The sequence below is a fragment of the Vitis riparia genome, chromosome 6 (genome assembly GCF_004353265.1).
Source record: "Vitis riparia cultivar Riparia Gloire de Montpellier isolate 1030 chromosome 6, EGFV_Vit.rip_1.0, whole genome shotgun sequence".
NCBI classification, from domain to species: Eukaryota; Viridiplantae; Streptophyta; class Magnoliopsida; order Vitales; family Vitaceae; genus Vitis; species Vitis riparia.
The window spans coordinates 17,418,072-17,560,045 of NC_048436.1; the positions used below are offsets into that span (position 1 = coordinate 17,418,072).

General features: G+C 34.2%; 15 protein-coding genes across 18 annotated transcripts; 8 read left to right on the forward strand and 7 right to left on the reverse strand.

Annotated features, from left to right (window-relative positions):
• Positions 1-3,065: 3,065 nt before the first annotated feature.
• On the forward strand, positions 3,066-4,732 carry LOC117915555 (fasciclin-like arabinogalactan protein 4). The gene has a single exon (XM_034831136.1). The coding sequence runs from the start codon at positions 3,168-3,170 to the stop codon at positions 4,443-4,445; it is 1,278 nt and encodes a 425-aa protein (XP_034687027.1). The 5' UTR covers positions 3,066-3,167; the 3' UTR covers positions 4,446-4,732.
• A 9,771-nt stretch (positions 4,733-14,503) lies between these two features.
• On the forward strand, positions 14,504-17,766 carry LOC117916705 (probable protein phosphatase 2C 23). The gene is made up of 4 exons (XM_034832852.1): positions 14,504-16,370; positions 16,504-16,617; positions 17,037-17,301; positions 17,386-17,766. Exons 1-4 carry the CDS (start codon positions 14,691-14,693, stop codon positions 17,499-17,501), a joined length of 2,175 nt encoding a protein of 724 aa, XP_034688743.1. The 5' UTR covers positions 14,504-14,690; the 3' UTR covers positions 17,502-17,766.
• Positions 17,767-22,580: 4,814 nt separating this feature from the next.
• LOC117916193 (epsin-3) lies at positions 22,581-24,425 on the forward strand. Its single transcript, XM_034832100.1, has 4 exons — positions 22,581-22,899; positions 22,979-23,101; positions 23,210-23,371; positions 23,457-24,425. Exons 1-4 carry the CDS (start codon positions 22,757-22,759, stop codon positions 24,040-24,042), a joined length of 1,014 nt encoding a protein of 337 aa, XP_034687991.1. The 5' UTR covers positions 22,581-22,756; the 3' UTR covers positions 24,043-24,425.
• Positions 24,426-24,445: 20 nt separating this feature from the next.
• Positions 24,446-32,926, reverse strand: LOC117916192 (U-box domain-containing protein 33-like). Its single transcript, XM_034832098.1, has 7 exons — positions 32,569-32,926; positions 31,933-32,051; positions 31,643-31,755; positions 28,156-28,693; positions 26,977-27,528; positions 25,799-26,521; positions 24,446-24,853 (listed from the first exon to the last, which is right to left on the reverse strand). The coding sequence occupies exons 1-7, from the start codon at positions 32,774-32,776 to the stop codon at positions 24,671-24,673; spliced, it is 2,436 nt and encodes an 811-aa protein (XP_034687989.1). The 5' UTR covers positions 32,777-32,926; the 3' UTR covers positions 24,446-24,670.
• A 3,516-nt stretch (positions 32,927-36,442) lies between these two features.
• LOC117916672 (actin) lies at positions 36,443-39,997 on the reverse strand. Of its 2 annotated transcripts, none has more exons than XM_034832814.1 (5): positions 39,879-39,997; positions 38,893-38,962; positions 38,353-38,746; positions 37,182-37,795; positions 36,443-36,787 (listed from the first exon to the last, which is right to left on the reverse strand). In XM_034832814.1, the coding sequence occupies exons 2-5, from the start codon at positions 38,947-38,949 to the stop codon at positions 36,722-36,724; spliced, it is 1,131 nt and encodes a 376-aa protein (XP_034688705.1). In that variant the 5' UTR covers positions 38,950-38,962; positions 39,879-39,997; the 3' UTR covers positions 36,443-36,721. The 2 variants fall into 2 exon arrangements, with proteins under 2 accessions (XP_034688705.1, XP_034688707.1); XM_034832816.1 differs by having other exon boundaries at positions 39,889-39,994.
• A 7,992-nt stretch (positions 39,998-47,989) lies between these two features.
• On the forward strand, positions 47,990-49,503 carry LOC117915936 (cyclin-dependent protein kinase inhibitor SMR3-like). Its single transcript, XM_034831698.1, has one exon. The coding sequence runs from the start codon at positions 48,385-48,387 to the stop codon at positions 48,874-48,876; it is 492 nt and encodes a 163-aa protein (XP_034687589.1). The 5' UTR covers positions 47,990-48,384; the 3' UTR covers positions 48,877-49,503.
• A 6,616-nt stretch (positions 49,504-56,119) lies between these two features.
• Positions 56,120-58,733, forward strand: LOC117915894 (uncharacterized protein At3g17950-like). Its single transcript, XM_034831636.1, has 3 exons — positions 56,120-56,466; positions 56,727-56,876; positions 58,064-58,733. The coding sequence occupies exons 1-3, from the start codon at positions 56,455-56,457 to the stop codon at positions 58,538-58,540; spliced, it is 639 nt and encodes a 212-aa protein (XP_034687527.1). The 5' UTR covers positions 56,120-56,454; the 3' UTR covers positions 58,541-58,733.
• A 2,840-nt stretch (positions 58,734-61,573) lies between these two features.
• LOC117916441 (putative E3 ubiquitin-protein ligase XBAT31) lies at positions 61,574-65,155 on the reverse strand. Its single transcript, XM_034832475.1, has 8 exons — positions 64,835-65,155; positions 64,654-64,713; positions 64,413-64,484; positions 64,199-64,320; positions 63,962-64,102; positions 63,749-63,856; positions 63,124-63,382; positions 61,574-62,545 (listed from the first exon to the last, which is right to left on the reverse strand). The coding sequence occupies exons 1-8, from the start codon at positions 65,012-65,014 to the stop codon at positions 62,150-62,152; spliced, it is 1,338 nt and encodes a 445-aa protein (XP_034688366.1). The 5' UTR covers positions 65,015-65,155; the 3' UTR covers positions 61,574-62,149.
• A 5,955-nt stretch (positions 65,156-71,110) lies between these two features.
• Positions 71,111-77,039, reverse strand: LOC117915561 (probable protein S-acyltransferase 15). Its single transcript, XM_034831143.1, has 11 exons — positions 76,646-77,039; positions 76,235-76,369; positions 75,693-75,759; positions 75,488-75,584; positions 73,855-73,951; positions 73,586-73,669; positions 72,297-72,337; positions 72,084-72,149; positions 71,904-71,963; positions 71,626-71,677; positions 71,111-71,528 (listed from the first exon to the last, which is right to left on the reverse strand). The coding sequence occupies exons 1-11, from the start codon at positions 76,803-76,805 to the stop codon at positions 71,440-71,442; spliced, it is 948 nt and encodes a 315-aa protein (XP_034687034.1). The 5' UTR covers positions 76,806-77,039; the 3' UTR covers positions 71,111-71,439.
• Positions 77,040-80,218: 3,179 nt separating this feature from the next.
• LOC117916109 (U-box domain-containing protein 13) lies at positions 80,219-86,784 on the forward strand. Its single transcript, XM_034831962.1, has 4 exons — positions 80,219-80,770; positions 83,835-83,951; positions 84,316-84,768; positions 85,173-86,784. Exons 1-4 carry the CDS (start codon positions 80,501-80,503, stop codon positions 86,391-86,393), a joined length of 2,061 nt encoding a protein of 686 aa, XP_034687853.1. The 5' UTR covers positions 80,219-80,500; the 3' UTR covers positions 86,394-86,784.
• Positions 86,785-91,079: 4,295 nt separating this feature from the next.
• LOC117915810 (dof zinc finger protein DOF3.6-like) lies at positions 91,080-92,698 on the reverse strand. 2 transcript variants are annotated; one of them, XM_034831502.1, is made up of 3 exons: positions 92,483-92,698; positions 91,455-92,331; positions 91,080-91,357 (listed from the first exon to the last, which is right to left on the reverse strand). In XM_034831502.1, exons 1-3 carry the CDS (start codon positions 92,531-92,533, stop codon positions 91,284-91,286), a joined length of 1,002 nt encoding a protein of 333 aa, XP_034687393.1. In that variant the 5' UTR covers positions 92,534-92,698; the 3' UTR covers positions 91,080-91,283. The 2 variants fall into 2 exon arrangements, with proteins under 2 accessions (XP_034687393.1, XP_034687394.1); XM_034831503.1 differs by having other exon boundaries at positions 91,080-92,331; positions 92,483-92,695.
• Positions 92,699-103,350: 10,652 nt separating this feature from the next.
• On the forward strand, positions 103,351-106,380 carry LOC117916050 (heat shock cognate 70 kDa protein 2). Its single transcript, XM_034831858.1, has 2 exons — positions 103,351-103,648; positions 104,421-106,380. Exons 1-2 carry the CDS (start codon positions 103,435-103,437, stop codon positions 106,151-106,153), a joined length of 1,947 nt encoding a protein of 648 aa, XP_034687749.1. The 5' UTR covers positions 103,351-103,434; the 3' UTR covers positions 106,154-106,380.
• Positions 106,381-110,329: 3,949 nt separating this feature from the next.
• On the reverse strand, positions 110,330-118,769 carry LOC117915821. 2 transcript variants are annotated; one of them, XM_034831523.1, is made up of 4 exons: positions 118,658-118,769; positions 116,833-116,915; positions 111,072-111,258; positions 110,330-110,615 (listed from the first exon to the last, which is right to left on the reverse strand). In XM_034831523.1, exons 3-4 carry the CDS (start codon positions 111,240-111,242, stop codon positions 110,544-110,546), a joined length of 243 nt encoding a protein of 80 aa, XP_034687414.1. In that variant the 5' UTR covers positions 111,243-111,258; positions 116,833-116,915; positions 118,658-118,769; the 3' UTR covers positions 110,330-110,543. The 2 variants fall into 2 exon arrangements, with proteins under 2 accessions (XP_034687414.1, XP_034687415.1); XM_034831524.1 differs by lacking the exon at positions 118,658-118,769 and adding an exon at positions 118,530-118,631.
• Positions 118,770-122,009: 3,240 nt separating this feature from the next.
• Positions 122,010-124,179, reverse strand: LOC117916873. Its single transcript, XM_034833079.1, has one exon. It carries the CDS (start codon positions 123,519-123,521, stop codon positions 122,562-122,564), a length of 960 nt encoding a protein of 319 aa, XP_034688970.1. The 5' UTR covers positions 123,522-124,179; the 3' UTR covers positions 122,010-122,561.
• Positions 124,180-135,521: 11,342 nt separating this feature from the next.
• LOC117917070 (WUSCHEL-related homeobox 2) lies at positions 135,522-136,953 on the forward strand. Its single transcript, XM_034833297.1, has 2 exons — positions 135,522-135,822; positions 136,504-136,953. Exons 1-2 carry the CDS (start codon positions 135,522-135,524, stop codon positions 136,911-136,913), a joined length of 711 nt encoding a protein of 236 aa, XP_034689188.1. The 3' UTR covers positions 136,914-136,953.
• Positions 136,954-141,974: the final 5,021 nt, after the last annotated feature.

Sequence of the window (141,974 nt, forward strand, 5' to 3'; positions counted from 1 at the left end):
AAAAAGAAGAAGAAAGAAATGGTGACAACATGAAGTGAGAGTAATGAAGACTCCATAGAAGAAGTGTGCACAAATAAGGATGCCAGCATGCGCTTCATAACTTTGGAAGATTATAAAAATGAGATAAATTCTTCTATTAATAATAATAAATTACAAAATGTTTTTGAAAAATTGTACCTTGATTTTGAAAAGTTTACTTTGAAAAATATCTCTATAAAAAAAAAAGTAAAAACAACTTGAAAGAAAATTTTGAAAATGTTAAATAGACAGATTTCTTTCGACAAAGAAAAATGAATAATTATTAATTATCATATCTCCTTGCAAAGTTTTCAATTAAGAAAAATGATTTTGATGCTAATCTTATTGATTAAAAATATTACCCTAATAAAAAATGGCTAGACTATAAGTCATTAAAGAATAAAAAATATTTTAAAATCTACTATATATATATAAATAATAAAAAAAAAAAAAAAACTTTTGTGATAGTCCATTTACTACATGTCATTTCTGTGTGAGAAAAAAAATCATATTAGTAAAATACTTATCCCTTAAAGAAATCTTCTAATCCTTAATCTATTTGGATTCTTGAAAGGGAGTAAACTATGTTTTAGGAGCCAAAAAGATATAAATATCAAAGATTACTTAACTTGTTTTGTAGAAATATATTCAAGAAGGAAGATAACATATTTACTATTGTGTCAAATAATTATAAATTTTGCTTGCATATCTCTTTCTATTTGTTTTTCTTTTATTTACTTGAAATTAATGTATTTATATTATTATTTGTGAATATATTTTTTTTAAAAAGAAGACATTAAGACCCAATTCACCTCCTATTGGATATTTACATTAAGTTGGTTTAGCAAAGAGTTAAAATAAGTCAAAATGCACGAAATTGTCACAATCATGAAAGGTAGAATAAAAGTGCTGAATTATTGAGTTCAACCTAATTGGAAGCTGACTAAGAAAACATAAGCAAAGAAGTAAGAAATGCCAGCTAATTCAATATTATTTTATTGAATTTAAAATTCCAAATAATAATAATTATTATTATATATATATATGGTTAGAAAAGAAAATATATTTTTGTAATTTTTGTGAGTGGTTGGTGGAACGCTTTAAACAAAGCATAGGTATTGGGAATAAATTGAGTTATATCGTTCATAATTACAATATCCATTGAAATAGGTTTATATAATTATTATTTAAAATCTTAAACACCACTAAAATCCATAATTTTTGTTTGAATTAATACAAGAATCCAAAATAAACACATGATGTATGAACCAAAACAAATATATATTGAAATTCATAATTATGTTTAAGTACACCCAATGGCATGAGAATCTAAGAAATAAACCGCATCAATAATTAATAAATATATAAAAATATATAATTTTTTCTTAACCACCTTCAAATATGTTAAAAAATAAATGGCGTGACAATATATATATATTTGGATTTTTTGAAATAATAATGGGGACAAAAATTGGATGATTACAATACTGAAAGCACATTCACATGCACTGTCGATGTGCATGCTCGCATGCAAACAACTCCGACAGAAGATCAACGAGGACATTTGGAATCACCGCACACGTGGCGGTCCACCATTGCCTTAATTAGGGGCCCACATTCTGTGTGGTGTTTTTTGTCGTAGCTACCGTCCACTACTGTAAATGCGTTTGCAGAGAATCAGGGCCCACGAGAGAATGCCAGTCATGCCTACGTCACGTGTACTCTCTCGAGTAGGAACTCCCCTATATTTGCGGGAGAAAAGTTCCATCTTGCTAATCAAAATTTTCCACGTAGATTAAATAGTCATTTATATGATTATTATATGTTGTCCTAAATATTTTTAAAGAAGAGAGATAAGCGTTACAGCCCATATCTCCTCTCTCTCTCTCTCTCTCTTTTTTTTTTCCTCAAGAAATTCAATTCAATCATATTCTATATATAGTTTTATAGTACATACTTATTTGGTTGTGTTGTAATTTGTAAATATGAACATGAATCTAATAATAACACATTAATTATTTCAAATATCTGGTTTGTTGACTTTTGAGTCAAATTATTCCCCAAAGAATTTCTTGGATCATGTAGTGGGATGGCGTGGCAAGCGTTACACCTCATGAATAGAACTTTTTACCAATGGTCGATCTTATACATTAGCGCAACTCGTACCCATCTCCTTCTTTCTAAGTGTAATGTATTATATAATTAAAATAATTACATGACAAGGCAAATTAATTTATATACTCTTATTTAGGAAGGGTTTTTTTTAATTAAATTAAAAAAATTAAAATATTTAATTTTTTTCAATTAAAAATAATTATTTATATTAATCAATATAATTAAATTAAAATTATTAATAACAAATTTATTTGAATCATATTGATTAGTATCAATATGTTAATATAAAAAAAATGAAATATTTTTTAAAAAAATTTATTTAATTTAAAAAAACAAAAACCACTGTAACATTTTCTTGAAACTTAAGGTCGATGTAAAAGATTTTAATTTTTTTTTTTTAAAGGTATTTTTCAAGAAACTAATAGTCAAACAATGAAATAGTGGAAACTAAATAACTTATAATAGTAACTTGCAAAATTCAAATACATGCCCATTTGTGTATAGCCAAATATGTACTTATTTTAAGTATGTATTTATTTGATGTATGTGTTTTGGGAAAGTATTATTTAGAAGAGAGGTGATGTGAGCCATACATACTTAGGATGCTTTTTATGAGATAGAATAAAAAGGAATGGTTCTAAATCTTGATAGTTCATGAATGGAGTGATCTTTAAGATGTACTTAATTATTATTATTTTAATTTAAAACTCTTAGAAATAAGAAAGATCCAAATGAATGTGGTTATGGGAAGCAGCTCAGCCTAACCCAAAACTGAGTCTTAAGACTAAAAGGGAAGAGCCCAACGGACGGTCCAAACTTCCCATTCAAAGGGACAGGTGTCAGCAAGGGGCAGCGTGTTCATTCAAATAAATAGACGCGAGTGGGGAAAGAATGGTTAATGGATTAAATGCATCAACATCACCATCATGCACATCATCCATCGGCCATCATGAACCATCATCAAACCTTCTCACACTCTCCTCTCCTCTCTTTCTTCTAGCCTCTCTTACTCAGACTACACTTGCAGGGGAAAAATGGCCGCTTTACGCATTTCCCATTTTGCCCCTACTGCCATCGTTTATTTCCTCCTCTTGTCTTCTTCTTATCCCATTGTTGCCCTCAACATCACCTCCCTCTTGTCCACCTACCCAGATCTCTCTGACTTCGCTAACCTACTCACCGCCACCGCCGTCGACGGCGATCTCATCCACCGCTCTTCTCTCACCCTCCTCGCTGTCCCCAACTCCTTCCTCCGCTCCTCCGATCTCACCCACCGTTCCTCCGCCTCCAGTCTCGCCGACGTCATTCGCTACCACGTGCTTCTCCAGTACCTTTCTTGGCCGGACATTCGTCAGATTCCGGCCGCCGGAAAGCTAATCACTACTCTCTACCAAACCACCGGCCGTGCCACTAGCAACTTCGGCTCCGTGAACATTACGCGCAACCCAGCAAACGGCGCTGTTTCGGTCCATTCTCCGGCGTCTTACTCTCCCTCCAACGCCACCATTCTTTCCTTGATCAAGACGCTTCCGTACAATGTCAGCATCTTCACTGTGAATTCGCTGCTCGTTCCTTACGGATTTGATCTGATGGCATCGGAGAGTCGACCGCCGTTGGGGTTGAACATCACGAAGACGTTAATCGACGGCCACAATTTCAACGTCGCGGCGTCGATGTTGATGGCGTCGGGGGTGGTGGAGGAGTTCGAAGCGGATGAGGCTGGTGCCGGAATAACAATGTTTATCCCGACCGACGACGCATTCGCCGATCTTCCGACGACGGAGAGGCTTCAGTCTCTTCCGGCGGACAAGAAGGCGGTGGTCCTGAAGTTTCACGTCCTGCATTCATACTACACTCTGGGTTCGCTTGAGTCGATCGTGAACCCTGTTCAGCCCACATTGGCTACAGAGGAAATGGGAGCTGAGAGCTTCACTCTCAACATTTCTAGGGTTAATGGGTCGGTGGCGATTGATTCAGGGATCGTACAAGCGTCGGTGACCCAGACGGTATTCGATCAAAACCCAGTTGCTATTTTTGGGGTTTCCAAGGTACTCTTGCCGAGAGAGATTTTCGGGAACAACCCAATTTCGACGACCAGGCCCAGCCCCAACAATGAAGCAACAGGCAGTGCTCAACCTCCGGACATATCCTTGTCGCCGGAGAATTCACCAGGTTCGTATACACCCCCGTCGGGGATGTCCTCTCCACCGGGGTTCCACGAAGAGCTCCGATCAGAAGCTCAAATTAATCGCGCCCAGAGGTTCATCCTCGCATGCGCAATGTCTTGTATAGGGTTGTATGTAGTGGTATGAGATTCGATTATTTTTCCTCATAATTATCAATTTATTTTTTCCTTTTTCGGGGGTTTTTGTTTTTTGGTTCTTTTTTTCACACGATGAATTGAATTTGGCTACAAAGGCAGCCAATTTTTCTTCTGGGCTCGTCAATTCTGTTTATCTGGGAATAATTTTCCACTAAAAGGCACAATTTTTTATTTTCCTCTTTTGGGGTTCTTTGTGAATCTGCTGTTGTTCTCGTGATGTAAAGAGCTTAAGATCATTCTGTTGTATGAGTGAAAGTAGAAGATGGGTTTAGATCAGTCTCTGTTTTCTTCTTTTGGTATACTATTTCCTTTTCCTTTCTGCATTACTTTCTGCAGTAATTGATGATGATGATGATGATGGCAATGAGTAAAAGGGTTGATGGCCCTTGGATTCCCATGTACCCTTTCAGGGTTTCAATTCCTCCATTCCACATTTTGTTCAAAATAACTTGCAGATTTCTCAATCGGAATCAGCATAAGAAAGAAGGTAAAAATTCCCTCACACAAATGCAAAGATCCAATTGAAAGACCCGGTTCGGTTCCTGTCATAAAGCGGCAAAGAAACCCTTCTTTTCAACTGAATTTTCTGAGTTTTAATTAATACAATACCCAAGGGCCAAGACCAATAAAAAGAAAAAGAAAGAACAGAAAGAAAAGAAAAACCCAGCTGTACAGCGCACTTGGACCCTGCGCTGAAAATCTTGTACTTGAGTTCTTTTAAATTTTGAAAAAATTCCCAAATTTGTTAGCTGTAGTGAGCAGTCGGAGGGTGGAACTTTTTTGGCCCTGAACAGAAACGGAAAGGCAATGGAGGAGTAATTTTAAGAAAAGAGTGGGGGTATATTGGTCCAGGAGAAGAGGAATGCGGAGCAGAGAATCCTGTTTGGATTGTAGTAGCAGTGGGAACAAGGGAACAGTGGCTGTGTTATAGATTTTAATTGTAGGGTAGGGTGAAAGGGCAGGTGATTAGTGGCAACTGGCCAAAAGTGGGTGACAGAAGGCAAGTGTCTGGTCCCACAAATGGAGGGTGGAGATGTGTTGCAAAGTGGAAAGGGGGGCGGCGGCTACTGTTGGATGATGGTTGAGTGGAGATGGGCCCGGATGCTATGTGTTTTGTTTATAGAGACTTTGGGAAATGGGAAATCTAAAGTCTGGCAACGTGAGTACTGAGTAGTGAATAGTGATAATGGGTTAATGGCGCCTTGTCTCTCCCCTTCTATGTGTGTGGCCACTGTCTGATGTCACTTCCCCCCCCCCCCGGCCTCTAGATTTTTTGAGGCTGATGGCCCCACTCAATCTCATCCCCAACCCCAACCCCTTCCTACCCAATCATCATCCATTTTTACCCTTCTAAATTGCGTCAAATATTTTATATTTTATATTTTAAATTTAGTCACTCCTTCACCCGTTTCGAGAGTGGAGAGGAAAGTTTATAAAATTTTCTAATCATTTTTTCTTATATTTTTTCATCTTAAATTTTATGAAGACAATATAGCCTTCAAAAAAAAAAAATAATAAATCTGGTTAGATCATGATCATTTCTCAAAATTCACTTATCAAGCCATAATCCATGTTTAGTAAAAATTTTGAAACATTAAAAACTTTTTGAAGATGAATCACAACTTTTAGGAGTAATTGGGATGGAATTCTCGATAAGGGTATTTTTGAGAAGAATACGAGGATATATTAAATTAAAAATTTTAAAAAGTATCTCAATGTCTTTATCTTTGAAAAAATATTTTTAAAATATGATTTCTAAATTTAGTGGTGTTTATTTTTTTTTACTTAATTTTAAATAAAATCCTAATGTAAATATTAGGTCGTGTTGTGAAATTATAAAATGAAATGAGAAGAAAACAAGAAAAAGAAATTAGAACGTATGAAGAGAATACAATGCACGGAAAAACTTTATATTAAATTTCATTAGGGGTTTCTCCCTTTTATAGGGAGTTACAAGAGATATTTATGAATCATCATCCACAAGTTACCATAGTGGTACAAAATCTCATATTTTATAACACTCCCCATTGGATGATCATAAGAATATGCCTCATTAAAACCTTATTAGGAAAAACCTTATGGGAAAAAACATCAGTGAAGGAAAAATAGTATAATATTCTTTTGGATTACTATAACTGCCTCATTAAAAACCTTGCCAGTAAAACCCATTGGGACAAAACATGGACGAAGGAAAAAAGAGTGCAGTATAACCATATTATCATTCTCCCCCTCATGTAAACATGATTATGGTTTCGTAAACATGATTATGGTTTCTTCAACATTTCAAATGGTAGATCTCTCAATCTTCGTATTCCAAAGTCATACCTTAATTCTTTTTCAATGTGGTCGAAGGTAACGCCTTTGTAAATAGATTTGCTAGATTATTGCATGATCGAATCTGTTGAATATCGATCTTACCTTTCTTTCGGAGCTCACGAGTATAGAAGAATTTAGGGAAATATGCTTAGTTCTATCACCTTTTATGAATCTTCCTTTAATTTGTGTAATACAAGCAATATTATCTTCATGTAACTTGGTTGCATTGCCTTTTATGGAAGGTAGTCCACATGTTTTTTGAATATGTTGGATCATTGACCTTAGTCATACACATTCACGACTTGCTTCATGAATTGCAAGAAATTCTTTATATGAATCTGAAAGATATTCTGCATTTGCATATCCAAGCAATTATTACTTTGATTCCCTTGAGTAAAATAGACTCATACTAGTAGTTCCGCAAAGATAACACAATATATGTTTGATACCATTCCAATGTCTTCGAGTTGGAACGGAACTATATATTGCTAATAATTTGACAAAAAAAAAAAAAAAAGCAATGTTTGGACGTATACAATTGGCAAGATATATAAGTGCACCAATAGCACTAAGATATGATACTTCAGGACCAAGTAATTCTTCATCATTTTTCTCAAGGAAAAAATGAGTTATTTTTCATATCAAGTGATCCGACAACCATTGAAGAACTTAAAGAATGTGCTTTATCCATATAAAAACGTTTCAAAACTTTCTTAATGTATGTTGATTGATGTACTAAAACTCCATTTGGAAAATTTTCAGTCTGTAAACCGAGACAAATTTTTTTTTTTTTCCAAGATCTTTCATCTCAAATTCATTTTTCAAGTAATTTGTTGTTCTTGTGAGCTCTTCAGGAGTTCCAACAAGATTTAAGTCATCAACATACACTGCGATAATTGCAAATCCGGTTTCTGATTTCTTAAGAAGATGCATGGGCGTATAGGGTTATTCACATACTCTTCTTTTAGCAAGTATTCGCTAAGGCGATTGTACCACATGCATTCAGAATGCTTTAATCCATATAAGGATCGTTGTAACTTGGTTGAGTACATGCTACGAGGCTTTGTACAATTTGCTTCAGGCAATTTAAATCCTTCAGGGATTTTTATGTATATATCATTATCCATGGATCCATATAAATATACTGTAATAACATTCATGAGAAGTATATCTAGTCCTTCTGGGACTGCCAAACTAATTAAGAAATTATATGTGATTGCGTCCATGATGGGAAAGAATGTTTCCTCATAGTCAATACCAGGTTTTTGCGAGAAACCTTGTGCTACTAATCGCACTTTATATCTTATGATTTCATTATTCTCATTGCATTTTCGAACAAATACCCATTTTTACCCAATAGGCTTTACATCTTTAGGTGTTTGGACTACAGGTCCAAAAACTTCTCGTTTTGTTAATGAGTTTAACTCTGCTTATATAGCTTCTTTCCATTTTTGGCCAATCATTTCTATGTTGACATTCTTCCACATTTCGTGGTTTGAGATCTTCATAATTTCTTATGATATCAAAGGCCACTTGGAAAGCAAAAACATTGTTAATAACAATATTATTTTGATCCCATTTTTCTCCCGTGTGTACATAACTTATTGAGATATCACAATTTTCATGTACCTGTGCCTTTTCAGGGGCTTCTCGTTCAATATGTGCCTCTTCTAGGGTTATAGATTTATCAATTTTAAATTGATAAATCATTTTGATGGCCTCGTCTAGAGTGCCAAGTTATTCTCGAGTTCTCCTCTTTTGGGGAGTTACATCCTTTGAGCCGACAGGTCTATCACGCTTTAGGCGTATCTTAGATTCATTTGTTAATTGTCTTACAAGGACATCAATCCATGTTAGAGTATTTGTAGCCGGGATAAGTGACTTTGTTACTTTCTTTGTATCAATGAATGCATCTAATAATTGATTTGTAAGATTTTGCAAATGAATGATCCTTTGAACTTCTAGTTCTCATTGATTTGTATGAGGATCAAGATAAGTCAAAGACAACGCATTCCAAATAATTTCACATCGTTATTCTGGAACTGGCTTTTCTCCCCCTAATGGTGAGAAAATTGTTTCATTAAAATGATAATCTGCACAACATGTTACTCTACCTTTTAAGTGTATATATAGACTAGTTATTAAATAAAAACTTCTGGTTTTATAATGTACATCCATACGACATTTACCTCGGGGGACCAAGTTGGTCTTACAAGATTCTTTTGGATCTATCATCGTATAAAGTGTCATTCACATGGAATCAAATACCACTAGTGACATAGTATAAGCTTTTATGGAGCCTTTAATCAGGTTTCTATCACTTGATATAGTATTAACATTGTTTGTCATCAATGTTATACAATTAATGAGACAAGAGTTTCATCAAAGTAACAAGTCATAAAACATTATCATAAAGACCTCGCCTTTATATAATTAAAGAAATATTATCATAGAGGAAGAGTTAAAATCAATGGAAAAATATTAGTCATTGATAATGACTTAATAAGTTGTATAAAAGCAATGAGAGCATATATAACACAATAAAATATTCACATTTGTACATAGTTTTAGGCTATGGACTATTTATGTATAACTTCTAGTTATACAATATAATTAAAAGAAATTAAAAGTTAATATCTTTTATAGCTTCAGGCTATGATTATTTTGTCAAAATAAGAAACTATTTAAATTTGTACATAGCTTCAGGCTATGAACATTTATTTATTTATTTATTTATTTTATAACTTCTAGCTATAATATTGTTTGGTATAACATCTAGTTATACCGTATAATTAAAAATAAATAATTAGAGATCATATACATAACTTTGGTCATATATCTGTAATTCTGTAATTTTTCCTTATAACTTCTAGTTATAGGGATTGCACATATTTTTCATAACTTCTGATTATGAGTTTACCCCGTAATTTATAATTTATCCCATAACTTCTGGTTATAGGAGTTGTACATATTTTTCATAACGTCTAGTTATGAATTTACCTTATAATTTATAATTTACCCCATAACTTTTGGTTTTTGGGATTATACACATTTTTCATAACTTTTGGTTATGAGTTTACCCTATAATTTATAATTTATCCCATAACTTTTGGTTATATGGGTTGTACATATTTATGTATTCAAATAAAATAAATGAAAATAGAGATCAAAGGGTAATAAAATAGAAAATCATGATATAAGTTTATCACATACCTTTTGTGAGAAAGAAGAGAGAAGAGTATTTTTTTTTCTCTTATAGAGACTATTCATGCTGATAACGTGTTGTAAAATTTTAAAGTGAAATGAGAAGAAAACAAGAAAGAGAAATTAGAACGTATGAAGATAATAGAATGCACGGGAAAACTCTATATTAAATTTCATTAGAGGTATCTCCCTTTTATAGGGAGTTACAAGAGATATTTATGGATGATCATTCATAAGTTACCATAGTGATACAAAATCTTATATTTTATAACATGTCATTTTTTTTGTAGTATTTTATTTTTATTAAGTATTAAAAAGGAAAGAAAACCCAATATTTTATTTTTTCCATTTAGAAAAAGTTACATATTTTGATTTTTTCTTTTTAATAAAAAGTTTATAATAAGTTATGAAAAAGTAGACAAAAAAAACCTAAATTCTAAAAACAAATTGTTTTCAGTAAAAAGTAAAAAAAACAAACATCACCTAATATTCAGTTACACCCTATGGTACTTCTTTATGTACTAAACACATGGATTAAGCCAAATAAGACTAGTGTCATAGACGTAGGCCTGGCCCCTTTTTTAGGAAAAAGTTTGAGGAGCGTGACAATAGGCAGAGAAAAGAAAACAATCAACTCCAAATCTTGATTTCAATTGCAGGCCCAAACAACGCTCATCTCAACTTGGAATGGGCATGTCTTGCTGGGCTGGCAGGTATTTCTTTCTTTGAGACTGGGATTTACCGTTAAGGCCCAAATTAAACTTCGGCCCATCTCGGCCCACAAGTACATCACATTGGGCCTTGAAATCAATGCCATAGTTGTGAAGAGAGATAAAGCAACTTGGTAGACTCCATTACTTTCTATTTCATTTTCTAAGCCTGCATTTAAATTAAAAAAAAAAAAAAATCTTTTCAAAGGGAATATAATTTTATATTAAGTGAAAAAATTAAAATTTAAAACAAAGGAGAATTAGAAATAAATCACCGTTTTGAAATTGGCACAAGTTTGGCAATTTGGACAAATTGAAATGTACCCAAAAGGAAAAAAAAAAAAAAATGAAAAAGCGCAAAACAAAAAGTTTGGTTTGGATATATATAGGGAGGACAGGAGAAGAAAGATGTGGATGGCAGAAAAAGGAGGATGGAAAGAATGTATTAAAGAGATAAATATATTTATACAATTTATTTTTAATTAAAAAAAAAGGAAAAAATAAATAGTGGCTGGTACTTGGTAGTGGGAATGGTGGTGCTGCTGACGGCTGAGGACACTGACCATGGTGGCTATTATCATTCTTATGGTCAAACTCTCTGGATTGTGTTTGCTCTATGGCTGGCATTCCTTTTTTTTTTTTTTTTTTTTTTTTTTATAACCTTTCCCTCTTTTACCTTCTTTAAAGTTATTTAAGAGATCATTTCCATGTGATTTTTAGATTTTAACATTACTTTTTTAACATTAGCAAGTGTTTTATTTATTTATTTTAATTTTTTTTAAATGACTTCATTTCCGTTGTCAAATCTAATAAATAAATAAAAGAATCTCATTTAATTTTTTAAAATTATTTTTTATCTTAAAATTTTTAATTATGTTAAAAAATAAAATTTATAAATTAATAAATATTATACTTTTTTATAATTTGCTTTTATGAAAAATATCTTTTATTTTTTGCATTAAAAATGGAATAAAAAGTTAAATTATATTAAATTATCATTTTTATTTAATTGTATGTAGAATTGGAATTGACTCAAATCCACTTTAGACTTACTAGTATTTAAAAAGAAAATTCAATATGTTGAACCCAGGGTTTTTCTAGATCATTCTTAAATTCTTCTACAACCCATTTATGTCGGTCTCAAATCAATCCCATTCAAAATAAGACAACAACTAAAATTACCCTCTAGACTTAAATCATATGGTCTTTTGAAACTAATAACAAAAACAAAACACGACAATCAACTTGGACTTGGGAGTTTCAAATCATTTTTAATTACTATCTTTCTTTTTTGAAGACAATGATCTCCAACCCTCAATTGCCATCTTCATTTCTAATATCTAAAAATTAAACAAAATATATTTTAAAAAATGTCCTCAAAATTATTTTCAAACTAGATTAGATTAGATCTAGATGCACCTTTGTAGGGCTTAAAAGCTCTTATCACAGTTTCAGCTTATAGGCTCTTTTTAAAAAGAAAGAAAAAAAAAGGTGGGGGGAAAGGAAGAAATGATGAAAAAAGTTTTTGTCTTTTTTTCTTTTTTCAAAAAATAAAAAATAAAAAAAATTAAATGATGGGTGTAATAGATAAGAGAATGGAGGAAAGGGAGTGGTAGCTTCTCACCAATTATGGGTTGGCCGAAGTGGACACCATTATAAGTCAACAAAACATTGTGCCAGCAAACACAAAAGCCCACCTTCTAATCACACTACGCCCACTATAAACCTCAACCCCCCAAATACCAAATAAATTAACAGATATTATTGGAACAGTTGCCCAAAATGGATGGAGCAAATACAAGACCAAACTAATTTAATCTTCCTTCTCCCCCCATATAATATCATAATTCAAAATCAAAGTCAAGATTTAAGCATCCATACCATCCATCTTTCTTTACAATTTAGGGGGTCAATGCATCATGCCCTGACCCAAATACTTCTTCTAGAGGGCTTTACAGAGCCATGGAATTTGTGTTCTGCAATGAGCATTTGGATGGGAAAGGCCATTATTAAAAAAGCAAAATCATACTTTCTCCAAATGGGGTTTTTTTTTTTTTTTTTTTTTTTTTTTGTTTCTGAATCAATGACATTGATTTGGAAACTTTTCTTGTGCCCAATTGTATGATAACTTCTCTTTCTTTTGGGGTGAATAGTGGGTGAAGGCTGAGTCCAATTTTGTGAACTCTCTTTTGGGGGGAAACCCATACTTTTTGACTTTGCTATTTCAATATATAAGAGTAAAAATTAGTAAAGAAATGTACATGTAAGTTGATAACATATTACATAGGCAGGAAAAAGAATAGGGAAATGGAATAAAAATAAGAAGAAAAGACAAGTGTAGGAAAGGATGGAAGGTTAAAAGGAGGGGGGTGGGTGGGTCAAGTAAATGGATTGTGGAGATGGTGGCTAAGTTGGGTTTCTCCACTTGCAATATTGAATGATGATAGCTTTGAATTCTGAAATGGGAAATTATTATCAAAGTGGAAATTGGTGCCTTTTTTATTGTTTAATTAATAACAACCTAGGTTCCTTTTGGACTCCCTATTTATAAATATATCTTGACATGATATGGGTCTATGAAGCAGATTGTCTCCATCTACTATTTTATAAATTATTTTATTTTATTTTTATTTTTATTTTTTAGTTTTTCTCTTTGGTGTTGGAAGCAATCATGGACCCATGAACCATTAACCCCTGTCCCTTTGATAATGCCATTTCTACTCCAATTTGCCACTCCACTTTGTCCTTTTTACCATATGCTTTCACATTGGGGAAAACACAAAAACATTTTATTTTATATTTAATAATTAAATCATTTCAAACCTTCATGATAAATATGATTTAAATAGTTTATACTGATATTTTGATATGATAATGATGGGTCCAAATCAATCCATTGCATATACTGTTTTGCGTTTAAAATTGACCAAATTTGAGGTTGAGGGGGGCTCTAAAATAAAGGATAGAGAAATGGGTAGCTTGGGAATTAAGGAATATTGGACATGTGAAATTCTTTTGGCTGACTTTGCCAGAAAGTAAAAAAGGCCAAAAAAAAAAAAAAAAAAAAAAAGAAAGAGGGAAAAAGGGGGAAAGGTGCTCTTGCAACTTCTTAATGTGGACAAACACTTGCCATGGGGGGAGAATGATGATCTGTCCAACCTACTGTCAATTTAGCAGTCAAATGAAACTGAAAGTCAGCAGAAGGACGGGTCCATATTAAATCAGGTTACCTGAAACACTCACTCTATAGTAAATGTAGTATCATTACAACTATACAACCACCCCCACCTTACCCAAATTAAATTTTAACTAATTTTCTAGGAAAAATAAGGGTAAGAAAATGCGAGAAAGTCAAGCCAAACATAGGGTGGAGAAAACCTCAAGTTGACAATAACTCCATGACGCACAATGATGGGTGCCAGGTGTCAGTCAACCTTCATCTATCAAAATCTACTCCATCAGATCCAACGGTGATTATGGCACGCTTTTCCAAGTTGTATATATATAAATATTTATTGAATTATGGTCTTTGACTTTTCGAACCCTACAAGAATTTATGACCTTCTGCGATTTTCACCACTTAGAACAAACTCAACCCACGCGCTCCATCTGAGCGTTCAGCACTGTCCGGTGAAAGAAGTCGATGCAGCCTTACTGGGCCGCCTACGTCGAAGCGTGTGTGCCACGCCTGTTGTGAAGGTGGTATTGACAGAACCCCCACCAAAACCCCCCTAACCCATGAGTTTACTTAAACCCTAACCTTAGTCAACGCCACCACCACACAAAAGGCAAAACAAATTTTAAAACCGAAGGAAAAACAAAGTGGTTTTCCAATTTCAAAACCTCACACAAAAGTCAACTCCTATTTCTCTCTCTCCTTATTCTTTTCATCTTCTTCCTCCCAGCTTCTCTTTCAATCTCTCCATGTGGAAAATGAAACATCGGGTTTAGCGTTTTTCGGAAGTTAGATTTGTTTCCGGGGTTTTTTGTTTGGGGTTTCCTCGATGGGTAACGGTTTCGCGAAGCTAAGCATCTGCTTCACCGGCGAGGGAGGAGCTCGCCGGAGGCAGGATATATCTGTTTTGATATCGGACCCTCTTGATGAAGGTTTGGGTCACTCTTTCTGCTACATCAGACCTGACCAGTCTCGGCTCTCATCTTCCAAGGTTCACTCTGAAGAAACCACCACCTTCCGATCAATCTCAGGCGCTTCTGTAAGTGCCAACACATCAACTCCTCTCTCTACAGCCTTTGTAGATCTCTATTCTTACAATAGTATTGATCGAGCCTCGGCTTTCGAGAGCTCAACGTCGTTTACTTCCATTCCTCTGCAACCAATTCCCCGAAATTGGATGAATTCAGGCCCAATACAGGGAAGTTACGGCGGAATTCCGGGTTCCGGTCCCCTTGAGAGAGGGTTTTTATCGGGGCCGATTGAGAGAGGGTTCATGTCAGGACCGATTGATCGGGGGTTGTTTTCAGGTCCTCTTGAAAAGAGCAGTACTGATCAGTTTCAGAGGAGTTATTCTCATGGTGGGTTTGCTTTTAGACCCAGATCGAGGAAAGGGTCACTGATTCGTGTTCTTCAGAGAGCAATATCTAAGACGATATCGCGTGGCCAGAACTCGATTGTGGCTCCAATTAAAGGCGTTGTTTCGGTAAAAGAACCGGATTGGCTTGTTGGGTCGGAAAAGCACAATGAGAATCTCACTGTGAGTAGTGTGAATTTGAGCAGTGATGGGAGTTTGGAGGATGATGATTCGCTAGAAAGTCAGAATCTTCAATGGGCTCAAGGGAAAGCAGGGGAGGATCGAGTTCATGTCGTGGTTTCGGAGGAGCATGGCTGGGTTTTTGTAGGGATTTATGATGGATTCAACGGCCCTGATGCACCTGATTATTTATTATCCAATTTATACTCTGCTGTTCACAAGGAGCTCAAGGGTTTGTTATGGGATGACAAGCATGAATCCAATCCAGTTGCAGCCCCTGCCTCCTCCCCTGTTCCTTCAGAAGCTTCCAATTCAGAACTGGAAGATTCACATCTTGGTTCTGATGTTGATTTAGCTAGAAATAGGATGGTGGATGGTTGTTCTCATTGTTCTTATCAAGAGTATTATCCATCGGGGAGTGGGGATGTGAAGTTTGATTCAAATTCAAAGAGAAAGAAGGGTAAGAATTCGAAGAACAAGTACAAGGGTGCAGCAAAGAAATGGGAGGAGAATCAGAGGAGGTGGAAGTGTGAGTGGGACAGGGAGAGATTAGAGCTCGATCGAAGGTTAAAGGAGCAATTGAATGGATCTAATACCGATGGCTCGAGATCTATTAACCATTCAGATGTATTGAAAGCTCTGTCTCAAGCCTTGAGAAAAACAGAGGAGTCGTATTTGGAAATAGCTGATAAGATGGTTATGGAAAATCCGGAGCTGGCCCTCATGGGATCTTGTGTTCTTGTAATGCTGATGAAGGGGGAGGATGTTTATGTGATGAATGTAGGTGATAGTCGAGCAGTTTTAGCTCAGAAGGCGGAGGCTGATATCTGGCTTGGGAAGATCCGGCAGGACTTGGAAAGGATCAATGAAGAAACATTGCATGATCTTGAAGCGATGGACAATGATAACTCCAACATGATTCCTACTTTATCTGCTTTTCAGCTTACTGTGGACCACAGCACCAGTGTGGAGGAGGTAAATGTTCGAATCTTTATTGTTTACTTTGTAGAGAAAGCTTGAGCTTTGCCTTTTAAAACTGATTCTTCTTTCTATTTGCTCCTTTTTTCCCTTTATTTAGAGCTTTACTTGATGTTTTCTTGCATTTCAGGAAGTTCGGAGAATAAAAAATGAACACCCTGATGATGCTTGTGCTGTGATGAATGATCGTGTGAAAGGTTCATTGAAAGTCACTCGAGCTTTTGGGGCGGGTTTTCTCAAACAGGTATCTTCAGTGATCTAGATTTTAATATCTCTTTTCTTTTCTTTTTCCCTGGGGAATAGTGGAGATAAATGGAAAATGTACAATCATTTCGACCATGTTTGGCACTTAATCTGAGGAGATTATGGACTGGTGCTGCATTGTTGATTAACCAATAAAACGGTCTACGAATCAGGCAATGTGGAACAATGCCCGAAGGAAAAATTGCAACTAGCAGTGCTCTGGTTCCCCTGAATATTTTCTGGGCAGAAAAAATGTCAACAGTGCCAACTGCTAATGGGGTTGTACATGCATGATAAGAATTGGAGTGTGGGATATGTTTAGGGAGACCCCTTTTTTTGTATCTGCTATTGCTCTAAGAAAAATGTTCAGTTCTGAAATTCTTTGTGTGTCTTACACAGTTTCTCTTTGAAATCCTGCAGCCTAAATGGAACAATGCACTTCTAGAGATGTTCAGAATAGACTATGTTGGCACCTCTCCATACATCAGCTGTCTCCCATCTCTTTACCACCACAGATTAGGCCCAGAAGATAGGTTTTTGATATTATCATCTGATGGTTTATATCAATACTTGACAAATGAAGAGGCTGTTTCTGAAGTTGAACTTTTCATCGCATTATCCCCTGATGGAGATCCTGCACAGCATCTGGTCGAGGAAGTGCTCTTTCGCGCAGCAAAAAAAGCTGGTATGATCCAATTTCCACAAGAAACTGTTTCTTAATAATTAATTAACTAGGGAATTTGATGAAACCGGCTTTGGCGAACTGCAGGTATGGACTTCCATGAGCTGCTTGAAATACCACAAGGGGATAGACGACGGTACCATGATGATGTTTCGATTATTGTTATTTCATTGGAGGGCATGATATGGAGATCATGTGTATAAGTAAAGAAAACAACAGATAGAAGATATAGAGACGTCGGTTTAAAAAAGTCGGGCATTTCCGTTTTGGCTGTGTTTTTTTCCTTGTCACCTTTGTATTATACCAATTAAGCTCCCTGGACAGTCTGGAGAGTTGGCTGTGTGATCTACTGGGTGGTAAGGTGTGTAAAGGCGTACAAATCTGGTTCATGTTGATTATAAACTGTCATAGAAAATTGTAATTTTCTAATAAATGACATTCCTTAAAAAGGGGTTTTGTTCATAGGCATCACCATCCATTTCTTTTAGTTCTTTTTACAAGCAAATGTTTAGGTTTCGGCCTCCTCCACATCTTGTTGTAATTCATGTTTTGAACAAATTCAATTATTGGTTTCTTCCAAAGTTTTTTGGGTCCGTCTCTTCTCAGTTCGATGAGGATTTTTTTATTTTTTATTTTGTAAAAGAAAAGCTCAAAAGAACTTCATTTCTCAGGAGATGGAAGACCGAAGACTTTCAGCTAAATCTGAATGAGAAAAAAGTAAGAAGCATACACCTTAAAACTTAGGGGCTGAATTTGAAGAATCATGTGGCCCTATACAATTCCTTGTTCTGTTTTTCTTCTTGTTCATGCTCTCCTTGACAAGAACTTTTGGTAAAAAGTGTTAAGTCATTAATAATCAAAATCAAATTGCTGTCCATTTCCTGTGATGAGTCAAAGCTTCTGCAGAAGTGATCATTGTTAGAACGTGGCACAACAAGAGCCTAACGGGAAGAAACCAGAGGAGGCCGAGCCCATGTGGGTCAGTTGATCATAAATCTCTTAACTACTAACTACTTCTGAATGGGAAGTAAATGCATTGCAGTTGGAAGAGGTTGGTATCAGACTCATCAGTAATAAAAACCTGTCATTTTGTCATTAATTTCATGCAATATTTCCTATGGTTCCTATCCAAACAATTCCCAGATTTCATAACATCATCATCCACAACAATTTCACACTCTGTATTTTGAACACAGCTAATGGGCTTCAAGACCTACACCACGCCCAAAAAATTGCTTTGAACGCTGTTCATTCAATCGTGGTTTGGGCCGACCGACATCGGCCCAATTACTGGACTGGAAAACCAAGTCTGGAAACATCTGAAAGGTTGGCATTGCAGCTGCACTCTGAAGACTCCCAGTTTCATTTCCATTCCTTGGGATTTGAAATTCTAGTTTGGCATCATCTATCATCCATCTGAAATCTTTTTCAGCTTGGTTTGAAGTCTGATTGATGGTGGGTAGTCTCTTGGCTAAAAGAGGTTGAACATTTAGGGGTGTTTGGTTTGTGGGAATAAGGAATGGAAATGAATATTTTACTTTCATTCCTATTTCTTAGTGGATATAAATGAATTTGATGATTCCATTTCTAGCATTTGAATGAACTTAGAAATGCAAGATTGGAATGATTATTTGTTTCCATTCCAATGTTTGATAATAATAGGAATGAAAATGAAAAAGAAATAAATTTACAATAATATCCTTCCATATAATTTAAAATAATTTTTTTTTATTTTTAAAAAATAAAATTTGAGAGTTTTTTTGTTATTAAATAATAAGACTAATATATATATATACTCAATAAATAAAATATTAACCATAAAAAATCATATAACCCTAATGTACAAATATTCAATTATTATTTTTATTAAAAATTTGAATAATTTGTCATGCTTAAGTATTTATAAAATTATATTTTACCAAAAAAAAAAAGAAAAAAATTTATTTATTATAATATTTAAATTCTCAAAGCTAGCAAATATTTTTCCTATTTCCAAAAGAGGAAATAAAATAATTCAATTTTCATTCTAATTTTCAACAAGTATCATATTCATAAAATCCATAACCTTAAAAAATTTTAAATATTCATTTTTTTTAATAAAAAAAAATCATGGTTTAGAAATTTTTTTTCTAAATGTCATGGAATGTTTGATTGATTCAGTTTGGGAGAATCACTTGTTGCATAAAAGTGGATGATGAATGGGTATCTAGCTTTACAAATAAGATAAAAATCAGGCTTAAAAAATGAGATAAGAGGGTAAAATAATAAATTTAGATCATTTGATACAAGAATGAGATAAGAGGGTAAAATAGTAAATTCATGTTATTTTATATTATCAAATGAGTTTAATGAATCAGAATATCACATACTTTTAATGAATTCAAATCCAGACTTATAAGTTGAATTTAATTTCTGTTTGAATAATTTTTTATTCAATTTCTGTCTTCTTATTATTTATTTATAGAAATAAGGGAGAAAATGAATAAAATATCTATTCCCACTCCCCATTTCCGTATATCAAACACCCCATAGGTTAGGTTAATAGTATAATGGAAAATGCCGAGAATTATGGAATAGATTAGGTGGGTGAGCACCTTCATGGTAAACCTTTGCCAATTAGACAAAGGGCAGAGCATTTGTTTATAGAAATAGGTAGGAAACACTCCAATCCATGCAAGAAAACGCTGGGTGGACGTGTTTGCCACCACTCTCATCTTTTGGGAAAGATTTCTAGAAGATTTGAAGGTTCAAGAACTCTTGAAGGACCTCTCTTCCTATACATGTATATATAGGAATTATCTCTTCTAACCCAACCACCAGCTGCAACTCTTCTGTCATTAGCCTAAACTTCTTGTACCCATTTCAATAAATTCAAAACAATTCACTTACATTCCATTTAAAATGGTCTCTTTTGTTTGGTCCACGTAATAGTGACATTATTTTCATTTGACTTCTTCAATAATTCTTAATTGATGGATGAATTACAAGCTTTTCCAAGTATTCTAGTTAGAAAATGTCATGTTATTACAATTGGATTAGGGCCCAACAAATCAATTTGGCATTATTTAATAATTTAGCACAAATAAATAAATTTGATAGTTTTAGTAATTTAGGACATGTTTGAAAATTATTTTTTAACTGTTTTTCAAAATAAAAAATTGGATGTTTTGATAAAACATTTTTTAATTATTTTTTATTTTTTTATGATTGTTTTAAAAAATAATTATAAAAGAAATAAAATAATTTAAAATAAAAATATTAAATATAAAATTATTTTTAAAAATATTTTAGGTTTTAAAGAAAAAACTTATTTTATAAAATTATTTTTAAAATATTAAACTGTGTTTAAAAATTATTTTCGTTATTTGAGAATTTTTTAAATGATTACAGCGTCAGACAGCCGCTCACCTTTGATGACAACTCCAAGTGTGACGTGAAGGACCATTCAATTCCACGTGTCAAATGATGATTTTGAATTTGGATATTTTCAATCCCAAGAGTCCAAGACTTATAAATGATTAAATATTAATAAAATAAAATGGGAATATATTTGTCGTGTTTGGAAAGTCTGAATATATTTGGTGGGAGGTCGTTATGAATTTTGATGTGGATTGCACCCAACATTGAAGCTTTTATTTGGAATTTGGATGGACCATCCACTTCTATAGCTTTGCCTACTCATTTAAATCATATAAACCATTCATTTTATTAGTGCTATTGTTATAAATGAATCTAAATAGGAAATAAAAATGGATTTTTTTTATATTATTTATTTAGTTCACGTTAATAGTTTGATATTTCTTGACGAGGTATGAAAAAATTAATGTAGATTTATAAATCTTTAAATAATATTTTTTTAAATAAATTTATTTATGTTTGGTTTTTTGAAAATATTAAAAAAGAAAAAAATATTAATTTTTTTCCTTATGTTTGATTTTACTAAAATCAAATATAATTAAAATTCATATGAAATTTACATATATTTTAATTATTTAATCTTTATATAAAAAAGTTAAATAAGTGAGATAATTTTAATAAATTAACTTAATAATTTAAAATCAATTTTCCAGTATTTTTAAAAAATACTTCTAACTTGAAAAATATTTTTGAAGAAAAATTATTGTTTGGTAAAATTTTAAAAAACACTTTTAAAAAGTTGAAAAATCATTTATAACATGGGTCCTAAAGAAATACTCAAATAGATGATTATTTCAAAAACACTGTTAAATAAAATACTTAAAAAAAAACCGTGAAACATACTCTTAATATAATTTAATAATTTAAATATAATTTAATTTAAAATAATCTTAAATTATTAAATATTTATTAAGTTTAAGTTATTAGAATGCATTTGATAATAATTCTAAAAAGATTTTTAACTTTTTTAACACTTAAAAATTTTAAGTGTTATAAGGGCTAAAAACTTTTTCTTCAAATAAGTTTTTAATCGTATTAATATGTTTAGTAACTTAGAGTTTATTTGGTAATGATTTTAGGAAATGCTTTTAATATTTCTAATACTTAAAAATTTTTATCATTAAAGTGTTAAAAATATTAAAAATCATTTCTAAAATCACTTCCAAACTACACTTTTAATATTACAACTTAAAATTAAAAACAAATTTAATAAATTAACTTAATAACTTAACATCTGTTACGTGTGTTTTAAAAACATTTCTAATTTGATAAATGTTTTTTTAAGAAAAAAATAGGCATTTGTCAAATTGTAGAAAATACTTTTGAAATATTAAAAAATAATTTCTTGATAATTCTCTAAAAAAATACTTTTAGATAAAAGAATTCAAAGAGAAGCTCAGTCAAATATATTCGTGATATGATTCAATAATTTAAATATAATTTAATTTAAAGACATTTTTAATCATTAAACATTTATTAAGTTTTACCGAATGCACTTAATCTAATTTCATTTTCAAATTTTCTTAGGACCAAGACAGAACGGTCAAAAACATGAGCTGACGAAATTATTTCCGTATTCTAAAATCCAACCTCAAGCCATAAATTCAAATCCATACCAAAGAGCCCACAGAGCTCCATCACAACACGGAAGTTGACTTTGATCATCCACATTTATATATAAACTTTTTGGCATGTAAATTGGAAAGACTAAATCACACCTTTCCACATCTTTGCGTCAACTTGGAAATGTCCATCTCGCCCCCAACGATATGACCCTGCTCCCCTTTGAATTCTTCGCCTCTAGAATCACTCCTTTGAATTCTCCTCTCTTTTGTCCTCTTCTTCTTCTCATTACATCTGCAAATCCCCACTCCTTTTATTTTTTTCTGATATAAAAGAGAGTAGGTATTGTTGCATTTGTTGCAGCCACTGTTGAAATGGTCGTTTATGCTAATAAGCTTACGCCAATTCCATCTGCTCTCATCCCAAAGGTCTAAGATATTTCCAAGTTTTCAGTTCTTTTGCTTATTTCATTTCAGAGATGTCAAGCTTGGGCGGCAACAGTGGTGGCAGGAACATGGGTGCACCCTTTTTCCATGAGTTCAAGAAACAGGCTTCTTTCTTCTTCAAGGAGAAGATCAAGACTGCTAGATTGGCTCTTACGGATGTTACACCTGCACAACTGTGAGCATCTTTTATGATTTACGTGATTTTTTGTTTTTCCTTGATTTTGAATGGTGCTGTGTTGTTTCTCTATTTGAAGGTTGACGGAGGAGGTCACTGGTGGGAATCCTTGGTCTGCGGACACGAGAACCATGGGCTTGATATCGAGGGCGGCCTTTGAAGTGGATGATTATGGGAGAATTGTGGAGATTCTGCACAACAGGTTCTTTTTTGCCTTCTGGCTTTCTTTGTTTTTGATCTGTGTTCCTGTGTCTAAGCTTTTAGTGATATGTATGATCTTTTTGCTTTTTCTTTGTTTATTGGGCATCAGATTGTTGAGATTTGATAGGAAGAATTGGAGGGCCTCTTACAATTCTCTGATCCTCCTTGAGCACCTGCTGACTCATGGGCCAGAGAGTGTTGCAGGCGAGTTTCAGAGTGAGAAAGGTGTCATTGAGGAGATGGGAAGCTTTCAGTACATAGATGAGAAAGGGTCTCTTTTGATTTTACCTTTTTCTGGGTTTTGTGTTATTAGCACTAGGATTGGTTATCTCATGCTCTGATGTTTCTAAGCGCAGATTCAACTGGGGCCTGACTGTTAGGAAGAAATCTGAGAGGGTATTGAAGTTGCTCCAGAAAGGGCATCTTCTCAAGGAAGAAAGGGACCGAGCTAGAAAGCTAACGAGAGGGATTCAAGGCTTCGGGAGCTTCACCCATAAGTCTTCCTCAGCGCAAGGAATTTTGCGTGAATCATCCTTCCATGGAAGGTGTACTTCACATTTAAGTGATGATGAAAATCAGTTAACCAGTGATGAAGGCTCAACCAGAAGAGGGGTTGGAAAATCACAGCAAACACAAGAAGATAATGCCATACTGGCTGTTGGCGAGAAAGCTGAGAATTCTAACACCTGGGGTAGTTTTAGTAATGGAGATGTACTCAAGAAATGCGAAAACCAAACTAGTTTCAAAGAGAACATGGTACCTGTAGTGAGAGACCTACATGAATGGAGTTGCACAGGGGAGTCTAAGCCTCTTTTGGATGGTAACAGAAATGAGCCAAGGACAGCAATTTCTGTGGATGAAGATCACCCCTTCAATCACGCTGAGAATCAAACCACAGCATCACTGCTTTCAACCAGAAATGAAATCCTGCAGGGTTGCTGAGGAACTAGATTATGGTATATACAAGTGAAGTCTGCAAGCCTCTTCATCATACATAGAAGAGCCAAGGTTCTGTTTTGCCTGTGGTCCTATGTGGGCTTTGAAGGATACATTCTATAGAGAAGAATGGCATTGAAAGCTTGCAGGGATGTCGAGGAACTAGATTATAGCATACATGACTGAAGTTGTCTGCAAGCTACTTTACCATATGGACAAGCGTTCTGTGTTTCCTGCTATGGTGTGTGTGTGGGCTTTAATGTTAGATTCTAGACAGAAGAATATCAATGGTAGAGGTTCTGTTCCATTTATATTTTAAAGGAACTTCTGACATTGACTATAACTATTTTGATTGACGAAAAAAAAGATTATGTTGAAATAGAACAGAATTCAATAACAGCAAAGAATCTGAGTATCATCATACAGGTAATATTTAAGATTTCCATTTCACATATGGTCTAAGTTTTATTTTTCCCTTTTTGGGTTGGAGTTCATGACCTCATTTTAACAAGAAAATAACCCAAAGCCGCTAGTGAATCATCGATGCCTGATCTACAATGGTGACCGTCTAAGAATACACCTCTGTACACAAAGAAAGAACAGAGACTATGTACATGCATACGTGCAGGAGACTTCATGATTTGCAAAGCCAGTCTTGAATTGCAGATCTCAGTGAATGGTTGGGAGTAAGATGCAAGTGACTCAATCTCAAATTGGTCATTGGAGAGGTTTCACGGCCATTTTCCAACCACCCAAGCAAGGCTTCTTTTTCATAAGTGAAGCCATCTGCTGCCACATGAGGATCGTGCATTATGTCCTGAAAGCATGTGTGAGCCACATGAAGAATGTTAGCATAACATCATAGTTTCACCCCTATGATAGCAGTAAAAAAGGGCTAAATGCTTTTTGCTATATAGAACTCATGATTTTAAAATATCTAGCTCTTGGTAGGCATTTTAACATCTTCAGATCCATGACAGAGGTAAGATGTATTGTATATATCAGCCAAGCCCTTCTGAGGCGCATGCAATTTCAGATTAGCTCAGCCAAACTACATTCAAGCCCAAGACAACCACCCAAGGTTCCATAAACTAGAATTTTGCTTCTTCATGAGCATAACTGAGACTGTAACTTTCAAACAAAATTAATTCAGGCCAGTCACACCTGCTCACCAGCCAGAAATCCCTAATGTAAAACAAACAACTTCCCAAGGGGTTCCTTTAGGTGTGTTCTTAAGCTTTTGAATTTAACTATGGATAACAGGGATCTCCTTCAATTCATGAGCCTAAGCACGTCAAACCCAGTTTAGCAAGAACTTGGTAGTTGCTACATTTAGCAGTGAAGCCCGGAGTTCCTGCTTAATCTCGACTAGTTTGGGGCTGATGAAGAAGTTTGAATAGAACTCATTAAAAGCAAGCTCAAGTGAATTATTTGTTTCTGATTTAAAATTTTTTTAAAATAAAAAAAAAAAAAAAAAAGAAGAAAAGAGCATATAAAAAAACAGAGACACAGGAAGAAAGGAAGAAGCAAGCTCAAGTTGTCACAACTCACAAGTTGCTTGTCAATTAGTCAATTAAGTCTTAGTTTGATATACATTGTTGGTAATTTACCAAGAGCTCAAACTTTTGGTGCAACTGTTAGTTAATATTGTATCAGAGTTCTTCTACTTGGAGATTTTGGATTCAAGCTTCGTCAATTATCATAAAATATAAAAATATGGCTTTCACTCTTTTGCTTGTAACAAATGAGAAGAATTGCATACCTGAAGGATAGGGCACAAAAAGAAAGATGGAACTGGTTGCTCTTCTGAAACATGCAACTGCTCCAGTTCCCTAACCAGAGTTGGTTTTAGCTCTGGTCTGTCCCTACTGTTCAATTCACAGCATCTCAGTGCCAGGTCCACCAATCGGCTTGCCACATGTGTAGGCCATACTCCAGCTGAAGAATCCAAAATTGATGCTAATTTCCCACATGAAACTGCCTTGCGCACCTCACTGGCCAAACCCACAGGAGGCCTTCCAGTGAGTAACTGTAGAATGATTACTCCAAAGGAGTAAATGTCAGACTTGGTTGTCAGGACTCCAGTCCTATACAACTCAGGATCCTCATATGGAAAAGCACCCTTTGGCTCAGCATTGCGGCGGAAACTTGGACAACGAAGGCTTTCATCAGAGACAAGTCTACAAATTCCAAAATCACATATCTTGCAGCGAAGATCAGAACCAAGAAGGATGTTCTCAGGTCTCAGATTGCCATGGACTATCTTTTCGGGTTTGCAAGAGTGCAAGAAGAGAAGGGCACTCAATATTTCAGTGATGATCCGTGCTCGGACCTTCCATGTTAGGGGAGAGTTGTTGCTCTTCCGAAAAAGGCGATCTTGGAGGCTCCCATTGGGCAAATACTCATATACTAGTGACCATGCTTCTGGGCTTGCACCAATCAGAGTCACCAGATGAGGATGTTGGATTTTGCCAAGAACTTGAACCTGCACATGAAAAAATAAAGGTTGTTTTAGCCCTCTGACAAAAGATAAGAGGAACAAGTAGCCTAGTCAGAGACAGCAGAAGGAATTCAAGTATCTTTCAAAAGAAAAATCTTTCTGTGAGATGGGGATTTCCTTTTCCACATTTAATACTGAGAAGAATTACATGATACTGAGAGCAACAGATTTTTAAGACCAATATTCAACATGTTCTACCAAAGAGATTTTCTGATAAATTTTAGGGCAATCAAATGATCCACATGCTATTGAACCTTGTTGGATGATCAGAGAACATAGTGAATAATCATGGAAAAACTATAGAAAAATCATTTAGCCATGAGAGTAAAGATTGATAAACATAAAGAACATATTCTTTCTGGACTATTGTGTGTGTGTGTGTGTGTGTGTGAGAGAGAGAGAGAGAGAGAGAGAGAGAGAGAGAGAGAGAGATAGGCGACCTCTCTTTGAAACTCTGATTGTCCCTGCATGTTATGGGGATGCAGCTTCTTAATAGCAACAGTTTTATCTAACATTTCCCCTTTGTAAACAGAACCATTTCCTCCTTGCCCAATCTTGAAGCTCTCGGAAAAATTGCATGTTGCAGTCTCCAGATCCGACAGTGAAAATTCTGCTAACTCAGGCAAATCTTCAAAAACCCCAATGAATCCATTGCAGTGTGAAGTTCCAGCTTGACCACGACTTCTCCACCGATCAAGCCAATGCATGGCTTCCATTTTTTGCCGTCGGATCTTCTGCTTTTCATGCTGGAGAGTTGCAATGGATGCTTGGATGAGTTTTAATTCCTCAGTTGCTTCATCACATCGCCGGTTTGCTTCCTGTGCACGACTGTCTAGGAGGGCTACATTTCTCATGGTCTTCTGTATCTCCCTGGTTAGTTTTTCTCTTTCTTCCAAGAGTTTGTCTTGTTCCTGTATTGTACTTCTCAATGCATCTTCAGCATCTTTCCTAAGTTCAACTTCACGTGCATGAGCAGATTCAAAAGCTTTGACCTGATGACATCAGAGAACAAAATTTCCTGTGATGGGGATAAAATAATAATGATAATACTAATATATGATAATAACAAGTATATAAATAAATAAAACTACCTAAGAAGATTCATATATTACCATGCACTATACTTGATTGTGCATATTTTCAATTTCAAACAAATATTATGACAACCAAACATTAAACAAATAAAAAGTGAAACTTTCCTAATATTTTCTTTATTTATGAAAATTCTCTACAACTATGTAAGTCAAGAATCTTCTGCATTGACACTAAATATTTGGGTTGAATGCATAGCTATATCCTATGATGTAAATTTAATCACATTTGATACTAGTAAGTAATTTGAAAATCGAAATATTTGAAACATTATATCTAAGAAATGCAGTTTATTATTCTCCCAGAAGACATAGGAAAGGAATTAAAATTGGATTCTTTTCCCATAGGGTTCTTGTGAACTGCTGATACTCCAGCTGTCATAAGCTGTAAGTTTGCTCCCAGCAGGAAAGTTCTGCATACTGTGTAGGCCCCAGAACTCTGGTGTGGTTCCTTGGAATGGTCATTCTCACGCGCTATAATATATATGAATCAAAGTTCCTTACATGAAGATTGCAGATTCCATTTACCTTGGCAATAGCTTCCATAGCTTCTGATTCCAATTTTTGGCGCTTCAATAGCTCTAAAAATGCTTCGTTCCTTGAGGCCTCTGCTTCAATTGTAGCTTCTGCAAGCTGATAATATAAACTTTCTTCCTCCATCTTTGAGTAGGAATCCATAGACCTTTTTTCTGCAGAGGAACCATATCCAGAAAAGGTGCTAGAGCTTGCTGGACTAAACTGTGGGTCATTTTGACTAGTAGAATCAGATAAGGCTGGTGATGATGCCACTCTGGTTCTAACCAATTCACTCTCAACTCCATTTCTATCTCCACCACTAAGCACACTTACAGGAGAAGAACCGGATGGAAGACATTCTGGTTGGAAACCTAAGACTTCTCCAGTTTCTGTCTTTGGATGACTAATTGGTGGCAGAAAACCTGGGGCTTTGAACGCTTCTTTTGTCCATACATGTTTTCCTTTGTGGATAAACCAGATCTCACAGAATTCAGGAGCCTTTTTTGCAGCATAATTTGCTTTGCTAGAGCTCATTTTCACCTTCATGCAACTGCATTAAACCAGCACAATTTTAAAATGGTAGGAAAAATATTTTGAGGCATGTTATTTAAATAGCAACAGAAAAGAATACAACCATGGGAACGGAATATAGGATTTCCCAAGTGCACATAGCAACAGGCAATGCATTTCATAAAAACCGCCTAAAATTTTTATGACTGTTGTGTGTTGGCTCTTCAGGATATGCAATCTTTGTTTTGCTTATGCCTTATATTTTATGGTACAAAAAAATTTAAGCCAAGTTCCATGTCGAAATGATGAACATGGTTTACATAAATCTGCATTTCTGCGATATTATGTGTCCAACTGTTCATTTACAATTGAAAAAAAAAAATAGTTTAAATCAATAATTCCCTTGTTTTTTCATGCCTCAAGAGAAATTTCAGTTTTCATAATCAACATGAACAGTCAGTTCTCATTAACAAATAGACATTATGAAATTACTACACTAGCTAACATAAATAACATGCTTATAAATGATTGGATGATTTAAGAATACAGTGATGTGGAAATGAACTGAGCATGCAATGTGTCCACCTCTCAAATGGCGCCTTTTCTGTTAAGTTGATCCGGTCAGTATGCAAACTACAATATTGAGTTTGTCCTACCAACTGCAAAATAGAGTTAGGTTTGAAGTCTTGGTATTCTTACAGCAGATTTTTGGTCTCTCATGGAGTTAAAAATAAATTATCAGACAGAATTCAGTATTACAGGAAATACTCTTAAATACAACCAACCATGTAGCTTTCTGAGTCCCAAAATACCCAAGGCTGACCAACTATCAAGTCAAACCTGTAGAAAGGTATCATACTATGCTAATATGGAGCAAGACATCATTGTGAGGACCTGAAGTCTGTAAGAAGGGAAACTAATCCCAGCCAGTCCACTGGCACCAGCACAAGCATTTAAATCAATCAATTAATTAAATCTTGAATTTCAAATAGTACAAAAATTAAAGGTACTCAGCACCACAAGGTGCATAGAGAAAGGATGAGAACATCATTGACAGACAAGAGAAACAAGAGAAAAGATGCCCCATATATAAAGATTACATGGATGTCCAGTGAATCCTGCTATTCTTTTCTGCCACAGCAGCGTTCCTCTAACCCACTTCAGTTGTTAGAAGGGAAAAAAAACACCCTAGAAAGAAGAAGAAGAAGACACAAGAAACATGATATATGGCATATAAGCTCCCAAACAAAACACACTTGCCCTGCCTTTTACAGCTTTTATTAGTGTTTTTGGATTTTTCTTTTTTTATAAAAACAAATTTTCAAAGTTATATATATATATATATATATTGAATTCTTAAGAAATTTCAGAATTTCTTAGCAACCATTTATGATGCATCTATTTTGGAAATTTAGTCTTTTAATTTGAATTTTTAAAATATCTTATAAGCATCTTAATTCCATGTAATATTACATAATTTTTTCCCAAGGTTTCATTCATCTCCCTTGAGGTTTTGGCTAAATACACCTAGCTCCTATTGGTTTTAAATATTATCAAATATCTCCCCTATCCTTTTCATTTGTTATTTTCACTCACCTCACCTCTCACTGAAAATAAGAGAGGTATTTGATAAAATTTCAAACCAATGAGGGTCAAGTGTATTTAGCGAAATCCTGAGGGAAGGTGAGTGAAATTAAGCCTTTTCCTAACCATCCATAATTAAGTTTTGAAATGTTTGGTTGGCTAAAAATTGTAATTTTGGGGAAATATGGATGGAATCATGTAAATGTCAAATGAAAAAGGGTCGAGATAAAGAAATGCATTATCTCTCAACTAACTTGCTAATGGCATTAGCAATGTTCCTACCAATTGAGCACCATAATAGGGCCTTTTTTTCTTTTTTTTTTGCTTTAAATATTGTGACAATTAATTATGAGAAATCAAGGAATAAATAATTTGGTGGTATATATCTTAAGCAAGACATATCTAATGGTATTCTATGATAAGATTATCATGTAGCAATTTGAAAAGTTGCAAACCTCCACACACCCCACAACCCCCCCTTCCTCCCCTTCCCCCCAAAGGTGAACTCTTGGCTTCAACACTGCCCAATAGTTGTCTAAGTCGATCCATATATTACTAACATAAATGATTAAGATGGACCACAAAGGTTTTCCAGTAAATATATAACTACATTTGGAGGCTTACCTAGTTCTAGGCCAGTCTAAATATTTTTAGCATCAACATTTTCTTTTCCACATATATAATCCACTTAAGTTCACTAGGTGAACAAACCAAGAAAGGAAGTTTTCCGATCACTCATTCAAATCATGGTCTAGTTGATCAAAACTCAAAAGGTGGGAAATAAACAAAAGGTTGGCACCTATTCTAGGGAGCTTTCAGTGTTTCCTTTTGCCCTATACCTTATCTATTACAAGACAACCAAGACTTATGACCTTAATCTACATTCTGAGTCGTTGCCTATATGCTATCATTTTATCTCCCTGAACGATCTGTAGAATTAAAGCAGTGGAATAGAGAGATGCTAATGAAATGAGACATCCACTGCACAATGTTAGATTTTGATGCACATATAGCTGGTAAATAAAGGGCACAAGCCTCTTAGGAGATATGGATTTGCTGCACCTTTTGGCGAACTAGAGATCCTGCATTCCCCTAAATTGTTAAAAAGGAGAAGAGAAAACCCCATATTTTTAGATTTTGATATTTTATTGCAAGAAAATTGTAGCTTTGATCCATGCCCTTGTTTCATAAAAATGAAAACATCAAATCCATTTTCAGGGCACTGAAGGAAATAAAAAAAGCAGCATTGCAAAATAAGAAGGAAATCACCAAAGCAACCTTGCAAATAAGCAAAAGATCCTATCAATCGCCCAAAACATGTGTTTCTTAAAGCAGTAGCATATACACATATAATGCAGATATTCACTATTCAATGGAGGGCCGAGATGATAAGTGAAGTACTTACTTTTCTGGCACAGTGCCCTCCATAACCAGCTTCCTAATACCATGTCTGTTCACCAGATCTACAATTCCTTTCTGAACATGATCAGCTTCAATTGTAATGATACTTGGTTTCACCTGCAAAACAATTACTTTCCAAATATTAATTCCAATAAATATTGAAATAACCAGGAAATATATCTGCTTTTAATAGTATAAAAGTAAATTGCAACCCTGAAATAAACACAGCCAAGATGAGTATGTTGAGCAGGATTAGTGAAATCACTTGGCAACAAAATAAGAGAGAAAGAAAACCTTCATCCTGGAGCAAATGTTCGAGTAGTTAAGTAGAAGTTTATTTGTTTGTTTCTTCTCCTCTCTTCTATGTGCAGACACCACTTCCCCATTTGCTTGACTTGCCGGTAGTTTCCCCACTGCAGAACATCAGAGGATCATGAAATCGCCCAAATTCTATGAAACTTAATGCTCCATTAGGTCATAGAAGAACAGTTCAGATTCACCAAAAAAAACTAATGGGTCTTCAGTTAGCATCTTTTAATTAATTTCTTGCTTCCAAAAGCAAGCTATGGCTTTGGCTATGACAAGCAAGAAAATTACTCCCAAAATACAAACCACAAAATTACTTTAATTATGAATTCAATGTCTTTTGCAATTGCTAACAAACTATAAAAATAGAATTTTTTTTTTGATAAACTATAAAAATAGAAAATGTAAGCCTATAAAAAAAAATTAACATAGAAAATATAAATTTTCAAATTTCCTTTCCCTAGCTTTCACAATAACCAAACAAGGATTAAACCAAAACCCATTGAAACAAAATTCAAATCCAATCGAAACAAGCTGTCAAAGAACCAAAAATATCCACACAGATAACAAAATTCAAAGAACATTTGTCAAATTCCACAAGAACTCTGACAAAGAGAGTCTTACAGAGGGTGGGAATCAGCGGAGAAGGTTGATGCACATGAACAAGACAAATTTCACAGCTCCCAAATCGCCGGAAAGTCCAGTGAAGCAAACTTTCGGCTTTCTCGACTGATTTCCCGACGGCCACGTGTACTCTGTCACCACCTTCTTCGACAATCCCCGACAACGAAGAAGCTACCGCTTGGGGATGTGAGGGTTGGAGCAGCTCCATTTTGGTCGGAAAACTGAGCTCCGGCAGAGTCCGGCGATGGCTTGGCTTCTGAGAGAGTTTGGAGGGTTGGGGAATTATAGTACGAGTAAAATCAAATTAAGATTCTTCGAATGATTTTATTAGCAAATTTCTCTTCCAAATGGGGCCTTGACTTTTACTGACTGGATTATAGCGAGGCTTCCAAGAAAACCACTCAGATATTTCCTTCTTCCTTCCTATGGCTGTGGAACTCACCATCATTTAAATATTTTTTTAATATGTTCCAAAGCGTTTTCGAGAAATAGTTTTTCTGTTTTTTTTTTCTTAATTATTTTATGTTTTTTTTTCAAAACTTATTTTAAATAAAAAATTATATAAAGAGGGAGATGATTAAGGCTTGTTGGATAATTATTTTTTAAAATAATTTTTTATTTTGAAGAATAAAAATGAAAAAAAAAACATATTTAGTAAATATAAACTATTTTTTATTTTTTACCATTAAAATTAGAAAATAAGATGTTTTTAAAGAATTTTTTTAATTATTTTTATTTATTTAAAAAAATTATATAAATATGTAAAATAATTAAAAACAAAGTACCTTTAAAAATATTAAAAATAAATTAAAAATATTTCACATTTTTTATTATATAAAATATTTGAGAATAACTTTTAAGAATAGTTATTAAAAATGGTTTCAAAAACTTTTTTTTTTTTTTTAAATAATAATTATTGAATAGGACCTAAAACTTTAAAAAATATTTAAAAACACATTAAAAATATTAAAAAAAAAGGTTTCAAACAAATTTTAAATAAAATAAACCATGTTCTGGAAATAGTTCAAGTCTTATTTATTAGTTTAAATATCAAATAAATTCAAACTCATAAATGGGGGAACAAAAAATATTAATTAATTGAATGGAGTGGCTTTGGAAGACTATTGAAGAATGGAAGAAAGGGCTTTCCTATGACCGCATTTAAAGTAGTATTTAATTACCAAGTACTAAAGTCATAATAAAAGGACAAGTCAACAAGCCTTCTTTTGTCTTTATCTCATAGTAATGTCTGATTAAATTTAGATTATTGATTGGACAAAGAAATGAAGAATTGAGGATGGGGTTTCAAAGAATAAAAGAATAATGAAAGGTGGAAGGGGAATATGCTCTAAAACTTTGAATGAGAAGGGTGGGATGGAAAAAAAGGGTGGAGGTGGAATTTGAAAATGGGAATGGGGAGAGAGAGTAGGAGAGATTCTCAATCAATATCAACTTGGGGTTTTGCATTTGGCGTTTCTAACCAATCCAAGCAAACCAGGGTTTGTCAGCAGTGATGAGCCTAGCGATCTGTTTTTGGAACCAGATCCAAGAAATGAATGACTCTCCAGTCAACCATCCATCACATCTGCATGTGTCACGTGTCCATGTGGGAGACTTTGTTTGGAAAACAGGCCTTTTTGGTGGGTCTAACCCATGGAAATTGGAAACCACCGGTACTGCCATCCCCTGATTTTGCAGGGATTTAAGGCTCCATCAAAATTTCACTGTATATATAACGTCTCAACTTTTTATGGAAATGAATCAAATGACTATATTAATATTAATTATTATATTTAATAAATATATAAAAATTAAATACTTTATATATTAAAATAAATATATGATTTTAAATTATTAAAATATTCAAACGTTGAAGTATTTTAATTTAATTTAAAATATAAAATAGTTTAATAAATAAACATTATTATAATATTCAATCATTAGTATTAAAGATAATAACATTTTTATCCAATTCAAAATGATTTCAAAAACAAAACAAAACAAAATCATATTCATTTTCAAGTCAAGTGAGCAAGGAAATGATATCTTTTTTTTTTGTTTGATTCCTTTGAATTATTTCAATGAATTATGTTTCGGAATAAAAAGACAAGGAGAAAAATGTAAAAAAAGTTTGTAATATTTTTATTTGGTCTAAGAAAACAAAATAATTTTTCTTAGACATAAACAATGGCTTAGGCGATATGACATTCTAAAATTGACATTAGTGTGACTGGTCGACCATTTATCTCTTAAGTTGACAGTTGACACTTGCAAACAAGCCACACCAAACTTGACCGGACTCCGGAGAATGCTTGTAAAAAATGGATATGAATGGGATTGGCTGAAATTATTTAATTCATACTGTTTCATTCTCTCGATACTACCAAATTTGAAAAATATACTTCTTTTTGTATTAAACTATACATAGAATGTTAGGTATAGGAACAAGAGAACTTCGGCTTGTTGAGGTTCATGATGTCACTCGTACGTACATAAGAGCGAGATAGAGTTCAAGATTGTGGTTGTACGCACAAAGAAGAAAAAGGAAAAAAGATTAGCATAATCTCCGAGAAGAAATGAAGACAACCTGCGATCCATCGGCCACGTCACTTGATTATATTTACGGTTACGGGCTTACAGCTATAGAAAAGTATGATTGGTTCCTCACTTTCTTTATTCTTTCTCTGGAATCTTCATCAATCCATATTACAAAAAATTATGATTTAATTAGACCCAATGCACCCTCAAAATTAAGATTTTATAGTCTTTCATAAATTAAAAACCCAAAAATTAATAAATTAATATTAATAATAAAGAACACGAATTTCAATCCCAATCCACAGATCTAAAAATGTATTTCATAAAAGCAAATGCTAACTTAAAAAATTTATATCATTTTTAGAAATCAAGCTTAATTCAAAATCTCACCTACTATTCAATTACTAATTTCTTATTAATTATCTAATTAATTATTATAACATTTTTATTATATAAATAAATTATAATATTGACAAAGAAATATGTTAAATTACTATTTCTTAATTTATTAGTTTTAATAATTTAAAACTTAATAACACTAAGCTTTATTTAAATTTTAGACAAAATGTAAATACCACGGAAGTGTTAGGTCAACTATAAACTTCACTAAATACACTTTTGGAGACAACAAGCAATCGATGCATCCATGCATAAGACAGATGTAAATAATAAGAAAATTCTAATATCTACTAAACTCATAATTTCAGCCATTGGAAATGCATTATAAAATCTAAATCTTTTGATAAAAATACAAATAAATGACATCAAAGTACAAAAGAATGAGACCAAATGTAAACAAATATAATCTAAATATAAGAAAATGGAATCAAAGTATACAACAATAAAATGTGAATTAAACACAAAACAATGGGATTAAAGTATATACGTAAAATATTATGATTGATCCTATTTTTTGATAGATATAGATTCGATAGTGAGGGATATGACCAATTAATAATTGAGAAAAATAAAGAGCAAAACGGCAAAATAGCCATGACCACTTTCTACTTTAGGTTGGAGCTCTAAATTGAAGCACCATTAATATGATGGGGCATTTCGGTTGACTTGATGCATTCAGGTTGACCCACAATACAATCGGAACACAAGGCTACTCGAGGTTAAACCCCTACACTAGATGCACCCCCTAGGAGTATTACTGACTTAGCCAGCTCACATGCATGGGGTTCAACATTCCTCACCCAGACAATGACAGACAGCCCCAAGACCTTATAGGCATGGCATCGTCATTTGAAGCATGGCATCGTCATTTGAAACATGGAAGGGAGATCTTTAATTGTTTGAATCATCAATGGGCCCTCAACAAGATAATAGCATGTCACTGAAAGGAGGAAGCTAGAGTTAATAATTAAGAACTGCAGATGCCATTGAATTAGTAGCATTGAAGGGGAATGGTTCCACGACTACTAAAGAAAAACAAAAACAAAAAGAATTGGAATCTTTTGCCATCTTCGCCACCACCTTTTAGACCCTATTTTCCAACATAAATGCACATGAAAATTAAAGTAGAACCAAGGTTGAGTAGTAAATTGCAAGCTGCAATTTCTTTGACAGGAACAGGATACAGGCTTTCATCCACCTCCCCCATCTGGCCAATTTAGAAGCATTTCCTATGCACAATAGATGGCCCAGATTCATCATACTCTGCCTTTGCTATCCACATCTGCATTACAAATATCACATTCAGTACTTGTAGCGAATTGCTACATCAAGAACAAATCTTGGAGTGAGGAAAAAAAATGTCTGAAAAACAGAGAATATAGTTTTGTTTCATTTGGGCTCATCAACAAGATAGTAATGCTTGTAAAACTATGATGAATAAGTATTCAATGGTGAACTGCCTATTTAGAAATGGGTACTGAAAAAAAGGGGCCCTGTTTTGAAGACATTTGTATAAATGGAAAAACATTTGAAGGGCCTAGTTCTCTAACAAAAACATATCCAGTACTTATGTGTATTTGTTATGAGTATGACATAAGGTATAAATATGGGCCTGCCACTCAATCGCAGGGCAGGTATCATAATCATAATCATCATTATATGTATAAGGAACATACCTGCTGGAAAGTGCTGAGTGATGCTAAGATGGAGCCTCCAATCCATACGCTATACTTCCTCTCAGGAGGAGCCACCACCTTGATCTTCATGCTGCTTGGGGCTAATGCAGTGATTTCCTTGCTCATCCTGTCTGCAATGCCTGGGAACATGGTTGATCCACCGCTGAGGACAATGTTTCCATATAGATCTTTCCTGATATCAACATCACACTTCATGATGGAGTTGTAAGTAGTTTCATGAATGCCTGCAGCCTCCATTCCAATCATGGATGGTTGGAACAGGACTTCTGGGCATCGGAAACGCTCAGCACCAATGGTGATCATCTGTCCATCGGGCAACTCATAGCTCTTCTCAACAGAGGAACTAGTTTTGGCTGTCTCCAGCTCCTGCTCGTAGTCAAGGGCAATGTATGCCAACTTCTCCTTTACGTCCCTCACAATTTCGCGCTCGGCTGTGGTGGTGAAGGAGTAGCCACGCTCAGTCAGGATTTTCATAAGTGCATCAGTGAGATCACGACCAGCCAGGTCAAGACGTAGGATAGCATGTGGAAGAGCATATCCCTCATAGATGGGGACAGTGTGACTGACACCATCTCCAGAGTCCAGAACAATACCTGCAATGAATTACCAGAAGGCACCATAGAGACTTTGCACAAAAACATTCCTTTTTGTGAACTAGTGATGTGAAAAGACTAAGATCAAAACATCATTCTTGGATTGGAAAACCTGAACATGTTCACATATACATATTCTGGAAAGAATCATCCAAAAAATTGATTGTTGTTTTCACTATTTTCGCATATAATTCCATCAAACTAGTAAAAGCTAGCTACTCTGATGCAATACTTCCCTAGGCTACTTCTGGATAGGAGCTGAAAAAAAATTAAAGCCTATGAATTTTGAACAGAAAGGTTACTAATACACCGCTCCAATGATTCGTTCTAAATGCCTTTTCTTTTACTTCTCCAGAGAGCAGGTGCCATCTACCTCATCAAGGGAGAGTCCCATGAACTGATTTCTAGTAAATTTGCAAGTTACTCCCTCAGAATTGAGATCATCTTCATACAGATTTCAAAGCTTTATTGGTTCTTATGAATCATTCTTCCCTGAGTTAAATCTAGTTCTTAATTTAACATAAAATCATGCGGTGGAGAAATAGTTGACTGCATACCAGTTGTACGTCCACTGGCATAGAGGGAAAGAACAGCCTGGATGGCAACATACATAGCAGGGGCATTGAAGGTTTCAAACATGATTTGGGTCATTTTCTCACGATTAGCCTTTGGGTTGAGAGGAGCTTCAGTAAGTAGAACTGGGTGTTCTTCAGGAGCCACTCTGAGTTCATTGTAGAAGGTATGATGCCATATCTTCTCCATGTCATCCCAGTTGCTCACAATGCCATGCTCAATTGGGTATTTCAGAGTTAATATACCACGCTTGGACTGGGCCTCATCCCCCACATATGCATCTTTCTGGCCCATCCCAACCATCACACCAGTGTGCCGTGGACGACCCACAATACTAGGAAACACAGCCCTTGGAGCATCATCTCCTGCAAATCCGGCCTAAAAGTTGGCATTGCATCAGACCAAAAGACAATTTAACAGTGATGTCAGTGAATATCATGCATGCCTTCAAAATTAGCTGTGAAGATTGATAAATGACTAAACAGGTTATTATTTCTAAACAAATGATAATCCTGATATGATACCTTAACCATTCCGGTACCATTATCGCAGACAAGTGGCTGAATATCTTCTTCTGCCATTTTAAATCAGTTTCTGGAGAATATCAACTCTGAATCAGAATGGTAAGACACAGGAAATAAAAGAAGCAAAAGAAGATAAAATATCAACTGCTAGCGGATTTAAGAAGCTATTAACAATGGTATTCTCTTGAGTTGTTCCTAGTCTGAATTTTGCATTTATTCCATATATATATATCAAGATGACAATGACAACATCATATTCCATATGGGTGTCCTATTCTGTTCAACCATAACTGTTAAGAAATATGATCTCCAATAAACCATTAAAAATTATTTTCATCAAACTCTCACAAAGATCAAAATATTCATTACATAAACAAATAACTAATCATTAAGCAGCTAAACAGTGGGTTAAGCACCTAATCAAACTCTTTCCATTTAAAAATCATATCATGTATGCATTCCATTCCATAATGAAAACACCAAACCGAACCCACAATAGTCAAAGAAAAAAATAAGACACAGAAATTTCTCAAAGAACAACAAACATGGCATTATAAGTTCTTCAATTTCAATTCACTTTTGAAATTTGTAAGGAATGGAGTGCAAATGGATATTTCAGAAAAATTGTTCACTAAAAAGCACAACTTCCGAAAATTTAACACTACGAAACAATGCGATAGATTCATTAACCAGAAATTAATCAAGCAGAAATCGGGGTCACCCAATGCCGATCGTCCACATCAACAGACGAATCAAAACGATCCATAATAATTATAAAAAAAAAATACTATGCCAATTATCATCAAAATCACAAGATTCGCATCCGATGAATGAGGTCCGATCGGAAATGGCACGAAATTTAACCACTGATTCGAATGACCAAAGATTATAGGAAACGAAAAGAAGAAAAAAAACTATAGAAGAGAATATTATTTTCCAGAGAAACAAACAGAAAACACAGAGAGAAAATGTGGAAGAGTAATCACTGGAGGAAACCCTAGATTTGGCGCTTGAAGGAAGAGCCTTCTTCGATCTCAGCTGCGCGCCCTTCGGTTCGAACTTGGGGAAAAATTAAATAATAATAAAATTTAAAAAAAATGAAAATGAAACTAACAAAAATGAAATTCGCTTTAAATGGTGCTCCTTCCTGGCCGTGCTGGCCGTCCGCTATTTTTGAGTCTAGATAGAAGGAATTGACGACACGTGTCCCACGGGTCTGGGTCTTCCAGTGTAAAGTGTAAACGACTGTTTCATATCTTTGTCTCGAAACGATGCACACTGGGCCACTCAGAGTGGCCCAATTAGGCCCAGCATAACACTGGTCTGGCCTTTTAATAGTTCAAACGTTTATCCGGGCCACGCTTTAGTAGTGGGCTTGTCCATTGTCAGTGTGGGCCGCGAAAATCTACACTTAGAGGGATTCTTTCGTTGAGATTCTCTGAATTGAATAATTTTATTCATTTTTTGCCCATGATATGGGACATTGCAGGTAGATATATGGTGTCAAACTATTCATAGTGTATGACCAAAAAGATACAGCAAAGTAGATTAAAGCATCATCTTGCTTAAAGAACATGATAGCATCATGGATACCCAGCTTCTTCCAAAGGTTGCTTTGGAAGCAACACCTCCATCAACCCATATGTCAACTACTCACCTAAAGGGTTAGCCCAACCCTTAAAAGGCACAAAAACCTTATAATTTTCAAACTAAAAAAGAGGGTGAGATTCAAATAAATAAGCTTTTAAGGTGAAACAGTGCTCTATAGCACAAATCGACCTTAGTTTAGGGAGGTGAGCAGGGAGATTCTAGAAGAGTGAGGGATTATATTCTTGGAGGCCAATTTAGTCCTACTTGATTGGGCAAGCTCCACTATGGTTGGAGATCACAAATGTGAAAAGGTTAAGAGTAAAGGTAAAAAGTGAAATTAAGGTTGAAGGAAAAAAGTAATGCTTATAGAGGAAAAGGAGTCTTCTTGAAGTATGTTGGAAGTTGATTTGACGACTACAATAATTCCATACTCCTTTTAAAATTTTTTTAAAAAAGGATGTTGGGAAAGATGGGTGACGTGTAGTCTCTTTTATGATAATTGGGATTAATCATCTAGCATGTAGTCTCTTTTTAAAATTTAAATATATTGAGATTAAAAAAAAAAATTAGTGCTAGATTGGAGTTAGTGGGATACATGCAAATTCCATCAATGGAATTATGGAGGAGTCTCCCAAGGCTTGTTCTTATTTCTAGGATTTAAATCAATAGATTGAGTGGAGGAGTAACACCAAGTCCTAAACCCGCTAGTGGGGAAAGAGTTTGATTAGTTTTCAACCACTAATTTATTACCATTGTCGAGGAAATTATGTGAGAAGACTTCCTCTAGCATAAGTCATACCACACGATATATTAAACCACCACTCTTACAACATCAAACTCATATATTAATGAGTAGTAAGTAGTCATTAAATCAATTAGACATGCCATACTCATTCTAGCCATAAGGTGTAGACTAATCAATGTCATAGCCATTGACTCCAAAGGCTAGCGTAAATTTAGTGGGAAGACTAAAACTATGATACAAGGATACATCCAATTTGTTAGGTAAACAACCTTGGGAAAATAGTTCTTATGTAGTGTAATTTGATTAATATTATTTGGTGTTCTTGGTGTAATGTTCATGCCAAATTAATATAAATTCTTGTATTCTTGGTGAAAAATCAATAATTTAGTAAGATAATACCTAAAGGAGTTGAATAGTTGTTTTAACTTTTATTTGCTTAAAAGTTAATTCTTTTTAATTAATTAGTTAAAACCTTTAAGAATACAAGGAAGATTGAAAAAGAACCTAACACATAAAACAAAAGATTTTTTTTTCTACATGGAAAATCTCCATACAATGCTTTGAGATGTAGTTTTACGGAGATAAAAAAACCATGAGTTAGAGATCTCAAGTTTACAATCCCCCGTATAAGAATGCAATATAGTTTACTTGACAAATGTTATCTTAAGACTTACTTTTTAGCACCTATATTGCATTTCACGTTTGCAATGCAACACCTCGTGTGCTCTTAATGGATCTCACTTCAGCACCTAAAGGAATTCAAATCTCCTTTACAACTTGACAAAAGTATAAGAATCTTCTTTGAGAGTTTTAGGAAAAGAAAGACAAATTAGGTTTTCCAAAATATTTGTATATATAAAAAAAGACCTATTTAGGTAGGGTATATATAAGCTTAATTAATGGCTTAGTGGGCTAATTCAAGAATAATCTAAAAATAAACCTTTAAAATATTCAAAGACAAATTTCCAAAAATATGGAAGATTTGATCATGAACACTTAAGTACCCTTAAAGCGCTATTGCCAACACTCAAGCACATGAAGCAATTTATAAAACAATTGGAAAAAAACATATATACTCAATTTTAACTCAATTGATCTACACCATGTCAACCTAAACACTAACTTGCTTTTCCTAAGCATTTCTTTACCCGCTTATGTTATCCTTGTTGATACCTTGTCAACCGAGGATGGATTCCTCCCTTAGACGTGGCAGAGAAAGCTCCCGCTTTGGTACTGGAATCTGGGCCTTATGCTTCCCTACACAAAGATGTCTGGACGGGTAGTCCGGACACACCCTTTGAAGCCCAAGTCAAATGTTAGGAAGAGTGGAAACCTTTGGAGAGAGAGAGAGAGAGATAGAGAGAGATAAAAGAGTGGGTCTAAGAACTCACTGTGTCCTCCTCTCTTCTATTTCGATAGAGTTTTTATAATGCTCAAATATGAGGTCAGACTCTGTAGTGCTGAGTTGGCCCTTGTAGTGATGATTGCGAAGTAGTGACAGGGCAATCATCACATTTGCAGGCGGCTGGGGGTTGTGTTAGAGGACGCGTCATGATACAGTTTGCCGCCCTTTCAACCTTGTTGATGGCCTGAGACTAAGCATGCCTATCTATTGAAGCAGAGGAAAGGATGGGAAGAGCCCCATCAGTTAATCTAGTGTTAGCTAGTCATGGTATTGTATATCAAAGAAGACTTGGGACTATCAAGAAGATGTGGGCTGCTTCAGCAAGGTGAATAGTCCGAATAGGATGTCTTCGGATGCCTTGGAGGTCGTCTGGGTAGTGATGAAGAACTGACATGTGGCCCAATTGAGGTGATGTCATGTGGACAGACATGTGGAAGTACTTGTGAGTGGACACGTGAGATAAGGTCCTCACAATCCTAATTGATTAATTAACAATTTTGAGTAAGATACACTCTAAAAAGATTTTAAGTCATAATAAATGGAACAAAATTATCAATCTTCGATTACATAACCTAATGTACTAGCACATGGTGAATTACCTCATTCTTCTAACTAGCTTGATTTCTTATGTAATATTGGTATTGGTGCAAGTTTGATAGTTTAAAAGTCCCCTGTCAAAGCATAAAAATAAAATAATTAAAAAAAAAAAAAAAAAAACAAAGGACCCCAATATATATATATGTACGCATAGTTACTCATGGAGCGAAGATTCAGGAGCATTCTTTTACGTGCTTGGTGATGGTGACTGACTCCTCAAATAGAGTTAATACACTTATGCATCAAACCAACACATTCACTTAAACCCAGTTTGATCATTCCTTACGAGAAGGTAGGAGACCATGCTGGAATATGAATATTTTTTAAAACTAACATACTCAGCACATAAAGATGGAAAAGTAACACTATCACCTGCTAATTTGTTTCAAAGCGCGCAGTGTATGAAAGGTTAGTTTTCCTAAAATGATAACCAGGTTCTACTTCTCAAAATAATTCTTTAAAGTGCATGAAAATAAACCCAGTTACTCCGGATCGGTCACATTATTTGTCCAGGGCAAAATTGCTATTCTGACCATCTAAAATTCAATGGTTATTACCTATTAGAAGTTATTTGTTAAGAGAGATCCGAGGGTCACTTTCAACTTTCAAGTCCCACTTGAACTTGCATCCCAATAGAGGTGCTTTCCATTTTAAAAGGGAAAAGGGTAAAGGGAAAAGGCTAAAGGGTAAAGGAAGAAATCTTTGATAAAACTAGTTCTCCCAGGTCAGAAGATAACTGATAGATCTAACTCCCAAGAAGTCTAAGAGCAGTTGGCTGACATCACAAGATTCATGGCCATTACTTCTAAAGTAACCATGCACATGCAGGCCACCCTCCCAAATCATACTTCCAGTTCCTCTCCACTTTTCTCTTTTCATATATTTTATGGCAAGTGAAAGAGAAGGTTTACTAACTTCGAACCAAACCCAACTTTCTAGTCCATATTTCTCAAAACCCCAATCAATGTGATCCATAGGATTGTATATTTGAAGGAGTTTATTCATTAATAATAGGTCTATTTTTTAGTGATTAATCTATATTTTTTAATTAATATGATTTATATTATATCAGAGCTCATATTGAATTCAATGCTCTAAAGTGGTTGAGCAATAATATACTTACTATTAGGTTTAGTAATTTAAAAAGCAAGTCCAACATTGATCCTTACATATGTTTGAGAAAACATGATACCAGGGCCTGCATATACTTAAATGTAAGAGCTTTTATATTATAGGAAAATGGAAATTTTCCACCGGTTTCCTTAGATTAAGGAACCTAGTATTTGAGAAAGTCATATGATCCAAGCAAGCAATACACCAGGGTCATGCCAAATTTTGGTTCAAAAGCTTATAGGCCCCATTCATCAAATCCCACTCCTGATTTTTGGTCTTGTCATGAACCTTCTTTATGGTCACACAAGGATATAAAGGGGACCCAAAATGCTCATTTGGTCCAAATAACCATGTCATTGGTTGACTCTACAACTTCTTTATTGGTCCATAAAAGTATAAACATATATAAAAACTAATAATTATAATTTTTATCATGCTAACCTCTTATCTAAATTAGAGTATGACAGTCTTTCTCAGTGAAGTGTTTATTTTTTTCTTTAATTGTTTTTAATGAAAGTATTTTTTTTCAAAGTGTTTTTTAAAAAAATCACTAATTAAGAGTGTGTTTGACAATAATTTTAAAAAATATTTTTAACATTTCTAACATTAACACTTTCAAAAAATTTAATCACTAGTTAAGTTCAAGTGTTAAAAAATTTTCAATTGTTAAAAACACTAAAAACACTTCTCATTATCATTGTCAAACACACTTTAAATATTTCTTCAAAAAAACAATACAAGTGATTTTTCAATTGTTTAAAACCATTTTATAAATTTTGTCATATGCCTTATTATTATTATTTTTTAAAAAAAACACACTATCAAATAGATTCTTAGAGCTTGTTTAACAGTACTTTTTAAAAGTATTTCTAATCCTAAAAACACTTGAAAACGTTTTTAAGGTAAAAATTAAGTGTTTGACAATATTTCAAAAAACACGATTGAAAATTTAGAAAAACACTTAAAAGTGTTTTTTAGATAAGCACATAAAAGGTGTTTCTTTACAAAAACACTTCAAAAAATTTCATATATTTCCAAAATATCATTTCTCGTTAATATCCTTCGTTTTTCTTTCACTCTCTGCTTCCTTTTCACTCTCCTCTTTCTCTTTCACTTCCCTTTCATAAAAATAAATTTTTGAGTTTTTTTAATAATATAAATGTTTATATATATATATATATATATATATATATATATATATATATATATATATATATATATATATTGTAATAAAAGTTTTTGGATTATTATAATATATTTTTCTTAATAAATGTACTTTTTAGTAAATTATATTATTAAAAAAAATTTGTATTTATGCAATATATTATCAAAAACACTATCAGAATCACTTTTTTAAATTATCATAAAAGCGTTTTTAACAAGAAGTGCTATAAAAGAAAACACTTTTAGTAAAAACACTTCTATTAGAAGTAATGTCAAATGAGCACTTAAAGTTCATTTGGTATTGATTTTAGAAAGTAATTTTAACTTAAAAAGTGTTTTTTTTTTTAAATTAGGTATTTTATAAAATTTAGGAAACACTTTTAAAATTTTCAAAAATTATTTTTTTTAAAAAAATAAATTATTTTATACAAAAAATATACATTTTACCTTACATCTTTAAAAATTATTTTCAAAAATTTTAAATTGAGACCTCATTTTTTTTAAATAATTCCTAAGATCATTACTTTTTCAATATAAGGCTTAATAGTTCTTTTATCTTATTATAAAATTTATTGTTATTTTATGATTTTAAAAATAAAAGTCAAAAAATGTATCCAAGCACACTTTTGACTTCCCCTTCTTTAACTTTTAATTAAAGTAAAAAAAAAATTATCTCCGACAAAATTTAAAATTAGTTTTTGACCGAGATTATCCAACCAAATAATTAATAAATAAATATTACAGAATTTTTTCTTAAAAATTGCATACTATGATGTAAACAAAAACCATCCAAGAAAATTGGCGGGAAAAAGGCAAAGAGAGGCATAGGAGAGCACAGGAGTTGACAATATGGGGGAGAGATGATTGTTGAAGATGGGCCATCACATGATGATGGGAGATGGGAAGCAAAATCATTAAGCATGAGCATGGGATGCAATTATGTACATGGCATGAGAGTGTGTGTTCCCCCTTGTATTTTTAACCATCATTTCCCTACTTACCCCACATTATCATTCCCTTTTTAATCATATTTTATAATTAAAGTATCTCCCTAATCACCACATACTTTCATGGTCTATATCAGTTTCAGTGGAAATCTTTTTCCTATTTCCGCCCCTCTCTTTTCCCTGTATTTCCTTCTACCCCCTTCCTTTCAAATATTTTTTGGTTTGACCCCGGGTGGCATAAGAAAGTGACGGATCAGAATTAATAAAACTTTGGGGGACCAAATTGGAAAATGTTAAAGCACAAGTGTCGATGTATAAATATACAAAAAAATCTGCGCCTTCTCATTTGTATGATGGTGAAATCCAAGCAATCGTATTGGGTCCCCCGCTTTTCTTCCGAGACATTCAATTGATCATTTTCCCGATATATGACTCAAAATCTCACGTTAGGAGAAGTTAATCCCGTGCGAGATATTTAATGGGAGGTCTAATACACGGAAAATGTACCGAATCAGAACTCCTTGATTTAAACTAAGTCTCAAAACGATGCGTTTTGAGAAAATAATTTGATTACGGAATCTGCATTTGGGATATTTTATATATATATATATAAATGGAGATTATTAGATAAAATTTAAAATTATTTTAATTTTTAATTAAATAGTATTTTTAAAGTATAAAAAAGTTAAAAAAACAAAGAGCTTGTTTGGTCATTATTTTTTACAAATAATTTTTAAAAATAAAGTAAAATAAAAAATAATTTTTAAAAAACAAGTAAAAATTATTTTCACTTTTTTTTTATAAAATAAACTTCATCATATTTTTTTGAAATTTATTTTTAAAAACAGTTTTTAAATTAAAAATAAGAAACAATTTTTAAAAACAAATTTTAAAAAACAGCCAAAAATTCTTTTTGTGATATGTGCTGTGGGTCTTGTGGCAGTTTTATTCCTTCGATTTAAACAAATATTTGAAATTTCGAGGATAAAAAGAAAAGAAATAAAAATTTATCGTGCATGATGTGGACACGGACGGCTTGAACTTCACGGAGGAAGCTTCTAGAAAAGAGCCAAACGCTCGTTACCATTTATTTTTATATTTATGGGACGGCAAAAGAATCCATCTGGTTAATCTCTTCACCTCTTATAATTTTTATTTTTTTTTATAAAGAAAATTAATTAAGCCCTATCTTTTGAAACTTTTTTTAATAATATTATTCAAATTCGGGTGACATCATGATATTCGTTTTTTGAAATTCGGTTACTGTTAAGTAATAATATTTTTAAAATTTAGTTTGTGTATGATGAAATTCTTGTCACTACTCGATAATTACGTGCAGGCTTTGGTATCTTTAACGTTAAAATTAAGTTGATGTAAAATGGTTTTAGCTGTAGCAAGTCACGTGAATAGATGCATGAAAGTTCGTAGAAATCAGAAAAAGCCAACGCCAAAGGCCCAAACCAGATTTTTATAGTATGAATGGCTGACTGATAAGAGATAATAACTCAGAGAGAGAGAGGGAGAGAGAGGGAGGGAGAGAGACGTGTGTTTGGTTTATTTGCATTGGATCCTTCGCCGAAGTGGGCTTTGAGAGCTTCCACCTTCTCTCTCATAAAAAACCATGGAAAAAGCTAAAATCCAAGGATTAAGCGCAGAAAAAATCACTGGGGAAAAAAGGGGCAAAAAGATGGTGGTTTTGATGATTGTTTTTTTGGGGTGTACCCATTAATTTCTATATCAACCGTCTTTTTCTCGCATATGTTTCTCAGCCTCTTTGCTCTCCAGCTTTGGAGACTAGGTTCTTTAATTGTTCTTGTTGGTTTCTTATGTCTCATGAGCTTATCATCTTTGCTTATTATACTACTCCAAACTGATCTCTAGCTTCTTTCTCTTGATGCGCTACTAGCTCGGAATTCGAATCAGTTTCCTTCATGGGTGTGTCCAATTCTGGGGTGTTCCTCACTGAGAAAGATCTGACTTCCATCGGATTCAATTTTCTAGCAAAACCCACGTTGGAATTTCAAGATGATGATCATGAGTGTGGGAACTGTGAAACTGCACGTTCAGGAGAAGGCAAGTTTGATAAGAAACAAGAAGAAAAAGAAAGAGAAGAACAAGAAGAAGAGAAATGCAAGGTGAAGGTAACTCCTATGGACCTGAAAATGTCATCTCTAGCAGAATTCAAGGTGGAAGAAGATGATGATAACGATGGGTTCAAGACTCCAACATCTGTGGATCACAAAATCCCATTGATCCTCCCATGCCCACCTGCACCAAAAAAACCAAAATCCCTTCCATCCACTAAACGGAGAGCGGCGGGGCCTAATCGACGAGTCCTACTCGATCTCTCAAACGAGATTCAATCACTGTTTCCTCCTGATTTCGGTGGCAAATCTAAGAGACTCAGGCAAGGTGGAAAATGATGTTGCTCTACATCTTTTTCATGCCAAGAAAGCAAAATTATGTTACTGATAAGTATCTATGAAAATTTTGTTTTCGTCCATCTCCATTTCCATTCTCAGTTCTATCCCATTTCCTTCCTTTCTGGTTAATCGAGATCCGATGATCACTCTGCAAGTTCGAAGCTAGTTTCAAAAAAGAAAACAAGAAAAAGAAAAAAAAAATGGAGGTGGAAGGTGTCTGCCTTGGATTCGAAAATGGTTAATGGCCGGCATTGACTTTCTGTAAAGAGATTAGGGGGGTTGAATTTGACTTTCCCAAGAAAAGCAAACATCCTCCATGGTTATCAACAGGTCTCCTACTAGTTAATTTCTTCTTTGTTTTCCCTGAATTCCTACCACAGTCCTATATATAAAACAGCGAATAAGTTAATGGATGCAGTGAACGAAGGTGCCTGTTCCATTTTTTTTTTCTCCTTTTGCAGAAAGGGTAGATGGAGTGAGAAGGGTAGACAGGCCTTCTGAGATTGAATATTTTTATGATAAAGAGGATTGATATGATTCTCTTGGCATGTATTTTGGTAGTAAACTGCATGTTCTTCTGTAGAATTTAGAATGATAATTAATGAAAATTAGACATAGATGATGAAACATGATTGCTGTTGTTTGATCCTAGTATGACCTTATTCTCTTCTCATCCAAAATTTGAATTTCATTCTGTACGATTTGTATTATTTTTAACTAATTGATGGGACCTGGGATGGACGTTTCTGGATGTTTGAAATCTAAATATGATTGAATTTATCTTCATTCTGAGTACAGATTGATACAAACTTGTCATTCAAAAATCATATTTTAGATAGAAGTTAAATTTTTTTTTGACCTTTTGCATTCAGACAAAATATTTAAATTTGAAGTCCCTTAAGACTTCCCACAAAAAAAAAAATATAAAAAATTAAGAAGGCTTTTTATGGGCCTCAAACTTTAGAACTGGACTGCTGTGATGGAAATGTGTTTTGGCCCAGCTTGGCTCAAGAAAAGGCTTAAGTCCACCTGTCTGCTAGCTTGCAAAACCATGGCCATTCAAAATGACAATTATTGTTGGACATGGGCCTCAGGCAGGGCTTTGTGCTTGTGATAGGGCTATATATTTGTTGCCACAGCCCAGCTTTTACAACGGCAGCCTAGGTTCTTGGTCATTCTGGAAGAAAGCCCTCTAGAACTTTTAGAGTTTTGGAGGAAGTTTTGTGTGCCTCCAGTATGTTCCAAAATATATCAGAAAAAAAGTCTGTATGGATGTTGTGGATTATTATTTGATTTCCAGGAAGGATTTGAAACAGTATTGGAGCCAGAGGAGTATCATTTGGGATGCACAGAGATTAGAGTTTACAGGGTTTTTAATGTATTAAGTCCCATGTTTAGGCAGATTATGCAAACATGACCATTTCGAATGGAAGAAATGATGGGAAAACTATAGGCTGAAAAGAGCAGAGCTTTGTACATTTTGGCATTTTGGTTCGTTTGCCCATGTTGGTTATAGGTGCTTTGATGAGTAAAAATCATCCGACAAGGCTTACAAACTGATTTCAAATTTTCAGGGTATCATAACATTCAAGCATCTTGAGCACTAGTCAAAATTTAGAAAGGAGCCATGGTTCAAATAGTTGGGGTTTGATTATTGATTCTCAACTCTATTCTCTTGTTTCTAGTGTCATTGAAAAACTATTGAAGAGACCTGTTAATATCTAAGACGGGTCTCATATTTAAGGATTCTAATGTTAAGTCAATCACATACACAAGAAAAAAAAAACGGATTTTAACATGGTTCGATGATGAATGTGATTCTCATATCCACAAGCACACCAATACTTAAGAATCTATTAACTAAATGAAGATAGAAAGGTTTCGATAGTAAAGACTCTCCTACTCCTCTCAATTACAATCGCTCACTATTCTTTTTAACAAAACCCTAAAATATAAGAAGGTTAAATACAATAATTATAGGGGCAAAACCATCATTTAACAAATATAAATAAATTTCTATAGGGCATTACCCCCCTTCAACCTCGTGAGTTGATAAGATAATTCTAAGTACTCTTGATATTATCTGCATAGCACAATAAAATTGATTTAGACATCACAATCTAAGTATCTAAACCCCTAAAACATTTATGGATTGGTCATTTGCGAAGGATATGTACGCGCTAATAGGATATGTTTGAGGTCATCCCGAGTCTTAAAATTCAAAGACCCAGCTCCTTCCAAGTTGAATCAAGCTGTAGAAAATTATTGTTGAAGAAAGGAGTAGAAGCCATAATATTTATTTCCTTTTAGATATGGTTTCTGGCATTAGTGGATTAGAGGGCTATAGGTTTCTTATAAAGAGCCCAACAAGTTGTCATTTTGCCCTATGCATGTTCAATTTTCCAACGCTTATTTAAGATTGAGCCCTCATCTTCCAGGTTAAATCATAATCAATGCTTTCACATATCATTCAGGCCCTCCTTTAGAGGCTTTTCTTTGAATTCAAGGGACGATGATCAGCTTCTTTGATCCTTTGTTGCTGCTTGGCAATATTCATTTCTTCCTTGACCCCTGACCAAGAAACCAACGGTGGGGAGAGGTGATGAAGACTGCCAAACAGCAACAAAGAGTCGAGTATGGTTACTTTTCCCATCAATTCCAAGAAGAGGCTATGTACTAGAAATGTATGTACTCTTTTTCAATCTTTTCTTGCACGGTTTGAAGAATATGATTGTTTCTTGTTGAGACCCTTTGCAAGCTAATTATTCTCAGTACCCATTTGGATTGGAGTTTCATGAAGAGAAAGAATGGTATAAAAGTTACCATGGCTCTGTTCGTCCCCTCTGAAATGTGTTTCACTTGGATACCCAGGAAAAAAATTCACAACAGTATCCTTTAAGGAAAACTTTTTATTCAAACTTATTATCAGTTCAGAACCAAGCCCTTGGGGCTGTTTAAGACCATGAAGGGACTCATATGGTTTACAAGCTAAATAAGGTGCTTTTAGATCTTTGAAACCAACTGTTTGCTCCATATAAACCTCCTCTTGCAAGTTACCTTTAAGGAAAACATTATTGATGTTTAACCAAATCCATTGTGAGTACTACCTAAAGGGTTCTAGGCTTCACAACTGGACTTTGAAGTCTCATTAGAGTCAAACCCTACTCCCTTATGAAAACCCTTTGTAACAGGCCTTCCTTAATACTTGTTTATTGCTCTATTAGAGTTTTCTTTAACTTTTTGTAAACTCATTTGCACCCTTTAACCTTCCTTCAAATAGAAGTGCAACAGACTAAATGTTGTTTCTAAATAATGAACAATCTATTTATGAGAAAGATAGTTGCTCGAAAAGTCTTATCCTAATATTTTGAAGGCATCGACACGTGTGTAATAAGGGTATGTATTTTATTTATGAATATGAAGATTAGAGTTTCTATGGATGAGGCCATGAGAAAGAAGAAAATCAATGAAGGCCCTATACTCCCCACCCCAGTCCATTTGAATGAAATTTATTTTATGAACAAGTTGAAATTTTACTTAATTTTTAAAGTTAATGAAGGTGCAAAGTGTATCAGACTTATTTTTTAGCATGTAAATCTAAGTAAAACTTGATGAGACATCAACAAAAATATATATAATAATAATAATAATGATTTGATAGTAGAAATATTACATTTGGAAAGAATGGATGTGACACCTTTCTCAAAAGGATGAACTATTCTATGCCAAATACTATAGGATGAAACATAAGGAGAAACTAATATAGAATATGAAAAAAACAAAGGAAGTAAAAATATAATTTTTGTAACTTTTTTGCAACTCCTTAAGTAAATCCAATAGAATAAGCCCACAATTGACCTTTTAGATCAATTTGACTGTGATCAAACACATAGAGCCCACATTTAAATCTCTCTTCCAACAAAGTTACTTAGGTGAGTTGGTACTTGTCAAAACATGAAATGAGATAAAATTTAAAGACGACATTATTGTCTTCTTTCAAAAAATTTGACCCTTAATACCTTTTTTGTTGTCTGAGGAACACATATCAAATGTTTAAAGAAAGGAGTTTAAAAAAAAATAAAATTTGAAGCACGCAGACCAATCAATATGCTTAATTGATAAACCCCCACCATGACCCATATGAGCACAATTTGATCCAATGAATTTTGCTTTGGTTATTAGGCATCCAACATCTACAATGATATGGTTGGTTCCCATTGAATTTGGATACAAAATATTATATCATAAATGGATTTTAGAGTGGTCAGTGTTATTGCCATTTGTGATCACTGAGTTTAATTGAATTATGAAGGGAACCACCAAAATCATCCTTGAAATTGAGAAGATCCTTAGAAAGAATGATCAAATCAGTTGTAACACTACATCACAATATGTTTTATCCGATCATAGAGCTGGCATTGTAGTTTATAACTATTTCAAAATCCTCCATGACCATAAGAACACCAAAACAACCTCTTCATCTACTACCAAAATCTCCTCAATTATTTGAAAACCCACAAAAAATACCTTTGGCAAAAAGATTAGAAGTGTAACCATATTCTTGACTATAGTTTTGATCACTTCCAAAATTGTTATATGTTTTCTTCCCCTCTAGTGCATTATACCTAGAACTCATGACAAGATTTGTACTAGGATTACCTTAATCAAACAACTTATTTTTCTCAATTCTAATTTCTTGTGACAAAGGAAGAAATTAAATTTCATTCACACTATATAGATCACCACAAGAATTCACTGATAATATAAAAGTATCATACTCGAAAGCAAATCATCAAAAGTTGGTTTGATATGATCTTTCATAGGGAGATGATTAAATTAACAATTTTTCCTAATTTTCTAAAAACTTAAACTTGTAGGATTTTGGATTACACATAAGCTTAATAAATTGGGCCAACTAAACAAAGAAGTTGATACCATATTGACCTATTAATTTTTCAATAAGTTTAAACTTATAGGATTTGAGTTCATAATGTATATCATACACTCTAAATAAGGATGACCAATTAAGACAAATAATTTATTAGGTAATTATTAATGGACAAAGAGTATTTCTTGGGGTTTTGCAATCGTCTCTTAAATTGAGTGGCCTTAGCTTGAATTTGGGAAAGATGTCACAATTCACCATTTGAGAAATAATTCCTTTTGACATTGAGGAAAGCAACCATAACAAAATTAATTGATCCTACTCTTTCCCAATCCAAGAAATCTAGATTAATCTTGTCACTTGCTTCATCTCCGGGCTCTAAGAACTTAAATGGAGGTGATTTCGTGCCAAAAATGAAGTGTTGAAACTTGTGACCCTGAGGAGTTGCAAGAACTTGTTTATGCCAAACAATGAAATTGTTGTTGTCCAATTTTGAAGAAAGAGAATCTAGATGAAGATGAAGAAGCTGCCATGTTGCACAACAAAGAACTTTCATTCGCAGGAGAGCTTAATTTGCTCAGATACCCTCTCAAGAACTAAAGAAATGAGAAGGAATCTTCTGTGAAATGAATTTCATGATAGTGAATAAGTTGTACATTAGATGTCTTAAATAGAGTTAGATTACTGACCAATCCACTAATAAACTACTAACAACTCTAATATAGAAACGACATGTCATCATCAGGACATCTAATTAATTAACTACTAGCCTTAACCAATGTGACATATCCACTACTGAAGGTGTATGTTTTCAGCAACCATGACTGCATCATTCTCGACCAACTATACAAATCGGACTGTAGAAAATCTGTATTAATGGACCTTGAAACTCATATACATGTGTTTCACAATGAAAATTTTCCCCATCGTGTTTCCACTGCGAACTGTTTCTAATTGAAATTTCAAATTTGGTCAGCATTTTCATTAAAGATATGTTAAAAAACAGGTGTAAAGCCACCATCTTGTGATGTGCCTTTGCCAAAAGGCTAATAAAACTACCGAGCGGCGCATGCTGAATTTAATAAATAAACACCAAGCAGTGGACTCTTTTAGAGTGTTAACCACGGCATTTACGTAATGGAGAACACCTTTTATCAATTGGATCTTTTGGCAAGTGATTAGATGTTTGATAATATAGAATATGCTGACTCAAATAGTCTTCTGGACTTGGTCGTCAAATTCTGCTTTCCAAGTCTTTTAAGTCTTCTCCCATCCTTTCACTTTCCATGATTTTTCATCTGATTTCTCTCTCTCCCATCCTTTCACTTCCCTTGATTTTTCATCTGGTTTCTCTATCTCTCTCTCCCTCTTTCTTGCTTTGCTATGATCACCTGGAAGTAGTATCCACAAACCCATTTCATTGTTCATTAATAATTGCGTAACATATCGAAACAGCTTTAGAAAACAAATGTCTATCATCATGAGTGCTGAACAGCAACTTCAGCTCAGTTTTTCTTTCTATATGGTGTGGGAAGAAATAACTAATAAGGACTAAGTCTTCCATGCCATGACTTTTGGTTGGATACTGGATACGAGGGAAAAAAAAGGACCATAAAAATGAAAGAAAAAATTGCGAACTTGATGGAACTTAGGAAGGGTTGGTGGGCCTTGTTCTTTACCCACCGTTGGATCATGAGAACTGATGCAAAAGACATGGTGAAAGCAGCAAGTCATGAACTCCTTGGACAAATCAAGTGGGGCATGTTGGGCTGGATCAGGACAGCGACTACTGTGGACCAAGATAAATGTGCAGCAGAGAAGAGGGAGACTTTTTGATAAGCCCATTCTTTGGCATAATGCAATACACCAAAGCAAAAGTGTCTCACTTTTTCTACCTTTATTGGATCCCCTCTTCAACCATAATTATGAGCGCCAATGAGCCCCCAGCATAAGGGCAGACCCTTTTCCTCATATGGCCTCAGTGTCCCTTTTATTTTCATAGCATACTATATTTTTGGGACACCCAAATTTTGGGCCCCCGGGCTATTGATGACCACCACCTGGTGCACATGCACATTATTTGATCCATTACATGAACTCCTGCACGTTACATTAGTTTGATTACCTTCATACTACTTTTTTTCTATTATTATTATAACCGAACACCTATTGTGAAATGGGGTTTGTACAGAAGGGCTACAACCACAAATTAAAAGGAAACGATTATGATAAAGACTGGTAAATCTGTCATCTAGGAAGAGGGGTTCTGCAAGACTTTCGCCTTCGTCCACTTTACACACATCTTAGAGGATACAAAATCATGGTGTTTTATTCTCTGTACTCAACAAACCCAAGGAAAAGTAGTGAACAATGCTTTCACCTGATAGAGACCCTCACTCACTGGACACCCCCCTTTTTGACTCTCTTCTTATTGTTTTTACCCTCTCTCTGTGTGTTCAAGAGCCAGTGTATAAGAACTGCATGTGAACTAAGAAGGGCATGACTTGTATATAGGGAGCGAGGGGTATCTTGTTCATCCTCTCAATATAATCTTATCTCTCTGCAGCTTCTTTTACAGAGTAGAGAACACCAAGGAAATGACAGTTACGTGTCTCTCTATTCACCTGAGGTGACTTGTTTTACTATAATCAATCAACATACTACACACCCTAGTGCTCGACTATTTGGCAGTAATGGCTCAGCAGGTACTTGCTTGTCTTCTCTCATTTTTCTTTTGGATTTTACCCATATGGGCTGTCTCGGATTCATTATTTTTTCTGGTTTTTCTGAAGGTGGTCAGTGTTGTTTTCCCATAATTTCTCTGATAGATGATGGGTCTAGCTTTTTTCTTCATATTATTGTTCTGGTTTATCATGATACTGGAGTTCTCTTCAATTTTTTTTTTTAATTCTTGTCCATTCTGTTGGAGGTTTTTGCAACCTTTTTCTGACTGATTTGATTGTAGGAAGAGGGGTGGCCTCTGGGTTTGCAACCACTGAATGTGAGAATTGGGTTGGCAAGAATTGGTGATTTTTCTGGATCAATTTCATTCAACACTTTACTCACTGGCTCTCCAAGTTCCTCCACAGATTCTTCATCAGATTTGGATACAGAGGTCAGTGGCAACTTACAGATAATTGAGATATGACATTGGTTTCGATGCATTTTTTCTCTCTGTTAGGGGTTTTTAGTAGTTAAGAAGTCACATTGACACGATAAGGACATACCTCTGTTTTTGTTCTTTATCAATTTGTATTTTCCACACATAAATATGCTTGAAAATTAAAGACTTGAACTCATATGCTTTTGCATTATTGTTAATTGGGTCAATATACAATGATAAAATGATAAAACGATACCCCCTTTGGCAAAATTTATGATCTATCCCATCTCTCCCTCAGTGCTTCTTCCCTAACTTGCAGACACAGTTCAATCTTCAAGTCGTACCAGAACCCCATATATGCTGACCCTTATGCTTACTTTTCTATGCATGTGATGATCTTACAAGAGAATACTGATAACTTTATTGCCACTTGGTACCCCTCAATAACGTGCCATGGAAAAGGACACATATATATAGATTCTCTAGTACTTCGATTTTTATTATCTGCAGCTTTTACTCGTATATTTTCATCTTTTATATCAAGCATGAAATATATATATATATATATATATATACACACACAAATAAGAAAAATAGTAAAAATAACCATCATCAAGTAACCTATGACCATGCATTGTACCTAATTATCATCATTGTTCTATTCCATGGTTATTGTGAATATAAGTGACACAAAGATTCAACTTTTTTTAAATACGAAAGCATAAATTTTATATGACTGAAGTGTTGAATTATCAATTTTTCTAAAAGTTTAACTTTATAGGATTTGGGTTTAATATGCATATCATGCTTCTTAACATCCTCTCACATGTGCAGCCCCATACCTATATGCAAAAAGACAGACATAATTTGTATTTATATCTAACAAACAAGTAGGAGAAATTCAAATTGTGAAGAGGGGGGGTTGAACCCGAGACTTTCCATCAAATCAATATTTGATACTATATTGAACTACTAATTTTCCTAAAATCTTAAGCTTACAGGATTTGAGTTTAATATACATATCATACTCCCTAACATAAAGAACTCAAAAACTTAAGGAACTTTGATTTGGGCCCCAAGTTCCACCTCTGGCCTAAGAAGGAGCTGATTGTTTGTCTTTTTCTAACTCTTAATGACCATCAAGAATGATCTAGCAGAAAGTATCTGTCACCCTTAACTGTGTACTGCATTGGTTTCAGTCCACAGGGTCTTTCTTCCATGACAAGAGCATCACGCTTGGGAGCCTGATAGGTGTCTCCAGCATTATAGAGCTCACTGGAAGATCAGTAAGGGGAAGAAGAGCAGAAAGTTTAAAAGGCAAGAGAAGCTACAAGTCCAGAACATGGTTTTTCTCTTTATGCTCAAGGGCTAGTACTGATGCAGAGAATGTGAAGAACCCTCCCTCCCTTGGCCACTTTCTTGCAGTGGAAAGGAGAGCTGCCAATGAATATAGAAGGAACCATAGCCCTATCGATTATGGACCGGATGAGCTTGCCCTGGCTCAGCCTAATGCAGAACCAAACTCACTATTCATGGATGGAGAAATTGCACCTCCTCAGCCAAGTTCATGGTCAGGTTCAGATGCTGAGATGGGACAAAACAGAGGATTAGTGAATGGCAGTGGGCATGGAGTGCCAGTGCTGTTTTCATGCATGTGTGGACAATCTTCCCACTGAATGATTATGCCTGAAACTTTTTTTTTTCCTACTTTTACTTATTTTTTGTGTTCCTCAGATTGGTGATTGAAATTTATGTTCTAGGAAGGAGAATAAACTGTCATTTCCATTTCATAGGATTCCCCGCTTTCTTTTTTCCTCTCTAGTTTGTAGTACTACATTTCAGGGAACACCATGTGAACTCTGTTTTCCCTTTCTTTTATTCACTTCAAATATCCTACTTCCCAGCCAAAAGCATCAAATCAAGCTTAAACTTTTTGATGCCCATTTCTAACTCACTGCAATGTTTTAGTTTTTTAACAAGAACATAGATTATTGGAGATGCTTTATGTGGCCAGTATTAAGTAATCAATTTTTCTTAAAATTTAAGGTAACGAGCTTATCGAAAACTTTTTCTAGATTATGTCTCGGGTTTGGTAAAGATCTCCCATTTTGATCTAGTAGGACGGGTGGAGAATTTCTTAGTAGTAGCCTTGTCTAATTTATTTATTTTTAATATTTTTTAATTTTTTAAAAGTTTAGACTGTAAGACAGTAGTTGACAGTCAAACTTATATAGCATTACTCCCTAGTAGCAAACATCACGGCACGAGGGTTGAAAGTAATGCGATCATCTATTTTTCTGCAGTTCTGCATTATTGACTGGGACAAATTTGACCAGTGCGGTGCAGATGAGCAGATGAAGACTGACTCCCTACAATTAATTTTATTGATTTATTGGATGTAGAGGTGCCACAAACTGATTATTTCCGCAAACCAAGGCCCTTAAAACCATCAAAGAATGGGTCGTTTTCATGGGGCTAACACCACTCAGCTTCTTCCTAATGGCCTAAAAAAATGTGGCCCATCCTCCTTCAGTTACGAGGCACTTGTGGTAGGTCATCTTCTAAGATTTTGTCTGCTTTTGATTCATAAAATAAAACATACACTCATGAACTGTCCGTGATCGGGTGCCCTTTTGGCGTCGTACGTAAGGGACACGTTACCAAATTGGTGTGATTTTCAAAACTTGTGGTTGAATTCAAAGGGTGGAAATTTTTGTGGATATTTTCTTTATTAAGGATTAAGGATAAAAGATGACCCATTCATGTAGATATTTTGGTCTACATTTCCATAAAATAAGCCCCTCAAATGGTTTTAACTAATTGATAGGATAAATTATGCTTTGGGTTGCTGATAAGTTTGGGCATCATTTTGACTTGTCAAACAACAGTGACAATTCCTATGCCTTACTAATTTTAGTATATTTTTTATACGGTATGGTATGACAAGAGAAAAGTGATTTTTAAAAGTACTTATTATTTTTGATACTTAAATCAAAATGGAATGGTTGAAGCATATGGGCCTCTCATATAAATTATTTAGAATACATTTGGTAGTTATTTTAAAAAATATTTTTAGTATTTTTAACATAAAAATTTTTATTTTACAAATATTAAAAAAAATTCTTAAAATCACTATAAAACGAACTCCTAGATAGTATTTGATAGTGATTATAGAAAATATTTCTAATATTCTTAATACTTGAAAAATGAAAATTTTCAAGTGTTATAAATATTGCTTCTTAAAATCACTATTAAATATACTTTTAATTATCGTGAGTTAAAAGATTCCTTAAAATCCTATTTGAATGAGTTGTTTCGGAAGATAAAAGACTTTTTTCTTAAAGTTACCAAATCCTTGGTCTTAAATAAAGTACTATAAAAAGTTCATCAAGAATGACCGGAAAATTTGGAATGAAAAGTAAAATAAAAAATGGTCAAAGAAATTATAGAATTTTTTATTTTATTTGAATGCATGTTAAAAAGTGAAAGAAAAAAAAAATCAAAATTTTCATTTGTTTGATAATATCTTGAAAAATAGTTTTCAAAACATCAATCTTTCTCAGGAATAATACTCATATGCGAAAAACAATTAATAGAAAACTTCTTAAAATATTTTCTATCTTTTTAATTAATATTCTAAAATTATGTTTGGCTCCCAAAATTTTTTAAGAAAATATAAAGAATTTTTTAAAAAATAAAATAAAATCAAAATCAATAAATTATTTTATATATTTCTTTAAATCTATTTCATTTATTTTCTTTTATTATATAAATATTAAATAATTTTAAAATATATAAAATTTTAATTATATTTTTTTTACGATGAAATTAAACAATATTTTTTTCCATTTTCTTTTAATTTTATTTTATATATATTTTTTTCTCCATTCTCTAATCGCCAACCATCAAAGAGTAATGCTGTTCTTTTCACTTTTTCATTATATTATTTTTAAATAATGATAAAATATGTATTAAATACAAATATTTTTATGTTACCTAATCTCGGAGGTGGAAGAAAGATATGATAAGAGTGGCAAACTCCAGCTCATTGTACGAATATGCATGCCATTCACACAAAGCAGCCGCTTCAATCCCAATTTTTATTAATTTAATAATTTTGGTTTGGTTAAAAACAACTTCATAGATTAGAGCGTGACGAGACCCCTGACCGTGCGAGAAACACTAGTTCAAATTTCAGCCAACTAATCCACATGGAATATGAACTTGAGATGCAGGTGGCAGCATGAAATGTGGGAAGCTGGAAGCATGCGACATGTCCAAACGTGCCGACGTCATAGATAGGATTAGACTTTTAAACTGTGCCATACCCCCCCATGGCTGATGGCCCTCCATGCTCCAGATGGTGGGTCTCCCACTATCATAATTGACTAATATATTAACAAACACTGCACCCCAGATCTGATGGCCCCCCACCCTATACACACCTACTTCTCCATGACTTTTCTCCCATTTATGGCCCCATTTTGTCGTTCACTTTCCACCTGGCCTCAGCTCGTGCATTCACACATACTACACATTTTCTTCTCCGAAATTTGTTTGAATTGCAAGTATTTTTCTAAATAATTTTCCAAGATTTGATAGGAAAACAACGGGAGATGTGAACACTTGACAACCAACACCCAAACATGCTTTTCTTTGGAAGGTACTTTATTGGTCCGTTTGACAAGAAATAAAGATAAAACAAATAATACATGTCAATCTCACACTCCATGATGTCTTGTTTTGCTTTATATATATATTTTTTTGTTTTTTAGAAAAAAGAAAGAGATGAAAGGAGCAGGGTGGAGTGGAGTGGAATGGTCAAACCCCAGAGAACCGTTCATCTCACTCCTCCGTTTTCCAAATTGGGGGTGTTGTGACTTATGACTTGTGACTTGTAACAGTGTAGCAGCCATTGAAGAATGTTGAATTTTCCTTTGAAAAGAGAAAAAGAATGCTTACTATTCAGGTAAACTAACAAGAGGCCCCCCTCTCTCCCTCAAGTTCACCACTGCTCCTTCAATCTCAAGAAAGAAAGAAAGAAAAATGAAATGGAATTACAATAATATGACCCCACATCACCAAAACTTACCAACCGACGCCCCGCAACTCACCTCTTGCTTATTTCCCAAATTTACATAGCAGATGGAGCTCTATCTATATATACGGAATGGGTCCAGGGCCTGCACCCGAATCTTTCATTTTCCTCCCTTTTTTTTTGGATATCAGGGCCGCCAATTATTGATTGCCGGATGGTCTCCTTGGTTAGGAAATGCCATGCAGTATCAAGGCTTATCGATCCACTCATTTTCTGCAGCAATTCTACCAGAGCCCCGGCCACCCATTTTGCTGAATGAGCCCACTGCTGATAAGCCCTTGAAGCTGCTGCTTCCCTCACTTAAGTTTCTGGACTTTCTTGATCTTCTCAGCTTGGAGGAGCTGACATCGCCAATGTCACTGTCAGCTTCATTGTTGGTCTTGATCTTGGCAACTGCCAGTCGTGCAATGCCGCTTCTACAGAAGGGGCAAACTGGGGCAGTTAGGCATGCGGTCGTGGGATTCGGCTTGTTGTGGCAACACAAGGCTAGTGTGCATTGAGCGCACATCTGGTGACCGCAGTCTTGGACTTCAATTGTGCACACCTGATCGAAGCATATGCAGCAAAGCTCTGTTTCACTGGCCTGCAAGATATTATCAAACAATGAACAACTGAGACCTCTTGTTCTTGCAATAATAGACTAACAGAACAGGAGAAGATAATTGGGACCAGGACCAAAGACGATGATTGTCAGAAATTTCTGAATTTCTATATCGAGTTATTTAGTTCATGAGAGGAGTTGGATGTTTAAGCAAAAAGCTAAATTTTGCTCTAGGTCTGAATTCTGACTTAACATGTCACTGAGGAAACAAAGAAACCAAAGTTGAAAACCTGCACCTAAAATTGGGGACCAGAGAGCCAAGGGAAAGAATACCAAACAAGACATGTGCCTTAAATTCAGAACCAGACACAGGAAAAGAATATCGAACAAGGCATAACAGTTAAAAGTGTCCACAAAATTTACACCAGAAGACTCAGTGGGTCCAAATCAAAAGTCAAGAAAGAGAACTAAATAAGGGCAAGCTTGAACAGAACGGCGAGGTTTTGGACATTCACAATCATCCCTTTTCCAAATTTTCGGGAATTTTCTTCTAACAATAGCAAAATTGACATGGAAGATCAAGTTTATACTTTGGTAAGAAGGGAGGGTTGGAATATTACCTCAGAGATATTGTCGTCAACAGCGACATCAGAATGAGATGGAGATGGAAGCAAGTAAGATGTTCCCTTTAAGATGCTCTTCTCCCTCTCCCTGTTTGCCTCCATTAAGGCCTGTTCTAGCAGAGCTTTTGCATCCTGGTTAAGCTCACTGATGAACTTCAAGGGAGATGGCCAAACAAGAGGCTCTGCTGATGTGGGATTCAGTAAGGCTGCACATGCTCCATGCTTGTGCTTAAGAGCAACCACGTACGGTATTCTCCTGCAGAGACCCCACCATGCAACACAAAGTTAAGTTGTAGTTCAAATCCGCAAAAAAACAGAGAGTTGACTCAGAAAAGAAAATGGAAAATCTTCAGTATTTCAAGAAATTGAGAAGCTCCAAAATTAGGATTCATGGAATGCCACTGTTTCAAAGTTTCATAGCCACTTGTCTAGATACAGTGATATCCGTATTAACTCCAGTTACAGTAACCGCAGAAACCTCTTTCATTGATTTGTGCTAAAGGGCAAATTTTATTAAGGGGATCAAGGGTTACAAAAAATCAGTTTTTTTTTGGATTGCCCAAAATTGATGCAAACATAAAGACTCCTGATTTTCAAAATCAAGAAGCAAATCAGACAATACCCTGATGAATCTCTCTGAAGACGATCAGCACCCCAAGCCAGCAATTCCCTGATGCAATCCAGAGACCCTCCTCTGGCTGCCAAATGAAGTGGAGTGCTCCCTGGGCAACTGCAAACAAGAAATTTTAACATTAAACTCTGGCAAAGCCTTGAAACATAAATTCAGGATTATAGCCTTAAACCAAAAACTAAAGAACTTCACTGGATCCATTACCCGTATCCACCAGTGGAAGCACAAACAAGAGCTCCATTATCTAACAGAATATGAACGCAATCGGGCCGTCTTTGACGGGCTGCTAAATGCAAAGGTGTTGCTCCCCTGCCATCTCTTATATTTACAAACCTTGCAAATCCCCTGTGATCAAGTACCGACACATCCAACCATAAAAAAATGGATAAGCTAAATCACTCTACAGATATAAACTGAAGCAAATCAATCCAAAACACACACCACGAATCAGCCACAGGGTTTGAATGGGCAGCAGAAAGTATGGCTTGAAGGCAATCGGAATGGCCGTAATAGGCCGCGTAGTGCAAGCAGGTTCTACCATGCATCGAATCAAACATCAAAACCTGAAAATTTTTCAAGATTCCCATCATCAATTTGTCATTCACGGTTCTGAAAAAAATCAGAAAATCGAGAAAGATATGGGAATTTCACACACATTGGCGCCTGCTTGGAGGAGCTTTTGGACACATGAAATCTTTCCGTGCATTGCAGCAAGCATAAGTGGAGTCTGTATCAGTTACAAACAACAAAATCAAAAGACAATAAAGGGAAGAGAATTGAAGCACAAGATTAAAGAGAAAAAAAAACAAAAAAAAGCAAACCACAAGATCAAGCATTTCCACGTAATGGAGATTTCACACATACAGACAAACATTGCAAGAAAAGAGAAAACCCACTTGCTTGTTGCGATTCAACAAATCGGGACTAATAGATCGATCCAAAATCATGGAAAGAATCTGCAGAACCACAGCAACAAAACCCAAATAAGATAAAATATCAAATCACAACCGAAAAAGGAGAACTTCTTAAGCAAGCACTGATCGCACCTAAAAAATCCAGAAAAACAGAGAAACCCACCTCGATCTGACCATTAGCAGCGGCGATATGAAGAGCAGAGTGGCGATCGTAGACAGTAGTCTGGTGCAAGAGACTGGGGTCTCTCGCCAACAATGACTCAACAGACTCCAAGTCCCCAACCTGAACCGCACTGAACAAGCCATGCTCATGACTCACTCCACAGCTCAGCCCCTGACCCATCTCTCCCTCTCTCTATTTCTTTATTGAGTGGCACTTAAGCCCCCTTCTCCTCCACCTCTAACATGCGCCACCCTCCCAAGAGGTGGCGGTGGTGGTGGTGGTGCTGCTGCAGGAAACTGGTGGCGCCGATGACCAAATGGGAAAGTTCCCATTTATGTAGTTACATTTGAAGGAGAGAGAGAAGACATTGGAGTTTGGAGCTGCCCAGAGTGAGTGCGGGCAGCTGACCGTGTCAGAGTGGGGCAGACCCGGGCACCAGTCAGATATTTTGGGCAATTAGATTCCATATATTACACTTCAATTTCCAACTGCCCTTTCATGTCGCTATCCCTAGTCGCGTCTTCACACCCTCGTCCTTCTTAGTTTCTCCTCCGTCCGATTTCCCTCTCCTTCCTCTCTCACCGTCAGATCACCACCAGTCAAACCATGAGAGTGGTGACATCAGTTTTCTCCGCTTTGGCTGCTTCCACTCCAAAACCGGCCGTAAATTTTGAATTTTTTTTTTTCTCAATTTATATTATATTTCCACAATATTTTAATGCTTTAAATTAAACCATGACCAACCAAAAAAAAAAAAAAAAGCATTTAACAAAATTCCCATTTAAAAAGCATTTAATTAGAGTAACGCTTTCCACCAAAATCTACCACCTTTAAAAGGAAATTGTGGGAAAGAAAAGAAAAATAAAATAAGCCTTTTTTTTTTGGCAAAAAAAGGAAAGAATATAGAACAAATTCATATGATTTTGAATATAGAATTGAAATAAATGCTAGCCATCCCAAAGCTTTACAGATACATTATTGCAAAAGAATCAGTAAAAGGAGACAAACAAAAACTGCAAAGCAAAGGAATCTGTAAATATTGCAATTGGAATACAAACAGATTGCCTTTGTCACAAAAGGCTTGTACAAAAACCTTAGAGAAAAGTAATTATGTCGGATGCCAACAAAATTAAATTAATTTTTAAAAAAAAAAAAAGCACTTTTGCTATTCCACTTTATTTCCCTATTATTTTACAATTTTTTTTAAATAAATTTATTTTATTTTATATGGACCCATGGCATGGTGAATAAGAATAAAATCAAAGGAGTAAAATTAAAGGATTCTTTTTCTTAATGGTAAGCTAAATTTTGTTCTTTGGTTTAGAATCTTAAACAGGTCTAGAGAAAGACCATATGGAGGTAAAGAATATAAGCAGAAAGAAATAAATACAAGCTTTCTTCATATTTTCGTATTTTCTGAATTAAACAATAAAATTAAAATGTCATGTGGCAGTGTGGGCCACAAAGTTCCTAAACTTTATGGTAAAACATATACAATATGGTGCCTTGCATTTTTCCTCCTTTATTGGGAAACTGGACCGTTTTTCTGAATGTCACGCAATGGACAATTTTGTACTGGGAAGATGGGTGGTGAATTGCAGTGAAGCGAGGGCATTTCTGGCAATATAAATGGGCACATAATTATCTGTACTCTGAAATGAGTAGGGCCATATTTTCTTTGTTTTATGAGATATTGGTGAAAAATCTTGCATCAAGTTGGAGTTGATGTTAGTTTAAGGGGACAAGGTGTCGGTGCTTGTAATTTGGTACATTTTGTGACATAAAAAAAATAATTTGGGATGGACTTAGCATTATTATAATTATAGAGTGGGGGGCATGGGTTTTTTGGATTAGAGTTGGCCAACAAGGCCACATGGTTGATGATGTAAGTTAGGGCATGGCTCATTCAATGTCAGTCCAATTATCAATTCCTTAATGCTAACAATTATTTCAATATTGGGTCTTTACTGTTCATTCCATCTTGGGAACTAGTTTGGATGCTTTTGTAGATGATTTTTATGTGATTTTTAATAATTTTTTTATCTTAAATATATTAATAGTAAAATAATTTATATTTATATATATATTTAAAAAAACTCAATTTTTTAAATCAGTATTATCTTTATTTATTTAAAAATAATTTAAAATAGTCGTATTTTTCAATGAGTCATCTAATTATTATTTAAAATACTAATTTTATTTGTCATATCATTAATATCAATCGACAACAAGACCCTTCCATATAAATGTTTTTTATTTATTTTAAAATTTATTATTATTATTATTTCCTAACAAGTGTTTGTGAAATAATAATAATAAATTTAAAAAGATAAAAAACATTTAGTTTAGTTGGTTGATGACATGGCAAATAAAATTGACATTTTAGATAATAATTAGACGATTTATTAAAAGGTATATGTATTTTTAATTATTTTTAAATAAATAAAGATAATATTAATTAAAAATTTTAAGGTTCTTTTTTCATATATTTTCAAAATCAAAACCTTTTTTTTTTTAATAAATAATAAGAATTTAACTTGAAAAATATTAAAGGCTGGGAATGTTTTCAAAAATAACTTTTCAAAAATAGTTTTTGAAAACAATTGGTTATAAGATTCAAAAAAATATCTCTTAGGGTCGTCTCAACAGGCTCCCACCACCGTCTTAAGGCAAAATAGTGAATAATGAGAGGGTAAAGAAAAGTCAAAAAACATTTGGTACAAATGGTTAAGGTTGTTGACACCACATTTTATTTTATTTTTGGGGAATAAAAAAAGGAAAATATCTTAAGAGTGGAAAGCTAAGACATCATTTAGATGATCACTTGTTTTGTGGGTTCCATCTAGAAATTCTAGGTGTCCAAATCTAATAATATGGTTGAAATGGTCTTGGGATGACCATTGAAATTGAAGGGTGGACTTCATGGTATGACCCCATCTCCTGCAAATGGGGGGTTAAGGGTTTATTCCCAAACACCCATCAATGGTCATAAAGAAAAGATAAGATGGAATGAGAATATGGTCTTCTATTCGCCTATTCTACTTCATCTTCTCATGAGTCACAGCCATTGCTTCATAAAAATATTCTTCTTCTTCTTCTTATTATTATTTGGTAACATAGGAGACTCCTGCATCCATGATTGGACACTTCGAATTTTAGAACAGGATAAATATATTAAAATAAATTTTTTATCACAACCATTTCACCTAAATTAATAATAATAATAATAAATGTCTCGTAATATATAAAAGTTCTTTTTTTGTCTTGCATTTTCGCAAATCTTTTTTTATGAATTAATATATGTAAATATTATTCACTCTTAAATCTATTTGTAAATAATTAAAATAATTTTTTTAAAGGTAAATAAGAATTTGTATTAGTAAAACTTGAAAAAGTAAAAAAGAAAATACACACAAAGTATATAAAGAACACTCAAGAAGTTGGATAAAAAGAAAGACAAAAAATATTTTTCCTAACTAGACAAAAAGTCATTATAAAATCAATTATTGACAAGTAATGATCATCTTAATGTACCATATCTCAATTCACAAAAATATACAAAAAAAAAAAAAAATTTAAAGCTCGTTTGAATCTTTCAATATCATTAAACACTCTTTCATTTATTTCATTCCATAAAGTTCACATTAAGTAAAAGGGATAGCCCTCCAAGCTTTCTCCCTTTCTCTTACTTACAAAAACTTTATGTCAATCAATCAAATTCCTTTTAATTGAGGAATGTACCCATCGCACATCAAATAGAGAGAAACAAATATCCTTAAACCGACTATGTATATACGTATCACTCTTCTCAAAAAGGTGGTAATGCATATCTAATGGAAAACACTCAATCATCACACCAATAATATGATAAAATTGAACTAAAATGATCATATATATGAAATACTTTTAGTATAAAGTCCTTATTTATGAACATTAGCCAAATCAATGCAATGACCAATAACATGAATGAATTTTCCGTGCAAGAAAGATGAGGGATGCAATTTGTTCAAATCAACTCACGAAAAATCAACTCAACAATCAAGTCAATTATAGTATATATATTATCGGATAAGTATATCTAATAGAAAAAACTCAACCATCATATGAACAATATCATATGACAAAATTGAATTAAATCGTCACATACATGAAATACTGTTAGTAGAAGGTCCTCATCCATGAGCATTAGTGAAATTGATGCAGTGCCCAATAACATGAATGGGTTTTCCGTGCAAGAAAGATGAGGGATGTGACTTATTCAAATCAATTCATTAAAAATCATGCCAATTGTAGCTTTTGGTTTGCTTAAACTCATCAATTTAGGTAGTTGTTATCATGTCTATGGGCCCCCAAAAGCATGAAAATCAAGCACGATGCTTATGTCACACGCAGATTTTTTCCTGGGTCCTCCCCATTGGTCCCATCAAATAGTACATTAATTAGACTAAAATTTATAACAAAATTATATCACATTTTAATCCATAACTTCTGATATATTATAATGTATCTTCTAGGTCTTGACTAGGCTGTCTTTCTCAAGGTGAGCTTCTAAAAATAGAAAACCCTCCAAATGTAATACTAATATATGGCTTCATGATTCAGCAACTTTGTTCTTTAGAAGCCATACGAATGTTATAGAGCCTTTAAAGTTGAAACTTCCTCTCACTGATTGTCTCAGTCAATTATTGTTTCAAGGGTCCACTCTGTGGTCACCCTTTTTTTTTATCATCAGTCTAATTATTGCTTCAAGGCTCCACCCTCGAAAAAACTTCTAACTTCACAGTAGTAACTCACTCCTCTTTTTCCTTGTTCACCCACAAGTGGTGTCTTGCAGTTAAGTCTTTCCTTTATAAGTCAAGATGGTTTCTTCAAGCAGTAGAAGAAGAGACGTCTTGAGCTTGAATTATGAGGTCAGACCCTATTAAAGATCACTGATAGATTTGAAATGCTTGTTTTCAGTAGTTGTCAGAAGACCCTGAACATATCGGTGAGTAGGTGGGCACACCAACATGGTAGTAAGTTTCTAAAACATGATACAAAATAATTTTATTAACGCCAACTTAAAACTTATGTCTTATTATTTTTCTTTTATCTGGGTTTTTTTATTATTAAATTATTTAAATTTAATTATGTATATCATTTATTCAGATTTGGAGTTTGGTACGTTGTCGATTGAGTCTTTACTTAAAAAGAAGTAATGAGACTCTTCTTCAATCATGCTTTGACATACAATGAAATAATGAAACATGGATGGATAAATGGTTGAAGCATTCGGCAAAATCAATTATTACCCACAAGGGATTATAAGTTTATAACAGATGATAAGAGGATGAGTTAATGGACACCAATGGGAGAGATGGGGCCCGATACATTAACGCAGTGGACTTTTCGGCTGCAGCTCCCATTTCTAGGAATCTGCAAGCCCAAGGTTGAGAAAAAAGGGGGCCCAGACCTCAATCCCTCCTAAATTGAGTAGCGTGAGCCGCGCCCCAATTGCAGCCTTTCAGATGTGCAGACGGCAGAAACTGGCAATTTGATGAGAAAGGAAGTCTAGCTGTTCATGATTTTATTCCTATACTTGATTTTGGAGCTGGGCTTTGTAGACTGCGACCCGATTTAGAATATAGAGCCCCAAGGTGTACTTGTACAGGCTTTTGGAGTCAATCAAATATAATATGTAAGATCTCACACGCATATATCATATCTGGGTTTGGATGATGTCTTCATTATGATTTGAGTCACATAGTGGGAAAATTGAAGACATGGGCGGAGAGAGAAACAGAGTTGAAAGCATTGAGAATGGCAGATGGTGATCAAGGTGGCAGGAGGTTAAAGAAAGTGGTTAGACTAGAATGTTATATTCTCAATTAAGGGGTTGTGGTTGGGCATTTTAATTTAGGTCCCAGTAAAAGCAATGAGGCAAAGTCCTCATTGGAGGGAGGAAGGATTTTGTAAGGATTGACTCTCAGTTCAATATGTTGTTACAACTTTAAAATATGTTTACATAATTAATAACAATCATAGTTAGGAGCATCCCATTATATATATTCAGGAACTTTTTCTTCTAATCGATGCGGTATAGTGGATAAAAATTAAGAAGATATAAAGGGATTCATTGCTAAAAGATGGTGCTACACTTACAGGCGTATGATGTTCCGTGAAATCCTCAACTGCATGTCTGCAGGCATGGTTACATTATTGCATACACATAATATGGCCTTAACATGAATATGGTAATAAGCCCAAATAGAGATCCATCTGCTAAATCAGAGCTGATAATCACAAAGGTTAATACCGTCTTCACTCAGAGGAACTATACATGGGTTATCAACACCAACTTCTGCTAATTATGTCTACCAAGAGTCATTCAAGTTACCATTGGTATATAATGAAATTGATAATTTTACAACAGCCAATACATTTCCATTCAAAATGGTTGTTTTTGAAATCCTGTCAGTTAAATGGCTCTCCTGTATCCCAACTCTAGAATCTGGTGAGTGCAAGTATTTGTACTTCCCTTTAGTTGAAGGTATAGCCACCAAGAAAGATGCAGAGAAGACACAACCATGTAAAAGGTCAGAAATTAATTGATGAAAGATATAGCTCTATTCTTCTGATGCCAGGAAATCCTTCATGTTGCAAAAAACACCCTTGTTGTATGGATTTCTGAACCTTCTCCCTTCAGAGCTTAGCCCTGAGCAAGAAGAATCATTATTGACAACCAAATTTGAAACAAGTGATTATAGATGAAATCACCAAAGAAAAATAGTAGTGATGCGTAACTAGTTTACCTGGTTGGGTTGGAATAATAATTTGGAACTCTGGATACTTCTTCCAGTTTATCTGACAGAAAAAAAGAAGAAAAAAACAATTTCTAAGTTCATGGATAAATTGTAAGAATGGAGAGTTTGAACAGACTCCACTTGTTAAGGGCCTCTTTTACCCTCCAGGATAGAATGGAGAGGGACAGAACTCATGGAAGGAATATAACAAGAAGTTCCACCTATTAAATGTTTACCGATAACTCTCTCTCTCTCTCTCACCACACACATTTCTTTTAGCAACTTACCCACTCATCAGTTCTGATGTTGACACATACACAATATATATGCCATGTCAGGAACACCCCCTAAAAATCACCAAGGTTGATCTTGTTAGATAATCAAACATCTTGTTATTTGACCATTTCTTGCATCTGCATCTTTCAAAATATAGCAGAAATGACAACCAGTTAAAAACACTACAAAACCTGCCATAGCACTTGGAGAAGACAGAATAGCATTGTGCTGATAACCAAATTCTCAGACAGGCTAGTCTGCATAAAATAAAATATAAATATATCAAGCATTGCGGAGATTCGGATTGCTGAAAAACAAGTTTGTACAAGGCTAATAGTATTCTAAAGCTACAATGTCCAAAGAAGTAGTGATTTAACAGAATCACCTTGAGTGAAACGACATACCTCCTGTCCAGTTTCATCCATTTTTTGGAATTTTGTGGCAACTGAAGTCCAATAAAAAATAAACAAAATAAAAATTGTGACAAGGAAAAGCATTCCTTAAAAACAAAGACATGGAAATAGAAATCAGATGATTGGGTCCAATAGGATCTTGAATGTCAAATCATATCCATAGTTTAACAGGTGGGGCAAGTATAGAAGTCCAAGAATGAAACAACTAATGTGCTAAGAATCTTATAAGGTAATTAAAAATTAGATAGCAATTATTAGAAGCTTCATCAAAATATAGATTCAAATGTCAACAGGTGGAAAATTTGAAGTGCAGGGAAAAAACATAATGGTTTTCTTTTATTTCTAAGTAATTTGGTTCAGAATACCTGCACAGATGTTTTCTTATATGCATTTAACAAAATCCAATGCAGATTCTAACATTGTAAAGTGCTGTTTAACTCAGTGGAAGGGTGGTTAGGAAAATGCAAAGTTTATGTGCCTAAATATATCCTTCTTTTGATTTGGAATTTTCTTGTGGAATCCAGATATTTGATTGGGAATGTTTCTTAATTTCTTTTTCTGGGGATCTTTTGTTGTGTGCTTTCTATTTTGACTAGACAGAGTTTGAGTATGAATTGTATTTTTTCTTGGATTCCCAAATTTGTCTTTATGAGATCATGTCCAAAAATTTTAAATTATAGAACTTTAATTCTAGGTATTTATGTTTTCTTATCAAGTGTTCATGACAAAATTGAAACTTTACTTGCATCACAGGTATCCGAACGTCATCTTCTGGTTGAAACTATGCTAGACTAATTTTTATTATTTAAAAAAGACAATGATTTCTTTATTTTAAACATTATACTGGTGCCACTACAAGCCAAAATAATCACTATATGATGGGACGACTAGGTACCATCTTCAGAAAAAAAGAAAAGAAAAGAAGTATTAAACTGAAAAGTTATTTGGGAGTGAAGAATGTCGAAAATGTATTATTAATCATTTTTGCTTGAGACCCAGAAACTCCAATAAATCTGATTGTTTCATTTGCTCCTTGTGACTGTTGAGTCTGTTTTATTCAAACATTATCATTGCCTGTTTGAGCACTGCCAATTCTTTATGATTCAAGACATTATAACCAACTACAACTAAGGTATCATATTAGAGATTATCCATTAAGAAAATAAGTGTGTAATGGAAAGACAGACCATCACCAACATATTTGGTCATACACAAAATATGTCGGGTGTTCTTTCTGTGATTTAAGATCAACAAACAAGTGTGAAGGAGTCTGAACTTACACTTGAATGAGTCCATTATGTATGAAGCCTCAGTGATAACAAAGCCAATGAGAAGAACCATGAAGAGAACATGGTTCTTTTGTCCTGCATATCCAAATAATAAAGTTCATTGTCTACTAAGGTATATGAACCAGTAAGGTATGAAAAAATACTAACAAGGTTTAGAACCAATTGCAAGGCAAAGATAATGCAACATGGAAAGAAAAATTTAACAAGATTAATGTTAGTTCACAAGAAAATAGTGTACTCCTGACATGAATTGTAGTTACCTATACAGTTCCCAAATGCAGGACAATGGTGGTCAAATCCCTTTACATATGCCTTGCAGCTCTTACAGTATCTCACCCTCCTTGATGAGAAAGAACCCTGTGCAAGAACCATTGAGGCAATTTTAAGAATTAAGAAACAGCCCAGTATAAAGCCCATTGAAACATCTAACAATTCAAGAAGAAAATTGACTCAAAATTCTGGAGTCAGGAAAATTAAGAAGTACAGATAAACAAAAAAATATTCCAATAATCAATCTAAAGAAGGTAACATTAAATGGCGATTGAAATCGACCTTATGTCATTTCTTTTCTTTGCTTCAGCAGCTGGGTCATTGTTGAGAGGCAGATTAAAACTGATGCCAGATTTATGTAACCAGATGATTAACAAGTGTTAAGTGTATTAAACAAGCACCCATACTGTGTACAAACATCTCGTATGCCAAATATTTACTCAACAAGATGGGAGCATAGGAAGTTTACTAATTTTGTTAAAATCCTCCATATAAGCTTACAGACTCTTTTGAAAATTTCCTGGTGGAACCATACATATAGACATGCATATATCTTACAAAAAGGTGTTAAGTTAACAATAATACTAATAGGGAACCATTTCACTCAATTTGCTCATTCTAGCATATCAACAGTATGCAACAATTAACCTCTCAAACATCCATATAAGTAACCTATTATAGCGGTTGTAACTTTAAACCATATGGTAAACAAACGGGTAATAAATATAAATGACACCAGTGAGGGAAAGATGACACTTCCTAAACTCCAACAAAAACCAGGTCATACCAGGGAAAGAAAAGAAAACTACATGTCGCTCAAACAGGAAGATGCCAGTATTGAAGAAAAAATAAGAGAAGGATGACTCCAGGAAATCAGAATGAATGAAATGAAATGCAAATCAAAACACTGGCGGAGCCAGGATATGCCCAGAGGGGGCAAGTGCCCCCTCTGAAAAACTAAATTCCCACCAAGCTATCAGATTTAAAGGGAAAAAGAGGCTTAACAACTAAGCCAAATTTACATCTTTAAATCACATTGCCCCCCCTGAAATGAATTTTTTCTATTTTGCACCAAACCCCAACCCCCCTGCCCTACATTTCTGGCCCTGCCAGTGAACCAAAATATTTCTTTTGAAAACAAAATAAGAGAAGGATGACACCAGGAAATCAGAATGAATGAAATGAAATGCAAATCAAAATGTTTCTTCTCTTTTCCATCAAACCTTCTGCAAGCATGGAAAGAAAACATTTCAGACTATATTGCCATTCAAACCTTCTGCATGCAACATTGGCAAACAATAATAATTGACGACAATCAAATTCAGCTATATCATGAACATTGAAATTAAGACAATTGTTATGGCAAAAGACAACATGCAAAATCCATCTTTCAAGATCATGTAGACCTAGCTAAATTTGAATGGCAATATGAATGAACAAGATAGAGAAACTATTACATTCTTAAGAATCTAAAACAAGAAAAGGATAAAAATAAGATTACTTCAGTTGGGTGTTCATGGCATGTGCCACCTGTTAAAGTTTTCAATATCTGCCCAAGTGAATAGCTAAAGATGATTAAGCATATCATATTGTATAACTGGGGAGCGGGATCAACTTTACAACCTCAAAATGGGCTTCATCTTCAGAAAATGAATCTTCAGCATGATTGTCTGAACACGAAGATCTGCTTGTAACAAAACCCGGATCACTTGATAGGATACTGTCAACATGAAAATGTGTATTAGTTTAAAGCACACATAACCATTTGCTTTCTGTAGTGCAATCAGATCAAGAAGGTGACACTTGAAAGGTGTGAATTAAAACTTACCTATACAGACCAATGATGAGCATGACGACCTCTCCATTCAATACAATACCCATTAGAGGTGAAATGACTGCAAATCAAGCCAAATTCAAAGTGGTAAGCTTGCAAGAAAGTCATCTGCATGTTAAAACTTAAAACGACTCACTCCCATTGGTCATAAAATATTATCCTTTTCCATTGAGTGCTATTAGCACATAGGAGGTTTCATATATTGTCAAGAAACCTTGAACATGAAGGAGACTATGATTCATTGAAAAAATGGAAGCTGAAAAAATATTAGTGATGATGAAACTCTATATTTGAAATCTGTAAATACTGGTTAACTTGACTAAATTAATCATTTGTTGATTGAACATCTAAGCATTGACTAGATAACTAATTCTGCCCTATGATTACTATTTCTCATACATTTAAAAGGGCAAAGTTTTTCTTCCTATCTGCATTGTCAGACAATTTGCTTCAACAATTGAGAAAGACAATTAATTCCAGACCCAAATGATAAAAATCTTAGAAATGATAGCAATATAAAGGAAGATTAGTGGCACCTTTTCGAAGGATCACAATGTAAACACCCCAAATAAACAATAAATTGAAGAAGACGAAAGCAGGAGCCGATGCATAAACTCCAAGAAACCGCCGGCAGCATCTTCCGGTACCCAAAAGTACTAGCAGTAAGAGAGCTGCAAAAACATCCACTTCAATTTCAGACCAAATAACTCCATAGATTGTGTAGTAGCCTAGAAAATTATAAGTCCTAAAAGGATAATAAATTTGAAGCCTTACAATTTCTACTGTTTGGTTTGTTGGAGACCTAAAGTCTCCAGTTAAATCATCAAAGTAGCTGAAAGTTGCTTACATGAGTCGTGTAATCAATGGAAAATATATATATAAGGTCTCAGTTTCCTTTTATTTTCCTTAGGTTTATCAGCAACCAAACGGACAATTTTCAACCGTACCTGAGAGTGGAAGTTGAATGAGAAGAGAGGAGGCAGCGAAGAAGCGAGGAACAATAGATAGGGCAAACTGAGTGAGGAAGACGAAGATACAGGAGATCATACAACGACCAATCAACTTCAACGAAATTCTCATGCTCTTCTGATCATCTAACACTAACATCACCAGCGCCACTAGTCATTCATTCAAAACGGATAGGTTATCGATGAGATGCGGACTTCGAATCTTCTTCCTCCATTTTCTCGCAAGCCAAACAAGTTCGGGTAAATTAGACCCAAAAAAAAAAATCAGTTTCCGTAGTCTGTCCTAACAGGCTGTAGGAGCCCAGTGATCAAAAGCTGGATTGGAAATTAGAATTGGGTTTAGGCTAGCAGATCCAGGTCATCAGGCCCTCTCTCAGTGAGGCCCTAAGTCACATCCTAGCGAGTGGAATTTGGGCCTTTCTCAAAGTAACAGGTTTCGCTCCTCCATTTCAAATTTCTTTTTCCTTCTTCACCGCTTTGCAACGACTTAAATTAAAGGATTCGTCCGTAGAAATCTTTGTTTTATGAAAAGAAAGATAAAAATAGAATAAAAGCTCACTGAAAATTTTAAAATTTATAGACTTTGCTTTTCTCTTAGATTCAGTGATTTTTTAAATAATTTTTATAATTAAGTGATTCCAAATTTATATTTTATTTAAAAATGAGTGCAATTATTATTATTATTATTATTTTAATATAAGAAGGATGTTGAATTCTTTCATGATTATGATTAAAATGAATAATTCGATGAGATTGGTTTTTGTTCTAGTGAGTATTTGACAAATTAATTTGATAATTTAATTTAAGTCATTAAGTAAATCACATAAATTTAATAAAATAGTTTAATAATATAATTTAAGATAAAAATAATAATTTTAAATAATAAATAAAAATAATTAATTTATTCTTATTCTTAAGTCTATATCTTTATTTTATTTTTTTAATCTCATTTACCTTAATTACTTTTATAATCTTTTGTTACTTGAACTCAATTATTATTTGATTTTTTTATTATAATTATAATTTATAAGGATAAATATATTAATTTAATGATTTATAATAAATTTTAAATAATTTTTATAAAGTAATATTAATACTTAAAATAAAAATTAAATAATAAATTTTAAAGTAATAATTTAAATATAATTTAACTTAAATTCAATTTAAATTATTAAATATTAAAATTTACCAAACACCCTTTTATCCGTATTCTTTTATTCTTTTATTCCTTCTAGTCCGATATGCCAAAACCAAGTATTATATTCCTTTCATTATCAACTTGCACATTTTTATTTCAAATTAAAAAATAAGCCTAACTTGAGCTTAAATTGACTTCTTAGTTCTTATCCCAGCTCAAGCATGGAACATGCCAAAAAAGAAAAAAAAAGGCTGCAAGTGACTTACTATACTAAGTCCGAACTCAAGCGTTGAACTTGCGACCATACATTATAACAGAAGCGCTTTTATAATTAATAATAATAAAAAAATTAAAAAACAAAGAAGTAGGAAGAAACGAAAAAGAAAGGTAGTGGAAGATCAGCGCTCCTATGATCCTATCCTTTACCTTTTACTAGTTACTCCGCACGCTCCCGAGTTCAGACATAGGGAGAAGTTAGAAGCGCGTGGCGTGGTGCGTTTAAAATAAAAGCTTATGGGATGATTTTGAGTAGAGGCGAATAATGAAATTAAAGAAATGGGGAAATTGGCGAAGGCGGTCACGTGCATTATCCCATTGTCCAATGGAAGTGTAGAGTCTACACACTGTAGAGGGTGAAGCACGCGGTGATAACATGGACTCTCTCATAGGCCGTTGCACTACACACCAAATTTATGGCCCCACCTCTTCTTGGGCCTCTTAGCTGTCCTTCACGACGGGTCACATGCGCCCCTGGGGCCCACCCCCCGACGGTGCTTCTTGATTTTAAGGAATAAAAAACGCAATGTATAATCTGGTTGTGACTTCCATAATTTTCTCTAAAAATTTATTATTCTTTTAAGGAAAACCCTATGATTCTTTGGACGGCTGAGATCTATGTTCAGCTCCAAGACCGCATCGTGCCACGTGGGCGAGGTACAGAGCATGGATCATTGCTTCCACGTCGACCATGTGCCGTGGTTTCCGCGATGTGGACCCACCCACTCCCCTTCCGTTTGGACTTGACCTCTCGTGGACTTGTTCTTTATTTCTATAATATATGTTTATTATTTTGAAGGGTTTTGATGAGTGGGGCGTCAAAGTGGACGGCTCTCAGATACACCAAGGACTTAGGTAAGCTGCTTAAAGCCGAGCCGAGTTGAGTCGCTATCGAGTAGACTGAAACGACGGTCTATCTTTCTCTATAAACCCACTATCACCACCCACCGTGCATGTGGTCCACGTGTATCTAGAATTTTGATTGGGAACTGTTTGCTCTATTTTGCTAGGTGTAGGGCCCAGATTAAATGTAGGTGTCAGAAGTCAATCCGTTCCATTTGATTTTCTTTGACTTTTCAAATTTGATAAGACAGTATTCACCCCTTGAAAAGCACAGGAATCTGACCAGCCTAGTTAGGCCCCGCTGCGCACTTGCCTGGAAATTGCCTATCTGTATAATTAATACTAAATACCCATAACATTTTATAAAAAATGATCAAAATCCTATATCAAGCTTAACATGTAAGTCTGTAACAACCAATTTAATTTAATATATACTTAAAAAATTAATGGAACACAAGGTTAGGAAAAATACAAGCAATGCTAAATCTTCCAATCTCCATCGTGCTTCATTTAAATACAAGCAAAGAGTCTTTTTTATTTTAGAAAGTGTGACCGTTTTTGTGTATATACAAAAACAAATTGATAGATATGAGATTATGACAACCCCAAATTGGCAGTAGATGGTTGAGACTGTGGATTGAAAAAGAAAGAGGTTTCTGGTTGGGTGTCCCAACTCCCAAGTTGGAAGACCACTTTGTTCCTCCATGATTGCCTTGTTGCCCCCCCCATGTATGCATTACTGCCACTATTAATCCTCCCCCACCATACAATTCTTTCTACTATCTTATATTTGCCCCTCTCTACATCAGGAGTTTTCTTTTTCTGTCAAATGTCTCGCCATGATTTTCTTACATCCATGCACTTCTTCCCAGTGGGAGACACCTGATGTTGGAAACGTTTGAGGTGTCTCCCCCCATCCATGGTTTTTTTTTTTTTTCCTTTTCCCACTCATCATCGATGTTTGGCTTCATGAAAAAAGAAACTTTGTAACATATCTATGCATTTACTTCTTACAGTAAAAAAGTTAAAAAGTAAAAAAATAAAAAAATATTTAATGGTCATAAAAATTATATTAATATTTAGATGGAAAATTATTTGGGAAGGTTAAAGCTGGCATCGCCGTTACTCATAAGGAAATTTAGTTGCGTTGCGTGTAGAAATCAAGGAGGAGTTAGCCACGAAGGAGTGCGCCGACCACTGCGGGACGCCGGCGTTGGTCCCCTGATAATATCTCTCTGACCCAGCGAGTCTCTCGCCGAGCCGATAAGCCTAACAATCACAGCTGGATAAAGGCTAAAGGCAAACCCTGGGTTTGGATAAGTCCCAACCCTGGTTAAGCTCATTCAGCCGCGCCAGAAAAAGTCTCCTGCGCGTGAATCGCAGCACCAAAACATCTTTCTCGCCTTCTCTCTAGACTTTCTGTCTCATGGCGACGACTCCGGCCTACCATTCCGGTCACCGTCGGCAATATAGCTGAACTCCAGTGCTCTACGAATCTTGTATATCGATTGCTGTGGGCGGTTCGGTGCGGTTCGGTACGGTTGGGGTGAGTGCGGTTAGATCTCTCATCTGAAGCCATGGAAGAAGCAAAAGGAGCTCCAGTACAGGAGCTGATCGATACAGTTAGTAAGATATCGTCAATCTCAGATTACAGATGTACGGTCAGGAAAGAGTATTGTAATCTGGCAAGAAGGTTGAAGCTGTTGATTCCAATGTTTGAAGAGATTCGGGACAGTAAAGAGCCGATTCCAGAGGAGTCGTTGAAAGCCCTAGTCTCGTTGAAGGAGGCTCTGGAGTCAGCTAAAGAGTTGCTCAGATTTGGTAGTGAAGGGAGCAAGATTTTCATGGTGCGTACATTCCCTTAGAATTTTTTTTTTTGTGTTTTCTTATTTGGCTTGTTTGAATTTAGTTGATTGAATTATGTGGTTGCTGTCGTTTATATTTTCTTGTGATATTCTGTTTGGTTTCCGAGAAAATGGAGGAAAGGAAAGGAAATTTTTTTAATATTGTGAGTTTTTGGGGCGTTTGGATGTCAACAAAAGAGAAGCTCAATTTCACTAACTCAAGCGGATGTATTAGGTCCAGATGACTGAATAATGTAAAGTTTGAGATTCATTTGCGCTTGTTTTCCCATATTTTCTCGACAACCAGCAGGGTTAGTGTCGTATTGGTTTGAAAATGTTATCAGTTGTTATTTTGTTTTTCCCTCTATCAGGAATAGGGCTTTAGAATGTAGGTGAGGTGGTTTTAGTTCCTTTCTCCTCCTGGGATGTCTTCAGTGCGGAGTATTTAGCAACAATTATGTTCATTTTAATTGAACGGAGAATAGAAGCCTCTGCTTGGCATGGGTAATTGCCCGTGTATCACGAGCTGAGTAAAATTTCTAGGGAATAGGTAAAAGAAAGTCATAAAATGCCATCACCTATTGGAAGCCATCCGAAAGTTGATTCATATATGTATTTGCTCATTTGTTTTACCAGTTCTTTTATCACTAAGATAAGATCTTCTGGTTCTTTTGTCCATCTGGTAATTTTTTATTAGCTCGCTACAGTTTTGAAGTGCAATAGTTTCTGATATGGTCATCACCATCTGGATTGATTTGTTTTCATTCATATAGATGCAATGTCTTTTGTCTTTTGATTCATGAGTATCACTTTCATGTATGGATTATATATTCCAGTCATTCTTTAATATGTATCTGTTTATTCCTTTTCTTTTTATTTTTTGTCCTCATTAGGCCTTTTCTTGATTCCACCATAAGGCCCAATTATATTAATTGGTATGATTTTGTCTGTTATTATGTTTTATACCCTTGTGAACTCCTCTAAATTAGACACACGACTTAATTTTGTGTCTGTTGGAACTTCTTGAGCATGATCTGCCACCATGTTTGTGGTTTATGCCGCCTTTGTGTTTTTTAAAAATTAGAACATGAAGATTATTATTATTAAAAATTAGAATACCATTGGGTTGCTTGGGTCTATCTTCAGCAATTAAGAAAAGCACCCCTCTTTAATTTTACAGACAATGGAACCACTTCTTTTGCATCAGTTTTGCAAAAGAACTTCCCAAGTAATGAGCATATGTTGTCTTGGAGTGGAAACTAAAAATCATGGGCATAGTATGGGTCTCATTTCCTGATCATGTTGGTACCATGACCTTAACAAGTTTTCAGACAAAAACTGAAAATCATGAGCTTAGGTTTGTTCCTGAATTCAATGGCCATTTAATTACCAATTAACTTGATAATGGCCTTCTTTCAGTTTAATCGATGATTGAGTTATTTTTCTCTTCTATTACCGAAATTATTGGCCTTAAAAACATTTACATTACAGTCATGCATGGTCATGGAAAAGGAATCATTCAGAATCATTTGAAACTATTAGGTGAACTTGAAGAAAATCCTAGAATGAGTTTGAGAGAGAAAAGTGATACATTTTAAGAAATGGAAAAGAATTATTGTTGCATCACAATGATTTTGAAGCATTTGGAAAATTTTGCAATTCATTTGAGGATAAATTTTAATATTAGGGGTATTTTTTATTACTTCGCAACTAGTGAAGAGTACGTGATAAATTTGGTTTTCATTTATGTGTACAGCTGCTGATTGGTTGTTTAGATCGTCCAGGTCATTGCACAATAAATATGCAGTGATTTTGCTGCATTTTCTTCCTATATTGCCACTTCTTAATCTGATACAAAAGGACCAAGCCAAGGGCAGTGGTTTTCAGACATGGAGAGTCTAATGTCTAATATGGTATGTCATTGAGGTAAGGGGTGTATTAACCTATAAAGGAACGAAAGGAGTGAAGAGAATGATATCTTTCTTGTTTTCTCTTTTTGAAAGTCAAATTTACTATGGAAAAAGAAAGGTAAATCCCAGTAAATACAAAGTATACAAATGCAAGAGAAGATTCAACCTAAGCAACAACAATCTAAGAGGTCCAATAAGAAGACCCCAACAAAGGAAAAGGAGAGATCCAAGAATAATGACTTAAAGTCTCTGAATAGGCAACTTGTCATAAGGTTCTTCTATTCCTTATTATCTTCTTTCCTGCTTGTCCAACCAGCTTGTTAACTTCTCCATATCACAAACAATTCCAGTCAGAATGGTATGGATCCTTGCTTATTATCAGTTGGAGAACTGGCACAAAGCATATGGGGAGTTTCCAAGATGAATGTTTTGTTTGTAGTTAGGAGTGTTATTGACATGATAAGAGGGGGAAATACAGGAGTGGCTGAAATAACAGCTTAACCACCAAATAAACACAACCAATCACCACTCCCCTGCATCTAGTGTTTCATGTGTTTGTTGGGGGGTGGGGGTGGATGCCACAAAAAAGCAAGAAATATAAGTTTAGAAATTGGTAGATTTCTAAGCTTAAATCTGTTCTGCCACTATTGAAAAAAGGGTAAAAGAATGATAACATTTGAGTGTAAGGTAGCAGACCTTTTGAACTGGGTGTCCACCTCAACCTTTAAATGGTGAATTGAGATAGTACTTTTCCGCTTCTTCTTCCCATAAAGTTGAAATTGCAATTCCATTGTGCCTGCATGTTTAATGAAAATAAAAATCCCAAAAATAAACCACTGAACCAGGATTATTCGTCTTATTTTGTTTTATATTTTATACTTGAGAAATATAAGTAGATGTATGTGCTGAAGGTGTACTTAAGAGACATAAGTAGATGTATGTGCAGAAGTGTACTTGAGAGATATAAGTAGATTTATGTGCAGAAGATGGTCCAGATCCAAAGGTATTTTTAGTGGCTACTCTCATACCCAAGCCTCTGTTCCCTTGTTGCTTGGGATACTCAAAGCTGTACAGCTAATTTTGTTCCTTAATTTTTTTTGTTTCCTTTTTCCTTTTTTATTTATTTATTAAATCAATCTTTTTCATTTTGCTTGCAGGTCCTAGAAAGAGAGCAAGTTGTCTCCAAATTCCACGAAGTGACTGCTAATCTGGAACAAGCTTTGAGCGGAATCTCATTTGAAAAACTTGACATAACAGACGAAGTTAAGGAACAGGTAGAGATTCACTTTTTTTTTTTCCTTTTTTGGGAATGTTAGTATTGTCTTTATTTGGATGGATGGTTGTAGGGAGTTCCTACAAGATTCACCTCTTTTTTTTTGGCATGAAACTTTGACTTGATTAATAGAGAACCCTGATTTTCTCAGACCAGACAGCTTTTTAGTTGGAAATAACATAAAGATCCTAAGATTTGTTACATTTTATAATAAAATGTAGATGGTCCATGAAAATTATGCTCATTTCCCACTTAGTATGTTGGTAATGATTTGAGGAGGGCCCAAAAGCAGAGGAGTCACCAAGGTTTATTTCTTGTACTATTTTTGTGTTTATTGTTTTCCCTTCGGCTTTTTCTGTATCCAGGTTGAGCTAGTTCTCTCTCAGTTCAGAAGAGCCAAAGGAAGGGCTGATGCAACCGATGCTGAGCTGTATGAGGATCTTGTGTCCCTTTATAACAAGAGCACTGATGCAGCTACAGACCCAGCTGTCTTAAGGAGGTTGGCTGAGAAGTTGCAATTAATGCAAATAGATGATCTCACACAAGAATCACTGGCTCTGCATGAAATGGTCACTGCCAGCAGTGCAGATCCTGGAGAGAGCATCGAGAAGATGTCAATGCTATTGAAGAAAATTAAGGATTTTGTGCAGACTGAAAATCCGGACTTGACTGCTACACATGGAAAGTCCCTTCCTTCAAGTTGCAGTGGGCAAATATCTACCGATGGGAATCACAAGTCCCCAGTTATTCCAGATGATTTTCGTTGTCCGATATCCCTGGAGCTAATGAACGATCCTGTCATTGTTTCAACAGGGCAGGTATATGCATTTTAATTCCTTGCTCTTTGATAGCCGAACTGAGTTGGGCTTTTGTTTCTTTTTTGTTTCTAATTTTCATTGGTGGCATCAGAAACCAAACACCTTCACGAAATTCTTAGGATAGAAGTTGACTCTCGCTTTCTTGATTCCTTCATTTTTTTAGTTGCTTGGAAGAATCAGAAATTTGGAAAGAGACTGGAAGAAATGGATTCATGGTTCAGATATTTATAATCATCTAACGAGAGTTGATTTTCTGACCATAAGATTTATTATAAGAACCTTTTAAATTGTTAATGTTTTGAGTCACCTAGATGCATCTCCCATGAATGAGCAATCTGGAGATTTGCTTATATCACATCCTTGGATTACTATTCCTTAGCGGTTTCCATGTTTCTCTGTTGTAGACCTATGAACGTTCCTGCATCGAGAAATGGCTGGAAGCAGGACATGGCACATGTCCAAAGACACAACAGACCCTCTCTAGCCAGGCCCTCACACCAAACTATGTCTTGCGTAGCCTCATAGCACAGTGGTGCGAGTCTAATGGGATCGAGCCACCAAAAAGACCCAGCAGTTCTCGGCCCAGTAAAACTGCATCTTCCTGCTCACCAGCTGAGCGCACCAACATAGAAATTCTTCTCAACAAGCTTCGATCTGGCAGCCCTGAAGACCAGCGAAATGCAGCAGGTGAGATCCGCCTTCTTGCTAAGCGCAATGCAGATAATCGAGTGGCCATTGCCGAAGCGGGGGCCATCCCTCTCCTGGTCAACCTCCTTGCAACACCTGATTCCCGCACCCAAGAGCATGCTGTCACAGCGCTTCTTAACCTTTCCATATGTGAAGATAACAAATCAAGCATTATTAACTCTGGAGCTGTACCTGGTATAGTTTATGTGCTCAAGAAGGGGAGCATGGAAGCACGGGAAAATGCTGCAGCTACCCTCTTTAGCCTTTCGGTGGTGGATGAGAATAAGGTTACAATTGGTGCTTCAGGGGCAATCCCACCACTGGTGACATTGTTAAGTGAAGGTACCCAGAGGGGGAAGAAGGATGCTGCAACCGCACTGTTCAACTTGTGTATTTACCAAGGGAACAAGGGAAAGGCAGTGAGAGCTGGAGTAGTGCCCACACTGATGCGGCTGCTGACAGAACATGGAGGTGGAATGGTGGATGAGGCACTGGCTATACTTGCAATCTTAGCCAGCCATCCTGAAGGGAAGGCAGCCATTGGATCCTCCGAGGCAGTGCCAGTTTTGGTGGAGGTTATTGGCAACGGGTCCCCCAGGAACAGAGAAAATGCAGCTGCAGTTTTGGTGCATCTTTGTGCTGGTGACCAACATCATCTAGCGGAAGCTCAGGAGCTTGGAGTGATGGGTCCATTGGTGGATCTGGCTCAAAATGGCACCGATAGGGGCAAGCGAAAGGCTGCACAGTTGCTTGAGCGCATGGGCAGGTTTATTGAACAGCAGCAGCAACAGCAGGCTCTGGTGCAAGCTCAGGCTCAGGCTCAGACTCAGGCCCAGCCCCAGCCCCAGCCCCAGGCACATACCCACACCCACACCCACACCCACACAGAGAGCCCGCACACACAGCTGTCGACGCTAATGAATGCTGTTGATGGCTGAGGTTTTCTTGTGTCGTATTGGGTTGAGGCGGCTTTGCTTAATTAGAAGGGGAGGTGGAAGATCACCTGCCCCACCTGTTAAAGTTATTCATTTGGTTTGTGTGGGGTTGAGGCTTTGATGATTTAAAAAGAGTCATCATGATCCAAAAAAGAGAAGGAAAAGGACTGAAATATGATCTGACGAGTGTGAGATGTGCCATCACAACATGTACGCCTGTAATCATCCTCAGTTTTTATTGAAGGAGATGTTTTCTGTATCCAGATCAAAGTGCTTCATATTGAAGTTTGCTAATGTAACTATCGACAGCGAGAAAACTACATTCAAAGAAATGGAAATGCCAGAAATTGAAATGTTATAATTCTGCAAGTAAACTGACAGAACTTATGTTGAATTCTGGGGAAAGTCAAAGTTAAGCATTTGTTTGTAATCCGGTTGGAAAAGATGGAATTAGTAATTAACCTATTATTCTGGGCCGTACATTTTGTTTTTTGGGGGGGGGCCTAGATTGTTGCTTTCTTCTGAGTTGAGGCTTTTGCCCTAAGGGCATTTTGGGGGAGTCATGGGATGGGACCCATCTCCATCGATGCAGGGGCACTATGGTTCAGCCTGACAGGTGCCATTACCATACGGTTAGGCTGGTTTGTGCAACTGTTTGTCGAAGAGACATGGTGTATATAGCTAAAATGATGGCCAGTGTCCATAGCTTTTGCTATTTTATAATATCTTGTCTTACGTGGATCATGAATCAGATTTGTCAAAGCGTGGGGTTTATAAACGAGTCAGCATCTTTTAGTTAAGGAATCTTAGTAGCATTAGTAAAGTAAGATGATCCAGGTGCGATATTTTTCTTAAGATCACGAGAACCCAAGTATTTATACCAAAATCTCGTAAATATTTTATCCTTATCCGTATCATTCTTGTTAAAATTATTATTTTTATATTTTATATATTTGAGTGCTGTGGAATTAGGCCTTAAAACAACAATTGGAATCAATACTAGATGCTATTTGAGTCTTGTGAGACTAGGTCTATGATTATCTAGGGTCGTTGGGATTGTTCGTTATTAGGCCGGCTAAAAGAAAGACAACACATGTTTCATCACTTAAGATTATAGTTACCCATGTAGAATTTTAAGGCAAAGAAATTTGAGGAGATTAATAATTAAGGATTAGCTTCAGTTCTATTACATGTTACTTAGAATAATAATTGGAATGAATATTTGAGACTTGTGGAGCCACACCTTTGCACTACACTTTTATCAAATGTACCCACCTCACTTTCACAGGCCAAGTGGCTTGTCAATGGCCCGCCTTAGGAGTTTAGGTCCTCTAAACTGATCTTTCTCTCATTTTTTTTTTTTTATTTAAATACCACAGGGAATTGAATTTAATTTTTTTTTACCTTAAATGACTATGTTTGTTTCAAGACAGTTTGAAGGAAAATATGTGAAAAAAAAATTACAAAAGAAAAAAAAAGTGAATCAAAATAAAAAATAAATTATTTTAAACTCTTTTCATGGATTTAACTTTTTTTTATGTAGATTAAATCATTTAAAAACATACAAATTTGTTAATAATTTTAATTATATTTAATTTTATTTCACATTTTTATAATAAAACCATGAGAAAATCATTTAGCATTTCTTTTATTTTCTTATTACTTTCAAGAATCAAACATAGTCATTGTGTTTGATATAAAAGGAAATTAAAATAAAAATAATACTCTTTTTGGTTCAGTGTCACAAGAGAATTATTTTAATCATGCTTTAATAGTAAATATAAATGACTCAAAATTGTAGAACTAATAAATTAATTTAAGAAAAACAAGGTAGACGGATAGAATTCATTTAAAGTTCTTAATTCACTCAAATAAAAAAATTACTATTAAATATATATATTAATTTTTGAATGCTATTATCGTATCGAGTATATTTGATGGTGATTTTAGAAAATCATTTTTTAACATGTGAAAATTTTTATTTTTCAAATATTAGGAAGAGTACAAACACTTTTAGAATAATTGTTAAACGTACTTATAGTCAATTCGTAAAAAGCTTACGAACGACCTAATTCTCAATATTATAGCAAATTTAAAAAAATTAATAATTAGATGATGATCAATAGAAGAAATAGAGATAATTAAAGAGTGAAAAAGAAAAGAACACGAATACAAGTTGTAGAGTAGAGGATAAATAAATAAAATTGTAACTTAGTAAATGCTTTAATAAAAATAAATTTCATAAACTTCCACCATTTTTTAAAACAAATGAAAAGTTCTAAAATTATCCCATAACAACCTGAAAAATCTTTTTCCTTTTTCCTTGAAGAAAATTTCAGTCCACTCCAAACACTAGATTGTAAGATTTCAATTCATTTATTCAAATCCCTCCATTCCAAACTGGTCTCTTAAGGCAAAAAAATAATGTTCCAAAAATGCATTAAATTGACGTATTAATTCAACTCAGGTTGATAGATCCACGAGAATGATACAAAAATGAAATAATTCAAACCCAATGAGTACAAAGTCAAATCCATGGAAGACCCGAGTTTCTACTGAGTCAAATGGGCAGGATGGACAGGAGGAAACGGCTCCATCTTGTCTTTTGTTTTTTTCTCCTACATGCATGCTAAAGTTTCCAGTTTCCACAGTGTGTTTGCTAAAGATATACAATTTTCTTTTTCCAACACCTGCCAATTAAAAGCAAACTCGATCAATTGAATCGAAGCTAAAGTGGGTCCCAAGTGTTCTTATATTACGTGAAGAATCATTGAATCTATTATAGGTTGGTATATGGGAATTGGGAGGTGAGGTGAATGCAAAAGAAGGTTGCTTCTACAAACTTCGCACTAGTGATAAAATTGACGCTTTGAATAGTCTATTTTTCTTGGGGGAAAAGTTCCATTTGTATTGACAGGGCAGCTGATGGAAGAAAGCCAACTTGCCCTTGAGATGCATGCTTCCAATTGATTGGTACACAGTGACCGCATAAAACTATGGAGAGAGAGAGAGAGAGAAGAAAGAAAGGTAATAATGCAGGTTGTAGATGATCTGATTGCAGCAGTTTCCAGAGAGGTTCACTGGAAAACGGAAAGAAAAAAGAATGAAAAAGCAAAATGATAAGTTCTTTGAACCAGTACTTCTCAGAACAGATTCTTTTTTGACTATAACAATCTAGTATCAAAATCATATATATATACTGATACGATATATACATATCAGAATATGAAATGCATGATCGTATCTCTACTGAATAATTCGTAATTCTGCAGTCACATTTCAGTGATATTTTGTGGCCTTGGATTGCTTTTATGATTTCGAGTTGTGAAGGAAACGTAAAGAGAGAGAGAGATACAAGATATGAGACGTATCCATGTGGACAACAGAGGAACATGGAGACTAAGCAAAGCTTGGATTTCCGAGCCCTCCGTTGATTGGAATTGTTCGTACCACAACAACGAACCACTCGTCTTTATTTCTCTTCTTTCTTTTTTTCTTTCCTTGCTGGTGGCCTTTCCTACCCACCTACATCTACAACTTTGGTATCCCACGATAACTGTTTTTTGCTTCCTACATCCAATGACCCACTGACACGAGCATGGACTTACTTTATTCGTTGTTGCTAGGCAGCCTTGGTCCTTGCAAAAAAGCAAATCCGGATTCCTTTCTTTTCAGACAACCAACCCTAGATGGTTTATGATTACAATATCTAATTATTAGTATCAAAGATTTGAATGTGGAGAGAAAGAGAGAGAGAGAGAGAGAAAAAGGGAGAGAGGAGGCAAGGCAAACCAAATAAAACCAAGCAAAGAAGTTGGGAGGCTGTCACAACGTGAGGACGAAGGTTTTGAAACAAAGGAAATTCCAGAATTCTATGGTAGGCTTTGGGTTGCATGGTTTTGAGTGGGATTTTTGGCGTTTTCTTATATTGTTTTTTTATAACTTCCACAGTTCAAGTCTTCAACTTTCACTCTCACGACCCAACAAAACAAATAAGTACTTCCCATGTCCTCACTCTCTCTCTCTCTCCATGGTGGAGGACAGACGTGGCTGCCTTGATCAACAGTTTTCTTGGACAGGTGAAAACTGAAAAGAACTAACCTCTCAGCTGGTGAATCACCTAAAAATGAGAGACAAGGAGTTTCCTGGGAATTTGAATTTTGCTTGATATAGAAGAATAGGGAAAAATGTGGGAATTGGAGTCACTGTCCATCGGGAGATTGATGGAAAGCAGTGCGGATGAAACATCACTTCTAGTTCTGAGTTATTAAGTTCCTAAGACCATTCAAAAGACTCCTAGAATCATGGTCGAAAGTAAACAAGCATATGAGTGTGTAAATATGTGGGCAAATAATACATAAGTACAAAGGTTCAGTGCTGTAGAACTGTAGAAACGTTCTAATGCAGCTTCCATTTTTCTCTTAACATTGCAGATAGTACTGTTCACCAAGAACAAATCAAAAACATGATACAGTACAAATTAAAGCTTGAACTACTTGATATAAGGCAATTTCAACAAGACTGGTTCTTTGTATATTAATATTTATCGATAAGAGGTCGATCACAACTGGTTTAGGTTAATTTCTTTTTCTTTGGCAATCTTGCTAAATGTGGGTGATCCCCAGAAAGGATTCTTGCAGCATCTCATCTTAATGCAACTAACAGTACTACTCCTAATGCTAGTGCATAAAGAAGAAGAAGAAAAAGTTGGCATACGAGAAATTTTAATAGTAATGAGTTCATCATGTCAGATAACAAACTCCATCAGACCCGGCACGCACACTTCTGTAAACAAGCCCATAAAATACAGGAGACTAGAAACATAAATTAAATAAGCAAGGGCACATATAAATTCTACAAAATCTACCATTTCTTGGCTCGGCAGTAGATTGATCAGGATGAGATAGGTTCCTCAGCAAGTGATCTTACGTTCTCGGATTTGGAACTTGCGACAAGCTGAGGCGATTCTGTGGAACATACAGCTAGCTTGGTGTCAATTATATTTGATTTAAGTGTAGTAAATGTCAAATTATAAGCGATTGCTAGTGGAGGAAGAGTTGAGACCAGAGAAATCCGTCCACGCATTTCCAACCCAATACTGATTATTTTCTGAAGTATCCAAGAACTGCCTTGACAAGTTTAGCCCTTGGTTTTCTAGCAATTTCACTGCAGTCAGCTGGGCAACCCCAGAGCCCGACACCATGTGGGGAAGATGGCCGTTTCTATCTACAGAAGACGATGCTTTGACATCTTCATTTTGAAATGGGTACAAACCTGTTGGTGGCTCAAAGCTACCCAAGAAAGGAAATTGCTGAACCTGTTGCAAACGCCACTGCTCCACTCCTTCTGCGGACAAACCTACTGAATTACTACCTATATGAAAACCCATTTCATTCTGGCCACCACCACTGGATGCCATTATATGTGGCGTATTTCCACCAAAGTTTAAGCTCATATTCCCAATACCATACTGAGTAAGATTTTGTAAAGTGGGCATGAAGGGTAACTGAGAAGCTTGTTTTGGCAAGTGACCAATTATCTCTGCGGTGCCACTAGAGGGAATTGCACTGGTCGAGTTCGAACCAGCATGCCTTTCAGCAGAAGCTGGCGACTTCGAGCTACTGCTTTTGCTTTTCTTGTTTCTACGGCATCCTCCACCCACCGGAACATTCCTAAGGGCACCTCCTCGCGTCCAGTATCGTCGACATGTCTTACAGAAGTGGCGGGGCTGTGTGAGACTATAATTATTGAAGTAGCAAAACTTAGTATTGGTCGATTCGCATCTGGGACACTTCAGTGCTGTCTCTGGTTGTGGTATCTTAGCTACCCGTGCTCGATCAGCCATCGAACCAGGTCTAATCGAGCCCAGACTACCGGCCTGAGGTGGTGGTGGTGGAAGCTGGGGATTTTCATTGCCACTTCCTTCTTGACGATTGGGTTGCTGCGACAGAAAATCCAGAAACAAGAAGAAAATTAAAATCCTAAATATTTGGTATATTCAATAAAAGATCACAAAGGAATAGGAATATTTTTTTTCATTATCATCCTTTTCGGTGAAGAAGCAGTGGAAGGAAAATTCCAAGAAACCATACCTGCTGCCAGTTCAAAGGATCTGGATAGAGTGGAACAGATGAGAAAACCATGGTTTTTGAGCCTTCTCTTTTATAAAGGTTGATGGGTGTGCTTTGGTTTTTTTTTCCCCCTTTTTTCCGAACTACGAAGGCGAATCACACAAAGAAGATATACCAGAGCCAAGAAAGCAAGAGAAAAGAAAGAGAAGAAGAAGGAAAGATAGATGAGGCTTTTGTTTATTTTGCTCTTATTCTCTCATTCTCATCACTTTTTGTTTTATTATATTTCTAGGGCTTTAGTGGGCGAAGTTTCTTAGCCTTTAAGCTTCCTTGTGATGGACGGACTGCGGTTTAGTGCTTGAGTAAAAAAAGTGGTGGCTCCTCATGCATGGAAGACAGAGAGAAAGATGTAACCCTAGTGATATATTAATTAACAAATAATTACTGTCAATCTTGTCATTGTGGTGGGATCAACCTCTCCCATAACCAGAATTCCAAATCAGGGAGCTGTTAAAGTAAAATTAATCAATGTGATGTACAGCCCAAATAACGAGCATTACCTTTGCCACATGATCGATGAATTTGCTATAGAATTCTTCACTTTAGATCATCCATCCAAGTAAGCAGCTAGCTCTGCTTTGCACCAAGAGATCTTTGCCATTTATCAATTACTTGCACTGCCTCTTTATAGTATTGCTCTTTAATTTTATGTTATCTCAGGGCTCCTTCATATGTTTACTTAACATGTATACATTCAGTAATTGATTCAATTTTAAGTGATCCTTAATTTTATGCTTGATTCTTCCTAGCTATATATTTTCCTCAATGCTTGATGAATTACTTTTATAAATTCCATGAGGAGCCAGTGCTGGTAGCACTACTTCCATGATTGTATGAAAATTTCATCCCCTCTCTTTTGAGTATGGAAACCCATAGTTTGTGGATTTTCCACTGCCATTGTTTCTAGAAAAATAATAAGCTGCTCCAATCAGACTGTTCCAATCACCTTTTTAGTAAGCATAAAAAAAAAAGGCATGAGAATTTTTAAAATCATAAGGGCATTTGTGCATGGTGTGTTCTTCCAAAGTGTTCAGAAAGTTATTTAAATGAAATAGCAGTAAGATCTCTTTAACAACTTTAGAGTTAATTTGGACCATGATGTTGATGCTGATCAGTGGAATCCAGTTTCTCCTAATTGGAAAGTACTACATGTAGAGAGATCAGACCATGCTGAGAAGTTCCACTTCACTCTCTATATGTTGCATTGCTTTGATGGTAAGCATATTGACAAACTAATTCAATTCTGAAAACGAGTCTCAAATATGAATTATGCAAATCCAGTAATTTTCTCTATCTATAATCGCATCCATTTGGGGAATTTCCAAATTTAGATGTATTGAACCCTCAAATTGATCAGAGAACCCATCTCACCATCAAAAAATGATGCAAAACCAGAAACTCAGTGGAGAGAATGCCAGTTACTTCTGCATCTTTACGTGGTCTAGTAAAGAAATTAACAAGGGGGTCATGGCCCCTAAAGCCCTATGATGTAGCGACAAAGAGGATCGGTCTTCGTCAATCATGTCATCAGATGCTCACGGTCGGAATTCGTTTCTTATTTGCCATGGTAGCCGCTTGTAGGTCCCATTAGATAAACCCCTTCCTAACAATAGCCTACAGAATATATGCGGGGTCGGGGCGGTGGAAAAAGCACAATTCCACCATCATCGATGGATCCCTCTTTTCTTTGTATTTATCGTGATCGGTCATATATATTCAATTTCTGATAAAGCATTTGATCATTGAATTATGTGATGAAAAAAAAGGAAAAGAAAAGAAAAGGGGAGGAAAATACTTGGACCTACATGAACTTCATGCATCAACATCTTTTTGTAATGGACAAACTGAGGTTGAGGACATAAGCAAGTGGTTTGAGATGATTTACAACCCTACATGCACATGGTGATGAATTTCTCCTTTAAGTTAAGCCAAAAATCATTTGGGGTTATAGTCTAGACTCCATTTTTCCAAAAGGAAACAATGATACACATATTACGAATATAAGTTGTGGTGGAAATGTGTAAAGTCAGTGGGGTCCCCGTGGATTATGGTGCTGGATCTTGTGTTTCTCCCCCAATCAAACATCAATCATCTAGAAAGTCAAAACACCCAGATGATGAATTTGCTCTCTAATTAAGAAAGAAATCAACAACAACAAAACTATATAATATGGGATTCAATTAATGTAGCAGAACATGTGGATTTTTCACCCAACATGCAGTAAGTTGTAGGGCTGTGGAAGAAAACTTGCCATGAAAAGGACTGAATCTGAGTATTCATATGTAGTCCTAGAAACATGGGGTGCAAGTCTATATATCTGGATTTAGAAATGTATGTCACTTTAACCGCTTGGTATGCACTGTATCGACATTCAAAACTTGATAAAATCTATTTGAATTAAGATGGTGGGGATAGAATCTGATTCTCTAACTATATTTCTAGGCATATGGTAATGGCTTTTGCTTATTTTCATGCAAAAAGCAATCCCCTTTCACACAGAAATATAGTTTAAAAGGAAAGCAAAACTGCAGCCTTAACACAACCCCTTGTCCCCTCTCCTCTCCCCAGTGACAGTCCTCCCACACATGCGACCTACAGTAGTGAAAAATTTATCAAGACATCATGGTTTCCTTAACGTTATCTGATCACTTAGTAAAGAATCCAGGTGATGCTAAAACGCCCACTTTTTTTTTTTTTTGCCTTGTCTGCTTCGGAAACATGGTTCCCACCCTGCCATTAATGGAGGCTAGCATTCTGTCAAAGACCATAATACAAGTGTTCCTACGCATTTAGTTGTTGATCCGAAAAGGGAAATGCTATTGAAAGGCTTTTGCTAATAATTGCACATGCCACTGACACTAAACAGATGCTCCCTATACCCATCAGCTCAGCTGCTGAACGCTTTATTGCCCCCAAAGTGAAGGCCCAGCGTACCTGTTAAGACACAAATCCACCAAACCTACCCATACCAATTAATCAAAGGATGGAGAAAGTTGACATGTCATATCACAGCCAACATATCATCGAAGTGCAGATTCCACCGCCATTTCTCATTTGAAATCATTGAAAAATATTGGTTTTGAAATGGGATAGAACTTGGGAGTGGTATTTTGAAAGCCCATTGGGCCTTGAGCCCAGTGGGCCATGGCCTGGCCCACCACCAACAAGGTTCGTTTGACTATGGACCGATCTATGCCAACCCAAGCACCTTATTGGCAACAAGTAGGTTAGACCTCCATTCTTTAAAGCAGGCCCAAATGAAGATCTAGTCTCCGAACAGCAGCCCACTGGAAAGCCCACTGCAAGGCCTACTGCAGTAGACAACGCCCACAAATGAATATTATATTAGAGATTGTTTGGGAAAGCAACAATTACATTTAGAAGAATGAAATGAAATACACGTACAAAAATTTTGTTTAAATTTTTGAATTTCAAATGCATTATTGCATGTGACATGCAGAATGATCTGCTCTAGGAATTCAATATTATGTCTACAAAAAATATTTATAGAATTAAGAAAAATAGAAATTAAATATAAAAAAATATAACTATTACGTTTAAATAAAATAAGTGAAAATTTTTAGTAAAATATAAATATTAATTTCCACGTCTAAGAAAAAAATACGTGGATCTAAGCAAATGAAAAGGAATCCAAGTTATAAATATTTGATCATTAAATACAAATAGTGATGCTCCTTCATAGGAATAAAAAGTTTTAAGTAATTAAATTCAAAAACTAATGGAAACAAAATTTGGGAAGGGATAGTTGTAGAAATGGAAGTAAGAAATTGTAGGGTAAAACTATTGCTTTCAGTCTCAAACCAATATGAGTTGGCTCGAACAACCCAAGTCCAACTTGATGTTTGAAAAGGCTTGGATAAGTATTTTTAATATTTAAGTTGGACTTAAATTGTGTTTTCTCAATTTGAACTCAATTTGAGTTGAATTTTGGGTTAAAAATTTGGGCAAGTTGAAAAAAATGTTATAATATTTATTATTTATATTATTATATATAAATATATTCATTTTTTATGCTTTCAAATAATTTTTTTTTAAAAAAAAAAGTGTATCAAATTTAAGTATTTTATGCATTTTTTATTTCTAGAAAGATAAATAGATTTTTTTTATATTACTGCAAAATAATGTGTTATCTATATAAATAACACATAAAATTTTAAAAGTTTTTCAATCCAATTAAACTCGAATTTAATTCATATAGACCTAACAACTTGTCCAACCCAAAAGTTTAACCCAAGTCTAATATGAAACTAATGAGCCTTGAGAAAATAAGAATGAGATTTATTTGGGTTAAACATCTTAGGTTAGAGATCGAGTTGGGTTAATTAAATGTTTATTAATATGAGTTGGACTTGAGATTGTCAACTCAATTCTCACCCGTTGTAACCCTATCAATAAACTCGTGTTCTACAATTTTCAATATTATTTATTTATATTTAAAGAAAAATAATGTCTTGTCAAAAATAGTTTTTATTTAGTCAAAATTTTAAAAATATCAAAATGATATTCATCTTTAATCAAAAAAAATATTTTTAAATACAGTTTTCAAACATATAATTTAATTATGGAGCTCCAAATTTTATTTCTACTCCTCTTATTTATTCAAAACCTTCATCCCCATGGTAAGTCTATGATGAATATTCTTTCAATTTATCTCTTAAATTTCCCACAAGACTAGACAAATTTGAATTATAAAAGATGTCCTTATTGTACTTCAAAGTAAAGGTCTAATTTACTGTTGATGTACTCCTTTAAATTCTTTTAGGATTTTACCTCATGAAAAATCTTTAAGCATTTCCTTTTCTCAATAGCACGTTTAATTCTATAACCTAGGTCCTACATTAAGGTTCTATGTCAATTTCAAGGAGCTTTTCGGATTCTTTTTCCATTTATATTTTCTTATTAAGACTTTATTATTAGTGTGCTAAAATATTCCTCATGAATTTAGGTGGAGAATGAGAGAGAGAGGGAATATTTTGTTCATCCTAGGTTTATTACTTTATATACTTGTGATTTGATAAATTTTGTTGTTTTTAATTTGTTATTATTTTTCCAAATAGTTTGAGTGATATTTGGATTTTGTTATTTTTTCAAATGATTATTTTTTTAGTCACTATCCTTAGATGGTGTTTGTTTTTTTTTTTTTCTATTTAGCCAAAAAACAAGCACCGCCTTAGGAACACTTTAATTTCTTTTTAGAATTTGATAACAAAATAAATTGATATTTTGATATGACTACTTTGTAAGATCTTCTATTATTTCTAATTGAAAGAAAATCTTCTTAATTTTGATTATTGAGTGAAAATTCTAATTTAGAGGATTCATAAACATTATTCCTATTTTAAATTAATTTGAAATATCATGTTTGATATAGTCCAAAATTTAAATTTCCACTACCTTGGCAAAATCAATATTTCATATATTTAAACCAAGAGTGAATACCATCACTTGCAAAATTGGGAAAGCCCATTGTGGAAAGGCTACCCATGCATGAAAGGTAGTTTTCTATAGTAATGGAAAATGCCTCCACTATTAAAACTAAAAAAAAAAAAAAATGAAAAAAAAAAGTCATCAATTTAAGGGAAGTAAAGTTGTGGTTTAAACATCAACACTTTGTCATGTTAAACAAAAAATTGACAAACTATTTTCAAATTAAATAAGTTTTGAATTAATTGAAAGTAAGACATAATCTAATAAACCAACTAAATTTGTAAATTGAATAACTTTAACCCAATAGTAAGTTGATGACCTTAAAATTAGGTTATTTAGATTTATATTTTAGGATTAATTGATTAAAATGAATGAAAAGATTCCAAAATTTTAAAACTAATTTCTTATATTTTTTAATTTGACGAGTAACTCATTTTTGACATAAATACCCTTCAACATTTTTATTATTTGTATGTGTGTTTTAAAAAAAAGGGTTATCTTTGTAAGAAAAAGATGAATGTATTTTTGTTTGAAATAAGTATTTTTTAGGTTGAAAAAATGTGAAGGATAAGTTTTACAAAGTGGAAATGATTTCATCATTTTTAATCAGTTATCTCTATATTTTACTTATTCTTAAAAAAGTTTAGTGTTTAAATTATAATTAATTCGATTCTCTTGATCATTTTCACGAAGAATATGAATGATTTGAGTTTCTTTTTATTAGTTTATTAGGATATTTATGATTATTTTAATATGTTGAGTTCCAATGATTTTGAGAGTTATTAGCATGTGAATCCTTTTTGTTTTTTGTTTTTTAATTTTTGGGTGATTTTGTAAGTATTTTATGTTCAAAAACATGTTTTGAGCCTTCAAAGAAATGCTTGAGCGTTAAGGATGCTTGAGAGAAGCCTAAGAAGCAAAAAATCTATCATGTGTGGAGAAAGCTTAAGCACTCTAAAGTTGCTTCAAGCACTTATGTTTTTTTCTCAATATAAATGCATATTTTCACCCATATTTGGGTATATTGTTTTTTCTCATCTTATTTATTTATCTTTGTCATGTTTATGACAAAAAATGTGAGAAAGTTGTAATGATATCTAGTAATTTTGTTAGATGAATTAGATGTATTTATTATTTTTTCCCATTAAGATGGATTGTGATCATATTATATTTTTTATTTGTTTTCTTCCCACACATTACTTTTTATGTGTGCATTGTTTAAGTATGTGCATATTACAAGAAATTAATATCACTGCGTAAGAAGTGGTTTAAAATAGGATTGTGATTGAGTTTAACGAGGCTTTAAGATAACTATGGGGGGCCTCGATGTATCTTCATATTTTGTCACAGAATTGTCAAAGGGGGATGTTGTTAATGTATTTTATTTGGTTGATAATTTTGTTCATTTCTTACTAATTAGATGTGACTTGGGTCTTTTTTGTCTCAAGACAGCTTCAAACTTCATCGAATTCAAATTTTGGTTATTTAGAGTCGTAAAATTTAAGGTATATATATATATGATTGGAAAAGCTTTTGGAATGGCAAATATAAGAAATCAGGAAGAAAATACTTATATTTCCTAATTTCATTTCTACTATGTTTTTAATTCCAAAAATGATTTTTGATAAGTTTTAAATTATATTTATCTTTAAACTAGTATTTAATTTTAAAAAGAATTTTTTAAATGTTTTAGAATTAGGAAACTCTCCATAATTCCAAAAAGGGTTTTACAAGTATAAATATAGATATTTTGTTAAAACAAGTAAACTTTTATAAACCCTAAGAGAGCATAATCATTGATAAAAAACTTGATTCTCCCACTTTTGAATTTTTAAAATCTTTTTTGTAACTTTTGACTCAAACAAAAGTCCGAGATTTTATCATAAAACTTCGATGTGAGCTTCCAATGATCCACTAAGGAGTATAGGGGAGTGTTACATTGGAGACGAAAAAAAGTATCAGGACTAATGGTATCAAACCCTAAGGAGTATAAACATTTAATTATATAAAACAATGTATCATTTTTTCATAATTACTAGATTATTTTCTGGTTGGGAGCCCGTGGTTTTTTACACTTTGCAAGTTGTTAGGTGGTTTTACTTTTTCCACTTTAAACCATGTGTATTGTATCAAATCAATTTTATTTATATATTCATGAGATTTTTGTTCTTACTAAAGAATTAATATAAAGGGACAAACCTAAAGTAGTCGATAAAAATCTTAATTTGGAAATTAATTTCTAGACTACCTATTCACCTTGAATGGTTAGTTTTATTACATCAAGATCAAACATAAAATTTCTCTCACAATGTAAGTGTAAATCCTAAAAAAGACGAAAGTATAACTCATGAACACTTTTTCATTATAACAAATTAACAATACTAATAATGATAATGATATAATACTACGAAGAAGAAGAAGATAGTACCATAAACACGCTAATAGAAAGTGAAAAACCTACTAATAGAAAGTGAAGAACCTAGATTCAGGCATACCTTGATCATTAGTACTCTATTGATTCCCTCACGATGTAGTGAAAAAAAAGTCCTTGGTGATGAATGCTATAAGAGCATACATTCTATATCCACAACAAAAAAGGCTGGCTCAATATCTTGAGGAAGAAAGAGAGAAACAACTATTTGTGTTTGTATTTATGCACATTTGTATCTAGGGTTTTTTTTTTTTTTTTTTTTTTGTATTTTGAGTTAAAAGTAAAGATGAGCCCTTTGCTTTTATAAAACACTAAGAGGGATAGCCTTCTAGAATTATACCTATATGTTCAATCCTCGTCTCTAGTCAATTAAAATATTAACTAGAGAAAAAATAGGAATAAGGGAGAAAAATATGAAAAGCTTAGTGTTAGGAGCCTACCACTTTGGACAACTTTTATGACTCAAGCCCTATCATCTCCCCCTCACGTATAATGGGAAAAATATTTATAAACTCTTTTCTATTAATCCCTTTGCCACCTTGGTTCATAGTAGCTAATGAATCATGCAATTATTCGGAATATAAAGAAAATGAGAAATATTATATCAAATCTCATACAAACCTACATAGTTCATCCAAAAAATCTCAATATATCCTAAAATCATTTAGTCACATCTCAACAAACACCTTTGATCCATTTGGAAAAATGTTTTAGAATCATATCTGAACTAGTCATGCTCATGAACATATCACATCCTTAATTGTAATTAAGGATAAAAATATCAGTTTTTATGGGAATATTGGTGGTTGGACTTTACAAAAATATCAACACTATTGGATAGAAATTTGGATAAAAAAATATTGATGGGATATAAATTGATAACAACTCATAATAAATATATAAGTCTATAAATATAAGTCCTATTTGATGAGCCATTATGTTGAGTATCTATACTCATAGACTCAAAGTTGGCTTAAAAGGAGTCATCATCAAGTGGTGTCATTCTTTGTTGTCTCCTCCCTTTATACAACTTTCTTATAGCTCCAATGCCTAAACTTGCTTTTTCGATGGATCCTTTAACGTCAAAAGCTATTATTTTACTTCCATTGCATAGGATCTAATGACCTATGAAGATTTTCATGCTCTAACCTAGTCTTGAGGTAGGAAATAGAGAGATCTAGCATTTCCTATAAGTAGTGCCTTTTAAATACATTATGAAATTAATTATGCTTAATTTTGTTAACCTTGTTTATCCATTGCACATGATTGTACATCCATAAGACTTTCATTTTTCTTTGTTTGCATACTCTTACATTTCTTTGAACTTCATATCCAAGTATTTAATGGAGGTGGAGTAGCTATACCCATCCCAACAATTCATACATGATCAAAATAAGTAAGAATATTATAAACATAGTAGTAACTAATATTCATAGTGACAATATTAATACTTAAAAGTAATTGTGCAAGTATAAAGTTATACTAATTATCTATTTGTCGTGCATCAAAGATCAAAGGATGAAATGAGAGTCTATGGTCGGATTAGACATGAAGTAATGAGGGGTAATTTTGTTGCGACTTTTGGTTTCAAAATTAGGATGTTCAATATAAGGGACTAAATAGATCCCAATTTCTCCATCTACATCATACAATAAGTGAAACACTACTTTTAGGGACTTGAGATTCCTTAGGGATCACCATTGATACGAGCAAACAAAGTAGAAAAGGTAGAAAAAAAAAAGGATGTGTATGAGGATTCTCTAAAACATATAGGGAAGGAAATTGTTAAAACAACCCAATCATTGACCACTTGGTAAAATACCACCTCTTATAAAACAAATGAGTAACAATTAATAGTGCATTGTAAGTGTTATAATGGTAATTATTTCAAAATTTACAAAGTGATGTGCCTTACGAATGGTGACCTTCATGACATGACAAGTGATGTTTAACTCACTAATTCAAACTATTTTGAAAACACTTATTAATTACTCGCACAAAGTAGAAGCCATATGGATAAGCCAAACTTGTCAAAGAGCAATGTAGTAGACATCTATATTTTGCCGATATAAACTTCTCCACAACCTAATTTGATGAATTATCCTTTGAGTATTAAAACTAGAAGATCCCTTAACTTTAAAAAGTTCACAAGTAAAACCAACATGGTACAAATAAAGGGTTATTTCTTAGATTCTTAATGCATCTAGTACATGAAAAAATGCATGTGAAAATTAAAGATTAGATGGTACACCTAAAGTGTTAATAGTTTCCATTATCTCAAATGTTATTAATATATGATAGTGGATATATTTTAAAACTTAATACTTATTACTTAATAATTTAAGTTAACTTTAAATTAAATTATTTTTAAGTTTTTAATTTAAAATTCATTACTTATTTTTTACTTTAAGTATTAAGGTTGTTGGATAAAATTTACTCAAAATTTATTTTAAGTTATTGAATTGACATATTTATCCTTGTTGATTATAGTTAATGTTTATTATTAAATTTTTTAACTAATAATTATTTTCATAAAAAAATGAGTAATAAACGTAATGTTATAGTTATTAAATGTATTCTTATTAGAGAGGAAAAAAAGTTCATTATTTTTACTTCATATTTAAAATCATTTTAATTTTAAGTTGTAATTGAACGGAGACTCCATCGGTGATATAATATAAAAATAAAAAGCCCTAAAAATTTCATATATTAGGTAATTATTTCTTTTTCTTTTTTTTTCAAATGAGTTTAATATGAAAAAATGGAATTTATTTTCTAGAATGTACTATCCGAACCCATACGTGGTTTGCCGACCCGCTTTGAACACGATTCAAAATCAAACGGGAGGGAGGAACTTTCTAGAAACCCGGTGGGAAAATGCGATACAAACCCCGCTCTTCACTCAAACCCTATCTATTCTCCCTATAAATACCTCTTTTCCGATAGCCTTCCTCCTCCACTTCCAACAGCGCCCTCGTCTGTCTTCTCTCTCAAACCACTATTTGACCTTACGATCCAGATCTGAGAAGAAGTAATGGCCGGAAAGGGTGAAGGCCCAGCCATCGGAATCGATCTTGGAACCACCTACTCTTGCGTCGGAGTATGGCAACACGACCGTGTCGAGATTATCGCCAACGATCAGGGCAACAGGACTACTCCCTCTTACGTTGCTTTCACCGATACAGAACGTTTGATCGGCGATGCCGCCAAGAATCAGGTCGCTATGAACCCCATTAACACTGTTTTCGGTGAGTCATCTTTCTCTATACTTGTCAGATTTGTTATTATTTTCATCTTTGTTCAAGATTATAGTGAAATGGAGTGGTTGGCTTATTGCGTTTTGGGTTTATTGTGATTCATTAACATGAATGTTTACGGATCTGTCAATTTTTTTTTCGTAGTTCCATATCAGATCCGATCGGTGTGGATTAGGATGTTAGGGAGTCACCCTGAGCAGTTTCTATTTAGGTTTGTAGTTATAGGTCAGACGGGAACATGCAAGACTGAGTCTGGATGAACCCTAACATAGAATGCTTAGGAGTCTAAGCTATGTTTTTTGTTTTTGTTTCCAAACATGAAATTCTTGTTAAAGGTATTTTTATAATCAGGCTGCCCCCTCAAAAGATATGTCTTAAGTTTCAGTGGGGGCGCTTTTTTCCGTAGCACAGTGGTATTGAATCTTCAACATTCCTATACGGCAATCTAACTTATGGCCTTTCTTGGTTTCTTCATTATTGGATTTGGGTTTTGAGTTTGAATATATTTGTGTGATCTTCATGCCTATTTGAAGAGATCACAAGTAGGAGTTTAGTTTTGCTTGTCTGCTAATCTAGGTGACTGCAGGCTCGCATCCGTGTGAATGCAAGCTTATGGACAATCTTACAAATTCTTTGTTCTTTCCATCTGCTTAACTTATAAGGTCTTCAGTCATAATTAAATCATTCAAATTCTGTTTTTGCAATTTAATATTTTTTGAAGTAAAAATGTTTTTGTGTCTAACATTATGCTTTCTGATGTCAGATGCAAAGCGTCTAATCGGTAGGAGATTCAGTGACTCCTCTGTTCAGAGTGATATCAAGTTGTGGCCTTTTAAGGTCATCCCTGGACCTGGGGACAAGCCCATGATCGTGGTCGTCTACAAGGGCGAAGAAAAGCAGTTTGCTGCTGAGGAAATCTCTTCAATGGTTCTCATCAAGATGCGTGAAATTGCAGAAGCTTACCTTGGATCGGCTGTGAAGAATGCAGTTGTCACTGTCCCGGCATACTTCAATGATTCTCAGAGACAAGCTACAAAAGATGCCGGTGTCATTGCTGGTCTCAACGTCATGCGTATAATAAACGAGCCAACAGCTGCTGCTATCGCCTATGGTCTTGACAAGAAAGCAACTAGCGTTGGTGAGAAGAATGTGCTTATCTTTGATCTTGGTGGTGGCACTTTTGATGTCTCCCTCCTCACCATTGAAGAGGGTATTTTTGAGGTTAAAGCAACCGCCGGAGATACCCATCTTGGAGGTGAGGACTTTGACAACAGGATGGTGAACCATTTCGTTCAGGAGTTCAAAAGGAAGCACAAGAAGGACATTAGTGGCAACCCCAGAGCTCTGAGGAGATTGAGAACATCATGTGAAAGGGCTAAGAGGACTCTCTCATCCACTGCTCAGACTACCATTGAAATTGATTCTCTCTATGAGGGTATTGACTTCTACTCCACTATAACCCGGGCCAGATTTGAAGAACTCAACATGGATCTCTTTAGAAAGTGTATGGAGCCTGTGGAGAAATGTTTGAGAGATGCTAAAATGGACAAGAGCACTGTTCATGATGTTGTTCTTGTTGGTGGATCCACTAGAATTCCCAAGGTACAGCAGCTATTGCAAGATTTCTTCAATGGGAAGGAGCTCTGCAAGAGTATCAACCCTGATGAAGCTGTTGCCTATGGTGCTGCTGTACAAGCTGCCATTTTGAGTGGTGAGGGCAATGAGAAGGTTCAAGACTTGCTGCTGTTGGATGTCACCCCTCTCTCTCTTGGGTTGGAAACAGCTGGAGGAGTCATGACTGTTTTAATTCCAAGAAACACCACCATTCCAACCAAGAAGGAACAAGTGTTCTCCACATACTCAGATAACCAACCTGGTGTGTTGATTCAGGTGTACGAGGGTGAGAGAACAAGGACCAGAGACAATAATTTGTTGGGAAAATTTGAGCTCTCTGGCATCCCTCCAGCACCTAGGGGTGTGCCTCAGATCACTGTTTGCTTTGATATTGATGCAAATGGTATTTTGAATGTCTCCGCTGAGGACAAGACCACAGGGCAGAAAAATAAGATTACAATTACCAATGACAAGGGCAGGCTGTCCAAGGAAGAAATTGAGAAGATGGTCCAGGAAGCAGAGAAGTACAAGTCTGAGGATGAGGAACACAAGAAGAAAGTGGAGGCTAAGAATGCCTTGGAGAACTATGCTTACAACATGAGGAACACTATCAAGGATGAAAAGATTGGTGCCAAGCTCACTCCAGCTGACAAGAAGAAGATTGAGGATGCAATTGACCAGGCCATTCAGTGGCTTGACAGCAACCAGTTGGCTGAAGCTGATGAGTTTGAAGATAAGATGAAGGAGCTTGAAAGCATCTGCAACCCCATCATTGCGAAGATGTACCAGGGTGCAGGTCCTGACATGGGTGGCCCCATGGAAGATGATGTTCCTCCAGCCAGTGGAAGTGGTGCTGGCCCCAAGATTGAGGAGGTGGATTAAGCAAGGAAATTGGTTTCTCTTGCTTAGTTTATATTTGGTTTTTAAGTACTTTTTTGTGGTCGGATGGTAAAAACTTTGGGTTGGCTTCTTGTCTCTCTGCCATGGATTTTGGATTTTGAATTTCGTGGCTTAGGTTAAATTATGGATGATTCCCCTTTATATTGTCTTTAGAATCATTATTAATATGAGCAAATGAATCAATACTTTTTTGCTCAAATATTCCAAAATTATATTGTGTTGGCTCCCAACCTTGGTCTTATAATATTTCCTCAATTTGTTTTGAGGAACTGTCTTCGCCGCAGGAAGCAATGGGAGTAAAATTCCTCAGGAGCAATCCGTCTAAAGATGCGGTTACCGACTCTAAGCGTCCCATTGCTTCCATCTTACGTCTTGAAGGGGGGCACATATCCCAACAAAAGGTCTGAATATGGTCTAACAGGTATCTCAGTAGATCAAATTCAAACAAAACTATTCAGAGCTATACCGACTCGGATGCCCAAGAATCCTGACTCCATGGTTGATGCGCGAATAAGATGATGGCAAAATGGAATGGCATTAAATGGGTTAATGTTGTGTAGTGCACGTCATAATATATACGTATATTATCATCTCAAATGTATAGGATTGCTCTTACATGACCATTTAACCTGTCATAATCGACATCATTGCATATGAATATTCTGTCAAAAAATCGAAAGCTTCCAGGCATTATTCCGTTAGGTTATGTTTGGTTCCGGAAAATACTAAGGAAAGAAAAAAAATACAAAGGAAAATGATTTTTTTATGTTTGGTTATCCTATGAAAAACATCAAAGAAAATCAAATATGATTAAAATTAATTAAAAACTTATGTATTTTTAAATTATTTAATCTTTATATTGATGAGTTAAAATAAACAAAATGAGTTTGAAGTAACAAAAAAAATAATTTATTAACTTTTAATCTATTTTTTTATTTTCCTTCACTTTTTCTTTTCTTCTGCTTTTCCTTTATATTTTCTTTCCCTTGCATTTTCCTTCAAATTTTTTGGGAACCAAACATAGCCTTAGGGAATATTTCTAGAGAGAAAATGCCACTTGGAGAGAAAATCCGAGGAGACAAAAAAAAAAGGCATGCACACAGCTTTCACATTCCCTTTTGTATCTCAATTCCAGGCATTATTCCGTTAGGGAAATATTTCCGGAGAGAAAATGCCACTTGGAGAGGAAATCCGAGGAGACAAAAAAAAAAGGGGGCATGCACACAGCTTTCTCATTCTCTTTTGTATCTCAATTCCAGGCATTATTCCGTTAGGGAATATTTCCGGAGAGAAAATGCCTCTTGGAGAGGAAATCCGAGGGATAAAAAAGGCTTACACACACAGCTTTCTCATTCCCTTTTGTATCTCAAAAGTCAAAACCAATTCTAATTTTTCTACCGAGCCACAACTTCGCGAGTTTACAGGGAGGCTCCTCTAGAACAGTCGTTAAGTGTATTTTTACGTTGGTGTTGCCATGTGTAAGTTTGTAACTCAAATTTTATTATTTTACTTAAATCTCATTCAATTTACACATATTTCACTATTTTATTTAAATCTCTGCTTCCAAAGTAGTACATTGATGACACTTAATTGAGATAACCTTGAATGATCAAAGTGTATATAAAAATCAAAATATAAAAAAATACAAAAATATCAGTAATTGGATTTTATAAATATATCGAAAAGTATCGAATCAAATTTGGAAACCAATATCTATGGATGGAATTGATCAAAACTCATTAAAACATTGAAAAAAAAAAAACTCCAAAAAATGATAAAACAAATAATACTACATATATTAAAATTGATTTATTGAATAAAACTTCACAGAGACCCTATGAAATTAAAATCATAATAACTACAATAAATACTTTTACAAAAAATTGTGAACAATGGATGGGCACTTGATAGCCGTTGAGGGAAAGCTAAGGCTTGTAGAGGGACTTTTCTCAATAGTACGGTAATTTTAAAAAGTTATGCTTAAATTATTGTAGTAGAAGAAGTTATTATAAATATATGGTAGTTTTTGCCACCTAGGAGAGAGGAGATAGGAGAGAGGAGAGAGGGTGAACGGATAATTTTTTTTTAAAATCAAAATCATCTTTTCAAATTTCAAAAGACGATTTAAAAAAAATTTCAAAAAGAGAAATCATCTCTTCAAAAGATGAGTTCCATGAAAAAAAAAAATATATATATATATATATATTTTAAAAAATTCCCAAATTATAAAAAAATAAAAAATAAAAAAATTCCTCAAGGGAAAGAGACGAGTTCCCATGAAAATATATATATATATATATATATATATAAAAAATCTCAAATTAAAAAAAAAAAAATTCCCCAAGGGAGAGACGAGTTCCCATGAAATATATATATATATTTTAAAAAAATTCCCAAAAAAAAAAAAATCCTCAACGAAACTCGTCTTTTTTTTTTTTTGGGAATTTTTTTTTTAAAAAAAGTAGACGAGTTCCCTTGAGGAATTTTTTTTTTTAATAATTTGGGAATTTTTTTTTAAATATATATATATATATATATATATATATATATATATATATATATATATATATTTTCATGGAACTCGTCTCGTCTCTTGACGAGTTCCCTTGAGGAATTAATTTTTTTTTTTTTTTTTTTTTTTTTTTATAATTTGAGAATTTTTTTTCCATGGGAACTCGTCTCTTGAAGAGACGAGTTCCCTTGAGGAATTGTTTTTTTTTTTTTTTAATAATTTGGAAAATTTTTTTAAATATATATATATATATATATTTTCATGGAACTCGTCTCTTAAAAAGACGAGTTCCCTTGAGGATTTTTTTTTTTTTTTTTTTTTTTTTTTTAATTTGGGAATTTTTTTTTCATGGAAACTTGTCTCTTCAAGAGACGCTCGTCCCTCGAGGAATTGTTTTTTTTTTTTTTTTAAATAATTTGGGAATTGTTTTAAATATATATATATATATATATATATATTTTTCATGGAACTCGTCTCTTGAGGAATTTTTTTTTTTTTTTTTTTTTTATAAATGGGGAATTTTTAAAAAATTTTTTTTCATGGAACTCGTCTCTTGAAGAGACGATTTCCCTTTTGAAATTTTTTTAAAATCGTCTTTTGAAAAAACGATTTCGTCTTTTGAAATTTGAAAAGATGATTTTGGTTTTAAAAAAAATTTATCCGTTCACCCTCTCTCCTCTTTTCCAGGTGGCAAAAACTACCATATATTTGTAATTATTTCTTCTACTACAATAATTTAAGCATAACTTTTTTAAATTACTGTACTATTGAGAAAAGTTTGCTTGTAGAGTGGGCACTTGGTAGCAATTGAGTGAAAGCTAAGGCTTGTAGAATGGGCACTTTGACAGCACTTAAGCAAATGTCTAGGGCTTTGTGAAACTGCAGGATAAAGTGGCAGCTGAAAAAGTGTGAGCTGGGTTTCCAAAACGCACCACCTAAGGGAATGCTTGCTTAGCACTACTTCTTATACGTAATAAATCTAAAATTATGATAAACCTAGAAAAAAATCTAAACTAAGAATAGGAATTTTTGACGAAGGTGTCGAGGATCATTATTATTTCGACACAAGAAAGGGATGTGGAAAATTCCTTTCTTGTGTGGAAGACTAGGAAGACGAATAACCCTTCCTAGAATCATTTGTTTCCCTCATTTCATTTATCCTTTGCTTTATATTCTACGCTTACTTATGTCTAGTATCTAGTCGAATTGGATTCTATTATTCTAATAGAAAACTATTAATGCATTCTATGACATTGACATTTAAATCTAGCTTTGAGAAATTACCAAGATAGGGTTGAGTCTACAAAATCTAACAGTTTTTGCAAACTACTGGTTGGTTTTTGAATTATATCATATTGTAGGGGTATATGTAGGGGTATAGAGAGTATTGTAACATTTTGATAAGATATAAGCTTGGTGTCTTGTATTTTTGAGATTAATAGAAGCTAGGATAAAGCTTTCTTGTACGCATTTGTGTAGCCGTTTCTGTTGTGTTGCTCGTGGGTTACGTGCATGTGGGCTGGCTAAGAGTCCTTGGGCCATCCCAAGGAAAAAACAAATATATTTGTGAGTGTATTCTTGTGACACCAAATGACTTGTAGCAAAGGAATGATGAGTAGGTATGAACCATATCAAGCCTCAAAGAATAAATAAATTTTCTCGGACCTTGATTCTCTACTTAAATCCATTAAGAAAACCCGAGTCTGGTTCACATATTATTGTAAAACTGCCCCTGCAAAAGGTATTACCAGGCTACTTCATTCAATCTATTTGAAAATGTTTAAAATATTCCATCAGGAATAAACATAAATTAATCAAATTGGTGAATGGTACATTGACATTCTAATCATAAAACCAGAACTACTTGCTCCCACGATTAAGCCTCTGCAGGTGATAATTAATGCTTCCCCAACCTCGTTTATTTTTGCCAGTCTGCAACAAAATAACATTTAGGTTCAGATTACATTCATAGCAATACAAATAGTAATAGAACAATTTTTCAAAAGAATGATCAAATAATGCACATGTGAGGTAAATATGCTGAAGATAACTAGTCCTTGAGAATGAAAGGCTACCCAAGATCAGAAATAGCTGGTTTTTCAGTAGAGCATATTAAGTCCAACAACGGAATGCAGAGCACTCCAGTGATTACAGTGGTCATCTTGTAATGACCAGGAATGCTCTCACAACCGCAATTCCTGGCTAAGGAATGGGATAAGAGTTTGACATTCCCTAAAGAATCAAATTAATCCTTCACCTTTCTATATTATCCCTTTTTTTATAGGTAAATTTTAGTCATTGTATCAGGTACAGGATTTATTTTATCCATACTTATGAGCTAATTAGCCTAGAGTTATAGAATCTAAAATAATAAAGCAATTCCATCACCTGAGCATCCATGCAGGCATTCAAAAGGTCCTTGTGTCTGACACACTTGTCATCATTGTTTTGGTTAAGAGCCAGGCAATTAAGAAATGTGATCATCTCCTTCATACAAGGTTTCTGGAGGGTGCCAAATTTTTTAGGATTTATGTAAAGCCCACCAGCTTTCCGGCCCATTCTTCTCAAGTTTGAACTACACATGTCCAAGCACGACATTGTTAGACTTGATTTTTGTTGAGAAACATCAGAAACACAGTGAAATAATCAACATTTTTAAACATCATGAAAATAATTTCTTTTAAAAAAATACAAATGTAGACTCTGCATGAAAAAGAAAACAAGTCAGAAAGAACTCCCAAGTTCTTTCCTATAGGTTTGAATTACTGCCCATTTTCAATCAAAGAATAAACAGACAGGCACACTTATGTTGATTCTAAGATAACAAAAAACCTAAAATAAGAAATTTCTGATTCTTTCAGAAAGGTTATGGGATAACCATTTGGTAAAAGGGTGGGAATGTTATCAGTTCAGGGGGTTGTACAGCTTTATTTTGGTAATGTTGCAGCCCGAAAGGGCTGTGCTGCTGTGCATTGGATCAAATCAACTACTGGGATGGCAAAGAGAGGGACTATCTTTGGAAGAAAGGGACACTAGAAGATTGGTAGTATAAGAGTTTAATTATTGGGCTCGGAGGCAAAAGTCCCGGGAGGCAGGGCAGAAGGAAAGGGACAAAAATATAATTTTTTTTCACAAAATAGCTAATGCTAGGCACAGAAGATATCTTATTAGGAGAATCAGAATAAATGGAGAATGGGTAACAGAGGAGTTGGAGATTCCAACAAAGATTGTAAACTAATTCAAGCTGCTACTGTCAGAACTGGTCATGTAAACTAGAGTTTTCTTTTGGAAGTGATGTGAAAGATGGGATGTGGTCAAAAATGGATTGAGTGGATCCAGCCGTGCATTTCAACAGCAAGATTTTCAGTTTTGGTTAATGGGGTTCCTCAAGGCCTTTTCCAACAAGAGGGTTCCTCAAGGCTTTCTATTGGTCATGGAGGCTTTTAGCTTTCTCTTGAGAAGGGCGATCGAGTGTGGTTTTATCTTAGGTTTTGGGGCAAGAGAAGGAGGTAGAGGAGTAGAGATTTCTTACCTCCTGTTCACATATGATACACTTCTTTTTTCTGATCCTTGTCCAGACCAGCTTACATACATGGCTTGGGTTTTGCTTTGGTTTGAGGCTTCCTCTAGGCTAAAGATTAACTTGAACAAGAGTGAGCATATTCCAATAGGGAACATCCCTAATGTAGAGGAGCTAGCATCAGCCTTGGGTGGTGGAGTAGGAAAACTTCCCACCACCTATTTGGGCCTACCCATCGTTGCTCCCTTTAAGGCTAAAGCTATTTGGGATGTGGTGGAGGAGAGGTTCTTTAAAAGATTGACCCTTTGGAAAAGGCATTACTTTTCAAAAGGAGGAAAAATCACATTGTTGAAGAGTACTTTTCGTTATTCCTAAATTGGAGGCTAAGAGATTAGAGAAAATCCAAAAGGATTTCCTTTGGCGAGGAGGGGCTCTTGAGAAAAACACCTCATCTAGCAAATTGGTCAACGATTTGCAAAGATAAAAAGAAAGGGGGTCTCGATATCAAGGATTTTTCTACTATCAATAAAGCTCTTTTGGGTAAATGGTGTTGGAGATTTACCTTCGAAAGGGATATGCTTTGGAAAAAGCTTATAGATGGAAAGTTTGAAGAAGAACCAAGAGAGTGGTGCTCTCAAGCATGGTTTGAAATGTCGCGAAATTTTGGCGAAATATCGCCGATATTTGGCTGACACGATATTTCACATCGAGAATTGGTTGACGGATTTTTCGCCAGTTTTTTCGACAATATCACCAATGTTTCGGTATTTTGGCCGATTTTTTAGGAAATTTCCCGATTTATCGATTGGTCAAGGCGCGGTAAAGCCCTTCAACCCACTGGTCAACACATGCACAGTCAAGCCCCTTCACATTTTTTTGCCTGTCGTTGCAACCGAGGAGAATCAAACTCAAGCCAAAGTGCTAGGGTTGAAAGTTGGCCACCACTAGGCCAAGCTTCCTTTTGTTAATATATGTTCAATTTAAATATGTTAAAGTTCACTATTTTAAAAAAAAAAATTCTAATTATTTTATTTTATATTTAATTGATTAATAAAAGTATAAAAACTAACATTATAATTTTCTTAACAAGTCTTTTTTAAATCATTTATATAATAATTAAATATAAAAAATATAAATATTAAAAAATCATATATGCATCATCATTTATTTTACATTATTAAATGCATTTGAATTAAATAAATTATAGTTTTAATATTAAATGTATCATCAATCATTTATCTCATTAATCCTATTTTAAAAAATTACTATCACTTCACTTTTACATTTTTTATATTTATCCTTTTAATTTTTTTATTTTAAATATTAAAAGTATAAATTTATTAAAAAAATACTAAAATAAAATAATAATAATAATAATAATAATAATAATATTATTATTATTATTATTATTATCTAATATTTTATGATAAGATAAATAATAATTTATATATTAAGATCCATATATCCTTACTAACCGATATTTTTCTCCTTAATCATACTTATGTCAATTACACTTACAAAATAACTTTAACATATGTATTTTTACTTATTTTATTATTTTTTGGAATTTTTCCAAATATTTCCTTGAATTTTGAATAATTTTCGCTTTACCGATATTTCTCTGATATTTTAGATATGCCCATAAAATCCAATTACTAATATATCCGTGTTTACTGATATTTCAAACCATGCTCTCGAGTAGGGAAAGAAGGTTATGGTGTTAGCTTGTGGAAGTTGATTAGAAAAGGATGGCAAATTTTTAGAGCCAATACAAGATTTGAGGTAGGCAATGGGAGAAAAATCAAACTCTAGCATGATGTGTGGCATGATGACATATCCTTAAAAGGATTTTTTTCCAACCATGATGTGTGGCATGATGATATACCCTTATAAAGGATTCTTTTCCATCATTATTTACCATTGCAACTTCTAAGGAGGTATGGGTGGAAGATGTTTGAGAGGTTGAAGGCGGGATGATCACTTGAAACCCATATTCTCAAGGAATTTTCATGATTGGGGGATGGATGTTGTTGAAAATTTATTCTAAAGCTTTATGAGTTTGGTAGAAATAGGGGAGAGAAAGATAAAATGTTTTGGAAAGCTAACAAAAAGGGGGTATTCTCAGCAAGTCTTTCAGTGATGCGTTGGAAGCATAGGATGAAGTGCCTTTCCCCTAAAAAATAGTACGAGGATCTTGAACTCCTACTAAAGTGAGATTTTTTTGCTTGGAAAATGACTTGAAGAAGGATCCTAACTATGGACATCGAAAGGAAATGATGAGTTTTGGCGGGTTATTGTTGTATGTGCAAAAATGTAGACGAATTGGTAGATCATCTTCTTATCCATTGTGGGATAGTGAGAGAGTTATGACACGTTCTCTTCCCTTTTTTTGGCATCTCGTGGTCGTGGGTACCATTTTCAATGAAGGACTTGTTAATGGTTTGGTATGGAAGCTTTGTGGGCAAGAAGAGAAGAAAGGTTTGGAGAACAATTCCTCTTAGCCTATTTTGGACAATTTGGAAGGAATGAAACTAGGGAACCTTTGAAGGGGATCAAAGCACCATCCAATCTCTCAAAGACCCCCTCATTACTAATCTATACATGTGGTCTCAAGGGTATCTTCTAGTTGACAGTCAAACAAGTCCACGTTCTTTGTTATATCTTATAGAATGGTTGTGCTTCAAGTCTTGAAGTAGGATTATAGCTACCATAGTTGGTTTATTTTGTTTCTTACATCTATACTTCCAGTATACTATGTTCGCCACTTTAGTTTGGCACTCTTCTTATATATTGCCTATCAAAAAACCTAATAATAATTATAACTCTGGACTTGGGTCAAATGCATTTGAAGTCAAACCTAAGCCCATAAAATAGAAACAAAGTCAAGCAAGTGAATTCACCATTTGCCTAATCTAGCTTCACAAGTACAGTTTTTTTAATTGGAATATGAAAAGGAAAAATATCATCTTCATCAAACTCAATCCAAATCTAAATTAGATAGGATAGATAGCATCAGCTAATCAAGTGCCTTTACTTCACTAGCTTATAGAGATGTCGAGTGTGTGAAAGTGGTGTGGTAACTAAATACACCACAAGACCTTTCCTAAGACAGCGCCCAGGAAATATTTAGGGCCTCTAGTCTTCACCTTGTATATTAAATTGGCCAATGGGATAATAAATCATTGAAATTGCATTCTACATGCATATCATATCAATCACTCTTTAACTAAATAATTCCTTATGCCATAAAGACAATATTTGGAGAAAGCATCCTATAAAAAAAAATAAAAAAGAAAGAATTAATAATCCATGCACAAAAACAATGAAAAAAAAATAAACATCAAAGGACTAATGGCATTTTCAGGTCGATACCTAGGGACAAAGGCGGCAAATTTTTCTTGTATATGTACATGTATGCATAGAACCAATAAAATGTAGATATGCATGTATTTGTTTTGAGTCATGTTTATGTTTGTTTTTATTTGTGACTGTGTTGATGCGTCAAAAGCATACAATACATAGAAAGGTACCGACATATTCAAATATGATCCAAAAACAAAAATAAGGTGCAACAATCACCTATCTATAATGCCATTCAAAATCTGTCACCTACACTTGAGTAAAAAAAAAAGACAAAGTTCTAAAAGCAGAGAACTCCATTTAGGTTAGCAATTTTGACCCATAATCCAAGCCTTCTTTGCAATTATAATGAAACAAACATTAAGTTGTTCTTCATTATAACCTAGATCTCCTTTCTTTCTCCCTTGCCCTCCATTTGAATACTGAGAAAAATGATGGAAATAAAACTCTGAATCTTATGTTTCACATTGCTTTGGCATAAAAAAAATGGAGAACTCGCTACAATGTTAGTCTCTGTTGGGTGAGAACCCAAGATTAAAAATTTCTCCTCCTATCTCTTTCCTATTCTCAGCAACCGAGCAGAGCTATAGCTTTCTCAGATTCAAAATGAATAAAAATCCAAGAAACAAAAAACCTAGTTTCATTTATCCATACCATATATAAAAGGACGAAGAGTTTGTAGTTTTTTTCTTCCCAAGATACCCCAAATTTCACATCTTTATTATTTAACTATAACAACCATGACAAATTCACCTCAAAGATCATAACAAATTCAACCTGATTATTATCTATCCACTATAACTTATAAAATTAAATTCATTTTACTTATTTTACACTTTAAAGTTCTCTCTTTTCTATTTTTAAGATAAGAGCGTCTTTTTTTTTTTCTTTTTTTCTTTTTTTCCGGTTGCTCTTCCTTTTCTTCCAAATGCTTCCAGTTTGGCAGCATGGTGGGCACCATTTATGTTTTCATGGTAAAATTAGTCAATGTTTATTCAAGCCAAATCTTTCTTTATATATGTTAGAAGTCTACCCCATTAAATTGTTAAAAAATAGACCCAAGTCAACCCCATTAGATTGGTTAAAGTAAAAAGATAAATCATCCAAAGCATAGACATTCTATTGTCCAACTAAAAAAATAAAATATAACAGCATTTACAGGTGGTAAGACATTCGATTCCAGGTTTATTTCTAAATATGCAATCATTGAACAGCAAGGCAAAATGAATTAATTGGCTAGATGAACGTTTCGCAAAACTTGATACTCACATCACTTAGGGCAGGTTGAGGAGCTTGCTTGGATGTTTCAAAGGAGTCCAATATAAGCCTCACAACAGCTGGATGGAAGAAACCTGAAATTTTCAAATTCAAGAACAGGTAAGATAAAATTTTCTCCATCATAAAAAAAATAAATTATATACTAATATAAGATTAATTTTAGAAACTTTCTAAGAATTTTCCCTTTTTTTAAGCTAAATGCATAAGAAATTGTGACGAATGTTTGCCCTCAAAAGAAATTCCACTTTACAAATAATGGATGTCCAAAACAACAGCCTTCTTTGATTATTGTGAATGAAGAACTGAAACCTACTTGCAAATTGAAGATCAACTCTGGATTAACTCAAAAGGAAGGGTTGGAAAATTCTAAACAAATGTTACATGAGCAAAGAAGAAGAAAAAACAGTTGAACATATCCTCCTCCAAGGTTCGAAAGCAGTCATTTTGTGGCAGCTGATTTATGCTCTTTTTGGTGTTCAAAGGGTGATGCATTCTTTAGTTAAATGTGCCTTTTGAGCTTGCATGGGACCTTTGTCGAAGAGAAGAGAAAAAAGGCTTGGAAAGTTGCTCCATTACGCTTGTTATAGACCATTTCAAGAGAGAGAAACAGGAAAGCTTTTGAAAATTGTGAAAAAATGGGTCAAGCAATTAAACATTCACTTTTGTAAATGTTGTTGGAACGGTTTAGAGTATCCATAGGGGAATGTTCCTTATCCATGTTGGACTTTATGGATTGGTTAGGCTCTAAGAAGGGCATGATTGCTGTTTTTTTCTATTTTCTCATGCCTTTTTTGGCCTTTTGGCTTCCTTGTATACATCACGTATACTTTCCAACTTTTGTGGTCACTACTAATACAATCATTATTACTTCCAAAAAAGATTGAACCAATTATATCAGTCATTCCAGATGACACCTGCAAATTCCTCTCTTTCTCAAACCCCTTTCCAGGATAGTCAATTTGTTCCAATACTTCCTCATCCAAGTGAGAAATTCTCCAAGGTTATCTGATAATTAAAAAGGGCTTTAGCATCATGAGGAAAATGGTTCCTCAGTAGTCAATTGGTACTTTCCATGTGGTCCAAAATGGAACCTCAGAATTCAAAATTTTCAACAATAGCATTGACAGGTTAAAAGCATTCCAAGAAAAACCCTAGCCCTCTGTTTGGCATCCAAGAAAATAGAGCAATAATAGAAAACAACATTTTCATTCCTATGTTATTTCTAATCTTCTGCTTCCAAAAATGAAAACAGAAAAGAGAAAAAGCCCCTCAGCAGTATGAATTTTAAGTAAAGTGAATTTTTTTTATGTATTCCTGAATCATCAATGATGAACATTTTTACACAAAAAAACATTCCCAAATAGCAAAGACCATCAAGCTAACAAAAATTTCAGTCTGAACTATAATCCAAACGGACATTAGTTCCACCTATTCAAAGAGAAACTCTAAAATCCAAAACTTCCAGCAATAGCATTCCTAAGTTAGCACTCACAATGAGATCCGACCCTCGTTTGGATCACCAAGGAAATAAATAAAAATAAAATAAAACCACATTTTGATGACAACGTTATCACGCACTCTCTTTGCTGCCAAAAATCCAAGCAATCAAACAAAAAGTAAAGATAAAACATCAACTAAGCCAATGAGTCATGAGTTTAGATAAAGTGTAATTTTCTCCATTCACGAACCCTAGATGGTGGATGATTCAATTTTCTCAGCATCCAAACCATTGCGTCTCATTTCTTCCCACCGTCCAAACGATTGTATCTAATGTACAATTCGATTGAATGATTGGAAACAGAGATTGGAACAGTACCTTCAACTCGGAGATCGACCGAAACGCAACGTTTGGAGAACGAACGATGAATGCCTGTGTTAAAAATTGGGGCTGGGTTGCAAGGAACCCTAAAGTGGTCTGGAACGTGAGTTCAGTCAGTGATGGTGATAGTGGGCTCAAGCCTGGGCCGGCCCAATTTCAGAATTGGTGGGTAGAAATGAGGTTGGATCTCTAAAGAACACTTGGGTCGGTGAATTAGAAATTTGGAGGATGTGTGGGCTTTACACAGCCTATATTCTGATGATGTCAAATGACAAAGAATGATTTATATAATTTAAAAAAAAAAAACCCTTGAAATTGCATTTATTCCCTTTCTTGTTGTTTTCCCTCTCACCAAACACAAACTTAAAATTGATAAAAGCTATTCTTATAAATAAATAAAAAACCAAATAAGGATATGTTACCGACCATGTAAATATTATATACTTTGAGTTCAAAAGATTCCTCATAATTTTAAAACGCAGTTAAGTGGGGACCCATACATATAGTCTTAAAAACCTATTTTTTATTTGATAACACACGTGTATACATATCATATATAAATACAATATTCTTATCGTGTCCTATAAGATTAGTGAGTCAAATAGACAAACGCTATTCATAAGATCAAACAAACACTCATGAGTCAATGATCGAATCTTATACCATTTATAACGATTTGCTTTCAATCCTATAAATATTATCTTACATCGCAAGTATCCTCACGATTTCAAGACGTGTCTACCGGTTTAAGAGGTTGATGGGAGACATCACAAAGGGAGCGCTTCAAGTTTCCAAGAGTTGTGTCCCGGGTTAATTGACTAAGAATAGATTTCAAAATTACCCTCAAGATGGACAAAGATTCTTCAACTAATGCTATCGTATAAAAAGAAAAGAACGATAAATAACAACGTCGCTCACACGTTGCACGCTGTTATGACCAGTACTTGAGAATTGAGAGCGGCTGGGTGTGGAAAAAAGGGCCAGTGACAGCAACCATGATGGTGGGTGGGTGAAAACTGAAAAATAAAAAATCCATCCAAGTCAAAAATCAACTCCTTGTAGGATTTGGCAATTTCAAAAGGAGAGAGCGGGTGGGAAACAAGATAGCTCCATTCATTTGCCTTACAAGTTGGGTAACCTCAAGTCCACTTATGCCTAGTTTTTCATCATTATTTCCAGGGATGAAAGGTGGGGTTTCACATTTCACAGCACATCCCAATTCCCTTCTTCTCCCTCACACCGTTACAATACAAACAAAAATTAATATTTGATGTTGTATTTTCCTTGATCAAATCTACTTTAGATTGACTACATCACCTTGACGTGGTTGATTCTGGGTTTGATTCAATTTTGGCGTCATTCATGTTTGAGCGAGTCCATTTGAGTAATATAAGGTTTCAAAACAAATACATTGAATTGTCTCTCCATATGTAATATCTTAAAATTAGAAAATATTTGAAATATGGAATATTAATTGGGAATTGGTAAGTCAAGGCTATCTTCCCATCAAACGAAACTCTAATATCCCATTAAATTATGAGTTCTCCTAAGAGCTTAAAAGAAAATTTTCAGAAAATTGATAATTTAACATCAAATTGGTAAATACTTGGCATCAAGTTGATAATTCCAATTATGAGCTGGTCCACAGCATCCTTGGGTTGAAGTCGAGCTACTTCTGAAGGACAATTCTTCGGGCCCAAAGCAAGGGAATCTAGTTTGTGATTTTTCACCTAACTTTTATCCTACCAAAAGGAATATAGAACAAGGCAGATGGTTTTAAACTCACAATAGCATATCTCGCGATGCTGAATCCACATTCCTGTGGGATTCACCCCTTCACTGATTGCTAGCCACATGAAACTTAGCGGTACACGCACCATCATTTGTGGCAGTCACCACCCCCACACAAAAATAAATAAGTAACGATACATGGATTGTGAATTGTCACTCAGCTTGTTGATTTTATGTGAAGCCAAAAATTAGCCTGGAAGCAAGCAAAAATATCTCACAGGTTGTCAATACAACAAAGATGTGATACTGCCTTGGTTATATATAGTTAAATAAAAATATTTTAATTTAATTTTTCATTTTTAACATGTAAAATAAACTGTACTTCTAAAAAATGAATTACAAAATTTAAATAAAATAGGACGGATATTTAATAAAATTTTAAATTTATTGAAATTGTGTGTTTTTAATCTAATCCCGAGGGAAGGTGATTGAAATTAAACTGTATATATAATTGAGAGGGATGAGGATAAGGTGACCAATACCAAACGGCCATAGCTTCCCTGTGCCGGAGGTTTAACAAGGGCATGCCCAAACACCCACTTTTGCAATGAGGCCAAACGTGAGATTGATGTTGCATTGAACTCTCCAAATAATAAATTCATGTGCAGGCAGGCCACAAAGACTGCAATTTGTGAAGACGGGGCAAAAGTGGACCTTCGGTTATGGCTCATAAGTAACCTGATGGAGGGTAAAGTGAGACGGGGCCCTGTGAATTGACCGCATCCTTGGACCACCACTGCCTCTTTCCTTCTCACACTGTTATGACTCGTTCTTTCCGCTTCTTCACCCACATACAAACTCCATATGGGCAATTCGAATTTCAAATGACAAGCACTCCATCATCCTTCCTGGGTTATATGGATCTTAATGCTTTCAAATTTTCAACCGTTTTTCCAGGAGTGTATGCCACAACAAAACCAATATTTCAAAGTGGGGGCACCTTTCGGTCGAATCGCGTGATAACTATGACATTTCTTGTTGTTTAGGTAAAAGCCTGGAGGAGCTTTCACAACTCACACCAGCCCACTGTTTTCAACTTTGGCTTTTTGTTGAATGAGACCAACACCTTCTCCTTCAAAAGCAAGAATCATATGGCTTATGCACCTCCTCAAATCCCCACTTTCAAAAGTAAATTTTATTTAATTCTTTCCCCCCAAACCCTACGAAACGCTGCTTTGAAAAAACAAAAAAATAAAAGAGCTTTCCTAGATGAAGGACTACAGCCTTCCATCAAGTTGACTTACAAAAACAAAACCAGAATCAGTAAGGAAAGAATCAAGATTTCCAAGAGTTAAAAAAGACTCTTTATCTGGCAAGGAACCATGCTTATTAGCTGTGCAGCATTCTGTTTACCGCGTAAGAGTGCATAAAAGCGCTTTCCAGGTTTGGTAGGCCATATTACAACTAGCATAAGCCATGAGGCCCATGACTGATATAGGGTTTGCAGAACATGGGAAGCGGCCAAAAAGATTTTATATAATCATATTGATCATCAATAACTTGGCAGGCTAATAATCAAATGGTCCAGAGTCACATGATGGGGGATCTCCTTTTTGAGTACATTAAACATACAACATAACTATGTAATAATGGCAATATATGTACACCCTCTTTATACCAGAGACTGGAAAGAGAAACTGAAGGGGGGATGAAAAGGGTTTGAAGCACTATCTTAAAAGGAGAATTACAGTGCACTTTTGGCTTAGACAAGTAGCAGCATCGTCCACATGAGTGATGCGTGGTTTAAGGCAGCTCAGAGGATAAGGAGAATGGACAAAAACTGATTACCCCACAGGTCTCCCACTTGAATAGACAACAATTTAACATCAGCCTGCGGATAATGTCAGTTTGCCTTGAAAACTCAAGATCAATGATGCAATTAACAATGGCTGTCTCCACCAAACCACCAAACCACCAAACATTCAACAGAAATGCTTTAGAATGAATACAGAGATGTAATCATCTTAATAATGTATTAAACAGAAGAGGAGAAAGAAAAAATGAATTAAGGAACCCCATTTCATGATAATTCATGGAGATCATCTGATGCACACTGGATTCCTTGTGGAATGAAGAAAGTACTCATTTGAGGACAATTCATGGAGATCATCTAATGCCCACTGGGTTCCTTGTCAAATGGTCTGAATGTTGAAGGGGACGAATCCAGTGGAAGTACCTGTGAAGGTGTTGAATGATACTGAGGTAGATGGTGATGAAGCTCTCTTTCTTGATGAAGCTCTCTTTCTTTGTTCTTTCCAACAATGATTCTAATAAAAGACCCATCTCTCTCTTCTGGGGTCATTGATGAAATAATATTCGTAGGAGCTTTAACCCCAGAATCCTGAACAAACCCTCCATTTTTAATCCCACTTTTCTCAGCTTCTTCCATCAACCTTCTGTACAGCTTCTCCTCCGCATCCCTCAAGAATTTGAACTTCGGTGGGGGTGAAGATCTCAACCTTTTCAGCTCTGATTCTGCAGATGATTCAAAGAGAGGGTTGAATCCGTGCTGGCTATAACAATCTAAGGGGTTGAAGGTGGGAGACTTCAAGGGTGGAGAGGCCAAAGGGGTGAGAAATGGGGTGTCAATAGCAACCAGAACATCACTCAGACTCCTCGTCCTTGACGCTGTTCTGCTTCTATCACCTTTAGATTTCCCATCATCTGACTCCAAATCCTCCTTTGTTTCCTCTTTGATTGTGAAGAGAAATCTCGGTGGGCCTGCAAGATTGTGAAGCCTCATGAGCTCTGACTCCACACCTTCTTCCCCAAATGCCTTCAACAGCAAGTCCTTGCCGGAGCCCAGCTCAGGGTCTTGCTCATCATCACCATTGGGAACTGGGTCTCTCACACTGAGCTGTTGAGTGCTGCTACTGCTAAGAGGAGCGGGTCTCTTCCAACAGAAGATATAGAAAAGCTCTTTCGCATAGTTGCTGTAATCATATTCAATCTCTCTGTTGGTGATTCTCTTCTTCCACCATAGAAGGTAGTAAAGTTCTGCAACAAGTGCTAAAAGGAGGCACCCAAAGACTAAACTCAAACAAATACCCAAACCACTGAACGATGCCATCTCTGCCTGAAAATTTCACATCCCCAGGACTGAAAACAGCAAATTTCAACAATGATCTTTCAAGGACAATATCAACCTTAAATCATAAAACACTTTTGAAAAATCCCTTCCCTCTCTGTGAAAGTGAAAACTACAAAACAACAAAATTCAAAACATCAACTCCCAGGAAAATCACTAAAAGATAATCTTCTTTTTTTCTTCCAGAAAACATCACCAGCCAAAAACGATCCCTCCTTCTAAAAGGTCAAAAATCCCATCTCTTTCCTTCACCTTTTACACGAAATTTCACATTCTAAAACCAAGGCATGGATGCCATTGCAAAACCCTTCACCAAAAAACTGTTCCTCAAACACACTTCACCGTAGAACCCAGTACCTTTCCCAGCCTTAAAAAAACAATAAAAAAATACCTTTCAATGCCAAAAATTCGAACAACCCAGAACCAAAAATTGGTAGAAACCACAGAGAAGAGTTTCAAAATTTGAAAACCCAGAGCCGGGGAGACAGAACAGAAACAGTTGAGTGATAAAAAAGGGAAAACCTGAAGGAGCCAGGTATATGATTGGGAATGGGAAGAGGTGGGCAAGTCTCACAATTTTGTGATGTGTATGTGGATTGTGGAAAGGTTGGAAGGGTAAGGCATCTCACATGGGGTTTGCAAAAGCGTGTGTCTTTTACTCACAAAAAAGATAAACAAATAAATAATGGAAAGTCCTTGCATCACCACGGCATCAGTCGCCTATGAGGATCTAGCTGGGCTATTCCCCCGGAATCTGATTGGAGCATTGATCCCATGTCCTCAAGCCCATATGAGCTTCTCCTGCACTGTACAAAGTTTGATGTTTCAACCAATAATCTTTGACACGCCCTCCAGCTTATCAAATTTTAAGAGATTTTTCTGGGGTTCTGCCAAGATATTCTTGATGGGATTGTGACCTTGATAAGTAAGGTTTCTTTCTTAATTTTTAGGAAGAAATTTTTAAATCATATATTTCCTAATCCATTAATGTATTAATTTAAAAAAAAAGATGGATTATTAACATTTATGGATCACTAAGATTTGATTCTTCTTCATAGACAATTTAAGAAGTAAGAAATAAAATTAGAAATATTCGCATTTCTATTTTTAAAATTGTTAAAATAGAAATTTATTCAAAATATACCTAGTATTTCACATTTGAAAAGTAACTTAATTCAATTACATACTTGAATGCTAAGAAACAAATAGGTTGTTATATTTAGAACATGACTTGTTGTATTTGAAAAAAAATTTGGCCAAATTCAATATATTCCAATACAAAAAGAGCAAATATTTTTATTTTTATTTATTATTTCAAGGCGATTAAATCAATTTTATACGTATAGTATCTCAAACATATTTCCTATTTTTTGTTTGTAAAATTAGAAGATAATAGTAAATATAAAATACAATAATTCTTAGGTAGTCATTTAAGGGCCTTAGTTAGTGATCCAAGCTATTTTCTCATCGATAATGAAGTTTATCCTCCATTGTCTCATTGGACGACCTTGACATTTTGAGGTCAGATCTACGATTCAAAGTCTGCTTCAATTTGTTATTACTTTTATGATCAATATTGTAACAATATTTTACTCTTAGATGTTCAGTTAATCAATATATCTCAACCTATTTTGGGGGGAATCAACTAACTCTAACTTTGAGTTACTATATTTTATTTTTATTCAGAAGTTCTGTTTTGAAAAACAAAATTACATGTGGATGTTGCCTTTTTCTTAAAGAAAAAAAGAAAAGAAGGAAAAGTGCATCTTATTTTTATTTTAAAAGAAAAAAGTTTTTCACTCCTTTGAAAATCACTCTCAATAAGTCAAATTGTTGATAATTATGTCGTCCCCTCTAATACAACCCAATTGCAGGAGTTCTGGACCGCTAAATACATTAGACCCAGGCCCGAACTTGAGTGTGAAACCCAAATTTGGGCTGAGGAAGGCTGGACCCCACTGATATAATATCACTCCTACCCCAACAATAAGAATAATTAAGTGGGCCTTGGGCTTAGTACTTAACATTTTGTGAATTTGACAATACGAACCCAACTCCAGACCATGTACAGCTATCGGATAGGACTTGCTTGTTTTAGCAAAACCAGATAAGGGCTCCATCGCCTTCGACCTTTGCTTATCAGCCAGATTTTTCTTTATCAAACTTCTCAAACAAGAAGACTCTGCAAAAACAAACAAATAACGCACACTCATTTTCTAAATTTACAAGTTATTGTAACTTACAAGTAATAGTAATTCTTCGTATTATTGTTTCTGGTTGGGAATTTGAGGTGTCAATGTTGTCTGGAGTTGGTATGGAACCTAAAGCTGTGTCTTGTGAAATGGACCCATTCATGTGTGAGCAGTAACATCATACTTTAGATGATTTGGCCACATATTGCCTTATATCCAAGATACACTGATGTTGGCGTCTCGGCATAACTCAAATACAACTTAGACCTTTCATGGGGACGTTTTCAAAAGGCAAATCTATACTAATATGAAAGGTGGATTGGTTGGATATCATTTTGTTTTTACAACCTTCTGTTACCAGGAGTGATTATTAGATTTACTTTTACCACTTCTTTTACTATTATTAGGGGGCTATCAAAAAGATAAGGTAGTATTTTCATGCCCAGAATCAATACAGGAAGTCAACAACATACTTGGGACCATACGTAAGAGAAGCTGGGAGGATAGAACGTTTCACCCAGAGGGGAATAGAGTAGGAACTAAAATTGAGAAATCCCTCGAATCGCTGCCTAGACTCGAGAGTTCGTTTTGCTCGGGCTTCTTGTTTCTCTAGTTTTTCAAGCTTGGTCTGATCAGACTTTGGGCTAACCAGACTCTGCAAAGGACCCCAATTTAGACCCCGGGGATTGCTTTGCTACCATTCATCCTGAGAGATCCTTGAAGCTCAATGATAATCTGTTCATACATCACAAATGAATGGTATTGCTAATAACTTTTGGCAATGGAGTTCTATATAACACAACTTTCTATTGAAAGTAAAGTTGAAGTATATACATTGTTCAAACTATTTTGTTACATATGATGCAATTTCTTCGTAATGGTGAATAGAATCTTAAACACATCATGCCCATTATGTTCTTGATTTTGGGTATCTCCATAATTAAATGGATTATTTCCCATAACACCCTTCTCAAGCTAGAGTGAGAATGAAGATAGACACCAAGCTTGCCTCCAAATAGTGTGAAAGCTTTCTTTGGCAATGGCTTTGAGAAGATATTTGTAGGATGAGAGGCTGAAGCAAGGTCTTGAAAAATGTGTTTCCACAACAATGTTCATATGAACTAATCAATCTTGATACTTTTGGGGCAAAGATGGAATATTCGGACGGACATATGTAGAACATTGTACGTATTAATGGACACACTTGGAGCATTGATGTAGTCACAAAATAATTGAGGTGGCTTTGGAAGCAATATACCAATGTCTCCGAATAAAAAGGTGAGCCAACTGGTTGCAACTATAGTTGAGGCCATCAAACAATATTCTGCTTTAGAATTAGAGTGTGTAGTTGTTGGTTGTTTTTTTTTGAAGATCAAGAGATGCAATTAGCTCAAAGAAAAATATTAAAAACCTGTAAAGTATCTTCTTGTGGTAGGACAACCTACCCATTAATCCACAACACTGAAACCATAGATGGAAATAGGACTTGGGTATAGGTAATGAAGGCAAAAATGTTATGTGCCCTTAAGATATGTAAAATCCTTTTAACCTCCTTAAATTCATGACTGAGTTTGATAACTAAATCCTCAATAAAGTTCTCACAATAAGAACATGTCTACAAAAATAAGAAGTGCAATAATGTTGTTAGTGTAATATATAAACATAGAAGAGTAGGCCTTGCTACAAAAAAAACCAGGATGAAGCAAGAATTGTGAGAGATAGTCAAACTAAGTATGTGACGTTGTATTAGGGCGTATAAAGGTTTCTTCAATTAAAAAATATTGTTAGGTAGAGCTTGATTAATGAACCTAGGTGGTTAATCTATGAACACGATATCTTTGAGATAAGCTTAAAAGAAAGCATTATTAATGTCCAATTGATGTATTACCTAATTGAAATAAATGGATAGAGTGATGACAAAATTTGTCAAAAAAATGGCTAGGGGGAGTGGTGGAGGGGGATAGTTAATCAAATGCAAAGAATATGTAATTAAAAGCAAGATATTAAAAAATTAAGATCTTAAAATGTATATATGAATACTTAGTACAAAGAGGCTCCTTTATCTGTATAGCCTTGGACTTCTAACCTTGAGGAATTTCTCCACTTTCTATTTCTTTAATCTTATACTCCTCCTCAACCTCAGTTGGGGGTACTTAACCAACCTTTTTTGGTTAGTTCACAAAAGGAAATGTTATAATCATAGTCTTTTAAATCACATATCATTTAGATCAGTCAAGAGGACACACTATTTCAAACTCATGAAATATTATGGTGTTTTTATTGAGAATACTTATTGTCACCAGTCCTCATTAACAGTTGTTAGCTTAAGGATTCTCCTAATCAGGTTTTGATGATAACAAACCATGATTAAGTTTCTAATTGGTTTAAATTGTAAAAAATCTCAGGTATTAATTTGAAAATTCATCAAAAGATTTAATGGATACAAGATCAAGACATTTGGAAGACCTTTAATCATAAGAAACAAATGTAAGATGAATGCATGAGTGCACTTAGGTTTTACATATCATTTCATGCATTTTTGGAAAACTCGGTTTATTATTTAAAGTTACAATTTCATTAAAACCCGAGTTTTATCAAATGTGCCTTAGGCAAAACATTTCAAAATTGGCATATTAATTTACCTAAAGACCTTGCCTTAGTGTTAGAAAAGAAAAGAACAGAAAAGACAAGTTTTTGGGGCCAAAAGGCTGAACTGGTCGAGGAACTAGGCCAACGGCTCAAACGGCCAGGGTACCGGTCGACTGGTTCCCCTTACTCGATCGAGGTCCGGTCGAGGAGTGCTAAAAACACTCTCTCTCATCTAGTAGTCTTCCCTTCCCAATCGACCTTCAGTCGAAGCAACGGTAACCTGCCAAAGCATTAAATGCTCTAACGGCTAGTGAACCGGTCGATCCCCAACTTGATCGATATTTGAGGCTGTTTTTTTGTTTTTTCTTGGCTCCCAATGTTAGAAACCTATAAATTGAGAGCTCCACTTCATTTATGATATAGAGAACACTTGCAATTATTTGTCTACCCACTTGTTCTTGCCTTAAAAGCTCTCATTTCTTTCTTGGTGCATTAAATCTTCACTTACATATCCTTTAGTGCACCTTTGTGTTTCATCCTAACTTTGATTTGTATTTGAATTATCATTGAGCTAGGTTGAGGGATATATTCTTGTAAAATTGAGTGTTAAAGTCTTCAAGTGAGTTGAATCTTGAAAAGATTGTGTAAGAGTCCATTGGAGCCAAAATCCAAGTATAAAGAAGATTAGAAGTTTGGTTGAAGCTTCAAGTTAGTAGAACTCTCACTCGGTTAGGAGATTGAGGAGAGTGGACGTAAGTAAGAAAATGTCGAACCACTATAAAATCTGAATTTGAATTCTCTAACTTTATCTTTTATATTTGTTTCTATCGTGCTTGAATTTGTTGTGTTGAAAAAGTTTTTGAAAAACCCAATTCACCCCCCTCTTGGGTGTTTTTCTCATTTAAGATTAGCATTTATTTTCTCAACAGTTCAATCCATAGAGATATATGACTCCTTAGGGTCTTACCCATAAGTTAAAACCTCTTATATAAACTTAATATCCTTTTAAGGTTGAGAGTCGTCATGATTCACTATAGGTCATGTCTAATGTGCAACCATACGCACTAGTGCACTCACCCTAGAAAACTTATCCCGACAGCTAAAATAAGTCATCCATTCACTTAAGAGGTAGTGCATTATACTCTCTACTGGATTATCCAAATCCATGAACTGACTATAAATAACTAATCTACTTACAAAGAACTCATGACTTGTATTTTTTGTGTAACTTTTAATGCATCAAAGTCATGTACGATGTAAGATATATGAGCATGTATGCTCAGATAACCAATTAATGGATGTTGGATATTAAATGGGAAACTATAAAATATAAATAGATAAAATTATAAATGAATCTCAATCTATTACATCATGCTTTCTAGGGCTCAATCCTAACACTTAACACAAAATACCTACTTTAAGCCAACTACATTGATGTTTGATAGTTGAATAATAAGGTCCCAAGTGTGATTATCATGAAGGGCTTAAAGTTCATCTAGCATAGCATCCACCCAACTTAGTCCTTGAGAATAAGTTTAAGATTATGTTTGATTCTTGGAAAATTTGTGGGAAAATGTGAGAGAAAGAAAATAAAGAGGAAAAATGGAAGGAAAGAAAAAGATTTAAAATTAATAAATTATTTTTATATGTTTCTTCAAACTCATGTCACTTAATTTCTTCCATTATATAAAAGATTAAATAATTTTAAAGTGTATAAATTTTTAACTAATTGTAATTATATTTATTTTTTAAAAAAAAAATTATAGCGAAACCAAACATGAGAAAACCATTTTCCTTTACATTTTTTTTTTCCTTGATACTTTCTGGAACCAAACATAACCATTTGAGTTGTTTGTTTTTTGGAAAATAAAACAATAAGGGTAGTACTTAAAGATGTTGGATTGTTGTAGACATTATTGATCATATATGCTAGTTGTTGCCAAGCTCTTATTGGACAACATATGTTGGTGATAGAAATTGATTGTTGCATTTTTTGGAAAAAGATGAGCCCACCTCATCATCTAAATATGCTTGGTTTTTTTGGAAATATTGACTCCTAATATTTAGTAATTTTTTTCTCCAAATTTTGAAGCAAAATTATCATTGCAATAATTAAATAACTAAAAATTAAAGAGTCTCAATTTCCTCATTTTGATTGGTTAGAAGTTTTGAATCTTGAGATGCACATATTGTTCCAATTTTCTTTCTGGTTGAAGTAATATGCTTATCTTCAGAAGGAAACTTTGATAAGACCAATTGAGATGAAATGACAGTATCATATGAAGGCTTATACGGGAGAGTTTCTTTTTCAAGGATAACATGCTAAAAAAGTACTAGGATATGAAACATTCATCTTGATTCCATAATTTTTCTAATGTGATCAAGAAAAATATAGAGCTAAATTTACATCTACCATCACATTAAAAGGTCTTAATTTTTCAATCAAATTGATTTTCCACCATTTTATCAAATTTTTAGAAGTAATGAAAGAAATCAATTTTACTTTTTAATAGATCAGATCATGTGAATATGAAATAATCATCTATAAAAATTGTAGAGACACAGAAATGTTGATTTAAAGCTAAAGAGTCGAGTCCTCAAAAATTACAAAAGTATCTTTTCAAAAGGAAATTGTGAGATTTTATTCTTAAACTCAAAAGATAGTTTACAAATCTTGCCCGTTTGACAACGAACACATATTGAGGGTTCAGTTAACAATGAGTGACAACCAACAACTTTCTTTTCCTTAAGCATAATTATCTTAATAACAAACACATCCTTTTAATATGTACTTAACACTACAATGATCAAATTTGAGTAACACTAGCTAGTAAGAAAGGCAGAGACAAAACTTGTGTTCCCTTAAATGTGATTCGCTTAAGCTTACAGTCTAGAGAAGACAAACTAGTGGATTGTGTTATAGAGTAGAAGAATCTATAGGTCTTTGATCATTAGGTGCCTCATGTCATAGGAACAAATACATAAGTTGATAATTGAACCAAAAGAAAGGGTGTTTTTCAAGAAAAATAAAAAATAAAATTTTCCAACAACACTTGGTGTCATTTATGGGAATCAGGTGAGAAGTCGAATTCTTGCTCAAAAATGGTTTCGTTCTTCTAAGTTCTAATGAAGGCTCTACTCTTGACCATTGAAGAGCAACTATAATAACTTCAACAACAACTATAAAGGTAACAGACAATGTACCAAAACCAATTGGATATGCTCTTCACCTTCTTAGACACCTTCACATAGGAGAATGAGGTCTTGCAAGTGATAACAATGGAATGAACTCAAAAACACACCCTTATTCCCATTTGTACTACAAATCTATAGCCATTTTTATAGCCGCTAGTTAATCGCATAATATACAACCTGTTCACAAAAAATTGTTTTGAGACCATTTGATATAATAGATGATTTAGCATCTTATACACATGGATCATACACTGGTTCCAATTCAAAATGCTTAGGAAATGAATGATCATGCATATAAATTCATTGAAATTCTAATAAGGTATGAGATTTTCAATACCATTAATCATCTTCTTTATGATATTAGAGCCTTATTGCTCACATGATTGGCTTATTTATTTATTTATTTATGTTATATTTCTTCTATTATGAAGCTCTCCTTTACTAAACTCTTTGCCAACTAAAACAAAAGTCGAGTTGTTCCTCATTTTATTTCATTTTTTGCAAACTCCATGTCTCATCTTCGTCAATGCACTACACTACTCCCTCTAAAAATTTCATTTCCTACTATGCCTAGTTTTATTTACTTTTTTTCCTCGAATACATTGACAACTCCATTCTTTTTCTTCCAACCATCCTTTACAAGAAAAACTAAGATGTTATTGACCTTGAATAATGACTTTAGGTATAGTAAGAGAGTTCTCTTCTATCCAATCCATGCTTATCTCTTTGAGCAAGTTGTGTTTCTTGCTACTTCATTTAATCATTCACCATCTCTCTATAGGCTTAGGTTGTTCTTACTCAACTTTATGCAAATATATGTTGGTCTCATATCATGCATCTAAAGGAACACCTCTCATTCCATTAATATTCCTTCAAATATACCACTGATGTTGTCTATTTTTTTATTACTTTATATAATATTATTCTATTAACTTGCAAATCCATTACCCTACACATTTCTACTTTTACATACTTGTGAACAATGGCATTTGTTAAACATCGATGAACATAATGACTCATGCTAGAGGCTCATTATTGTGCAACAACTATCATATAGTATGACACATTTCTACTCTTATTTTACTTTTGGATGATACCAACTTAAATGGTTCAAATACTAAAGTCTATGGAATTATCATGGTCTTAAAAAATAATGTACGTTATTTCTTTATTGATTGTCTTTTTTTCATATATACATAAGAAAAATAAACAAATATTAAACTAAAGAAAAACCTAGGGAAAAAGCATAAGCCTATAAATTAACATGCTAGTCAATAATAATAAATAAATAAAAAGAAAGAAAAAGAAGGGAAGGTTGTGCATATCTTAAGGCCATAGAGCACACTTTGGGAAAGTTAAAAAGGAAGGTCATGTACATCCTAAGGCCGTAGAACCCACTTAAATCCAATGGCCCAAAAGAAAAGTTTTAAGGAAGGTCACCATTTCTTAAAGTTAATGGCCCAAATAAATGTTAAAGGAAGATCGTGCACTCCTATGACCGATGATCCAAAGAGAAGTTAAAGGAAAGGTCATACACTTCCAAAGGCTAAAGAGTTGTGATCCTAAGAAAAGTTAAGAGAAGATTGTGTGCTTCCCATGAGCCATGTAACACCCTACCCACCTTTTTAATCATTTAAATATACGAAAAGGTCGTGGAACCTCTTTTTATCATTAAATTGTATAAAGAAGCTCTTGCATTTCATGAACGCAAGTGAAAGGCCATGAAAGGTGAATAGTGTTTTTTTGTAACATGGGCTCAATTAGACAATCCATATTAATTCATATTCTCAATAATATGAAGTATGCACAAATTAGTCCAATATCATAGGACATATTAAAAAACTTCGTTAAAAAAAACATCATTTATGAGCAACATGATTTATAGGAATAGATATACCTCGTAAATTTAATGAAAGAAAACAAGGAAAAGAGAGTTCCAATAATTCAAAGGAGTCGAAGATGAAACTTACGTTCCGTAAACATGATATGTGTCATGTAAGTTTGTGATCTAGAGAAGATGAATTAGTTAATGGATCCTATTCTTAAAAAGGCAAAACCTAAAGGTCTTCAGACATTAGGTGCCACATATCATAGGAACATTTATATAAGCCGCTCCACAAACCCGAAGGGGTTTTTTGGGAAAAAAAAAATTCAACACAACAATAGAAACCTTTGCCAAGGTAAGGTTGTAAGCATAATGAATTTCAAAGCCCTTTGTCTTCTTCCTTCTCAAAACGCTTGTAATTTGGAGACTCCTCCAAAATACCAGAAATGAAGAAAAGTCCATAAGAGCTTTGTCTCTAAGCTTAAAGCCTCTACTCCTTGCAGAGGGTTCAAAATACAAGAGCAGTTTCAAGATTTATCCACAACTCCCCAGATTCTCAAAGGACCTTGGAGCTATGTGGCCAACCATTGACCCTCTAGTTTCATCCACATCCTCCTCTCCAGTACCTCTACATTGCTCTGAAATTTAAAATTCTATGCCCAGCCATTATCAAGAAATCCTTAGTCTTTCAACTTGGCTAACAAAAATTAATTAACCATAATCAAGGCCAGCTAATTAAAACAAATAAAACAAACTATTTTTTTTTCTACAGAATAATTACGTGATAATCCCAATATCCTTTCAATTACTAGCCAAGCAAAAAGCACTCCATCCCAGGCACAGAAGAAAATTTTAGAACCCCCTGTCATTATGGCGAAAGGAGAGAGAAGATGAACATCCGCCAATCAGCAAGGAGTTCGTGCGAAAAAAACCAAAATAGCGTCGTGGGTGTATCGTGCTTCACGAGGCGGCGCTGAAAGGTGGCGGCACCTGAATACGGCGCGCCTAACTACTTTGCATTAACTCGCCTCCTTAAATCGACGCGTGGATATCCGCTCTGCCGTACACCTATCACGGCCGGGTTTTTCGAGCCTAATTGACATCAGCGCGTGGCCATGGATTTGGATATACTGGGATGTACTGCATATCATTGCCTCGGATTGGGATTTTGGACTGGGATTTTGGACCATTATTTTATGGTTTTTGGATTTTATTATTTTATATTAAAAAATATTTCCTAAGTTTGGAAATTAAAATTAATATGTTTAAGTGGAATTATTAACTATATTATATATTTCCAATTAAATGTTGCATATTTCATAAGGTTATGCATTTTTTTCTTATTCATATTTTGAATATTTTTTTAAAATTTATCTTTTAAATATTAAAAAAATAAAAAAAAATTATAAAATTATTGTTAAATGCACTTTAAATATATTATACCTAAAAAATATTTTATAATATATACAAATTTTTAAATAGTAAATTAAAATTTAATTAGCATTAGAAGTGACAACTAATTTTGAAAAGAAAAACATTTATAAAAATGAATGAATGTAAGTAGTTTGTTTTATATTTTTAAAAAGAATATTTTGATATAGTAATTTTCATGAAATTTTTTTGAATTGAAATGTTCTAATGTGATTGGATGGTTAAAAGAGACAAGTAGGGAGGGGAGGCTGAGCTTTAGGCGTAAAGCCCAGCACCCCCGAGGCGTTTCAACTTCTTCTGCATACTCGTCTGCCCCTACTTCAATTCCCAACGCCTAGCCCTTACCTACACCTCACAACCCAACCGCCTGTCCTTTTCCTCTCTTTTTTACCATTTTACCCTTCCTTTGCTTGCCCACTGTAAGGTCCTTAACCTTCTCCACTCATCCTCTGTCATTTCCAATACAAATCCCGGGACCAATACGCCAATATGGGATATTTGGAGGGGCAACATCGTCCTTCTAGGTCCTCTGCATTTCGAACGAAAGTGAACCCAGCCCCTTCTCTCAGCCGCTACCCGCCATGTTTTCAGAGATGTTCAGCACCAAAAACAATACGCATGTCAAGTTCTTTGACTCTCTCTCCTTCCCTATATAATGTAGTACAAAAGCCATGCAAAAAAGAAAAGCCAATAAAAATCAATCTCAGACTGTGGAATCAGAGGAGTTTGTAGCTTACTTGGTCGGAGAAAATGGAGGGTGACAACGTCGGCGGGGGGGCTCCGGCTAGCTCCAGGTGGAATCCCACGAAGGAGCAGATCAGCATGCTTGAGAGCTTGTACATGCAAGGGATAAGGACGCCGAGCGCAGAGCAGATACAGCAGATAACTGGCAGGCTTAAGGCCTACGGTCATATCGAAGGGAAGAACGTGTTTTACTGGTTTCAGAACCACAAGGCTAGGCAAAGGCAGAAGCAGAAGCAGGAGAGTATGGCTTATGTGAACCGCTATCTTCACAAGACTTCCCCTTTGTTCCCTCCTCCATGCCCAAATGGTAAGTTTATCTTTATCTACAGTGGCTATGCACTCTATTTTATGAGTCGTTTGGATTTTAAATGGGTTTAATGCACCTTTCTCATTCTCAATTTCTTCTGGGTTTCGGGGTTTGTGTTTTCAATTTTTATTCTTCCATTGTTGTAATGTTTCCAAGCTGTCCTGCATGCATAGGTGATTACTAAAGATTTCCTAAAGACCACTTTTTCTCTATATTATTTTCTTTCTTTTAAGTTTCTGGTGTTCTTTTTCTCTGATTTAAAATCTTCTTCTGGTTTCCACCCAAAAGAAAACGAAATTATTCTTCTTTTCACTGCCCAGCTAGTAATAAGAATACCTTTTTCTCTTTTTAAATTGAAGCTAGATCTTTTCGGATGTGAAGTTCGATTTGCAGCTTCTCGTCTGGTGTCTATTTTATCATTTTTGTCATGGCCTGTCCCTTTCCAAGTGATTTTCTGCAGCCTGGTTTCTGAATTCCTCTCTGTTGCATGTTAACCCATGTTTATGTTCTCAATTCCATTCGCGTCATCAATACTCTCACTCCTTTCCCTCTTATCTTCCAGTTGCATGATTGCAACTGATTCGTTCATCTTGTCTCTCTCGAGTCTGTTAGTCTCTCATACCTGAGCCTTTACATTATATTCTAACTCTGCAATGGCTTATGAAATCCTTGGGTCTATAGTTGTTTGCGGCCCATACTACGTACCACAGAGCGACCTAGGGTTTTACCCCCAGTACCCCAAGGTGCTTTTGCCTGGTGGCATAAGGAGGAGGCCGAGGACAGAGAGAGTTGAGAAGACGAAAACACATGGTGGTGGTGGTGCAGGATACGAAATGATGATGCAGGCAGGCGATAATAACGAGGGGTTGATTAACAGCTCTAGCATTGACTGTAATCAAGAGACGTTGGCTCTGTTCCCACTTCACCCAACTGGCGATTTACAGCGCTCTTCTCATGCTGAAACCTCTGCTGAGAATTCCACTACTCTTTCTACCTCCTCTGAGACAGCCACCACCCCAGGGATCGAAGATGGGTCTTGTGATCAACCCTTCTTTGATTTCTTTTCTGCCCCTTCTACTGAGACTATTTGAGGGTTTGTTTCTTTTTTTGGTAAGGAACATAATGGGTGTGAGCTGGGCCTTTTGAGCACTCTGTTTTTGGTGTACATCTTTTTGATAATATATCTCTTCTTTCTGTTTCATTGACAAAAAAGGCATCAATTTAAAGCTCAGTTAAAAATGGCAAAAAGTAGATGAAAAATGATCTTTATTGATGAAATTTATATTAAAAGATGAGAACTGCTGATTGTCAGCAAATCTTTTCACAGCTTCTCTAAGTGATTGTGTTGGCAGAAAATGGTCAAAGTTTTCCCTTAATAATTAAGTTATATTATGCAGTGAAACCTTTGCATTGATCCAGAAAGATACACCAACCATGGCAACCACTTTGAGAATCTTACAATCAGATATGTGATCAGTAAAGTGTTAATATCAGAAGTTTAAAATGATATAAAGGTGTACCACTTCCAAATATATTAAAGTTCTTAAAATTCTTTCAAACAACCTGCAGAAGCATTAAAAATGGTAGATGAAAATTGAAATATATTTGTAATTAAGAATAATCCTAAATTTTCTCTGCCTACATGCTTTTTTCGTATGAAAGATCTTCTGAATTTCTTATGCATAATGTTAGAGTTTGGTTACCCAAATTTTATTTGGTCCGATCCGAAAAATTTGCGGTACCATACATGTGGTGCAGTTATAATTATGATATTTTTGGGGGGGTCTTGATGGTAGCAGGTCAATATGGTGAAACAAGTATGGATTTGCTTTGTTAATTACTATATATATGTGTAATGATACACAGTATTTGGATTACGATGATTATGTTTTTAGTGTAATCGCTCGCATTTTTCTTTTTTTTGTACCAATCTTTTAATATAATGAATTTCATTTTTCTTTGTTCGTGGTTTTTCCTATCTAGAATTGTCCACGTAGTATATTCTTTCTTTTTCTTTTTTTATTTATTTATTTAATATTCTCGTTCTTATTATGTAACACATTTATTGTTGGATAAAAAGTTGATGAATTGATAAGAAGAGCACAACCTTGGAAATAAATAAGTAGGGTGGCAGCTCAGCCACACTATTCCAATTTCCTAGCGCCACCCGTGTAGACCTGCCCTCAGTTGTAGCTTGGTGTAGAGCTGAGCTTTGGCAGGGAAATTTCTATGCCCTTCAGGTTTTCAAGTGTGCTAAAACTGAAGCACCAGATTACATTCAGTTTTTATCCATAAAGCTTACAAGGAAAATCCCACATTAATTGAACCATGTCTGCTGGAATTACATAGCACAGCATATGAAAACTTGTAGGCTTCTTTTAGTGGTAATTGTGACCTTGTCAGATCCACAATATAAATATTATAAATACAAAATAAAATATTATCTTAAAAGTATTGTATAAATATTTTGTTTATTTATTAAAGTATGAATCATTATAAATTGATATAATTTTATATTAAAAAATAATTCATTTGAGTGGATTAATTATAAGTATATTACATTATTTTATTACACCATTTTAAAATAAAAAATAATATTAAAAGTACTAATATTATATTTTATAATTATATATCTCATAATATGCATGTGTATTATAGATTTTTTTTTTCCCATTTTTATATCAATAAAAACTCAAAACTAAGCAAAATATTCTATGCTTTAAAAGCACTTTTGAAAAAAAAAATTCTCACAAAATGAAAACAAAAAATTAATTATTTAAATTTTTTTTTTTAACCAATTGCAACCCTAGATTGTAACTTTTACTCAAAAAAAATTAAATTAAATTATTCCAATATCTTTATTTCGATATTTTTTTTTAATGAAATTGTGTAATGTAAAAATTTTCTATTCGGAATGAATGCTATTAGAAATTAATATAATTGGGAAATATATAGATTAATTCATTATTAATTTATTAAGTTTATTTACGAGGATATTTGAATTCATTGATTTAGAAGATATTCAGTAAATCAACTTAATAATTTAATATAATTTAAGAACTTAATTTAAATCATTAAGTAGATTAAGTTAAATATGTTTTCTTGGAAGTATGATATGTATTGTAAACTTAAATTTTATAATCTTGAACTTTTAAGAAAATTGATTATTCAATATGTTATCAAGAGTCTTGTTTGGTGGTAACTCAATTTATTAAACTCAAAAGTAAACCCAAAAAAGAAGATATCCATTATATGTATTGTAAACTCAAATCCCACAAATTTAAACTTTTAAGAAAATTAGTTGTTCAACATATTTGATAAAAATAAAAATAAAAATAAAATTAGAAAAACACTATATATCAATGATTAAAGCTAAAATAATTTTAACTATTAAGTTAAAATAATTAATTTATTTCAAATCATAAATCGTTTTTGCCTTGTTTACCCAAATCTAATGAGGTTACGCACATCTGGCGAATGTCTCTTTTACCTTCATAATTCAATATATATATAACTTATTTTTTATAATAATTTTTTAATAATTATTTTATTACTTTTAATATGCTTGCTTGACAAATAAATTTATTGTTTGAGATTAATGGGGGTAAATATTAATTAAAATTTATTAATGTAAATCTTAATTAAAATTAATGAAAATAAATATGTTGGTCTCATAATTTATAAAAAAAATTACCTTAATCTTATTAAATAACATTAATATTTAAAGTAAAAATTAAATAATAAGTTTTAAATCAATAATTTAAGTTTCTAAATTATTGATTTAAAACTTATTACTTAATTTTTATTTTAAGTACTAATGTTATTTGATAAAGTTAAATTAAAATTTATTCTAAATCATCAAAGTGATATTATTAATTTTAATCAATCTTTACCCTCTTTGATTTTAACTAATATTTATTTTTATTAATTTTAAGCGATAAATTTGTTTATGAAATATCCATGTTTGTTTTATAATGCCTTTAAGAAATACTTCTACCATAAAAAGCACTTTTGGAGAAAAATTAAGTATTTGAAAAAAATTTATAAAACACTTTTAAAAAATTAAAAAATCACTTATTACAGTTACTCTAGAAACAATTAATAAGTGGTTCTTTTTAAAATGTTTTTAAAGAAAACTCTTTAATTAAAAGCAATTCAAATAGGAATACTCCGGAACACACGTACTCTAATCCTTTATTTAATTTAGTAAACATATTTACAAAAATACTTAAACTTAAAGTCTACTTAAATTGTTAAGTGAAGAATATTAAGTTTTATGAATACCCTTTTAATATGATTTAACGGTTTCATTTAAATTATTAAATATATTTGTTAAAGTAACTTAATATTGTAACTTAAAATTAGAAATAACTTTAGTAAATCAACTTAATGACTTAATATATTTAACATAACTTTAGATTTTTTAGAGATTAATACTTAATTAGTAGTCATTAATACCAAAGTCATAATTTAACTTTTTACTCGTGTAGATTCATTTATTATTTTTAAAAATAGAAATCGTAAGAACTTCTATATAAAATATAGTAACTCTTATATGAAATGTATATACTTATATTATATCTTCAAAAATTACTTTTAAAATTTTCAAAATTTGAAGAGGTAAAAAAATTTATATCTTTATTTTTTTTTATTTTTGCAAATAGTTTTAAAATTCACTATATTTTCAAGGTAAAGCAAAAAAAGTTTGTGTATATAGAAGTTGATTCAAGTTTTTGTTTTTAAAAATAGAAAACAAAAAGTGTATTCAAACAACAATTTAATTAGTTATTAAGTATTAAGTTTTATCAAAAGTTTAATGATTATTTTTAGAAAGCCATAAGAGCCTTTATATTTATTTGATTTACAAAAAACTAATTAAAACAAAAAACAAAAAAAAAACTTAATAGGAGATATAGAGGTAAATAAATAAGTTATTTGATTAAAAGGTTAATTGAAAACCCAAAATTTGAAATTTATCATTTCATCCTATTTTGGCTTCATTTGAATAAAAATGTCCTCATTATTTTCTTGTAAAAATAACACTCTTTTTTAAACCTTGCATGTAAATACTTGAAATGGTAAATGACATTTATGTAAAAAACAAATGAGTTATTTTTCAAGTAAAAACATGAGAAGGGTTATATTCAGAAATTGAGGAATCATTTCATCCATTTTAACGAATTAATTTTAATTAAATGTTGTTTTTGGCATGATATGTTTTTGGATTGATAATTATATTGAAATAACTTTTAATATTAAAAAATACTTAAAAATGAAAGCTACAAAAATTTGATTTTTTAAAATTATAAAAATTAAGTAAAAAGAATATGTGAATGAATAAAAATTAGTTATTCAAAGCTTATTTCAGTATTAAGTCAAAAGACATTTTATTAAAATTCTTTTACAATTAATAAATTTAAATTTAGAACTCTTATAAATGTTCGAAATTGAAAAATCATGAAAAAAAAATTGAGCGAGATGAGTATGATACAAATACACTAATATTACGATATTATAATAAATAATCTAATTTTGTTTTTTACTACTAGCCAACATTTTTGCATGCTTTTATGTAACATATGCATACCATCCTCCATGACCATCACTAAAAACATTTTTCACAATCTTATGATTAGATTCCTTATAAAAATCATGTATAATACAAATGAATTAGAACTACGATGACTTATATTACAAGTTAATATAGTATGATAAAACGCCCTAGATTTATTGTAAGATATACATATACATACATATTATATATATATATATATATGAACGTACTAAAAGTATTTTGTTTTATGAATCATACAAGAGCTAATAATTTGTTTAGATAAGCTAATACTTGTTTGTATTCTTGTATAACATGTGCAAACCACCTTAGATGACCAACCTTAAGTTTATTGTAAAAATCATGTAAGATACCCCATATATAAGACAAATATACTAAAATTACAATAGTTTACAACAAGAGCAAATATAGTATGTGCACACAAATTTCGTAAAAGTCCTACGATGTAAGCAAAACAATAACAAAAATAGTGCGAACAAAATAGTTATTGAAATTAAAAATATTAGGGTACAATCTAAAAAATAATATTCATTACAAAAGAGTATTCTCCTTATGATTCTTTCATTTTGATCACAACTTG

Excerpts from the sequence above, each read along its gene's own strand:
- LOC117915555 (XM_034831136.1), top strand. The coding sequence starts at position 3,168 with ATGGCCGCTTTACGCATTTCCCATTTTGCCCCTACTGCCATCGTTTAT.
- LOC117916705 (XM_034832852.1), top strand. The coding sequence starts at position 14,691 with ATGGGTAACGGTTTCGCGAAGCTAAGCATCTGCTTCACCGGCGAGGGA. Across the intron at positions 16,371-16,503 it reads ACAGCACCAGTGTGGAGGAG|GAAGTTCGGAGAATAAAAAA; the intron begins GTAAATGTTCGA and ends CTTGCATTTCAG. Across the intron at positions 16,618-17,036 it reads GGGCGGGTTTTCTCAAACAG|CCTAAATGGAACAATGCACT; the intron begins GTATCTTCAGTG and ends GAAATCCTGCAG.
- LOC117916193 (XM_034832100.1), top strand. The coding sequence starts at position 22,757 with ATGTCAAGCTTGGGCGGCAACAGTGGTGGCAGGAACATGGGTGCACCC. Across the intron at positions 22,900-22,978 it reads GATGTTACACCTGCACAACT|GTTGACGGAGGAGGTCACTG; the intron begins GTGAGCATCTTT and ends CTCTATTTGAAG. Across the intron at positions 23,372-23,456 it reads CAGTACATAGATGAGAAAGG|ATTCAACTGGGGCCTGACTG; the intron begins GTCTCTTTTGAT and ends TTCTAAGCGCAG.
- LOC117916192 (XM_034832098.1), bottom strand. The coding sequence starts at position 32,776 with ATGGAGCTGCTCCAACCCTCACATCCCCAAGCGGTAGCTTCTTCGTTG. Across the intron at positions 32,052-32,568 it reads TCCGCTGATTCCCACCCTCT|TGGGGAAACTACCGGCAAGT; the intron begins GTAAGACTCTCT and ends GATGTTCTGCAG. Across the intron at positions 28,694-31,642 it reads GAGGGCACTGTGCCAGAAAA|TTGCATGAAGGTGAAAATGA; the intron begins GTAAGTACTTCA and ends GGTTTAATGCAG.
- LOC117916672 (XM_034832814.1), bottom strand. The coding sequence starts at position 38,949 with ATGGCAGAAGAAGATATTCAGCCACTTGTCTGCGATAATGGTACCGGA. Across the intron at positions 38,747-38,892 it reads ATGGTACCGGAATGGTTAAG|GCCGGATTTGCAGGAGATGA; the intron begins GTATCATATCAG and ends GCCAACTTTTAG. Across the intron at positions 36,788-37,181 it reads CACTCAGCACTTTCCAGCAG|ATGTGGATAGCAAAGGCAGA; the intron begins GTATGTTCCTTA and ends TTTGTAATGCAG.
- LOC117915936 (XM_034831698.1), top strand. The coding sequence starts at position 48,385 with ATGGGTGTGTCCAATTCTGGGGTGTTCCTCACTGAGAAAGATCTGACT.
- LOC117915894 (XM_034831636.1), top strand. Across the intron at positions 56,877-58,063 it reads CATCAGATTTGGATACAGAG|TCCACAGGGTCTTTCTTCCA; the intron begins GTCAGTGGCAAC and ends CATTGGTTTCAG.
- LOC117916441 (XM_034832475.1), bottom strand. The coding sequence starts at position 65,014 with ATGGGTCAGGGGCTGAGCTGTGGAGTGAGTCATGAGCATGGCTTGTTC. Across the intron at positions 64,485-64,653 it reads TGTTGAATCGCAACAAGCAA|ACTCCACTTATGCTTGCTGC; the intron begins GTGGGTTTTCTC and ends TAACTGATACAG. Across the intron at positions 63,383-63,748 it reads CTTCAGAGAGATTCATCAGG|GAGAATACCGTACGTGGTTG; the intron begins GTATTGTCTGAT and ends GGGTCTCTGCAG.
- LOC117915561 (XM_034831143.1), bottom strand. The coding sequence starts at position 76,805 with ATGTTAGTGTTAGATGATCAGAAGAGCATGAGAATTTCGTTGAAGTTG. Across the intron at positions 72,338-73,585 it reads CATAATGGACTCATTCAAGT|TTGCCACAAAATTCCAAAAA; the intron begins GTAAGTTCAGAC and ends ATTGGACTTCAG. Across the intron at positions 71,964-72,083 it reads TTCTCCAAGTGCTATGGCAG|GGGGTGTTCCTGACATGGCA; the intron begins GTTTTGTAGTGT and ends GGTGATTTTTAG.
- LOC117916109 (XM_034831962.1), top strand. The coding sequence starts at position 80,501 with ATGGAAGAAGCAAAAGGAGCTCCAGTACAGGAGCTGATCGATACAGTT. Across the intron at positions 80,771-83,834 it reads AAGGGAGCAAGATTTTCATG|GTCCTAGAAAGAGAGCAAGT; the intron begins GTGCGTACATTC and ends TTTTGCTTGCAG. Across the intron at positions 83,952-84,315 it reads CAGACGAAGTTAAGGAACAG|GTTGAGCTAGTTCTCTCTCA; the intron begins GTAGAGATTCAC and ends TTCTGTATCCAG.
- LOC117915810 (XM_034831502.1), bottom strand. The coding sequence starts at position 92,533 with ATGGTTTTCTCATCTGTTCCACTCTATCCAGATCCTTTGAACTGGCAG. Across the intron at positions 92,332-92,482 it reads ATCCTTTGAACTGGCAGCAG|CAACCCAATCGTCAAGAAGG; the intron begins GTATGGTTTCTT and ends TTTCTGTCGCAG. Across the intron at positions 91,358-91,454 it reads TGCGTGGACGGATTTCTCTG|AATCGCCTCAGCTTGTCGCA; the intron begins GTCTCAACTCTT and ends TATGTTCCACAG.
- LOC117916050 (XM_034831858.1), top strand. The coding sequence starts at position 103,435 with ATGGCCGGAAAGGGTGAAGGCCCAGCCATCGGAATCGATCTTGGAACC. Across the intron at positions 103,649-104,420 it reads CCCCATTAACACTGTTTTCG|ATGCAAAGCGTCTAATCGGT; the intron begins GTGAGTCATCTT and ends TTCTGATGTCAG.
- LOC117915821 (XM_034831523.1), bottom strand. The coding sequence starts at position 111,242 with ATGGGCCGGAAAGCTGGTGGGCTTTACATAAATCCTAAAAAATTTGGC. Across the intron at positions 110,616-111,071 it reads ATGCCTGCATGGATGCTCAG|ACTGGCAAAAATAAACGAGG; the intron begins GTGATGGAATTG and ends ATTTTGTTGCAG.
- LOC117916873 (XM_034833079.1), bottom strand. The coding sequence starts at position 123,521 with ATGGCATCGTTCAGTGGTTTGGGTATTTGTTTGAGTTTAGTCTTTGGG.
- LOC117917070 (XM_034833297.1), top strand. The coding sequence starts at position 135,522 with ATGGAGGGTGACAACGTCGGCGGGGGGGCTCCGGCTAGCTCCAGGTGG. Across the intron at positions 135,823-136,503 it reads CCCTCCTCCATGCCCAAATG|TTGTTTGCGGCCCATACTAC; the intron begins GTAAGTTTATCT and ends TTGGGTCTATAG.